At 42.0% G+C, this 136,194-nt stretch overlaps 24 protein-coding genes across 24 annotated transcripts; 12 read left to right on the top strand and 12 right to left on the bottom strand.

Annotated features, from left to right (window-relative positions):
• Positions 1 to 44: 44 nt before the first annotated feature.
• Positions 45 to 1,906, bottom strand: MELLADRAFT_84277 (uncharacterized protein; the record flags this gene model as incomplete). Its single annotated transcript, XM_007407667.1, has 7 exons — positions 45 to 260; positions 354 to 482; positions 536 to 583; positions 644 to 790; positions 867 to 935; positions 982 to 1,092; positions 1,157 to 1,906. 7 exons carry the CDS (start codon positions 1,904 to 1,906, stop codon positions 45 to 47), a joined length of 1,470 nt encoding a protein of 489 aa, XP_007407729.1.
• Positions 1,907 to 21,083: 19,177 nt separating this feature from the next.
• On the top strand, positions 21,084 to 24,520 carry MELLADRAFT_115873 (uncharacterized protein; the record flags this gene model as incomplete). The annotated part of the gene is made up of 12 exons (XM_007407908.1): positions 21,084 to 21,484; positions 21,606 to 21,802; positions 21,946 to 22,007; positions 22,204 to 22,530; positions 22,716 to 22,960; positions 23,087 to 23,135; positions 23,211 to 23,271; positions 23,374 to 23,424; positions 23,530 to 23,627; positions 23,707 to 23,813; positions 23,889 to 23,951; positions 24,086 to 24,520. The coding sequence occupies 12 exons, from the start codon at positions 21,148 to 21,150 to the stop codon at positions 24,223 to 24,225; spliced, it is 1,737 nt and encodes a 578-aa protein (XP_007407970.1).
• An 850-nt stretch (positions 24,521 to 25,370) lies between these two features.
• Positions 25,371 to 27,165, top strand: MELLADRAFT_115872 (uncharacterized protein; the record flags this gene model as incomplete). The annotated part of the gene is made up of 6 exons (XM_007407909.1): positions 25,371 to 25,460; positions 25,513 to 25,608; positions 25,709 to 25,797; positions 25,873 to 25,945; positions 26,035 to 26,696; positions 26,768 to 27,165. The coding sequence occupies 6 exons, from the start codon at positions 25,371 to 25,373 to the stop codon at positions 27,006 to 27,008; spliced, it is 1,251 nt and encodes a 416-aa protein (XP_007407971.1).
• Positions 27,166 to 28,339: 1,174 nt separating this feature from the next.
• MELLADRAFT_124393 (uncharacterized protein) lies at positions 28,340 to 28,786 on the top strand (the record flags this gene model as incomplete). The annotated part of the gene is made up of 4 exons (XM_007407910.1): positions 28,340 to 28,379; positions 28,453 to 28,489; positions 28,557 to 28,616; positions 28,702 to 28,786. The coding sequence occupies 4 exons, from the start codon at positions 28,340 to 28,342 to the stop codon at positions 28,784 to 28,786; spliced, it is 222 nt and encodes a 73-aa protein (XP_007407972.1).
• Positions 28,787 to 30,641: 1,855 nt separating this feature from the next.
• MELLADRAFT_124395 (uncharacterized protein) lies at positions 30,642 to 31,097 on the top strand (the record flags this gene model as incomplete). Its single annotated transcript, XM_007407911.1, has 4 exons — positions 30,642 to 30,681; positions 30,764 to 30,800; positions 30,868 to 30,927; positions 31,013 to 31,097. 4 exons carry the CDS (start codon positions 30,642 to 30,644, stop codon positions 31,095 to 31,097), a joined length of 222 nt encoding a protein of 73 aa, XP_007407973.1.
• A 576-nt stretch (positions 31,098 to 31,673) lies between these two features.
• MELLADRAFT_55473 (uncharacterized protein) lies at positions 31,674 to 33,901 on the top strand (the record flags this gene model as incomplete). The annotated part of the gene is made up of 5 exons (XM_007407912.1): positions 31,674 to 32,711; positions 32,789 to 33,122; positions 33,198 to 33,352; positions 33,445 to 33,585; positions 33,668 to 33,901. The coding sequence occupies 5 exons, from the start codon at positions 31,799 to 31,801 to the stop codon at positions 33,730 to 33,732; spliced, it is 1,608 nt and encodes a 535-aa protein (XP_007407974.1).
• Positions 33,902 to 34,798: 897 nt separating this feature from the next.
• MELLADRAFT_104565 (uncharacterized protein) lies at positions 34,799 to 35,433 on the top strand (the record flags this gene model as incomplete). Its single annotated transcript, XM_007407913.1, has 4 exons — positions 34,799 to 35,054; positions 35,128 to 35,164; positions 35,232 to 35,288; positions 35,367 to 35,433. The coding sequence occupies 4 exons, from the start codon at positions 34,799 to 34,801 to the stop codon at positions 35,431 to 35,433; spliced, it is 417 nt and encodes a 138-aa protein (XP_007407975.1).
• Positions 35,434 to 46,887: 11,454 nt separating this feature from the next.
• Positions 46,888 to 47,443, bottom strand: MELLADRAFT_104564 (uncharacterized protein; the record flags this gene model as incomplete). The annotated part of the gene is made up of 2 exons (XM_007407666.1): positions 46,888 to 46,917; positions 47,069 to 47,443. The coding sequence occupies 2 exons, from the start codon at positions 47,441 to 47,443 to the stop codon at positions 46,888 to 46,890; spliced, it is 405 nt and encodes a 134-aa protein (XP_007407728.1).
• A 6,404-nt stretch (positions 47,444 to 53,847) lies between these two features.
• Positions 53,848 to 54,538, top strand: MELLADRAFT_124394 (uncharacterized protein; the record flags this gene model as incomplete). Its single annotated transcript, XM_007407914.1, has 5 exons — positions 53,848 to 53,887; positions 53,961 to 53,997; positions 54,065 to 54,124; positions 54,225 to 54,356; positions 54,433 to 54,538. 5 exons carry the CDS (start codon positions 53,848 to 53,850, stop codon positions 54,536 to 54,538), a joined length of 375 nt encoding a protein of 124 aa, XP_007407976.1.
• Positions 54,539 to 56,684: 2,146 nt separating this feature from the next.
• MELLADRAFT_34734 (uncharacterized protein) lies at positions 56,685 to 57,992 on the bottom strand (the record flags this gene model as incomplete). The annotated part of the gene is made up of 4 exons (XM_007407665.1): positions 56,685 to 57,039; positions 57,130 to 57,278; positions 57,358 to 57,420; positions 57,492 to 57,992. 4 exons carry the CDS (start codon positions 57,990 to 57,992, stop codon positions 56,685 to 56,687), a joined length of 1,068 nt encoding a protein of 355 aa, XP_007407727.1.
• A 375-nt stretch (positions 57,993 to 58,367) lies between these two features.
• MELLADRAFT_84272 (uncharacterized protein) lies at positions 58,368 to 60,687 on the top strand (the record flags this gene model as incomplete). Its single annotated transcript, XM_007407915.1, has 4 exons — positions 58,368 to 58,393; positions 58,485 to 58,497; positions 58,564 to 59,280; positions 59,347 to 60,687. The coding sequence occupies 4 exons, from the start codon at positions 58,368 to 58,370 to the stop codon at positions 60,685 to 60,687; spliced, it is 2,097 nt and encodes a 698-aa protein (XP_007407977.1).
• A 1,389-nt stretch (positions 60,688 to 62,076) lies between these two features.
• Positions 62,077 to 62,544, bottom strand: MELLADRAFT_124392 (uncharacterized protein; the record flags this gene model as incomplete). The annotated part of the gene is made up of 4 exons (XM_007407664.1): positions 62,077 to 62,182; positions 62,270 to 62,329; positions 62,395 to 62,431; positions 62,505 to 62,544. The coding sequence occupies 4 exons, from the start codon at positions 62,542 to 62,544 to the stop codon at positions 62,077 to 62,079; spliced, it is 243 nt and encodes an 80-aa protein (XP_007407726.1).
• Positions 62,545 to 64,816: 2,272 nt separating this feature from the next.
• Positions 64,817 to 70,217, top strand: MELLADRAFT_47615 (uncharacterized protein; the record flags this gene model as incomplete). The annotated part of the gene is made up of 14 exons (XM_007407916.1): positions 64,817 to 65,044; positions 65,154 to 65,449; positions 65,519 to 65,631; positions 65,745 to 65,889; positions 65,971 to 66,060; positions 66,157 to 66,360; positions 66,436 to 66,630; positions 66,708 to 67,025; positions 67,119 to 68,117; positions 68,189 to 69,301; positions 69,420 to 69,511; positions 69,592 to 69,665; positions 69,774 to 69,846; positions 69,960 to 70,217. The coding sequence occupies 14 exons, from the start codon at positions 65,038 to 65,040 to the stop codon at positions 70,012 to 70,014; spliced, it is 3,774 nt and encodes a 1,257-aa protein (XP_007407978.1).
• A 1,109-nt stretch (positions 70,218 to 71,326) lies between these two features.
• Positions 71,327 to 71,998, top strand: MELLADRAFT_104560 (uncharacterized protein; the record flags this gene model as incomplete). The annotated part of the gene is made up of 4 exons (XM_007407917.1): positions 71,327 to 71,507; positions 71,606 to 71,713; positions 71,804 to 71,869; positions 71,952 to 71,998. 4 exons carry the CDS (start codon positions 71,327 to 71,329, stop codon positions 71,996 to 71,998), a joined length of 402 nt encoding a protein of 133 aa, XP_007407979.1.
• Positions 71,999 to 94,851: 22,853 nt separating this feature from the next.
• MELLADRAFT_104559 (uncharacterized protein) lies at positions 94,852 to 95,844 on the bottom strand (the record flags this gene model as incomplete). The annotated part of the gene is made up of 4 exons (XM_007407663.1): positions 94,852 to 95,191; positions 95,261 to 95,533; positions 95,597 to 95,662; positions 95,729 to 95,844. The coding sequence occupies 4 exons, from the start codon at positions 95,842 to 95,844 to the stop codon at positions 94,852 to 94,854; spliced, it is 795 nt and encodes a 264-aa protein (XP_007407725.1).
• Positions 95,845 to 97,117: 1,273 nt separating this feature from the next.
• Positions 97,118 to 101,275, bottom strand: MELLADRAFT_115868 (uncharacterized protein; the record flags this gene model as incomplete). Its single annotated transcript, XM_007407662.1, has 8 exons — positions 97,118 to 98,177; positions 98,262 to 98,353; positions 98,475 to 98,504; positions 99,170 to 99,578; positions 99,644 to 99,760; positions 99,831 to 99,988; positions 100,175 to 100,384; positions 100,535 to 101,275. The coding sequence occupies 8 exons, from the start codon at positions 101,209 to 101,211 to the stop codon at positions 97,660 to 97,662; spliced, it is 2,211 nt and encodes a 736-aa protein (XP_007407724.1).
• Positions 101,276 to 102,847: 1,572 nt separating this feature from the next.
• MELLADRAFT_71327 (uncharacterized protein) lies at positions 102,848 to 104,425 on the bottom strand (the record flags this gene model as incomplete). The annotated part of the gene is made up of 3 exons (XM_007407661.1): positions 102,848 to 103,368; positions 103,452 to 103,984; positions 104,082 to 104,425. 3 exons carry the CDS (start codon positions 104,254 to 104,256, stop codon positions 103,258 to 103,260), a joined length of 819 nt encoding a protein of 272 aa, XP_007407723.1.
• A 1,223-nt stretch (positions 104,426 to 105,648) lies between these two features.
• On the top strand, positions 105,649 to 109,153 carry MELLADRAFT_104556 (uncharacterized protein; the record flags this gene model as incomplete). Its single annotated transcript, XM_007407918.1, has 9 exons — positions 105,649 to 106,183; positions 106,402 to 106,620; positions 106,789 to 106,847; positions 106,919 to 107,064; positions 107,133 to 107,185; positions 107,621 to 107,819; positions 107,886 to 108,010; positions 108,078 to 108,206; positions 108,666 to 109,153. The coding sequence occupies 9 exons, from the start codon at positions 105,649 to 105,651 to the stop codon at positions 109,151 to 109,153; spliced, it is 1,953 nt and encodes a 650-aa protein (XP_007407980.1).
• A 2,064-nt stretch (positions 109,154 to 111,217) lies between these two features.
• Positions 111,218 to 112,043, bottom strand: MELLADRAFT_104555 (uncharacterized protein; the record flags this gene model as incomplete). Its single annotated transcript, XM_007407660.1, has 3 exons — positions 111,218 to 111,288; positions 111,357 to 111,580; positions 111,613 to 112,043. 3 exons carry the CDS (start codon positions 112,041 to 112,043, stop codon positions 111,218 to 111,220), a joined length of 726 nt encoding a protein of 241 aa, XP_007407722.1.
• Positions 112,044 to 112,680: 637 nt separating this feature from the next.
• Positions 112,681 to 114,494, bottom strand: MELLADRAFT_115866 (uncharacterized protein; the record flags this gene model as incomplete). Its single annotated transcript, XM_007407659.1, has 3 exons — positions 112,681 to 113,045; positions 113,190 to 113,243; positions 114,274 to 114,494. 3 exons carry the CDS (start codon positions 114,492 to 114,494, stop codon positions 112,817 to 112,819), a joined length of 504 nt encoding a protein of 167 aa, XP_007407721.1.
• Positions 114,495 to 121,872: 7,378 nt separating this feature from the next.
• On the bottom strand, positions 121,873 to 123,409 carry MELLADRAFT_104553 (uncharacterized protein; the record flags this gene model as incomplete). Its single annotated transcript, XM_007407658.1, has 3 exons — positions 121,873 to 122,469; positions 122,554 to 123,081; positions 123,146 to 123,409. The coding sequence occupies 3 exons, from the start codon at positions 123,407 to 123,409 to the stop codon at positions 121,873 to 121,875; spliced, it is 1,389 nt and encodes a 462-aa protein (XP_007407720.1).
• A 1,107-nt stretch (positions 123,410 to 124,516) lies between these two features.
• Positions 124,517 to 125,203, bottom strand: MELLADRAFT_74439 (uncharacterized protein; the record flags this gene model as incomplete). The annotated part of the gene is made up of 2 exons (XM_007407657.1): positions 124,517 to 124,653; positions 124,736 to 125,203. Coding segments are annotated over 2 exons (255 nt in total), but the record flags the coding sequence as incomplete, so codon positions are not given.
• Positions 125,204 to 131,260: 6,057 nt separating this feature from the next.
• On the bottom strand, positions 131,261 to 132,516 carry MELLADRAFT_104551 (uncharacterized protein; the record flags this gene model as incomplete). Its single annotated transcript, XM_007407656.1, has 2 exons — positions 131,261 to 131,326; positions 132,202 to 132,516. 2 exons carry the CDS (start codon positions 132,514 to 132,516, stop codon positions 131,261 to 131,263), a joined length of 381 nt encoding a protein of 126 aa, XP_007407718.1.
• Positions 132,517 to 134,564: 2,048 nt separating this feature from the next.
• On the top strand, positions 134,565 to 135,368 carry MELLADRAFT_84260 (uncharacterized protein; the record flags this gene model as incomplete). The annotated part of the gene is made up of 4 exons (XM_007407919.1): positions 134,565 to 134,659; positions 134,728 to 134,825; positions 135,005 to 135,310; positions 135,361 to 135,368. The coding sequence occupies 4 exons, from the start codon at positions 134,565 to 134,567 to the stop codon at positions 135,366 to 135,368; spliced, it is 507 nt and encodes a 168-aa protein (XP_007407981.1).
• Positions 135,369 to 136,194: the final 826 nt, after the last annotated feature.

The raw sequence follows: 136,194 nt of genomic DNA, 5'->3' as shown, positions 1-136,194 counted from the left end.
TGGGGTTTTCAAGAATCGAGAGCATCTTCTCTATGTCAAACGGCTCAGATGACAATGTCAAAAGGTGTTTCGTATACCAAAGGGAGACGTTTTTGGACTTCTGCAAGCATTTCACGCCTGACAATCGGTGCCTCATCAACACCTCGACCAAGTTGTACCGCAATTGCTCCAAAGGTGCAGAGACCTTTGCCGGGTGGGTTAACGGCGGATTTGATGAAAGGAAACAACTCTACGGGGAGGGTCTTGACACAATCCCATCTCTGCGAGTTGAATCATAATATCAAATCAGTAAAATTACACGTATACATTCTATCTGTTCATAAACTAAGAAATGAAGCCAGCAAGGGACGTACTTTGACTATTGCCTGGTTTTCTTTTGACATGTTCTTTACGCGTTCCATCACTTTTTGTTTGTATTTGGATAGCTTCGGCTTTGCCTTCGACTTCGATCTTCGTTTGGAGGCTTTGTGGTGCAAGGTAAGCTGATGAATCAATTAGTTAAGACGAGTGATGAAAATGGAAGTTGGAAACTAACTTCATGGTTGTTTGCTTGTGTCCGAGCTTTCTTCACCTTTGGTTGATCCTAGAGTAAACAAATGGAGTTAGTTGATGATAGTCATCTAATTATGATTTGATCTCCTACGTTTTCTTTATTTTGAATTGTCCTAGTTGATTTTCGGGCAACTTGAGCGTGGCTTGAGCTTGAAGCCCTTGTTGTTATTGGACTCGTAGGATGGTTATTGTGTGTCGGCTCTTCCACAGCTGAAGCTTTTCTCTTTGGTGTTTTCTTCTTTGTTCAAAATAATGATGTATCAGTTTAGTTGAATTTCGACATACACATTTATTAAATAATGTGAATAGCTTACCTTCGAAATCTTTGGACTCCTATGAACAACGGGATTGCTATCCTGTGGTAAGGTAACATGGTGTGTTAGCTAAATGAATAAGCGATAAGTTTAAGGTTGTCAAAGATTGACATACTGGTGCGTGATTTTCTTCAGGTGCTTCTTCCTCTTCTGAGATTGGCGGCTCCTCACGTTCATTCCCTTTCGATTCTCCACTTTTTGCCGTTTCTCGATTCTTGATATTAAGCTAAGAAGTCAGATCAATACATAGTAAGCATCAAATATGATGAATCATATCTGAACAAGCTTACCAAGCTTTGATCTGGATTAGATTTGATGGGTGAGTTGCTTAAAAATTGTGATTCTTGTGTGTCTTCATCATTAGTAGACTGATTCGAAGCCTTTGGAGTTGTTGAATCTTGGGGTGTTGTATTCGAGATTTCGGGGAGAGGATTAGGAGGTAGAGGTGTGGGAATAGGAGTTGAGACTGTGTTTGCAAGTCCGGCAGCAAGCTGGCATTCGGAAAGGAATCGAGTCAATAGATACGCTTGAGACTGCATTGGCAGAGCTTGCATTTGCTGCTTCAGAGCTTGGTATTGAAGTATAAAAAACGGGGGAGTGATTGCAGAAGTCGAAGGTTGGACTGATTGAATATGAGGTATAAGGATTTGTCCTGAAGGAATTTGAGGTGTTACAATGTTTCGATGTTGTTTTTCTTCTTCTTTGCTGATGGTGTCACGTAAAATCGCAAGATCGTGCTTGTGTATATTGAAGTCCGGTTCATGATTGTGATTCGCGTTTTGAATAGTAAAATTCCAAGTTCCATCGGAAGAATCGAGTTTAGAGGTGGACAGAAATCCACACGTCTTGGTATTCGCATTGGAATTGGTGTCCTTGTGTCGAGTTGGTCCTAGATGACATTTGAATTGAACCCATTTCGGCCTGGAATCCTTGATGGTTACACGAAAGCCATTATTGTTGGAATGTTCCTGAATGTACAGGATGGCGTGAAGTCGAGTTTTGAAGCCAGTTCTAGCCTCAGGTGGTGGAATCTCAGTCATCGTGAGGCTGAATGGATCGATCGAGTTGGTTATTCAATGGGTTGGTAATGATAAAGGAAAAGAATTGAAAATGAAAATTGTGTTGGAGTTCAAAAGTTGTGTGATGTGTTGTGAGAAAGGTGTGAGATGTTGTGAGAAGAAGTGTGAAAAGTTGTGTTTGATGTGAGTACGATTGATCTGAAGGTTGTGAGAATAAGAAGATTGATTGGACTTACCGAGGTATTTCAGCCGGCGAGGGTTGACAAATCGGTTGGGTTCTTGAGAAAGTTGTGTGATGTGCTGTGAGAAAGGTGTGAAATGTTGTGAGAGGACGTGTGAAAAGTTGTGTTTGATATGAGTACGATTGATCTGAAGGTTGTGAGAATAAGAAGATTGATTGGACTTACCGGACAAATTGGTTGGGTTCTTTAAAGCGTTATTAACGTGTTTGAAAGGTTGAATGGAAAGAAGTTAAGAAAACAATCGAAAACTGTGTGAGGTGATGTAAGGATGAGTGAGAGACGTTTTTTTGATGTGAGGATGAGTGACGCCAATCATTGATATAATACAGAGTTGTTCGAAAAATCAAGTTTGTAAGTGTAAGTACAATCGATCAGAAGGTGAGTTTGTAGATAGACTGGACTCACCAAGGTAGATTCCAGACCGATCTGGCAATGGTTAGAGGGAAGTGATGAGAGAAGTGATGAGAGAGGAATGTGTTCGTTTCGATTGTGTGGTGTAGTGATGGGTGAGGTGTTTGATTGTGTGGGTGGTTGTGTTTGATGCGGTTGTTGAGTGACAAACCCACATCACACGTGGTGATTTGGTTAGGTTTAGAGAAATGGGTGTGGGTGTGACCACGAACAGTCTGTGTGTGTCACATATCAAAAACAGTGTAACACATGACACACACATGTGTGCATGGGTGTGTACAAGATGCACTTAGGTACGTACTTAGTGTGAGTAGCCATAGTGTGTCACAAAACTACACAGGTTTGTGTGCACATGTTTTCTTATGTGCCACACATGTGTACATACGTGTGTACAAGATCTACATGTTTGTGTGTAGATAAGTCAAGCTACCGTGTTGTGTCACACACCTACACATGTGGGTGTGGCATTGTTTATAAATGTGTAGACAGTTGTGTTGGCGTGTGCGAGTGGACTTGGCATGCTGGGGGATGCCTTCAGATGCATCTGAGTCATCCCGAATGCATCTGCCGCTTGTATACGGAGCCGCTCCGAGGATACGGTACACGTTTTCCTCGGTACGGGTCCGAAGTACCAAGGTTTACGAGGTGCAGAGGTAGGCAAGTTAGATACGAAAGATATGGGCTGAACCTGATTGATTCCACTTACTTTGTTGTTTTTAGCCTGGTCTGTCAGTTGAGACGCATTGGAAGGCTTATTTGACTGGGAAGGCTGTGATGCAATGACCTGAGAATGTATAAGATTTTCAAAGTTGAATGTCAAGTTGGTCATATTGGTTGCAACATGAAACTCTTCCAGAATGCTATTGATCTGTGTTGGACAACATTGTAGAGATCAGATATTAGATAAGGAAGTTATTGAAGGAAGTTTGGTGCAAAGACTTACTGATTTATTGAAGAATGGGTCTTGGTCTTTGTCTTTGTCATGTTGTGGACATTGATTGGTGGTGGAACCGTGTAGTGTGCGAAGGTAGTCCATCTGAAAACTGATTGTTGGTGAGCGTGGACCCAAGTTAATGTAGTATCGTCGCTACTTACGGCCTCTGGGATATCACATTGGGTTGTGAAAGATAGTGGTAGAGTTTGTGGGCGTTCACTGAGTAGCTTACCGGTCAATCAATGACTGGTATCGTCCAGGACGGTATTGTTGGGTGATTCTTCATTCTTGGTTTGGCATAATATTGCATTGATCTTCTGGAGGGCTTTGTGTTGACGCCGTGGTGTCATGCAATGAAGAGACACACTTATCTTTGATATATAAGCTTCGAGGGTCCTGGTGCAGTCGTTGAGATGTGTTGGAACCTGAGTATGTTGATTGTGTCCATGGTGAGGTGAGTCATTGATGTCAGAGGCATCTCTTGAAGGAGCGCAGCTGTCAATTGCAATGGGTGGGAGAGCAGATGGGGGGGCATCAGGAGGGACTGGCTTCTTCTTGCGAGGTTTGATGTTTGGGTAGGGGGGATGATTGTGCCCGAGATGAGTATGTATAAGGATCCATTTTGCCTGGGAGTGAAGGTATTGAGTAGATAGATGAAATGGGCAGCCATTTTGAAGGGATTTGGTTTGACTGAGAACAGACGGTCGTCCTGGTGGAAACCCTGAGCGGTAGCATGCATAATGAATGAAGGAACTACCTTTCTTTGACTTATCAATTTATATGCAATACCCGTGCTTGGTGGCTTGGAAATCTTTGACATAGGTGTCCATCTTGCGTCAATCCGGATGGTGTATTTCGATAGCGTTGGGTACGGGGAAGAAGTACTCCTCTTGCCTGGCTTCCATTGGGTGGGTGTTGAGTTTGGTTGTATAGGTTGTTGTGCTGAGCTTGGATGATGGGGATGTGATGTGAGTGGTTTTTTTGTGAGGTAGTGATATATTGGTGATGGGTCGTGACAAATCCAGGAAAGGGTCGTGATTGGCTGAATTGTGGTAGTAACATTGAGTGATTTGTAGAGGCATAGTGATATGTCGGGGGAGGGGAGGGCTGTGAGGTTGGCACTTTGCGTGCTAAGGGGGTGAAACTGTTTTATTTGCAGTACGGGAGTTATTTGTTTCATAGGGTAGGGAGATGGCTGTATTGGTTTTAAAGGGTAGTGATGTTGGTAGTGTATGAGCGTAAGTTATTTGTATAGGTGGTAGATTCCTGCTTGGGTAGGAATTTTAGTGTAAGGGGAGTGAGATTGTTTGTTACGGTTTTAGCTATTCTGTACATGTGGTATATTTTTACTTGAGTAGTAACTTTAAAGTAAGAGTAGTAACTCTGGGGAGTATGGTAGTGAGACTTGTCACGCGTGGCAAGGCCCCCCCCCCTTGGGGGATTGATGACTTAGCGATATTTTGAGGTCACCCTAGCACTACCTAAGGTGCTAAGAAGTTCTATAGGGGGAGGTTCCAATAGCATAGGTTCATACAGGGGGCTGTTTCAACCTATACAGTAGGTGCAATCCAGTAATCACAGGTGATACAAACTTGCTTGATTTATGTGATTTTATGTGATCTAATTAGCTTTCCTAAGATAAGACCAGAGATATAATTTTGTTATGTTCAGTGAAACTAATGCAATTCACATACCCAGAATACAATGATAAACAGATAAGATCTTTTGATCAGACTCACTCTAGATTATTTTGGTAATGGTAATGATACCCTTTACTTTAATCTTCCTTGAACAGCTAACCACCATCAGGTCCTTTTTGACGTATGTGGTTGAATTATGTGGTATGGTAGGTGTACGGCTACAAAAGCCCATATCTGGTTGTTGGTTGGTGCCTTGCCTTGTTGGCCCATATACTTGCAGAATATGGTCAGAAACAACATATCTGTGTCATCATTGTAATTATAAGGAAAGTACAGAACACCTATGCTTGATGCCCACTAATGCGATGAAAATAGATATTTAGCTCCTATATGTATACTCTACAGGCATATACATATTACTCGGTATATAACTGAACACAGTCCAGTATTGCATCAAACTTGTTATGTTCAACAAACAAGTTTATGTTTGTACAAATAATGTGTCTGGTGTGTGTGTTATTTTTCTAACATGACTGATTGCTGCACACATCCACCCATGATATTGTATAGATTTGCTGTCTTCCATGCAAATCCTTACAATATCATGCGTGGATGTGTGCACGTGTGATAATCAATCAATCAATCAGCAACAAGGTAGTATATCTGATTCCACTGGCTGCACGCTAGAACATGATCCCGTTGTGCAGACATAATATCCGTGTATCTATCCCCACGCACAATTGAAAACTTTTCTCCACTTCCCACTTCTAGGTTCACTTGGGTAGTCTGCATCTGAACCAGGGTTTGCTGCATGTTGTTGTCACAGTTTGTGATATGTTCTCTGATTATACTCAACATGAATTGAGTATGGGGCAGTAGGAGGCAACTTTTTTGGGCTTTTCAGCTGTGCAATTCAAGGATCTCTTAAGCTTTGTTGACCCCCCCATGCAAATAGTGCAAAAGGTATTAGGTTATTGATTATGGGGTCTATTAGTCGAGCTCCTAATTGTCATTACATCATCAATCATATATCATACGACATATTTGATGGGGATTTGCAGGCGGAGTCTGTATGTAATTGACACAAGCCTGCAAGAACACAACAATATGATTATTGCATGATCACGTGAAACAAAGTAAATCATAATCCTTGGTACCTAATAGTTAGCGCAAAGGACACATCAATCGGACGTGAATTCCATATTTACAAAGTTCCAACACCACAATATTTACACACCATTTAGAAAGTCCCAGCTAGCCGATCAGTCATGAATATGACCAGGTATTATTCATCACCCGGTTGATTGCTACACCAATCACAAAAAATGAAATCAAAATCAGTGACCACTCCCACCTTCACAATTGTAATCATCATTGACTCACACCTTCACAATTGTATTCATTGTCATTGAGACTATTGCAACTTGATATAATTGCAGAGACTATTCCAACAATTTCTTTTGGTACATTTCTAGAAATATTTAGGGGGTTTGAGGTTCAACCCAACCCATAACTATAACTATCATGGATAGCCATCATAGTTGTAGTTATTCAAAGCAAGGTCTTATTTATTTGTATTTGTGACTTTCTTGAGAGAACTTGGTTTGTATAATATCACTAACCAAGTTTTGAATATCACTAACTAAAAATGAACAAGCTTAAAAATATGACTGAAATTTATTGGATTGGGTGCAACATGCTTTCTTGATTGAAAGAATGTTGCGCCAAGTTTATCACTAACCAAGTTTTGAATATCACTAACTAAAAATGAACAAGCTGAAAAATATGACTAAAATTTATTTGGTGCCACATGCTTTCTTGATTGAAAGAATGTTGCACCAAGCTTTGGATAAACTGGAAAAAAAAATGTGACTTTCTTGAAAGCAGATTGCACCAAGTTTTAAATATGACTAGAAAATTAACAAACTTAAAAATATCACTAAATTAACAAACCTAACATTGCATATTGGTCCAGATACATGGTTGCATTGATGGCATTTCTTATATGTGTACCAAAGGAGCAAAGAATATGAAATGATGGTACCTTTTAATTGGTAGTACATTGGTTAGGATATTGTGAGGTCTAACTATTGATTAGAATTATTGCAAGAGCCCAACACCGATAAACTCCATACCTGTACAACAAGACAAAGCAGCAGTGAGCCAAAAGTTCTGGAACTGGACCATCTCCTCAAGAAAGAACTCATACCTTGTTGCTTCCATGTTGCGGCACATGGAAGCAAACCCACCATACCAAATGTTACTTAATTCACCAGCAGACAAGTTAAAAATCCAGTTACCGTCTTCTTGTAAGTCCGGAAACAACTTGGGGTCATTGTACATGCAACAGAATTGGTCACTCTCTGCGTGAGCACGGTGATGGAAAGGGTTGATAGGTATAATTGTGTGTTCAAACGGTTTGGGGTCCTTGGTGCCATTATGAATCACATGCAGTAAGTTACACGTGTTGTCGTAATAGATAACATTGGGCAGTCCATCAGGGAAGGCTTCGACCAGGTAGTCCTGGCAGATATGAAAGAAACAAAAATTAATTAAATTTTGCAGAAACCAATTGAGAAAATCAAATGTGACTCACCCTCAAAGCACTTGGTGCTTCAGAATTTTAGAAAGTACGTCTGCACAGTATAATGCCACAAGCTCCAACAATGAGTTGGTTGTTGTGCGTGCGTGATTGACTCGGCGTTGAGCGCCTTTGGGTTTTTCAATTCCGCCATCACAAGCAGATTCATGGGCTCGGTTGGCCTTGTCGGCCTGGTGAAAGTGGTCTAGATCAATTAGTTCGGCAGTTTCCGGATTGAGGTGGACAGAGCACTGCCAACATTTTTACCTCGGATCTTACAATCCGAGGTATTCTCGGCTCTAAACCCTCGGACAGCTCTTGTCTCACAGTGTCATTTTACTAGTCACTGGCAGGCCAGTGAGTTCCATTCACCTCAATCCAATCTCAATTCAATGTCAGTTCAATATCAGTTTGACCTCCAATGATGTTTGAGTGGGGGATATGCATGGGCTGCATAATCACACAAACCTTCCAGACATTCTGACACCTTCATGTGTGGACATGCACGATGATGCCTCGGATTTCTCAACCCAAGGCAAATATGTTGGCAGTGGAGGGACCCGATGGAAGGTTGGACCCTGGGCAGTTCAGCATTGCCTTAAGCAAAAAGTTTTTCTTTTTGTTCTTTTGAAAGGCGGCCATGGCTTTGATGTGGGCGGGGCTTGAGCAAGTTTTGGTATGATCCACTGCGAGTGCTGTGCAAGGTTTAGCCTCACACCAGCCTTTCAAACTCTCTTTGTGCACTTTACAGAAACGTTAGGTGACCTTTGGTAGAGCATTGAGGCAAGGTCCATTGGGAGGTGGAGCACCTTTGCAATGGGCCAGCTCTTCAAGCTGGACCAACGACTCCGTGCAGCGCCAGTGGCCAATGGTTAATCCATCCATCACCACCGCTTGGATCACTAGTACCATATACAAATGCCCAAGCTTCAATTCTGAGTGCACAAAGTAGACAAGTTAATGTGTATGTACCTTTGATAGCTTCGTTGCCTTCATGGTCAATTTTGGAAACTTTGACACAAGAGGAAGAAAAGTGGTCTCAATGGTAGGCCCTGTTATTGGTGAGGTAGTGCAGCTCCCGGACCATTGCAGGTAGGAATTGGTCCTCTTGATTTCCGTTTGCGCTAACGGAAAGAACGGCTGCGCAACAAGAGAATTGTCGGAGCAGGCTGAAAAGATCCACCGCATTGCAAGCCAGTGGTTGTCATAATTTGGGTGAGATTTTGTCAAGTTCGGAGTGAATGGGCACTTTCTGGCCATTGAAATGGGTAAGGTTGTATAAGTTAACTAGATTGAAATGAGATGTACTGAACGGAGAGATACCTTTAGTGTTTTTCAAGCAGAGAAAGTTCTGGGAGTTTTGGGGACATACTTACTGCCTGAGCATCTGAGAGTGCCGAAAATGCTTTGCCAGGCGATGTGACATGCCAAAATGGCAGTGCACCTGGTAGTAAAGCGGATGTGCACCCTGACTGTCGGTATAATAATGCTGTGTCACTTTATCCGCATAATAAGAGGGACGGTAGTAGGTTTTACAGTCTGCAATTGAATTGACACATCAAGTCAGTGGGAGGGAAACCAAAATACTAAACTGAATGATTGTGACGTTTGTACCTTGACATGCCCATGTATGAAATTCAGCGGAATGGGTACCATGAATGTCATACACGTAACCATTGATCCAAGGTCGCTTTGCAAACTTACGCCTCAAGAGTTGGTTGCAATTGAGGCAGGTAGACGTTGGAGGGGTCAGATAGACCTCGTGGACTTTGGTTGTGAGTTTAGGTTCAAGCCCGTGCAAGCAAATTAGTGCGGCCAAATCAATTTGTGCAAAGGAAAGCCATGGAAAGGTCATATTCCATAGATCTTTGTAGTAAGTAAGATCAAGTGGAAGTGTCAGTAAGGTTCCTATGTGACAACCTTCACTGGGAATATTGGCGCAGCTCAAAAGCTCAGAATCACCAATAAAACGTCTCTATATTTCCTAACAGCTGGCTCCGAGTAGGAGGATCTCCTTCTGTTGGAATACTTGATATCTCATGATGAACTCCTCTTGTATTCCTTATGTCATCTGTCATGTGTGCTTTCCATCTACTGCTTCTTGTCTATTGTTTTCTTTTATCTCTCATGACGGATCATGTGAATCCTCTAGTTCTTACATAACTAACAAATGTTTGTTATGTAGTAGTGTTGTGTATATATACAACCTGGAGCTGCACTAGGAAAGGGTCTCTTTTCCTCACCCTTTCCATTTCATTCTCGTGCGCTCCAGGTATGTATTTTCTTTTTCCTTCATGTTGTGTGTGTTACTTATGAAATTGAAATTACCCTTTCCATTTCATTCTCGTGCGCTCCAGTTGATCGCAACAGGTTATGAGACCCATCTCTACCAACTGCTAGATCTCGATTCAAGTTTTTTTTATAAAAACCTTTAAATCTGTAAATTGTGCCACTCTATAAGGGTCCCTGGGTACACAGTACACCAGTGTATTTTTTTCTATTCTCCACAACCTAAATCATCTTCTCTCGAATACCTCAATACAAATCTCTTACACACCACAACTTCCTCATATCCCAACGCTGGATTTTCCTATTTTATACACAAACACACGTTATCCACCGTCTTTGTTTGATCTCTATCCCCCTTTATCTCGTTATACCACTTCAATCATGGCCTCATTAGGCTCTTTGGATGATCGTTCTAACAAACTGTCCGGTATCACTGCTCTGAAACCACCTGGCGAGAACTCGAATTAGCTCGACTGGGAGTTCGCTCTTGAGCTCTACTTTGTGGATGCTAAGTTGACTTATGTTCTCAAAGAGACGGATGCGAAAGCTAGGCCATCGACATGGGAGGATGACAATGCTCTTGTCTGTACCCTCATCAGTTGTGCGGTAGAAGATGTGAATTATCAATATCTTAAGCCACATTGAAACAACGCCGCTGCCATGTGGAAGGCCTTGCGCCTTGCACATGAAGACTCAACTTCGGGCGGTAGAATGATTGTACTCAACTCTCTTGTCACCTCCAAAATGGGAGAAATGGACTTAGATACACATCTGCAATCGATGAATCAGTTGTTTGAGAAACTCACATCTCTTATCACGGAAGATCAGCCTCTTACTGCCGATGATATTTACACGACCTCTCTTATCAACTCGTTGCCCAATGATTGGGCGCACGTGGTAACTCCGCTAATGCAGCAGAAGACTACCAATTCCGTTTCCGTCATTCGTGCACTCAAAAACGAACAAAATCAAAGAAATGCATCAGGTCATGTATCTGTTTCAAAGGCATTCAAATCTCATTCATCCTCGACTCAATCCTACAAACCCGCATCCTTAGATCAGCGTCAGAACAACCGCAAACTTAAGAACGCTAAATTCTGCTCCTTTTGTAAACGAACGAATCACGATGTGAATCACTGCTGGGCATTGGACAAGATTCTGGAGGAGCAAAAATCAATGACGACTCTGTCAGGCTCTAAAACCTCTTCTCACTCTTGACCTCAGCCTCAATCGTCAAAAGCTGGTAAAACCTCTGTTGTCTCGCTAGGTTTTAGTGAATCTGAATCAGAAAACAAAAGCCCTGCACAAGCTAAGTTTGCATTGGTTGATGTTGCGAGGATATCCCGTCTCAAAGAGTGGAATATTGATTCTGGGTGTTCATCAACCATGACACCAAACTCTTCATCTCTCTCGGGACTTACTCCTGCTACGAGGTCTATCCACTTGGCCAACAACTTGGTAATTCATGCTACCCACTCTGGCACAGCTTAACTCGGCATATCAGGATCAATCGGTCACAAATCACTCTTTGTCCCCAATCTGCAAGAACCATTACTTTCTGTTTCGTCTCTCTGCGACGATGGTTTTTCGGTGGTGTTTACCAAAGACGGATGCTGCATTCATCTATCGACCGATAATCTCTCAGACTCCTTACCAGTAGGAAACGGTGTTAGAAGAGGAAACCTATACTATCTTCCTGAAAAAGTTAACACCTCTCCCTCTATCTCATGCTTCTCAAGTAAAGCTGACATTAGCTTATTTGGTTGGCACTGTCGACTAGGCCATATAGGTCTTTGTCCATTGAAAGCCCTCCTGAAGACTCATGATGTCAAACCGTCAATTTTGAATGAAATCGAGGTTCAACAGTGTGATATTTGCGTTAAAAGTAAAATGTTGCAAATGAGCTTTCACTCTAGATCTCCTTATCGCTCAATTCATCCCGGGGATCTAATTCACTCTGATGTAGCTAGTTTTGAAACACCATCTTGTGAGGGGTTTAGGTACTTTGTGACTTTTATCGATGACTACTCCAAGTACACTGTCATCTATCCTCTTAAACTCAAGTCGGAAGTCTTTATGTGTTTCAAGAATTTCTGTGCTGTTTTCTGTAATCTCACTTCATTCAATGTTAAGTCCTTACGTACCGATAACGGTGGCGAGTATCTTGGTAAAGAAATGCAAGCCTACATCATTGACAAAGGCATTACACACAACCCTGGCCCTCCACATTCTCCGGAGCTCAACGGTGTCTCTGAGCGTTCAAACAGAACTATAGGGAATCATCTGCGATGTTCACTTGTTACGTCAGGAATTCCAAAGACTTTCTGGGCTGATGCTCTTTGTTACCTCACACACACTCTCAACTCCATACCGTGTTATACGCCGGCAGGATTTCACTCTCCACATTCAATCCTATCTCTACCTGACCCATCTGTCTCCGCCCTGTTTCTTTTTGGGTGTCAAGCGTATTACAAAGTTCCTGAAGCAAACAGGAAGAAACTAGACCAGAAAGCTCAAGCTGCTGTACTTGTCAGCCCTGGGTACATATACATGTACCCAAAACTAACTTATAATACCGGACTCTTACTTATAAACCTAATTACATGTACATACAGCTTATAGAACACATGTAACATATAATAAAACATATACAAACATCAATTACATATGTATATACACTTAAAAACATATGTAACATGTAATAAAATACCAATTACACCTCATAACTCAGTGTCAAGAGTTAAAATGCTTATACTACATAAATTACATAACAAGTATATGTAATTATGTAATATTAATAATAAACATAATTAATAGTAACTATTAAACCCTAAACCACAGTGATGATACAATCAAATATCACTACAACTAGGTTTGGAGAGGAGGATATATAAACCCCTCCTCTCTCAACCTTCAAGGATTTTCCCTCAAGCATTTTATTACACATATCTTTTAAAGAACCCTTTAAAGTTCCTTTGAAGTACATAATCAAAAGTCTTATAAATATAAGACTAGTGATTCACTTCATCACTTTAAAGCAGATTCCTGCCTAAAAGATAAAGTAATTTCCTTCTTCATCCTTTGGATCCTCTACTTTCCCCAAGTAGAACTTTTCAGGTTAGTAACCTCTCAAAGAACTCCAGGTTAGTCACCTTTTGAACAACTGCAGGTTAGTAACCTTTATCAACTCTCAGGTTAGTGACCTTTTGAACAACTGCAGGTTAGTGACCTACAACAACTCACAGGTTAGTGACCTTCTGAATAACTACCAGTTGGTGACTATAAATAACCAGGCTAGTGACCTACATATCACTCTTTAATCTGTTACCTTGAAGATTAAGGGAGGGCCTTGGATCCAGCCTTCTATTATTGTATTTCAAACCTCCTTCTAAGGAGTCATTTAACTGTAGTCTGTCTGGATTTATCCAAACAGACTGTCAGTCTCATTTCCTTTCTTCCTTTCATTTTTATTTCTAATTGTATTTACAAAATTACATTTGAAATACAACTATTTTAAATAAAAAGAACCCACCTTACCTTCCCATAGTGAGCCTAGAGTACTCTAAAGAATACCCTACCCTCACAGTACTATTGTCATATCTGTCAGATGGGAACGGGTACAGATTGTGGGATCTCAGACATCGAAAAGTTGTCAAATCGAGAGATGTCCTGTTTTGTCATGATATCTTTCCTTACTCCCACTGTAAACATCATTCAACTTCCCCAATTTGGCAGAGGAAAATGATTAATAGTACAGTTTTTCATAAAAGAATCTAATACTGCACACCTGGGCCATTTCACCCACACTACATATGTGCAGCAAGCTAAGTCAATAGTTGTCTATCATGTACATACAGGTCTGCTCAGTTTTTTGCCCATCAGAATAAATAAATCACATGTTATACCACATGTAACTTTTTCGACTTTGAAATTTTTTTCCCAAAAATTCACTACATATAATTCTGTAGCTGCTCAGGCAATATTGTTGAAGCTATGTCTTAGTAACAGAAAGTGTGTTACATGCAGTTGAGTTGATGAGATCACACCAAAACATTGAGTCAGTGTATGTAGTCAATCTTTTGGAAGCTTTTTTCAATCTGAAAGAAGTTACAGCATGTATTACATATGAATAACTTGTCCTGATGAGCAGATAACTGAGCAGAACTGTATGTACATGATAACCACATATTCACTGAGCCTGCTACACATATGTAGTGTGGGTGTTATGGCTCAGGTGTGGAGTGATAGACCATTTTATGACAAATCATACTCCCAATCATTTTTCCCTGCCCACTTGGGGAACCCGAATAATGTCTGCAGTGTCCTCAACTATTTCTTGCTCTCCCCCGGCCATTGAAGCTGATATCCCCTGGCCGAGTGATTACGTGCCTTCTCCCTCTCCATCTCTAACGGAAGGACAGCGTCGCGCACTCCGCGAAAGATGTCTTTCCAACTCTATACACGCTCCTCGTTGCAGGCCTATTCAACCACCTGCTCCCACGCCTGTTGTAACACCTGCTGTTTCACCAATATCATCTCCTAAAGCAATAACCATCTCGTCAGATTCATCTAGTAGCTCACCCCGGATAAACAGTCCATCATCTTCCTCAGACGATGCGCCACAAGAACGCATGCCACTTCCTGCTGAGCCCTCAATACCAACTGTGCCCGAAATAATTCCGGAAACACCTTCATCTCAAGCAGAACCTCCTACTTCGTTGCCCTCGCCTCTGAAGGACCCTCCAGTCAGTCATCTGTCCCAGACAACTCAACCAAGCCTGTTAAGGCATCTATAAAGAAATCGGTCAAACAACCTGTTCCCCCTACTCGTCGTTCTGGTTGTTTGACGAAACCTCCCAATCGATTTGGCAACTGGGTAGGTTTAGTAACAGAGGAAACTGCCTCTATTGATACTCCTTGAATGTGGAAACAATTACTTCGCTCTCCTAACAAGTCGAAGTGGTTAAAAGCTGCTGACAGTGAAGTTTCCACTCTCATCGGAATGGGTACGTGGAAACTTGTACCACGTCCCGCCAAGCAGAAAATCATTAAGTCTAAGTGGGTGTTTAAAGTCAAGAAAAACATTGATGGATCTCTTGACAAGCTCAAAGCTCGATTAGTCGCTATGGGCTACTCTCAGGTTCACGGTATAGATTACTCTGAAGTGTTCTCCCAGACTACTCGTATGGAGACTCTTTGACTTGTTTTCTCTCTTCTCGCATGTAAGAAATGGGTAGGCAGGCAGATTGATATAAAATCGGCATTTCTCAATTCTCTTCTCACAGAGTCAATATACATGACCCAACCGCAGGGGTACGAAGATCCTGAGCATCCTGATTGGGTTTGTGAACTCCAACGCTCTCTTTACGGCCTGAAACAGTCACCTAGGCTGTGGAATGCAGAACTGAACAGGATTCTCATCACTCTTGATCTCACGCAATCCAAGTACGATCCTACTCTCTACTTTCGTTTGGTCGATGGCAAGCTTGTGGGAGCTCTTACTGCTCATGTCGATGATCTGGTGATTGTCGGTGAAGACTCATTTGTGCAAGAAATCATCAATGCCATATCCAAAAAGTTTGAAATATCGTCAAACAAAGAACTAACTCATTTCCTCTCTCTCGATATCATTCGTGATGTTCCTGCACAAAAGGTTTTTCTCTCTCAGTCACACTACATACAAGAACTAATGAACAGATTCTTACCGTCTGACTCTATCTCGGTCAAAACACCTACTGATTCCGCGTTCAAAGATCTCACTCCTCGAGCTGTAGGGGAAGAACCCTCACCTGGTCACTATTCGAGTCTGGTTGGTGCTCTACTGTGGGTTGCACAATGCACCAGACCAGATGTCTCATTCGCCGTCAACCGCTTATCTCAATATCTCCGTGACCCATCAGCCTCTGATCATTGGGCCGCAGGTCCGCGTGTTCTTCAATACCTCTCCTGTACGGTCGATTTACGACTCTGTCTGGGTGGATCTGCTACTTTCTCAGGCTACTCGGATTTGGATTGGGCTGAGGATCGACACGATTGTCGGTCTACTACCGGCTACACTTTTCGTTTTGGGCATGGTCCAATCTCGTGGAAATCACGTAAACAGACCACCGTATCTCTCTCTAGCACCAAAGCCGAGTACAAAGCAATGTCTGACTCGTGTAGGGAAGCTATGTGGTTTAAACACCTTCTGTTCGAACTAAACATAAGAACCCCATCAGCAATACCTCTTCATGTTGACAACGAAGGCGTGGAGGCTCTTGCAAGAAACCCTCAGCATCACTCTAGGACTAAACATATTCACGCTCGATTCCACTTTGTCCGAGAGTGTGTAAAGAATGAGGATGTGACTATATTACATGTATCCTCTAAGGACATGTTGGCAGACATGCTTACCAAGCCTCTACCACGCGTCTTGCTCGAGCGTCACAGAGCCATGTTTGGTCTGATCTAATTTCTTTTCTTTCTTTTCTTTAATTTCTCTTTCTCTTTCTTTATGTTATCTTATGATATTTGTTTGGTGAAGCTAGCTGGACGCAAGGGGGGGTGTTGGAATACTTGATATCTCATGATGAACTCCTCTCGTATTCCTTATGTCATCTGTCATGTGTGCTTTCCATCTACTGCTTTTTGTCTATTGTTTTCTTTTATCTCTCATGACGGATCATGTGAATCCTCTAGTTCTTACATAACTAACAAATGTTTGTTACGTAGTAGTGTTGTGTATATATACAACCTGGAGCTGCACTAGGAAAGGGTCTCTTTTCCTCACCCTTTCCATTTCATTCTCGTGCGCTCCAGGTATGTATTTCCTTTTTCCTTCATGTTGTGTGTGTTACTTATGAAATTGAAATTACCCTTTCCATTTCATTCTCGTGCGCTCCAGTTGATCGCAACACCTTCTGATCAGCTACTATCCTAACAAACAATCCACAGAGACAAAAGTATAAGAAAAGAACTAAAAGCTGATGTGCTTACCTGGCTCCGAGTAGCAGAATCTCCTTAAGGAGAAAGTGACTCGGGAGCCAGGGCAACTAGATGACTACACTACTGATCTCTAACCCCATAACCCATAACTACTGAGAACTACCTGTAAGGTATACCCTTACAGTGTCAAGGCCAGCTTTAGGAATGGAACACTTTGAGTATTGGTCAAGATGAAGTTGAGGGCTGAGTTGGCACGGTGGTACATCTCGCTGGCAAGATTGACAAAGTGGATGAAGTTAATTAGTGTCAATTGGGAAGCCAGTTGTGGGTGATCTTCTGTCAGTCGGGTCACAAAGTCCACAAGGAGCATTGTTGATATTGAATGGGGAATGGTGTTGATAAATCGATTGTCGTATTGGTTACAGTGAGGATGTTGATATCTTGGCATATGATTGGTGCCGGTGATATGGTGATTACATGTGGTAGGCTGATGGAGTCATGGACCGGTGACACTCATGCAAAGATTGAAAGGACACGTTGAGGTGCGTGGAGTAGAGTCTACTCGGGTTGTCTAACCCCATGGTGTTGATGGAATGGGACCCACCAGGAATCACATGATCCGCAGTTGTGGGATGACATGGTGACTTGTGGGTGGAAAACACTAGGGGTTCTCAAAGTAGACCCGTTTTGTAAAAACCCGGTTGACCCAGTTAACTTTTTGGCTGTGATCTGTCGAAAAATGCCAACTCAATACACAAGGTTACTGCCAAAAAGCAACCGGATCAACTTTGAGAACCCCTACTGCATACAAGCATGAGGCCAAGCCTTACCTAAGTCTTAGGTGTCCCATAGTTATGGTACTCAAAACCACTAGGTTCAAGCCACCTTTTTCAAAAAATGTGAGAAACATAGATTCAAAGTTGATCTTTTTGCAGGGGAATTCTTGGGAATTCTCTGGAACTTTTTTTTGGAGTTCTGTACGGTTCATTTTCTCCGCAAAAACAACATTTTGAAAGCAGGTTTTCAAGAAAGGTAGCACGGACCTAGTCATTTTGAGTACCGTAAATCTGAGAGCTTTGAGAATTCTCACCAAAAATACGACTCCCGGAACTACCCCTTACAGGGAGCACTTGAGGATCGGGGTTTTTTTCCTGATAATCCGTGATAATCTGATAGTGAGAAAATCCTGAGAAATACAGCATACAGCCACCCCGGTAAAAGCCTACACACAAGCATATTACAGGGAGGTAAAAGTCAGAAATGTCCAAAACCTTAGTGGCAGGCAAGCACGGGTGCATGTCACAGATCTGATATATTGTACTAGGGCTGTGACCCGGCCTTGAGAGTTCGTGGCCGGCCCCGGGGCCAAGCCCGACCCTGGGTAGACCCGAGGTCCCCTGGAAACTTCTCAGGGCCGACCAGGGCCTGCCCGAATCTCAGGCCTTGGGTGTCCAGGCAGGGCCGGGCCCAGATTTATGAGTAAAAAACCCTTGGAAAGGGGAAATGTTTATATTATTTTTGGCGAAAACAGGATCGGGCAGTCGGCCGGGCCGGGCGCCCGGGGCGCCCGCAGGGCTTTGCACCCTCTTCTGATTAGGTTTCAGAGCCCCGAGGCCGGGACCGCCAGCGTTTAAAATATCGCCGGGCACCTTCGGCCGGGCAGGGCCGGGACCGGGTCACAGCCCTATATTGTACCGTCCCAGAAAAACTCCTCCCTTTTCCCTTGTTTGATCACCACCCAACGCGAAAGAATTTTCACGCAAGACCACCAACCACACTGCATTTGGACTATGGATAAAAAGTGCCATCCCTAATCTATCCAACGCGCCTGATTCGATTTCAATCCAACACCCTAGTCGCCATCGGGTATTCATTTGCCTCTGACCCGCCACATTCACAAACCATCGATTCACATTCTGGATTCAAGTACCACTCAGTCACATTAATCTTTTGATTTGATCACTATTCTTTTTGTTTTTGGTCGCTCTTGATCTGGATTCATCAATCATGCTGTTATCATGGTCTGATCAATTACCATCAGCAAGCACTGTCAGTTGGTTTTCCGTTTAGGTTTATTAACAACCAATGGACATGTGGATCTAAGGAGCATGCTGACACAGAATCTTCATTTCAAAACGCAGGAAGGTTTTGGCTCGATCATATATGGAGATCTTGAGCACCTCTTTGGAACAGTAGACGTAGGTATGATAGACATTCAACAACATCACGAATAAGCAGAAGATCTTGCCCCTTCTGGACCTGAAGGTTTTGATGATGTTGAACATGAGATGAGAGAGATTGGGAGACCTGTACTTACTCTCTATGAAGTGTAATCATTATTTACCCCTCATATGGTTCTATGTAATGCCATTTCAATTCAATTTGAAGTTTGAAAAGTGTTCGCTTCTGAGAAAAAAGATATGATGGTATTATTTTAAATCTTTATAAACCAAACATTTTTCTGTCAAGACTTTGACATCCCAACCGCGCCAGTGATGAACAAGAAAAGATTCTGTCCTTAGTCTCTATCTTATAATACTTTGAAAGTTTTTCAATCACTTTCAAGTATAAAGCTGAAAGCTCACATAATTGAGATCAGAAAAGGAGATCAAAGGCGTAATCAAATGATATTCTTTTAAAAAGGAGAACACTCTAGTATAGATCATTGCAAAGGCCATTGCCCACCATCTATTTTTGTTCCGCTCAGATAGGTCTCTTGAGCGTTATTCTCTGACCAATACACTATTAACTTTTTTAGAAAAAGAGAACCAAAAAGGAAAACATGCTGATCAGTTTCTTCCATCAAGATAATAAATCTCTTCAGCGGTTTCTATTTTGATGAAATCAAAAAAGAAGTAAGATGAAATTAAGAGACTCACAAGCAAATCGGAGCTATATTTGATGTGCTCCATCTATCTTTACAGCATTATAATTACATCAATCTGGTGCCATATTGACCGACATTCATATTGCGATTGACTTAGCGTCACATACTGGATCACTTTGACCAATCAATAAACAAAGATCATAGGGTGGTCCTCAGTTGAGGATGCGCGGTTGTGAGATCGGTAACAAGATCTGTTGGGAGCGTTGGATGGTGCTATCCAGGAGAGAATGGTTGATCCAGGTTTGATCATTTGGCGAGGCTGAGGGTGGTGAACCGTGTGTGCAAGAAGTGGTGATTCACCCAATGACTGCTGAGGGTGAGGGGGGTCATGTCGCGAGGCATGACAGGTGAAAGATTGTGACCACAAGTATGTAGGCCAGATGATCCGCCTGACCTTAAGAGAGGGCAGATATTGACCTTGGAGCCTAGAGTCCTGTGGAAATTTATGGGTTTGTGAGGGTCTCTCTAAATTATCAGGTTTCTCAGAACGATCCTGAGCCAAACCCTGATCCTATAGTCTACCCCAAACTTAACAAAAATCAGAAATCTCAATTGAATGGGGGCAAAGGGTTTTTTTAGGTTTTTGAGCGTATCTCGATTCTCACCAGGTTGGGGCTAGCGGACCGGGTTGGGTCAGCCAGTAGGGAGGAGTCGGCCCCGGTCCAGCTCAGATTTCCCGGGTTGGGACCAGGTCGGCATTACCCAAGACAACCAAGGAGCGACGATCGAGGAGGAGGATTCTCAACTCACACCACGGGAATTAACTTGTTTGAAACCCCATTGAGTGAAATTTTGGTGTCCGGGTTCAAAATTTCCTCAAATCAAGAGACTTGTTCACAACTCGTTAGCATTAGGTTTGCCAATTTCCCTCGGGCTATACTCTGTACTCTGCTGGCCCCGTGTATGTGCAGTCACATGATAAAACAACAACCCCTTTCACCATTGTACTCACCTTCACCTTCCTTTGTCAAGCCTTGATCAACCAAATACAAGAAAAGAGTTCAGTGGGGACAAGATAAGGAGTGAGATCATTGAACGGTTGGAATTAAAGATTTTGAGAGTGCAGTGTATGTGTATGTATTGTAGTGTACTCGAGGGAAATCAGTGAACCTGATGCTAACGAGTTGTGAACGAGTTTCACGATTCGAGGAAATTGCAAACCCGGACACCGAAATTTTGCTCAATCGGGTTTTGAACGAGTTAATTCCCGCGGTGTCATTCCATCTCCCTCACGACATCTCCCTTCCTACTTTCCCGGTCATTATTTGGATCAATGACTTCAGAAACCGGTTCTTCACGTCTCTCGAGGGAGTCCGCTAGCAGCTCCAGTTCGTCTGACTTGGTCGGACACCCAATGACTCAGCGACACATCGACAATGTCTCGACTTCCCAAGGTCACCTACTCATCCGGCAGCAAGATGATGATGATGAGGTCTCTTCGCTTCCGTCTGGCCTGAACACACCCGCGGCCGAGGCAACCATCCCTCTGGCCCCAGCAGCTCAAGGCAGGCTACGTTCAGCGAGTCTAGGAGCATTCAAATTCAGCTCTCATATTCTTCCACTCTCACAAAGCTCGGAGCCCTCTCGCCACTCTCATCGAGTTGAAGCCAAGATCCCTACCATATCTGCAATTGGTTTAGTAGTGGGTCTGCAGGTAGGGTCCGGTATCTTCTCCTCCCCGGGCATGCTCAGTGCGTTGTTTTTTGTCAGCAGAGGAACACTGTGAGGAATATATATCGCCATGCTTTAGCGGACTTGAAGAGTGTGTCGCTGATCCTCCAACGCCCCCCATGGTGGATGCTTTGGTTTCAGGTCAACATGCAGGCAGCACCGGTGCTTCTTTAATCATTTGGGTCGTGGCGGGTACATTGGCTTGGACAGGAGCATCATCCTTTGCAGAGCTAGGTTCTGCTATCCCACTGAACGGTGGAGCACAGGCATATTTGAACTACGTGTTTGGCTCATGGGCCTCGTATCTATTTGTATGGACTAGCTTAGTCGCTCTCAAGGTGAAGCATTCCACATGGGTCGATTTCTGTTACAAGTAGACCATCGCTGAAAGCTCTCAACACGTCAATACTTGTTGTATAAATGAATTGCTAATCTGTATTTTGGTCGTTTCACCGATTCGTACACGCGCATCTTAATTTAGCCTGGTTCCGCCGCTATTATATCCATCGTTGGAGGAGAGTACCTATGTCGCATATTTTATCAGTGAGTCCAAGCTTCATTGATGTTGCATTATTTCTGCATTTCATAAAACTCTTGGTTCAACCCCTTTTGGGAAATATGACAATGAGTCGTACAAGATTGTGACGAACTCGACGCTGATGCCGATCCAACGTTGCTGACATTTTTGCGCTCTTTGGCCCATCTTTTGATCCGGGCCTTTGTTCCAACAATCAAACAGTACAGCTTTTACAGCCGCACCTAGCGAATCGGCACACGCCATCCCATTAGCGGTCATCAAACTCGTCGCCATAGTTCTCTTGCTTGTGGTTTCAGTGGTCAATGGTCTTTCGGATCGGCTAGGAAATCACGCTCCGATCATCCTTACCGTGCTTAAGCTCGTCAGCTTGTTGGCAATCGTGATCATGGCACTGGTACGGGTGGGACAAGGCCGCATGTCCGAAAGCTTTTCAGCAGCTAAACTATTCGCAGGCACCTCCCACTCACCTGGTGACTTTGTACTAGCGCTGTACTCGGGACTGTGGGCGTTTGATGGCTGGGACACGAGGTCAGGCTCCTTCCACATCTGCTCGCCACAGGGCCTTCCCAAGACAAACCTTATTTTCAGCGAAGGTCGCCGCACTTCCCTATGATAGCCATCAAAGAGCATTTAAATTCCCACATCGTGCAATCGAAGACTGAAATCTTCGCTTTTTTGATGTCATTGCATTTCTTCACTGTTGAAACCTTCAGTAACTACATTGCCGGAGAACTCAAGAACGCGCGAAAAACATTACCAGTAGTCATTCATGTGTCCATGGCAACGGTCCTGGTATTATTCCTAGCCACCAACGTTTCTTATCTAGCTGTCTTACCACTGAAAGTCGTTGCCCAATCGAACACCATTGCACTTGACTTTGGGCAAGAATTGTTGGGCGCAGCTGGGGGATTAGTCTTTTCTTTGATTGTGGCTTTGTCGTGCTTTGGGGCTCTGAACAGTACGTACGACTCTCTATTGATTATTTTATCTTCGCCGTGAGTTGGGAGTACTTGAGTTGCTGCTTCACAGGAGCCAATTATCCGTAAGTGATCAGACGGCTGATCTTGTTCCTTACCATCTACAGGTTCGGTGTTCACCACTGCTAGATTAGTGTCGGTTGCAGCCCAAGAACGGTGCGTATGCCATGGGGTTTGAGGATCGTTCTTACCCCAAATGATTTGCTAAACTCAGATACATTATTCTAACAGGTACATTCCAAGGATGTTTTCGCATATTCATACTACAAGAAACACGCCAATAAATGCACTGGTGCGCTCTGTTTGATATTTTTACCGTACATACCGATATAAGTATGACAATTGATCAGATGTTGAATTACATCGTGATCGCTTCTTCTATAATTCTCTACAGGCGTTACAAGCAGCTTTCACCACATTTATGATAATCGTTGGTGACTTCAAGGTAAAATGCTCTTGCAGGCTCAGTTTTTCGTGAATATCTTCATTATCCATGAATACAATTTAATGGCTTACTCCTCCTAACTTGTTATGATGTATCGGAATGAAGTCCTTGGTTGGATTCTACGGAACATGCTCTTGGTCCTTTTATCTCTTGACAATCATCTCCTTGTTGTTACTCAGAATTCGAGAACCTCATCTAGAAAGGTAAGTTTTACCCAAACTTTCGTAATATTACGACGTGATTGCGTGGAAATTGAGTCACTCCACATTGTTTTTTACGTAGGCCATATCGAACTTGGTTAATCAATCCATTAATATTTGCTTGTGTAGCTCTTTTCCTACTTTTGATCCCGATCTTCTCAGCCCCGATACAGTCTTTGGCAGCATTCGGTAAGTCGCACCAAGTAGCTAAGATGCTTCAAATGGAGAGACTCATTCTACGATTATCAACTCGTTGCACATCAGGTTTCATTGCGATTGGACTACCTGCTTACTATCTAACCACGCGGCTGCAAGGTGAAAATGCTGGTGAGTGGGGCTTGTTGCTCAAACTATGTTTTTCTTTCGAGTCATACTTGGCCCTCTAAATGACATATTTTCCTTCTCGCGGGATCATTCCGATTGACGCGAACTGCTTTGTTATCTGTATGGCATCGCAACAGGCTTTCGTACATTGTTTACCCGGCAATCAACCAGCGAAAATGCTATCCCAAATAATGTTGGTTATGAGGAAGTTCACAACACCCAGCCAGCGGACGACTCCGAAGATGAAGATTCAACTCCCTCAGTAAAACCCAGATGACTATTCTGAGCTGTCTGGAATTCACTGGCTACAAGATTTAGTAATGGTGAAATGAACACCCTTGCTAGCTTTTCTTTTTAATAATGATGATCAATCTTGGGTTCTACGATTTTTAGACACTATGACATCCATTTTTTGAGTTGCTTGGTTTTTTTCTCTGCATCGTGTATTTAGAATTAGTTCATGATAGATTCTGAGCACATTAGCTCTTTCAGGAAACACCAACTTGTACCAAATTTTCTTTCTCTAGCCTACACACTAACATATGCATTGCATCGCTAACTTTGATATGATCGTAGACTTGATCTGATTTGTAGAAGGGTGGAAGATACAATCAAACTTCATAGCTGTCTTCAAGACTACGAGCTTTGGCCTGCTTTGGCACGTGAGTAATTGTTGTCTCATTTACGTCAACTATCTATGCATCAGGAAACTGTAATCATCATAAGATTGACAATGTTATAGGGGCCTCTCATCCATGATGACTCAGCCCAATTCTGGAATTTCTCACCTTTAGACACTGAATGATTAAAGGAAAATCAGTTTGGTCTGAAGCCAATTTTTTAAGTATCACTGATCAGAAATGCAAAATATGCTACTTCAACTGACTTGATGCAAGTTTTTGATTCACATCTATCTTGATTTGTTGTTTGAACATGTTCTTTAAAAAATTCAAAGAAAGCTTCAAACTGGACCATCCTTTGCCTCAATTCTCTAGTTTTATGAGAATACCATTTTCCCAGTTCATTGAGTGCGCTTGACCCAAAGCTGCAGTATCATCTCACGCTTTCAAGATGGTCTGGATTGCATTAATTGAAAGTGAAGACTGGAGATTCGAATGAGATAACTTGTGAAACACACCTGAGGCATCATGAAGTAGATAGTAATTGAGTTTAAGACACATTATTATTTCCATCTATACATACACAAAATAACTAATTCCCATTTCTCTTGTTTAAGTTGATGATTGGATTGGTGTCATGTACTTGTCTCACAATAGGCTTTGTAAAAGAGCTACATGATTCAAGGCATAACTATATGGCTGTCTGAGAGCCCTCATGTCCGTAGGTGAATGTTTGTTCTGCAGCCATTGAATCACTTGTTGCTTTGAGCCATTTATGCATTTGGACTCTGGAGTCAGTGAAATGTCCGAGTGGCTGGGATGCCGGATAACTGTCTGGAGTCGGGCGATCACATTCTCGGCCTTCGGTAAAGAAAGTGAGCCGGCGGGGCCAGTAAGATGTTTTTTGAAAATCTTGAATTGACCATTTGACAAACTGATTCCAGCATTCAATCAGCTCAGCCTCATTGAAGATGAAAGAAACTTCGAAAAATAAACAATCCAAACTTGAAACCAACTCAGAATCACCTTCTCATCAAATCGTAAGTAACAACATATCGTTTCTGTCTTCGAAAAAACAACCACGCTTGAGTCTCAGACATATCCTGACGATAAAACTTCATTCTACTTTGGTAAACACAGAACAAAGCTATCAAAAATGTATCTCGAGCAGTTAAGAAAGCGAAAACCTTTGAAGTTCAACATTTTTTACGAAAGATCAAATCAATCAAGTCAGTGAATTATTTTACATCTTATTTGTGACTTGGATAATCAGACTAATCAATCTTTGGGTATATCTTCATCAGAGATCCAAATCCCAAGTCAAGAGTAGATCCTAGTCAATTACCTGAATTAGAATCCGATCTTCATGATCTCAGAGTAAGTAGTTTGACTATCATGATCGATTTGAATCATACGTTCAAAAACACTGACCACTACCACTCATCAACATGGAACGTCCTTATCAGGCTATAGACCCAACAAGTTTTGCTACTTTGATCATCTCATTACGATTACTCAAACTACGCCAAACCCTACCTTCATCTCTTCCTCCGGTTGAACCTCTTCATGGTCGTATAGCAAACAAACTTTCAAGTAACAAGCTTATATCAAAAACTTTAGCAGAAGAGACATCGACTCTTCGTACCGCACTTTCTGATTCCTCAAATCCTTCTACTACCCCCAACCGAAGCTCTTCAAGGCCTCAAAGTAGCAAAGATACTCATCCAATACGTTCTCAAGCTTTGAATGATAGGCCTACAAAGCGACGACGTGAAAGCCATAGTGAAGAGTCTGACAGTGGTAGTGATGATGGAGACGAAGCTCGCTACTCACCACCAGAACGATCCGTGAAGGGTAAAATGCGAGAACATACAACCAATCAAGCCACGAGAGCCGAAGAAACCTCGAGTGAAATTGATTCCAATTCTGAAAGTGAAGAATCAGATGAAGAAAGAATCGAATATTCAAATACAATGGATCGTAGACCCACTTCATCAACTTTCTTACCCACCCTGAATGTAGGTTATATTGATGGTTCAGATGGAAGTGATCTTGATGATCCAGTTTACGATCGACTAGAGCGAGAAATGGGACGTAAGAACAGACGTGGTCAACAAGCTCGTCGAGCGTAAGTGAAACCTTTAAATCTCAAACCAAATTGAAATCTTGATCAATTTCTCTTTCTTGTGAATGTTTTAGAATCTGGGAAAAGAAATACGGAAAGGGAGCCAAACATTTACAAAAGATTGCAGCCAAAAAACAAGCACCAGTACCACCGCCACCGAAGTCAATAGACACAACCAAATCAAATCTACCTAATCCTAATCTAGCACCAATTGGACAAAGGAAAGCAGTACATCCAAGTTGGGAAGCTAAAGTGAAACAACAAGCAGCTTTAGCAAGTGCCGTTCCGAAAGGGAAAAAGATTGTTTTTGATTAAAAGGTTTTCTGGAATAAGATATCAATTTTATTATTATTGAAGTTCAAGTCCAAGTTGGAGTTTTCTTATTCGAGTCTATTGAGTTGATCTGTCTTCGCAGTTTTCTTACAAATATGTATTATATTTGATATACAAACTCTTAATGACATTTCACAACAAGTCCTGACAACTTGAAAAGTGCTTTAGAAGCACATATATCTCCAAGAAAACACTACAAAGACGATCGAAGTTCTTCCTTATCACAACCTATTGCCTAGGATCAGAATATCTTCATATCCAATTGAAATGCTCAAGAGACCCTCAGTAAATCACGAAGCAGAGATTTCATCTTTGAGACTATTCAATGTGTGTAGATACAAAGTGCTATAGATGATATATACACTACGGCTCCTCAAGCAGTCGTTTCAGTTGGCCAATGTGTAATTTGAGGCATGGCAAGGGCATGGAAAGATGCAAGTCTTCAATCACCTTGGTAAGGCGTTCGTCCAGCTCAACAGTTAATTTGAAGCTGAAATCTCGGCTTGAGAATTTGCTTGAACTTTGAAGGGTGAGAAGGGTGGCTACCTGTGGCTATGTCTGTGCAGGACATTTCGTATGCCCCACAAGACATCCATCAACTTGCGAGTAGAAATCCTGGGGTAAAACTAAGAAATCTTCCCTCCCGCGTGTCTTACTGAGTTATCACTCGCCTTTTTTAATATCCATTCAATCAAACAATTCAATATAGCAAGTTTCAGACACCGAATCGTCCTGCCCTGCCACACTTCGCTTTCCTGTACCCTGGGGCACGGTTTCGTGGCGTCAAGAAAGCGTCTAACCCATTTTTGAAGAGGTTCTTTTGGGACCATCGGGGTCAATTCAGGTCCAATCAAGGTCATTTGTACAAACAGAGAGTATGAAAAGCGGGTCAAATAATAAACCTCGCTCGTGCGATAAGAAGTCAAACTACAACAAAAGGCTTTTGAACGTGTAAAGGAGAATGCCCGTGTTGGTATAATTTTTAGCATCCACAAACAATCGAAAAATTTCAAGTAGCAGGTTTCACAACCCCAAATCGTCTTGACCTGCCACACGGCGCTTGTCTGTGGGTCTGTGCTCTGGTTCACGGTTCCGTGGCGTCGAGAACGCGTTGGACCGGTTTTGAATGGTTTTTTGTGGAAACATATGGCATAGACGATGTTTTTATATGGAATCATGATTCGGCCATATTGTAAGTTAGGCTCCTGTCGAGACAAGAAATTTATAAGAACCACAGTCGACTGTCACTTTATCCCCTCCATTCCCTGTCTTAAAAATTAAATTTCCACACTCAAAATTTACAATTCTTCATCATGCTTTTCTTCAAATTAGCAATTGCTGCTGTCCTAGCTCGTCAGTCCCCCCATTCTCCCTGATACATAAATTACTTCTGCCATCATACTAACCTTCCTGACCACTTATATAGTCACAGTCTCTACCACATCCACCCAAAAGGACGGAGTGTGAGCAGAGTCTTTGTGTTTCTATGTACTCAGATTGAGTGCTAATAGGTTATATCATCAATAACAGTGCCACTGATGCAGTCCTGCAAAGACGAGCTACGGCGGCCAAAATCTTTGCAAGGAGCAAGTAAGTTCGGTTTGTATCAGGATACACTAGTCTAACGCTGCGCCTAAATTTGCTGACTGGCTTTAATGTGGTTGTCCTTTCCAAGGTCTGGGGATAGTCGCTGCGCGACCTGTGACGGTTTTGAATGCCAAGACCCTACATCAGGATGTCATAAACGCAAGTGTTGTTAAAACTGGATGAATGCAGATTACAGCGTATACCATTGCAAAGAGATAATGTAAGGTTACGCCCATCTTCTGTTGACTTGTTTTCTGCACCAGAATATCTGTTCTTAACTTCAGTCTCGCGCATCTGTTAATTCTTGGTTTCTTGACCCTGGTTTCCGTGTTCTTACAGCGTGGTGTTCCTCTCAAGCTAGATATGATCACTTCCGATCGCTCTCTTTTTTTGATCCCTTCATTCTTGCTTCCTTGAAACTGCTTTTTGTTCCTAAGATTTTACTTTCCTTTGCTCATGTTTTGAAACTTCAAGGATGTCACACCGCGCCTGATGAGCTTGTTGAATGAGCTTGAGCTTATACGACGCGCACGCCAGTAATCTGAGATTGATTGTCAACAGTTGAGAATCCATCTGAGTGCACCAAGAAACCAAATTATATTTCATATATAAGTTTTCAATGACATTTCACAAGAAGTCCTCATGCAACTTGAGAAGTAGGTTAGAAGTAAACATGCCTCAAAGAAAACACCGCACAGACGATCCGCCTTCAGAATTTGCTTGAACTTTGAAGGGTGGTCAGCGGGGTAGAGAAGAGTGGACCTGTGTCTACAGGCTTCTACCGTGTCTTGTGCCGGACCTTTTGTATACCCCACAAAAACATCCATCAACCTAATTGAAATCATGGCGTCAAACTAAAAAAAATCCGTCCTGCGGGGTTTAACTGAGTTATCATGCGCCTTCTTGATATTTATATGTTTTTGTGGCGTCAAGAACGTGTTGACAGTTGGACCGGTTTTGGATCGTTTTGTGAGGATACATGGCAATGTTTCTATATGGATCCATGACTGGAACTTACATATATCAAGCTACATAGGTTCCTGTAGAGACAGAAAATCTGAGAAACCCAGTTGGCTCTTGTCTCCCTCATCGCCCGTCTGTTAAATCGAATTTCTACACTCAAAATTCACGATCCTTCATCATGCTTTTCTTAGACATAAATTGGATGCAAGATCTGGTAATGATGACACGAACAACCTTGCCCGCTTTTCTCCTCCATGATCATGATCAATCTTGGGTTCTACCTGCTGACAGAGGTCGCTGCACAACCTATTGCTGAGGATCTGAACATCTTCATATCCGATTAGACGGCTCAAGGAATCCTCAACCAATCTCAACCTTACCGTGAGGTTTCCTTCTGATGATTAATGAGAGAATTGCCCTACACAACGCTTCAGTATGTGTGATGCAAAGTTCAATCGATAGAATATATACCATGGCTGCTCAAGCAGTCGTTTCAGTTTGCCAGTGACCAAACCAGACGGCTGTAAATTGAAGCATGGGATGGAAAGATGCAAGTCCTCAACCACCTCGGTAAAGGCATTCATTGAGTTCAACTTCCACATCCACTTCGAAGCTCAAATTTCGGATGAAGAATTTGCTCGAATTTCGAAGGGTCAGACTCGAAGGGTGCAGAGTGGTGGGTGTCTGAATGTGCCGCACCATTTTTTTAGCCCACAAAAACATTCAACAACCTCCGAACTGAAATCACGGCGTCCAACTAAAAAGGTTTTCGCCCCGCGTGATTTATTGACTTAGCTGGCGCATTTCAGATATCCATGCGTTCTCGTGGCTTCAAGCACGCGTTGGACCGGGTTTGAATGGGCTTTCTGGAACCGTAGGCGATTATTCTAGATGGAATCATGACTGGAAGTTATATTAAGCCAGGTTCCTGTCAAGACAAGAAATCTGTAAAAACCCAAGTCGCCTCTTTGTCCCCTTCATCGCCCGTCTTATAGATCAAATCTCCACACTCAAAATCAAAATATCCAATTGTCTTGCTCCAATCAAAATCTACAATACTTTGTCATGCTTTTCTTAAAATTGGCAATTGCTGCTGTCCTAGCTCGTCAGTTGACCCATTCTCCCTGGTATATAATTTTAGTTTTCCTTCAGAATCATACAATTAACCCTCCTGTCCGCTTATACAGTTACGGTCTCTGCCACCCCCACTCAAAAGGACATAGTGTGACTGGAGTCTTTGTGTTTCTATATACTCATAGCATATACTAACAGGTGATATAATCAATGACAGTAACACGGATGCAGCCCTACAAAGACGAGCTACGGCGGCCAAAATATTTGCAAGAAGCCAGTAAGTTCAGCCTAAAGTAGGATACAGTAGTCTAACACTGCATCTGGATTTGTTGACTGATCTGAATGTGGTTCTACTCTCCTAGTTATGAGCATTCTCAATGTGCACAATGTGAACGCAGCGATTGCGTCGATCCTAGATCAATTTGCAATCAGAATGGGTGCTGTTAAAACTGAACAAATGCAGATCACAGCGTATACCATTGCAAAGAGATAATGTAAGGTTACATTCATATTCTGTTGACTTGTTTTCTGCATCAGAATCTGTGTTCCAAAATTTTAGTCTCGCGCATCTGTTAATTCTTGGTTTCTTGACCCTGGTTTCCGTATTCTTAGAGTCTGATGTTCCACACAAGCTGGATATGATCCCTTTCAGTTTCTGTCTTGTTCTGACCTCTCTGTCCTTGCTTTCTTGACTGTTGTTTTTGTTCCTATCATCTCATGTTCCTGAGGTTATCTTCTGAAACCGCAACAATGTGACCCGCCATTCAATGAGCTTGAGTTTATACAGGTAACGCGCACGCCAGTAGCCTATAATCAATGATCAACAAAGTCAGAGTGCACCAACAAACCAAGTGTTTATGCATACCGAACTTGAATTCTTGGTTTTATTTGAAGTTTGGGCACCCTCTACATAAGTTGGTTGAAATGTCAAAGTGAGAAATGCAGTTTGAGAATAGTGTTGAAGCTGAAAATGTTGATTTGCACTTGGACTTGGATCGAGTTCCAACCTCAAGCTAGTAAACTCAGCAAGACTTCAACGATACCTCATCAGTCTAACCAATCCAATGATTCTCAAATCAAGAAATCAACTAAACTGCTTCGCAAATCGATTTAATCAAACTCGTCGACTCCATTCATCGACTTCGAAAATGACATCAACAAGCCCAAAAGAATTAACCCAATCAATCGAAGAATGGTTCAAAGCACCACGTTTCAAAGAAACCAAACGAACCTATCCAGCTTCCTTGATAGCATCAAAACGTGGTGCACTACCCGTTCATTCCAACAGTTATGCAAACCTGATGTCACGGAAACTGTTTGATCAATTAACAGAAGCAGAAAGAACCGGTCAACCATTGCTTACAATGGGAGCATTAGATCCAGTACAACAATCACAAATGTCAGAACATCTACCATTAGTTTATGTTTCTGGATGGGCGACTTCAAGTACATTTGTATCAGGTTCCAATGAAGTAGGACCAGACCTAGCAGATTATCCTTATACGACTGTACCGACTCAAGTGGCCAGATTAGCAAAAGCTCAAATGTTACATGATCGAAAGAAATGGGACGAAGCATACCAATTAGGAAACGAAAAAATCGAAACAAATCAACTTAAACCGATCATAGCAGATGGAGATACAGGTCATGGAGGATTATCATCCGTCATGAAATTAGTCAAATCATTTGGAGAATCAGGTGTAGCAGGAATTCATTTAGAAGATCAGTTACATGGAGGAAAGAAATGCGGACACCAAGCCGGAAAGGTTTTAGTCCCTATATCAGAACATTTAAGTAGACTTAGAGCCGCTAGACTTCAATGGGATATTATGGGACTAGAAAGCTTATTGATAGCTAGAACTGATTCTGAAAGTTCTAAATTGATTAGTTCGGATTATGATCCACGTGATTTTAGGTTCATACTTGGAATTGAAAATGGGGATAAAAAATCTTTGGTTGAGGAAATTCTTGAAGCTGAAGAACGAGGTGCGGCTGGAGAGGAAATTGATGAGATTGAAAAGAAATGGTTAGAAGATGTGGAATTAGTGACTTTTGATGAAGGTATATATGCGTTATAGATTGAATCTTCACTTTCAGTACTGATTAATGTTTCACGATTTGCTATTTCTATAAAACAGCTGTCGAACGAGTTTTCGAAAAGAACGGATTACCCCCTTCAACATACAAGTCCTACCTCAACAAAATCCAATCGCAAACAAACTCGCACACGAATTCACTAAACATAGCCCAAAGTTATTTGCCTTCAAATCCGAAATTTCCACTACAGTGGAATCCACATTTACCAAGGACTCGAGAAGGTTATTATCGATTTAAAGGAGGATTGGAAGCAGCATTATATCGAGCCATTCAATTTTCTCCATTCTCTGATTTGATATGGGTTGAAACGAAAAAACCAGACTTGAACCAAGCTAAATTAATTGCTAAACATATCAAAGAGCAATTCCCCAACAAGTTAAGTTCATTTCCCTACCCCAAAAAAGAACTTGAGATTGAGATTGAATGGAATTGGTTTTTTGGATTTGATAGATGGTTAGTTTATAACCTTTCACCTTCGTTTAATTGGTCTGAACATGGATTTTCAGATCATGATTTAAAATCATTTGTATGGGAACTTGGAAAAGTTGGCTTCAATTTACAATTAATCTCCTTGGCAGGATTGCATTCCACTGCAACAATGACCAGTTAAGTTTTCACCGCAAAAAAATCAATTCCAATTTCAAAAAACTATCATTCAAGTTTTGATGTACTAATTGAGGATTTTGGGGGCAAATAGATCAATTAGCTAAAAGTTTTCAAAAAGATGGGATGTTAGGTTACGTTAATTTGATACAAAGAAAAGAAAAAGAAATCGGTTGTGAAGTTTTAAAACATCAAAAATGGAGTGGATCTGAATATATTGATCGAATTCTCAATGGTAAATTATCATCATTTTTATCAATTTTGATTCTTTGGAGAAAATCAAGACTGATTTTGATTTTGGGATTTGGTTTCTGTAGCGGTTTCTGCTGGATCTAGTTCTACTGCTGCTACTGGTTCTGATTCAACTGAGAAGACTTTTTAAATACGTGATTGTAGAAATAATATGAATTTTCTTACCTTTATTCACTTGCAAGTTGATTTGTAAATTAGATTTCTAATCAAGTTATCAAGTTTTCAATTCTTTTTGATCGCCCTTTTTTCCATGTAATAGTTACACTCTTTTTGCAAGTCTATCAAATAAATTACAACCTAGCTATTGACAAAAGTTTCGACAATGAGTTCGACCTCACTATCACAATGACCGCACTCAAATAACAATCAAAAGTAAAACTCAGAAAATTACTTGGCCACAAGTTTAAGGAAACACTTCTTGGATCAATGATGATGCACACCACGCAGCATACGATCAACTTATAACCAACCCTTCAAAACTAACAGCACAATCACACACGATATGATAGGAAGTCCCAAAAATTATACAAGATATGATAGAGAATAGAATAGGATTTGATTCCTCTTTAAAAATTACACACCCCCATCTATTATGTACGTATCTTCCCCCTCGTCTTCCACCTCTGCATCCACATCCTTTCGCTCCGACCGGCATTCATGTCTATCTCTCCGATCGCGCTTGTCATCAAATTTACCTGATCCTATTCTCTTTCCGGTTGCGCCAGGGCGAGCTTCGTTTCTCTAATCTGCTTCAGTTCTTCTCCACTTTCTCACTCCCTTGATCTCAATGGTTCAATATCAATTGTTTCCTCTGATGCATTTCATGCTTGATTCCCACCTTGTCACTTTGATTGTAGATTTTCGACTTTGACCCTTATTCTTTCCTTCTTTCATCTTTCTCTTGACATCTTTCATACTGAGATCATCATCTCTCTATTTGAAACTTTGCTAATTTTATTGTTATCTTGATATCTGCTACTTCATCAGCATCAACCTTCAAGTTCTGATCATCAGTTCAATTCCAATTCCGATGATGCCCTTTAACATTGACCTCGAGCACAACGTAAGTCTTTCAATTTATATTCTCCACTTTCTTATCTTGAAATGAATGAAGCACACTGAATGGATGTTTTTTTACCTTAACTTGATCTCTACCCTTTCTTTGAAATTATCCTCGGACCTCAGGTGATGTCGATATGAAATCTAGTCACGTTATCGTTACGGCTAGAAAGCACTTCCGAGATCGGAGCCATGAATGCGTTAAGTTAGGTTCCTCTCGCTACAAGAAATCTATAAGAGCTCCAGTCAACGACCTCTTTGTCCTCCTCCTCATCGTCCATCTTAACCATCTCATAAACCAAACCTCAACAATCACATTGCCTCGTTCAGACGATCCAAAAAAGTTCCTTATCATGCTTTTATTAAAATTTATAATTGCTGCTGTCCTAGCTGGTCAGTTCGCCCAAGATCTCTGATATATAATTTATCTCCTCCTTCATACTAACTTCCCTGTCCACTTATACAGTTACTATCTCCAGCACTCCCAACGAAAAGGACCTCACGTGAGTGGAGTGTTTGTGTTTCCATATACTCAGATCGCGTGCTGATAGGTCATATAATCAACAACAGTGCAACTGATACAATCTTAGAAAGACGAGCTATGGTGCTCAGGGCCTTGCAAAAGAGGTAAGTTGAGGCTCCACCCATAGTCTAATCCTGCACCTCAATTTGATGAATGATGTGAATGTGCTTTTCCGTTCAAAGAGAATGCGAAGGCTGTGCCACTGGGGGATGCGACCACGGGCTGTGTAAATTAGCTTGTTGTCAATGAATGAAAATCGTATCGTATACGATTGCAAAGAAATGATGCAAGGTGACTGTAAGGTTCGTGAGAACCTTCACTGGGGGTCCGGATAAGTTTCCGGCTCGACTTCTCGAGAGAGCACTAACTAAGAACTTCGTTATGTTTTGATTACGAAACTAGCTCCAGAAAGTCCAAGGTTAGCTCTCTGAGGAGTCCTCGAACAGATATTACTTTTGCTAAAAAGCTTGGTCAGACGAAGAAAAAATAAAATAGAATTAGACCCAGATTTCACCGCAGCAGTCACAACGCAGCAGAGAGAAAAAAAATTTAGGGTGCTGTCAGCTGTGGTGCGACTTCCCTTCCATTCCAGCCTTTTGATCACCCCGCTACCGCCAATATTTTTCATATTCTCCAAATACGAATCAACCACTTCGCTTTCCTCACTGAACCCAACCCCTCCAATGGGTGGTTTCCGGAAGTATTCACCCGACGTGAAAGTGCTTGCTGTTACCTGGTCTCTCAAGGGTCTTCCAAGGACTCTGATCCGACAGCGACTTCGCAAATCAATATCTCGCCAGTCACTCACCCGTTGGACCGAGCTCTACCGCCTCACCCGCGCTGTCATACGTGATCCACACACCCACCAACCACGTGGCCGACACCAGCACTTGAATAACACCGACCGCGAATTCATGGAAGTTTTGGTTAATGAGCAGCCAGCACTTTTTTTGGATGAGATTCAGGAGAAGCTTTACAATGCCCATGGAAAGATGCCATCAATCAGCACGGTTCATCTCGAGCTCCAGTCCCGTCTTATGATCAGCTTGAAGAAGGCTTGTGTTAGTAATGTTCGCAAATCTGTGCGACCCAAGTTGTTATGGGAACGTGATATGATGGGATACCCCTCAAACTTCTTAGTATTTACTGGTAAGTCAGATTTCTCTCATGACCATTCATGGGTACTGATTCTCCCTTACCCAATACTTGTAGATGAGAGCGCTATCTGTGGTCGAGATCTCTTGAGAACTCATCAGCGAAGCAGAATTGGAATACGCACCACGCGCAAGATTCCCAAGATGCATCAAGGCCGCTATTCTTTGCTCCCGGCCATCAGTTTCAATGGTTTAATCGCTCTTTCCGTGCTTGAGGGACCTGTGAATCGAAAGCGATTTGAAAGATTCCTCAAATATACCTTGGTAAGTCTGTTCCCTTTTTATTCAATTATTCAACCAATTCCTGACCTTAATTTACTGCACAGCTTCCCCGCATGAATCGCTTCCCAGCCCCAAATAGTGTACTAGTCCTTGACAACGCGTCGATTCATTGTGGTGGATCGATTGCTGATCTCTGTAAGGAAAAAGGTACACTTTGACGTTTCAATTCCTGCCATTTTTCTCTTCATCGTGATTCATTCAACTTACTGACAATGCCCAATATCAAATCTAGGTATTCTTCTTCGATATCTACCACCATACTGTCCCGAGTTGAACCCCATCGAGTTTGGATTCAATGTCTTAAAATTTGATGTCCGGAGATCACAAGTTTTAGTAACTAGGTCAAATCCAGTCAAACGAATCCGAAAGGCAGCTCACAAAACCTTTACAGCTGAATTGACACACAAATTGTACTATCATTGTGGTTATTGGATGTTTGAAGAGGACCTTGATCATGTAGAATAGATGAGTTGTAGATAGAGAAGATCATGATTGTATAGGAATAAGAAAGAAGAAATCATAGATCAGATTTGTGTGAAGATCGAAATCGTTCCAATTCTCTTCATAGGATCCCGAGCGATTCACATGATTTCAATCTCGTTCCAAAAAACAAGTCTCTAGATTACATAAGAGAGCTGAGATTGTTCACAATCTCTTCTATAGGAACATCGGAAGGTTGATTGGTTTTAACCAAGAAAAACCAGTTGATCATTGGATTATCAAATTCTTCAATAAAAAAGTGATTGTTTTTCGTCTTGTTCATAGGACCAAAGACAAACTGAAAGGGTTTGATTGACTTGTTTTTAATAACATAAGAGACAGCTTGAAGACTACCAATCCATCATATCACACCACAACCATCTCAACATCAAAAGAAAATCCATCAGAACAACATCCTGGCAGATTCTAAACAAGAAATAAAGGGTTCTACTTCAAACAAGTGATCGTTTTAAAACAAAGATCTCAGTCCTTCATCGAAAGGTTTCTTCTCTAACAGATTTCAATCCATGAATCCTACTGAAATCATAGTGATCGATCTAGATCCAACTCGAGAAGCTTTACAAACTATCGATCAACCACCAAATCAACTTAAACCTACATTTGGATTGTTTCTTGATCTTTCTCAACAAAAGTCAGTTTTGATCGATGATTCTGACAATCTTGATTACCTTGAAAACTCACTCAGATTTTGGATATATTTCATAAGAAATTCAATCTCTTTTGTTATTCAGCAGAGCTTGGGACTGGACCGGTTGAAGAATGTAAGATACATCTCATTCAACTGGCCCTTTTTCTCACATTAGGATGGTAGTTGCGAGCTCGTTAAAAGCTTCAACATCATTTATTTATTGCATTTGTTAACAGATGTTCATCAGCAACATGTGAGGAATCCAAACAGTGCAGAGAGGAGAGTTTCATGCCACCAATGACTGCTTTCCTTGTCGAGCTGCATTTCGTTTCTTAGTCTTTGAGAGCCTATATTTCCGAGCATCGTTATAAAGTGTAGTAATCATGACCTTGGAAAGTCCTTGCTGGATCAAATCTTCTCGAGGTAAATCATCTTTATTGATTGATCTATAGTCGGTAACATCAGTATCTTCAAAAACTTTGCGGATTTTTGCCTTTTTTTCTTCTGGGAAAGTGCAGAAGTTGAGGAATCCGTTGATTCCGTTTGGTTCGTCTGGATCATGTGCAGTGGGTGGTGAAGATGAAAGAGGGGGAGGGTGCTCAGGCGAAACGGTTTGTTTGTGAGAAGCACGAGGTGTGGTGGGATCTGGCGAGGCGTGGTTGTGCGCTGGATTTCTTTGAGGTGGCCGAACTGCTTCCCCAACAGCTGCTGCAACACCAACAAGAAGATCTTTGATAGCAGCAGGCGTGAAAGAATTGGTGCTGTTGCTTTCTGGGGGCACAACAGTTGGTTTACGAGGGTCTTTCGCTGGCTTTTTGACCAAGTCGTACTTGAAATGAGCCGGAGGATTATCAATATCAACATCATCGTTGTGCTGGGAACAAAAGTTAGCGCATGTGGGTGACCAGTTATGTAAAAATGATGCTAACTCACTCGGAGTTTGGCCCATTCTTCTGCTTTTTCGAGTGTCAAAGCAAAGTATCGGGTGGAGTCTTTTGGATCTATGACAATAGGATACTTGGTGTTGTGGACACCATCCATCACGTGGTGGTCAAGCAGCTCATGGCAAAAAGCAGCCTCAAGTGCAGCACCTGAGTCTTGAGAATTCTCAGATGCACAATCAGACTACCGAGTTAAATCAAACAAAAGCAATGTGAGTGAATGAAATAGAGGGTTAGTTACAAATGTTCTGACCTCTTCAGAGTCAAACATATCCTTGTCAATTCCTTTGCCGATCTGTCGTTTTAGCTTGCGCTCAGCTGAGGCAGCAATCACCTCGGTACGTGCAGCCTGAAAGAAATAACTGTAAGAAGATGGTTTGAATTTCAAAAGGCTCAAGAAGTAGAACTCACCGCATTAGCTTGAGCTTTGACTTTGTTCGGATGGGGCACAAGATAAGAAATACCAGACTCTCGACCAGGAAAGAGGGCCTGACTTTCTTCAACCCATGTTTGGACTGTGTCTAAGTTCAACTCAACACGGCGGTCTAATGTCTTTGGAAAGTTGGAAGACTTTTTGATGTAGAGGGTCCACACTCCGGGGTTCTTCCTGCTGTTTGATGAATGAAGAAGTACTTTTTCAATGGATTTTTTGGTTGCATCGCTTTTGGCAAGCTCCATGCACTTTGCCTTCAGACTGTCTATATCAAAACAAGTGGCATGCCAAGGTACTACACTTGAAGTACATGCAATTCGTGTGAAGCCTCCTTTCCCCTTTTTGTCAGGAACCCACATCTCACAGTCAAAAAAGAAGGTGTATGCGTTATCGTCTTCATCAATTTGTTCAGCGTCAACACTGGGATGTGGGCTCTGTGAATGAGATTGAAGGAAGAAAAAGCTGTGAGCTTCATGAATAGTGATAGTGTGAAAAGTTCAAAAACAGCATACCATAGCAATCTGATCATCTCTCAATCGGGTAGTCACACTTTCATGAGGCAATGAATCTGGTTCAGAAGAACGGTCCAGAAAGATTGGGTTGATGTGATTGTTCTCCATGTTGCAAACTAGAGCACGTAAAAGATTAAATAGAAGTCGTTGTTTGACATTTCATCAGGCACAATAAATTTTTTAAAGAACATGTAAAATTGAGAGGCCTACCTAGAGCACACAAAGACGAGATGGAAAGGGTGAGGACACAAGACCCTTTCCACGTGAAGCTCTAGGCAAGTTTATATACAAAAGTAGCTGACAATTGTGTAAGAGCATATGAGAAAAGTGGTAAAGATAGATCATCAATCATTGATCACCAAACACCAATGACTGATCTTTGTGTGGTGAGAACAATCATCTGGATCGTTGTTAGAAAAAACAACAGAAAATCAATAAGAGATATGTTCACAGCATAGCTTGACTAACTTAACAAGATTTTGAGACCATTGAAACAATTCAACATCTCAAACCCATCTTGAAAGAGTGTGGGAAGGAAGAGCTGGCGAGGTGATGGTGAGACCAAGCTAGGTGAATTAATCACTGATCTCAGACTGTAATGTGAGGATGGTCATCTGAATCACACGATATGAAAAGGTTTTTAGAAAGCACACCAATAGATAATGAATAGAAGACATAGAGTGACTTACCAAGAGTTTGACCAGCTCATCTTGCAAGAGTGTGGGAAGAAATAGGTGGCGAGGTGATGGTGAACTAAAGGTGGGTGATCAAAAGGCTGGAATGGAAGGGAAGTCGCACCACAGCTGACAGCACCCTAAAATTTTTTTCTCTCTGCTGCGTTGTGACTGCTGCGGTGAAATCTGGGTCTAATTCTATTTTATTTTTTCTTTTTCTGACCAAGCTTTTTAGCAAAAGTAATACCAAGAAAACAACTATATGAAATAATGAAAAAGGGTCATAACGTACCTAGCTCCAGAAAGTCCAAGGTTAGCTCTCTGAGGAGTGAAGACTTTCCGAAGCCGGGCAATGACAAGAAGATATAGTGAGACCCGCATAACCCCATGCTTCCATAGCCATACTGGCTGTACATATGTGTACTCCTTACACCCTCCCCTCCTAAAAATAATCCCTCCTATTTGATGTGGGCCTTTTGGACACAAAATAACCAAGAGAAGAAAAAAAAAGAAATTGAAGAAAAATTGGCATGACTCGCCCCTAAAATTTTGACCATAACACGTCCTGAGAAAAAGAAGAAAAAAAATTAAAAGAATATGATTCTAAAAAAAATTGAGAGAAGAGAAAAAAAAAGAAAAGGTCATAGCTTTCGTGATGAGATAAGTTTCAAGTGAACATAAAATAGTGCATTGTTTTATTGTTGATGTGACTTAAAATTGAATTAATGTATCAGATAACTCTTGAAGTCTTGATGTGAATTATATAATCATGTGAATTCTTGATGTTTTGCTGTGTATTGCTATATCTCGATTTGATCCTGTTAGGTAGCTCGTGAACCTGTTATTTAGAAAAGAATCCTGCTTGCCAGCTATTTCTTGAACAGGAAGGGTATATATATCTGTAGCACACTCACATTGCGGGGGTGCTAATGTATCATTCGATACACACCCCCTCGTCAGTTGTCCTAGCGTGCCCCAAGGGCTCCAATTTAGGACCGGTTGGGGTTGTTTTCGGCAAAGACGAAGCCATCCCAGTGGCTGCAATCGACACTTCTTGTCCCACACATGTATTTAAGGCCGTGGACTCGAGTTCGATGCTGTTATCAAGGAGAGGAGATTGCTTGCCAATTTTTTCATTGACTAAGGGAGAAAAATTCGTATCGCACTCACATTGCGGGGGTGTTAATGCATTACCTATAATGCGCACCCCCTCATCAAGTTTTGTAGCGTGCCCCACGGGCTCCATTTTTGGACCTTCGGGGATTGGTTCCGGAACCGACAAGACCATGCTAATGGCCGCAATGTCCTGTTCATCACCCTCGACAATGTCATGATGATAGCGCTTCAGTTTTGAGATATGAAAGATTGGATGAGATGAGTTGTTGGGTCGTAGTTGAAGACAATAGTCACGGCCGCCATTTAGGACTTCTTGCACCTGATACGGTCCATCGTAGCGAGCGCGAAGTTTACCAACTCCACGTGATGGTCCTCCCACTATTTGTTGTCTATCAGTACTGTCTATCAAGACTTGATCCCCCACTTTCAGCTCTTCACCCATCCGGCGGCGTTTGTTGTATTGCACGGCTTGGTTCACTCGACTGCTCCAGAGTTGATCTCGCCAGGCAGCCCAATCCGATTGACGTCGTTGGATCCAAGACTTCACATCGTGATCTTCGTTGTCGAGTGGTTTGTCTATTGGGAATAGTCGTGGCATACGGCCGTAAACGAAAAGGAAGGGTGACACGCCTGTGGCGACGTTGATCGCCGAATTAATGGCGAACTCGGCACTGGGCAACGATTCCAACCACTTGCCATGTTTATTAGCCGCTAAGTGTCGTAGGATTTGTCCTATAGTCTTGTTTGACCTTTCGCTACGCCCATCCGCCTGTGGATGGTAAGAGGTCGAAAGATTGACTTGTACACCTAGCAGCTCATGTAGTCGTCGCCAAAACCGAGATGTCCATGCCTTGTCTCTATCACCAATGATAGATTCAGGTAGGCCAAAGATAGATGACCATGCGTTGAACAGACGCGTCGCTGATCTCTCCGCTGTGTCTCGTTGGGAGGTCGGGATGAGTCGTACGAAGCCGGTAAGTCGACACGTACATGAAAGGATCATGTCGTACCCAGAGACTTTAGGGAACGGCCCAATGAAGTCAATCGCTATTGATTCCATTGGCCTTTGTGGAATAGGATTGGCTTGAAGTTTCCCTGAGATCGTCGTAGTCCGCGCTTTATTACGTTGGCATGAGTCGCACGACTTAAGCTGACTTTCGACGTCCTTCGTCATACTGGGCCAGAAAAAAGTTTACCGTAATTGAGCCAACGTCTTCAGGGGTCCTAAATGACCCAGTGCATTGTGAGTTTGTTTGATGAACTTCTCCTGTAGACCTTTGAATCGGGGGACAACTAGTCGTCCATCTAAGTAAAGCAGCTGGTCTTTGATGACACAATCCTCGCGCAAGGGTAGCACCTTTTCGAGCTTTGTACAGAATAGATCTTGATCGTACCCGTCTCGAATTGTTTGCAGTTCATCTCTGCTCAATTGTGATTTGATTTCGCAAGGCGCTAGGTCCTCTTTCCTCGACAGTGCGTCGGCGACTGAGTTGTCCTGGCCTTTCAGGTAACGAAAGTCCAGGTCGAATTGCGACAAAGTCTCTAGCCATCTGGCCTGGCGTCGACTTAAGTTGCGCTGAGTTAGGAGTGTCGTGAGAGAGTGATGGTCCGACATCACGTTGACCTTCATGCCGAGTAACAGGAGGCGCCATTTATTCAATGCGTTGATCACGGCTAATAATTCCTGCTCGTGAACAGGGTAATTCTTTTCAGCTGCGTTCATTGTTCGACTCTCGTAAGCTACCGGAGACGAAGTGTCCCACTTGTCACCTTGGAATAGCGCTGCACCTAGTCCACTCCCGCTGGCGTCTGTGAACAGCCAGATTGGTTCCCCGGACTCGTAATCCAGGTTTCGTAAAACCGGCAGTGTAGTGATAAGACGCTTGATATTGTTAAAAGCATCTTCTTCAGCTTTTCCCCAACAGAAGGGTTTACCTTTGAGATTCGTGCTTGTCAATGGCGTTAGGGTGTGTGAGCCTACTAGCGTCTGTTGGGCTAGTAGATTCAATAAAAAGAGGATAGAAGTTTAAACAAACTTCTACTAGACTCGTGGGGATTAGTATCCACGAGTTTGAGCGGGTAAAGACGTGGGCGTAGGAGCTTTACTTGGAATAAACAAGTAAAGACTCCAGTTAGTTGACCTTTAAACAAAGGATTTTGCCCAGGGATTTTGAGTTAATTATTGTCCTTGCAATAATTAAAAATAAGAGCAACTGACGCGCAGTTCTCAATCCTAATTTGATCCTCTTCTTATTCAAAGAAAGGTCAAAGAAGGTGGTGTTAAAATCTTTTATAACACCGGGAACTTTACACTCTGACTAATAGAGATTTCCCCGTAGATTAAGAGTTTCTTATATCAGATGAATCCCAAATCTGATATAAGCAGCACTCAAGGACTACTTCCTTATACGTAATTCCACCGTATGGATATTACGAAAACTACTGATTAAGGAATCTAATCAGACAGAAACAAGGGTTGATGCGCACACAATATAGTCAACAAGACACAAGGTTGAGGTTTCAAGGTTCGTAGAATCAAGCTTTTAAAGTTTGTAGATGTTAAACAAAGTTTTAAAAGTTCTAGGAAGATGAAGTGAGCAATTTGTAATGGTTGTTGAATGATAATGTGATGCTTCAAAACTGGTGGGATCTCCAGGGTTTATATAGTCTGAACCTTGAGTATCCTTGGACTACAAGTGCGCACAAATTGTGGTTCTAAGGTTAGGTTAATTACAGTAACACGGTTATTATTGGGTTATAAGTATATTTCACTTGTTACATATGTGTTACGTCTGTGAAATATATGTAGCTTTGGTTCACATGAAAGTTGTGTACGTACACACTCTTTGATGTGAGTTTTGCACATGTTACATATGCCAATTCATATGTAACTTAACTCTTGAAACTGAGCCTTGAGTTGTAGTTGCTGTTTTTAAGGTTTTTTAATATATTTGTTGCCCATTGGTACGCTGGTTTAGTACTCAGGGCTGACAGGGTGCCTACGTAGTGAGATAATCCATCGATGAATTTCTTCATCCATTGGACAGTCCCCAAGAACTTGAGGAGTTGTTTTGAGCTCGAAGGTGATGCCCATTTGGATACTTTTTCCACCTTCTCATTGTCCGGGCAGACTCCTGCTTGACTGATTTTGTGTCCCAAGAATTTGATTTTTCGTCGAAATAGTTTACTCTTCTTGATTGAACAGTATAACTTGGCTTGTCGCAAACGCTCTAGGACTAGTCGCAGATGAGCTTCGTGCTCCTCAAGTGTTTGTAAAAAAATGACAATGTAGTCAATATAAACTACACAGATTTTCCCTACTAGATCTCCCAAAATTTCTTCATTACGTGCCTGATGAGTAGCTGGTCCGTTTGTCAACCCCATCGGCATCACCGTCCACTCGTATAGTCCCCACAGTGTCTTCACCGCCGTTAAAGGTATGTCTTCTTCTCGCATACGGTCTTGAAAAAAAGAATTTGTTTGATCAATAATTGACCAGACTTTCCCCGTTGCCACGAGCCGTACCGCTTCGTCGACATTAGGTAGAGGTGCTCAATCCTTCACTGTGAATTTTTTTAACGTCCGGTAGTCGCACACCCATCGTGGTAATTCAGCCGGATCCTTCTTTGGTATTATCATGGAAGGGGACCCGTATTGACTGTGAGATCTTCGCAGTCGTCCTGCCTTCACATGTTGATCAATTAACTTACGCCACGCGTCTCAATGTCGTTGAGGGTATCCATACTGTTTCTCGTTAATCACTACATTGGGATCAGTAAGAATAATTTTATGTCTTACCTGTCGGAAAGGATCAGGCATTCCGTCAGGAAAAACCTCTGGCGGTGCCTCTTCCCCTTCTTCAACAGGGGGCAACTCAGGTGGGAATAGGTCTTCAAACTCTTTCAGTACCTTGTCTTCTCTCTCACTCAATTGCTGCACGTCACTCAATTTGTCTATGTTTTCAATTGCGCATAATAGCCTTCAAAATTCAGATTGCATCCCTTTCTCATACAAAACTTTTCCACTTGAGGTGTGAACAACACAACGTCGATGTACCGATATATCCAATTTGAATTTAGACAAGAAGGGTGAGCCCAGTATCATATCATACGTTGATCCTAACGGTGCCAACTTGAAGAATACCGCGCCGAATTGTATACTTGGTTCGTCGCTTTTCAGGTTAGCGAATACAAACTCGGTTAGCACCACAGGCTTGCCCTCGGTAGCGACGGCAAGGCGTACCTCAACCGGTGAGACCAATGGGCGACGAGGAATGCGTAAACTACTTGCCACCTTCTCTGACAGTAGATTCGTCCCGGCTCCTGAGTCGATCAAGGCGCGAAGAGGTTTGCCATTACATATTAGTTCTAATATGATTGGGGATTCAGGAGGTTTTGCTACGCACCCTGCTGCCATCCCGACTTCTGCTTCAATGCTTCTTTGCAAGACATTGTCTGCTTCTTCATATGCGGCGATGTCTTCTGCCAGGAGGTCCGGAAATTCTTCCACCGCGGCAACTCGATACGGTGTAGTGGCTGGAGGCGGACGACCCGCTGGTCGTTGAGTGGGCGCTCCTGGTGCTGCGGTTGCATTAGTGACAGGTGGCGTACGTCGAGGTCGTGGACCGGGGTTGAAGTCGGCAGGAACAGATAAAAATCTCGTGTTCTTCTTGTTACAAGACGGGTTGTTACACTTTTCCTTGCACGTGGCGCAGATGCCCGTCCTTCGTTGGTATTCATAATAACGCCATGAGATATCAGCACGCTCCTCATCCGAACGTTGTCTTGGCTGAGGCGCTACTCGACCGGTGCTTGTTGCTGTGAAACTCGCATTCGTCATAGATTGATTCGATCTTGACTTGACAGAAGGGTCCGGTATCAAGCGACTGTTGACTAGGAAACGCCAGATGGCGTCGGCAGCATTTTTAAAGACCGGGAAGGAGAATGGCCGTTGAAGTAAGTGTCCCTCTTTGGCGATAAGGTCTCTGAAGAGCTGAGGCGCTCCCCAGGTAATGTACTGAGCCAGATTCACATCGTCAACTTGACCAAATCGTTTGACTAGGCGGTGTAAAGCTTGAGCACGAATCACGTAGTTGTCAAAGGTCTCGCTAGGTTTCATTTCCAGACGGCGAAGTGAGTCTTTGGTATTGGTCAGCCAGGCGTATGGTAAGGTTCCCATCGCCATTGCCTGCATCGCACCTTCCCACGACTGCTTCTTGATTTCTTCTTTGTTCGACTGATACCACGCTGATAATTCTTCGTTGTTCAACAAGGAGCCTAAGAGTTTCAATTTCTCTCGATCTTCCACGACGTTCTTGATTTCGAACGTCTCCTCGATAAGACTTTGCCAGTGAAATAGGTTGGCGGGCTTCCCGAATTTTCCAGTGAATTTCGGCAAGTCACTTAGCTTTACTCGATCCGCTGTGGTTGACGCAATGAGTTTGTTGCTTGCAGTGTGTTGAGTCACCGGCTGATATGGTTGTCTAGTGGTGACTGGAGGTCGAAGGTACGGTTGACTCGGAGAATACAGGGTTTCCACAGGCGATGGTTGAGCCGGTGTGGTAACAGAAACGGCAGGAGTCGATTGTCGTGGTGGTAATCCTGAGGTTGTCGTCTGAGGAGCGATTTCCTCAGCCCAGCTTACGTGTCGGTGAGTCGCAAGATTGTTATCGCGCTGATTGTCATGGTTGTTTGCAATTTTCGGTTCTTGCTTCCCCTTGTTATGGTGGACAGGTCGTGAGTCCCGCGGTAGTGGCGATGGTGATGTAGGAGTGGTGTTCACATATTGGTTAAAGGTATTCGAGCCTTCAGCTTGACTGATCTCGCGGGTGCGATCGGCCTCTCCCGCATCGTTCTCAATAGACCCAGGACGACTCCGTTTGGCTAACAATTCTCGTACCATTCTTTGCAAGTCAGCTGTCTCTTGCCTGGACTGGTCGAGTTCAGCCGTTTGTGGTTCCAAAGCTTCAACTTGCGTTCGTAAGTACCTGATAGTTTCGCCGTCCTCTTCCCTTGACATCGTGTTGGTGGGCTCAGTCGTACTCGTCAAGGCTGACGTTACACCAGTGAGATGTTTCCCGAGCGGGGTATTATCCGGTAGGTAGCCTGGTGGGTGTGGCGTGTCCGTATTACCGTACAACTTCTTGAAATGAAGGTCAATGACAGTTCTTTCGGGTGCCGATGGTGATATTTCTATTGGTGAGAACTGTAATTTCTGAGAAGAGGATGACTTGTCTTGCTGGAAAGATGAAGCGTAAACTACACGATCGGCCAACGCCGCTGGCGATGCCTCTGGTCTCCAAGAAAAATTGGGAGGTCTACCGGCTGGTGGGCTTTCGAGTTTTGTCGTAGTGACCTCTTTGGTTTTCTCTTTTCGTGCTTTTCGCAGTAGGATGTCCGGGTCGTCGAGATAGTTCTCAGGTTTCTGTGACATTCGATTGGCAGGTGTGATCAGGGATGCTCGCGATAGAACCGGTATCGACGATGAGCTACGTATGACAGAATTCGTTTGAACAGAACGTTGAGATTCCAGAGACGATTAAGGTTGACAGACGAAGAGAAAAAAAAGGACAGATTGACAGGTTATCCTGGAGGATAGGATTGACCGAAGGTTGTGAGATAGTATGAAAAAAAATTGTGGTTTTAACTTTTTCGAAGTGATTAGTTAAAAAAAGTGTAAGGTTCGTGAGAACCTTCACTGGGGGTCCGGATAAGTTTCCGGCTTGACTTCTCGAGAGAGCACTAACTAAGAACTTCGTTATGTTTTGATTACGAAACTAGCTCCAGAAAGTCCAAGGTTAGCTCTCTGAGGAGTCCTCGAACAGATACCAAGAAAACAACTATATGAAATAATGAAAAAGGGTCATAACGTACCTAGCTCCAGAAAGTCCAAGGTTAGCTCTCTGAGAGCATCTCCAATCGTCGGGTTAAGTCACAGGATTAGTTAAATATTTAACTAATCTTTTTCAAAAATTCACAGCGGTGAATCTTTAGGCAAGGGTTAGTAAACTTTTCTTTAAAAAATCTTCTAGCCGGGTTAAATTTAACACCAGCTAACCCCAGTGTTACTTAACTCAACTCACACCTCACCTCGCCCCTCAATCCAGCTAGGCCCACATCTCCCATTCAGCTCAATCCTCATCCACCCCGCTCACCGTATACACATCCTCAACTGTGACACCTCCACTCCAACATAAAATTCTACTCGACTCCTCTCAACCCTCACTCTCCACAACACTTTAGTTTTTAACTTGCTTTGGATGGCTGAGATACCACTCGATGATGCACCTCAGAAGAAATCTCGAGCGCCCAACTGGACAACACTTGAAGACAAACAGTTGGCCTTTTCGTGGCTCGCAATCAGCGAGAACGCCGAAACTTCAAACAATCAATCTGGTGCCGAGTTTTATCGCAAGGTGACTGAGCATTATAACAATGCATCCACGGTCCATCGCACGGGTCAACAGATTCCGAACCGGTGAGTGAATCTGTATTTGTTTTGACTTCCTGACCATCTGCTGATTCAGTATTCTCTCGGCTTAGTTGGAAAACTCTGAACACCTCTACAATCAAATTCTCGGGTATATACGGGTCGATTGAACGAAACCCTCCTAGTGGAACCGCCCCCAGTGATTACATGCGCATAGCAAAGAAGACCTATCAAAATCAAACCAGCGAGGTATTCAAGGATGAGGCGGTGTGGGAGATCTTGCGTTATGTTCCTAAATGGGCCCAAGTTGCCAATCCAGTCAAGAAAGCTTCAGTTGGAACTTCAGCCTCAGGTGTCCACCATCCGATCATCCATACCGGTTCAACACCACCACCCCCTTCTTCCAACCCTCTTGAACGTCCTGTCGGCCAAAAAAAAGCGAAAAGACGACGCAAGGAGGCTGAGTTAGATGTCGAACGGACTGAAGAACCCAAGCGGGCTTCCGACATCCAGGAACAAAAGCTTAAGATGTTAGAACATGGTCAAAAGATTGCGGATCGTGCTCTTGAGATCGATGCTGAAGCTAAGAAGAGCCACGCTTATTATGAAGATATGAAGGTATTAACGACTTCCCCTGATTCATGTCCAGATGAAGAGTCAAGAGCTGTGTTAAAGATGCTGAAAGCGAGATTGATGAAGAAGTATTCAAATGACGAAGAGGTTCAGGCTGAGGATTAGAACATGGAACTATCTTTTCTCTTAGACTTGGGAATTTATTTCATTCTATTCATGTTGATCTAATTCACCTTATCTATGTTCTACACTAGATTTGACTGATCTTTGTTTGTTTATTGTGGTCACTGAAATAAAAGAAATTCTCAAGTGTCTTGCCATAACAAATTTGCATACCAGAGACATTGGGTCAATTGATGAGATTATATTTTATGAAATGAAATAGAAAAAGAAACATAACAGAATCGATTGAGATCGAAACATAACGTGAATTTCTTGTCTAATTCCCTCCAGTCCCCCTCTTAATCCACATTGAAATTTTGAGATCTTCCATCAGACGTAGGTGTTGATCGCGACTTCGTAGCTCTGATGTTGTGTTGTAATATTCAGCAAGAGTGTATGAGATTTGAGGATCAAGACAATTGGGATGTATCTCAAGCCCATGTTTTGTGCGATAGTCAATGGTGACTTGATCCAACTCGCCACGGTCTTCCACCACCATGTTATGAAGGATGATGCAACATAAAATCACTTTGGTCATTTCCTTCAGACTCCAAAGACGACATGGTTGACTCAGGATATGCCAGCGCGCTTGAAGCACCCCAAAAGCACGCTCAATGTCTTTTCTTAGTGCTTCCTGGCACTCTGAAAAATACTTACTTGCTTTGTCTAAAGGTCGTTGTATCGACTTGATGAGGACTGGCCAAGCAGGATAGATCCCATCTGCCAGATAATATCCACGAGTGTATTGATTGCCATTCACCTCAAAGTGGACTCTGTCTTCAGAACCTACTCCATACGAGTTCAAGAGAGTAGAAAAGGTCAGATACTTGCTACCTGATATAACAGCCAAAAATCTTACCATTAATAAAGGAATCAAACAGTGGGCTGTTATGTAAAACATTGATATCATTGAGGGCTCCTGGCGTTCCAAAGAAGGCATGCCAGATACATAGATTCTTTGAAGCAACTGCCTCCAGTATTACTGAGGTCCCCTTCTCTTTCCCCTCGTACTGACCAGCCCATGCTTGAGGGCAGTTCTTCCATAGCCAATGCATGCCATCTATACTCCCTTTACATCCGGGGAAGCCTCTCATCTTGTTTTCTTTTAGTATGTTCTCAAGCTCTTCAGAGTTTGGGGGTCTTAGGTATTCCGCTGAATAGAGGTCGATTATATCGCGTACAAAATGTTTCAAAGATTCTATTGCAGTACTTTCACCAATTTTCAAGTAATCATCTAACCCATCGGCAGCCATTCCATAAGCCAGTTGTCTCAGCGCAGCGGTCATCTTCTGGGTTGTTGAGTGTCCTAGTTTCAGACAGCAATCCTATATGGCATAGATGTTCAACTGTTGAATCCAACATTAATGATAGTTTTGGAAAAACTTACGCGACGTTGTATCCAGTATTTGTTGTGTCCCTGCAGGTCGGCAGCCAGTCGTCCAAAAAGTTCTGGACTCATTCGGAATCTCCTTTCAAATAGATGTTGAGGATACAATGGTGAGTCTTGAAAGTAGTCGCGTTGAAGTTGTTGGTCAGCAGCAATCCGGTCGTGTTGAATAGTTTCACGTGTGTTCTTTTGTTGGGTTGTTGATGACTCCTTTATCAGTGCCATGATCAGCTCATCGTACTCGTGATTCAGTTCTTCATTGATTAATTTCACGTGCTGTTCTAAAATGGCACTCGCGTCCATGTTGCAATAAGATATACAGACTTTGAAAAGGTGAAGTTCGCACCAAATTTAAAAGCAAACGGTTGTGCACCCAGTCTTTAAGTCTGGATTAGCTAGGGTTAATCCTAGCTTTACAGACAACGATTGCGGGAATTTGGGTTAGTTTAGCTGACCCCGGCTAAAGATCTGTAACTCTAGCCCCGCTAACCCAAGATTTAACCCAAACGATTGGAGATGCTCTGAGGAGTGAAGACTTTCCGAAGCCGGGCAATGACAAGAAGATATAGTGAGACCCGCATAACCCCATGCTTCCATAGCCATACTGGCTGTACATATGTGTACTCCTTACAGTGACCTTCGATTCATTGTTTCCCTGTCCTAGAAGCTTTTTGTCTAGTCTCGACCTCGTTGCATCTATTTCTTCCTATTTCTTGACCCTTGTTTCCGCATTCTTACAGTCTGATGTTCCTGACAAGCTAGATATGATCGCTTTCAGTTGCCTTTCTGTTCTGATCTTCATTCTTGCTTTCCTTGACTCTTGTTTTTGTTCCTATGATCTCGTGTCCGGTTCCTGTGGTCATGTTCTGAAACTTTAAGAATGTCGCGCGCCAGTCAATGAGCTCGAAAGACTACTCGCAACCCAGTAACCTGCAATCAATCATCCAAAGTGAGAATGTATTGGAGTGCAGCAATGCTTTTCCAAAGGCTGTATTTCGAAGACTTCCTTGAGCCATGCTGGAAATGCGAGTTGAGAGTGAGATGATGAACGCAGTTTGAGAGTAGTGTTGAAGGTGAAACGGTTGATCGAGTTGAAAAAAGATAGAGCTTTGATCAATTTTAATTCTGAAGTTGAACTCAGCAAGACTTCATCAACAAACTGAACACATTCACTTCACAATTCATCCTCAATCCAAGAAACCAACTATGTAAACCTCTTCTCCAAAAGACCAAATCATACTCATCAATGCAATTGATCATCAACTTCAAGTCTGACATCAACAAATATAAGAGGATTGACCCAAAACATGATCTGAGAGTGATTCAAAACACCACATCTCAAACTTAAAGTAACAAAACAAACTTATCCAGCATCCTTAATAACATCAAAAGGTGGTACATTATACCCCAAGGCTTGTGCTAATCTAATGTCACAGAAGATCACGTACATTATTTGATACATTGACCGAAGCAAGAAGGATATGTAATCCATTCGTATTTCGGGAAGGGAGTAAGTTAGGTAAAAGGGACGGAATTTGCTTCCGCTGTTTATCCCTCAAATCCTACCCTGTAAGAATTCCTGGTCTCTTCAAGTTATCCATGAGACCAGGAAACCCTTTTGTGGTGTGGGGATAGCTCTCAAGGTGGTGGAACTCGAGTGGGTAACATTTTCTTCATTTGTTTTCTGCACTATGAGTTCTACGTCTCGCGCTGCGCGCATCTGTTTCTTTACTCTTGTTTCCGTACTCAGATTGTTACAGTCTGGTGTTCCTCCCGGCCTAGATATGATCACTTTCAGTTGCACGGTTGTTTCGATCTCTCCTTTCGTGCTTCCTTGCCTCCAGTTTATGTTCCTATGATCACATGTCCCTGTGGTCATCTTCTGTGATTTCAAGAATGTCGCTCGTGATGCGATGTGCTTGAGCTTATATAGACAACGCGCCCCTCAGTGACCTGCAATTGATTGTCAATGAGCGAGAATGCAGCTGTTGATGTGCCATTTGGTGCCGTTTAGTACGTGTTGATGCTTTCGGGGTAGAGTACCAAATTTCACTTGTTGGTGATCCATGGTTTTTTTCTCAAGGGATGTTCTCTTGTTGTGAAGCAATTTTTCTAGAGATTGGAAAATGTCTAGAATACAACGTAATTTTCAAAATTACCTCTTACAGGCTTGCTTGCTTCTCCTAAACAGGCACTTTAATTTTGTTGGTTGACGCAATGAGTGCATAGAGTGAGAGTCCCTGTGGAAGTTGGTTGCGCGACCCGGGGTCGAGTAAACATGGTTGTTTATGATACTTTCTCCCAAATAGGTGCATTGGTTTTGTCTATCGGAATGAATGGGATACCACCGAACACTTTGAGTCACATACTTGTTTCGAGTAGGGGTGTCTCCCATTTAATAAAAATCATTTATTAAAAATCAGAAAAGTGGTAGTGAATGGAAAGAGCAGGGTCAATGATCATTGCTACAGTATTCAGCCTGATTTACTGCTCGTTCATATCCTTACAGTCAACTTACCCTTGATATGATGCTCGATTCTGGGATGTTGCAAGAGATCAAACCCTTGTTCTACAACCAGATAGTCACGTCGACATCATCATGATCAGTAGGGTCTCGGCTGAACCAGTCGTGGAGGTCTCGTGAATGTTCTGGAGCGGTGTCTAATGGCGCAAGAATGCTTCGGACCCGTCTTTGTTAATCTTCTTTCGTGAAGAGACAATGTTTTCATATGCATCTCGAGTCAAGAGATTCATAAGAACCCCAGTCAGCTATCCCTTATTGCTCACTGTCATCCAACTTTAACATCAGCTTTCAACAATCCAACGTCAAAAACCCAATTGTCTCCTTTCTAAAACCCAGAACAATATTAACATGCGTTTCTCACAATTAGTAATTGCCGCTGTCCTAGCTGGTCAGTTAACCCATAACATCTGTTATATACTTTATTTTTTTCTTGATACTAACCTCCTGGTCCAATTCTACAGTCGCAATCTCTGCCACCCCCGCTCAAAAGGACTTGAGGTGAGTAAAGTCTTCGTGTTCTTACATACTTAGATGATGTCCTAATGCGCTATACAATCAATAACAGTGCCAGTGATGCAGCATTGCAAAGACGATCTACTGCGGGCAACTTATTCGAAAGGAGCCGGTAAGTTCAGGCTCTATTAGCATCCACCATCCTAGAACTCGTTGTACCTCCACCTACCTTGACTTGCTGACTGTTATGAATGTGATTTTTCTTTTCGAAGCTCTCACAATAGCAAATGCGGGGCCTGTGACCCTTCTGAATGCATTGACAATCCACAATGCAAAGCTGACGGATGCTGTCGACCCCGAAGTGAAAGACGAGCTACGGCAGACCCGATATTTGAAAAGAAACCGTCAGTGAAGCTCAACGGAACATATGCTATTCTCAGTTTGCGATTACTGATGTGAATGCGGTCTTCCTTTTGACAGGTCTGGCGGAGATAAATGCGCGACCTGTGACAGTTCTGAATGCAAGTCCGTTTCATCAGGATGTGTAAATTTGGGCTGTTGTCATCCCAGACATGGTGTGCCATGAACTGAATGAACGGAAACCGCATTTCAGAATACCATCGCAAAGAGATGAAGTAAATTTACACCTACCTGCTGTTCATTTGCTCTCAGCATTAAGAGCCTTGTGTCTAGTTGTTTTCGTATTCTTACAGTCTGATATTCTTCACAAGCTAGATATGATCCATCTCAGTTGCACTCTTGTTCTGGTTTCTTCATTCTTACTTCCTCGACTCTTGTTTTTGTTCCTACGATATCATGTTCCTGTGGTCATCTTCTGCAATTCCAACATTGTCACCCACGATCCAATGAGGTTGAGCTTATACAACGCGCACGCGACTACCCTGCAATCGATCGTTAACAAATGAGATTATACCGAAGTGCAGTGAGACGCTTCTCACTCCGAGTTCTACTGATTACAAAAGGAAACGACTCGGGCCACACTCATCTTTGCTACGGCCACACTTCACGTGACTTGGCTACACATACATACAAGTATTCCGTATTAGAATTTTAGTATTAACCACACTACATGTAACTGTGCATATTTTTTTCTTTGATAATCAAAGGATTGGGAAACGAGCGGGAAGAGTGAGGTGGAAAAGGGATGATTTAAATGTAATCGTTGAACAGTCATGTTTGATCAGGTTTGATCATGATCGCTCAATGCATTGTATATCGAGTTGGTTACAATGAATTGTTTCCGTGATGCGAGACAGTAGGTAACAAGAGACCTTGAGGAAGGTTATTGGAAAGTCAATTTGAGTTGGATGGTATGGGAGTGAGGCAGGGAATCAAACGCTTAGTCAAGACCACCAATTAGTTTGCTGAGTTTTTCACATCACCCAAGGATTTCTCAGGAATAGAAGACTTTAAAGATTTAGACTGGATCAAAGTGATCATATGATTGTTTTTAATTGCACATGTTCACGGAGGCCTCTTTGAGGGCGCGGCGAACGCGCTTGTGAGGGGCTTTGTTAAGCTTACATAGTGAAACACAAGTTCATATCTTGAGTAAGTAGTTGGTAAACAGTAAAAATCAAGCTTGGGGTCGATTTGCAGACTCCTGCAATTTAAGTCGATGGCGATTGTGAGCATAATCCAGCATTATTACGCTGATGAACTTCCGGATTAGATTCTTCAAGAGTTTGTAATTGTTATTCAAGCATTTCAGCTTCCATGAAATAATCATGTCAAGCGTTCACCGTATGTCCAATTAATGTTTTAGAGATGGTGGTGGTGGTAATGGCTGTGTTGGTTCTCCCTGAATCATTGATCTGGAATGTGAATTTGAAGGCTAGTAAATACATGTATGTAGTATGTGTAGCCAAGTCATGTGAAGTGTGGCCGTAGCAAAGATGAGTGTGGCCCGAGTCGTTTCCTTTACAAAATATCATCACGAGTATTGGTTTTCGGTTTCTTGGGAAGCTGTCTCTACTATTTTTAGACCTACTGCTACTATGTACTGGTTCTCTATATTGAACTCAAAAGACGCTCAAAAGAGATAATATTTAGAAATTGATTGTAGATCTCGTCACCTTTCTTTGGCATTTGCTCACTTGCAAAGTTGAGAGGTAAGTTAAATCGTTCATCAAACCATGAAGACTTCAATAATTTTTATTTTCTCATTTCCTTCCATGTACAGCCGTATTCATGATTGATGAACATTCGAAAGAAAAACTTTTTGATAATCACAGCAAAGATCATTAATCACCACAGTTTTTTGCTGTGATTATTCAAATAATTTTTTCAAAACATTTGAAAAGTTTTTTTAAGTGTTCATCAACCATGAATACGGCGGTAATAGTCACAATCTTTACAAACAAATTCAATGAGAAGCCAAACCTATCTGACTTGATGATAGTTATGCTAAACTAAAATTACAAAAACGTACTAAATACTTGGAATTTTTGCTATAAATTAAGAATGGTATATATATACATATATATGTTGTGACTCGGTCTGCAAAAAAGAAGAAATTTCCGCATTTGATTTCCAAAAACTTTTAAATCAATCGCAATTAAGAACGAAAGAGATGAGAATCAAAAATCGACTTATAATCTAAAAAAGAAGCTTGATTATGATTCATCTTCTTCATCCGGTTTAATTGCATACCTCTTGACACTTTCTTTCATAAGTTTTTCCAACTACAAAAAATCAAAAAAAAGGAAAAATCAATCGGTCAAAAAATTCAATCCAAGAGAACCCTCTTCAATGAAAAATGAAGAAAAGAAACTCACCGCATTCGCCAATTTAACATAATTACTACCTTCTGCATTATAAGTTCTACAATTCTCAAAAATCAAATTCAAATCACTCAAAAAATCATCCAGGTTTAAATAAGTATTAGATTCTAATTTGATTTCAATAGATTCTAAATCCATTGGTTTCAAAATAACCGTATAATAATCTGTGACTTCTTCTGCATTCACTGGTTTTGAAAATGGCCATGCATGATGTGAGTTTTGTAAATCGGTTAAGATGTGTCGCATCGCATTATAAGATGGTGGTCGGGTTGGTCTTCTTGTTCTGAAAAGAAAAGAAAAAAACGAAATCCGATTTTTTTGGTCTAGGGTTGGTCAATTTATAAACTTCAGAGCGATTGAGATTCAAACGTACAATCTGTCCATTTCAGGTGTCCAACCTGATTCTTTCAATCCTGGTACTTCACTTGGGTCTATAGGTTTAAACCCTGGTGTTTTGAAAACTTCTAAACCTTTATGTACTACATGAGATTGTGAAACTAATTTGATTTTACTTTGAATTGCCTTGAATAAAATAAAATAAAATCGATCAGTTAATTGAAAATTGATCGAAAGTTTCAAAGAAATTGATCTATCGACTTACTTGTTTTTGTTTTGCTAAAATCGTGGGTAATTCAAGATATATAATTCTAGGTAAAATTGCACACTATAATTACAACAAAATCAAAAAACATCAAAACTCTATAATTCAAATATGTGAAATATGAAAAACCTTACATGCATAATTGTACCACCTTCATAATCTTTAATATATCCAGCCCAAACAGATCTTTCGATTCCCACATGTTTCGAAAACCCTTGTTTTTTAAAATATCCAATCGCATAATTATCAGCATAAGTTAAGAAATGTTTACAAAGTGTAGTATTCTTAATATGATCTTTTAAATGATTCATCAAATGAGATCCATAACCTTTAACTTGTTCAGTAGAAGTGATCGCACAAAACACAATCTCAGCAAACCCTCTACTTTCAAATGCTCTATAGGTGATCCCTCCAACGACTTCTAAACCTCTCTTGACGATCGCTAATGAATAATGATCTCTTGAAAACACTAATCTTGAAATATATTCTCTTGGCATCTTAGGTAATTGTCTTTGAAATAAATCTTTTAAACCGGTTAAGATGATAGATGAATCTGGTAATTTATCATTCGTCACCACTACAAATCTGATGATGTTTTGTTCTTCTTCTAAGACGGCTGGTCTTGGTAATGGCATCGGTTCAAGTTGATCTATTTCATCTGTTGTGTTGGTGTTGGTGTTGATGTTTAAAGTAGAATGAGTGGTTGAATTTGAATTTGTTTCTGATTTGATGTTGGTTTGTGGAGTGTTATCCAATTTGATTCGTTTGTTTGAGTTCATCCTGAATGTTAAATGCTGAATGCTGAATGCTGAGTAGAATGCTGATGATAGAATTCTTGAAGTGGTGGTGTGTTTTGAATTTCAACCTGTCAATCGGACAAAGCCCCGTCTGCGGTATTGATTCATACGATCACGGGGCCAGATAGTATCCGCGGATAGTTCGATCAACTCACGTATTGAGAAGACCAGGCGAGATTCACCAAGTCTTCCAAGAAACAATTCAAAGCAAATATGGATGAACTCAAAAAATTAAAAGTGTAAGTCTTCAATCTCAACTATCTCAAATTATAAACCAGCGGGAACCTATCTCTAATGAATTCATATCTTTTACAAAACTCACATCAAAAGTCCACAATTAAAGGTAAATCTATCTCAGCCCATCAAGTTCAATCCAATTGTACTTATCAATCCATGTTTCACTTTTTAGGAATTACTTAAAAATGAAGGATTGGCGATTACTGGAAAGAAAGATGAGCTCATTAAACGTTTATTCGATCGTCAATCTCAATCAAATCAATCAAAATCAAAATCACCATCTCCAGTACCAAACAATGATACTCAAAATTTGACAAATGAGGATACCCAAGATTCAACAAATAAGGATACTCAAGATGATTCAACACCAGCCAAGGACTCTCAAGATCTCACAACGAATAATATTCAAGATCCTCCAAATAACAATGTTCAAGACACGTCAACTAACAATATTGGAGATCATTCAACTAACAATATTGGAGATCATTCAACTAAAAATGGCCAACATCCATCAACTAACGATGAACAAGATGACTTGCCACCCACAAAGCGTCCAAGACTCTCAAACGAAAACCCACCACCACGACCTCAAACCCACGAAGACGAAATGAACCTAGATCTAGACCTAGAAGCAGAACCAGAAGATCCTAACCAACCAATTCAAACCAATTCAAATCGAACCAAATCAGATTTATACTTAGATACGATCAATAGAGATATGTTAGACTTTGATTTCGAACGACTTTGTTCAGTAACCTTGTCAAACATCAATATCTATGCTTGTTTAGTTTGTGGTAAATATTTTCAAGGTCGTAGTAAGATCAGTCCTGCTTATGCACATAGTATTGGATCGGATCATCATGTGTTTATTAACTTGTTATCTGAAAAGGTAAGCTTGATCTGATGTTTTTTAGAAAAGCTTGATCTTATACTTATTCAGTTTTAATTGGTTTAGGTTTATGTTTTACCTGATGGATATGAAGTTTCAGATCCATCTTTAGATGATATCAAGTACTTATTGAATCCTACTTTTACACCCGAGTTTTTAAATCGATTAGATACAGGATTATATCCTGTAGCATATGATTTACAAGGAATTAGTTATTTACCAGGATTTGTAGGATTAAACAATATCAAAGCCAATGATTATCTAAATGTGATTGTTCAAATCTTATCACATGTGACTCCATTACGAGATTATTTGATCTGTAGAAAACCAACCTCAAACGATACTGAATTAGTTAAAAGGTTTGGAACTTTAATGAGAAAATTATGGAATCCAAAAGCATTTAAATCACAAGTTAGTCCACATGAATTTGGACAAGAAGTTAGTAAACGATCTAATCGAAAATTCAAACTTACAGAACAAGCTGATCCATTAGAATTCTTAGGTTGGTTATTAAATACGTTACATTTAGACTTAGGTGGACATCAAAAGAAACCGATGAAAAAGAAACACATGAAATTAAAAAATGAAGGAAATCCTCAAGAATCAGATCAGATGATCAAAAAAGTAGAAGAAGAAAAAGATGAACCAAGTAGTATTATAGATGCAGCTTTTAGAGGAGAAGTTAGGATTGAAGAACATGATATTTTAGCTAGACCAGATACAGGAGAGAAAGGATTAAAACCGATTTTCGATCTAGGAGCTGAAGTTCGAACGATTCAAACCCCATTTTTATTTTTAACAATCGATTTACCACCACCACCTGTATTTCAAGACACGATCGAAAAAAATATAATACCTCAAATCGGATTAAATGAAGTTTTGATGAAGTATGATGGAAAGAAAACGATTGAGATCAATGGGAAATTAAAACGGTTTAAGATCTTAGGTTTACCTCCATTTTTGATTTTACATTTCAAACGATTTACTTCGAATAATTTTATTGAAGAAAAGAATCCGACGATTGTCAATTTCCATACAAAAGGTATCGATCTAAGTCCATACTATGAACCTAAACCCAAAGAAAAAGAAAAAGAAGTAGATGAACCAATTGAACGACTTTATGATTTATTAGCCAATGTGACTTATTCATCAACAGCCGGAACAGCTAAAGAAGATTCGCAATGGAAAGTACAAGTTCATACTAGAAGTGTGAATGAAAAACAAGAAGAAGAATTAAAGGCAAATTCATTAAAACCAAATGAAGAGAAATGGTTTCAAATTCAAGATTTGATTGTAGAAGAGATCAATAGACAGATGGTCTTCCTAGGTGAAAGTTATATTCAAGTTTGGGAAAGAAGAAGTGATAAGATTGAATCTAGTTTAAAGTTTAAAGATTCTTTAAAATGATGGTTTCTTTTCTTTTTTAAAAAAAGTATAATTGTTGTGAAAATTTCGTGTGTTTTTTAGTTTATTGACTTCTTTGAAATCATACATTAAAATTGGAATTGATCATGCGTTGAAAATAATTGAAGGAAAGATAAAGATTCATTTACTAGAGTTTCATATGATGATTTTCAATAGTCTTAGTTAAATTGGATTTATTTCCTTAAAGTAATGAGAAATCCAAAATTAGGAGACACATTCTATCTAAACCATCTTTTCAATCTAGGTACTTCAAAATGAATTCATCTTGAAATCATATTTCCTTTGGTACAATTTTTTTTCAACAAACACAGATAATGACCCGGATTCAGAAAGATCTGGGACCTCTGTGTATCAGAGCCAGAGGAGTGCTCTTCATCTCACTAAAGTTTTGTTGTGAATCAAGAAAGTGAGATTCAAGAAAGTATGATGTTCACCACTTTTTGTTTTATGTAATCCTTCTTCTGCTTGCTATGATTGAATTTTCTCTATCTCTTAAAAAGATTAGAGTCAAATGAAAAATTTGGCACTTTTTGTGATACTCTAATCATATTATGACCAGAGAAAATATGCATAATTGACAGCTGGCTGCACATTGTGCTCAACTTTTCATACTTCCTATTCAGTGGGTGATTAAAAAGCTACAGTTTTTTCAAAAAAAAACGATTTTTTTAAAAACAATTATAAATAGAAAAACATATTTACTTTGACATACATTTTGACAAGATCAGAAAGGGAAAAGAATGTTTGACAAGAAAAAGCTTGGGGCTTGATACAAGTATAATCCTTTGCAGAAGCTCCTGTTTCTCCATGGACATGACAAAAAGGAAAGATCATAACAACAAGAAACAACATCAAAACCTGGTATAGCCAAACCACATTTGTATCTACTCATCAATAGAGGAATCTCGAGTCAGTCTTGGGCACAATATTTTCATAGATATCAGGAACAAGTTTACAATGATCTCATTTTTGGAATGATATAGATTCTCAAGAGGAAAATCTTGATGGGAATTTTATTTTAAACTTGTATTTTGAGCGAATCAATCAAGAGCCATAAATCGTCAAAGTTTTACTGGGATGCAGATGCTATTGAGTTTCAGAGGATGACCACAGGGACATGAGATCATAGGAACAAAAACCAAGGTCCAGGAAGCAAGAATGAAGATACCAGAACAGGAAAGCAACTGAAAGGGATCATATCTATGTATCTGGAGGTACATTGAAAGTAAGAATAAATCGACGCGCGAGATCTCAACCAGACACAGAGCTCTTAGTGCAAAAAAACAAATCAACAGAAGGTAGGCGTAACCTTAGACCATCTGTTTACACAAGTATACGATTCTATGCAATTGTGGTTTCCGTTCATTCAGTTCATGGCACACCATTTCGGGGATGACAACAGCCCAAGTCTATACATCCTGATGAAATGGACAAGCATTCAGAGCTGTCACAGGTCGTGCATTTATCTCCGCCAGACCTTTTGAAAGGAAGACCACATTCACAACGGTGAGCAAATCGAGGTTCAGGGTTAGATTAGGGGTATGATCATTCAGCCTCAACTTACGGTTTCTTTTCAAATACTGGGTTTGTCGTAGATCGTCTTTGCATGAGCGAATCAGTGGCACTGTGATCGATTGTATAACCAATTAGGACACGAGCTGATTATATGAAAACACAAATACCACTCACGCTACATCCTTTTGGTTGGGGATGGCAGAGATTGTGACTGTAGAAGAGGACAGAGCGGTTAGTGAAAAGGAAGGTGTAAATTATATATCAGGGATCATGCGCGGACTGACCAGCTAGGATAGCAGCAATGGCTAATTTGAAGAAAAGCATGATGTAGGTCAATGTGGAGAGGAACGACACAAGTTGGTTTGTAGGGTGGAAGGAAATGATGGGTCAGTTGACTGAGGTTTTTATAGATTGTCTCCAGAAGAACCTATCAAAAAGATTTTTACGAAAGAAAAAATGCCACACCAACGCCACAAGTACCCACTTGGAGTCCGAGCCATGTCCTATCGTTGCTTTACCCCTCGATACACTTCAAAATACTAACTAGCTAGGCCCTCATAGTATATATGAGAGTGCCAAGGCTGAGGGTTTTGGTGGAGGCGGAAGGAGGAGGGCTGACGCACAAGAGTAAGTATGTAACGTGACTATGAACCACAAAAGAAGGATGGTACAAGTGACGCGACCTTTTCGTGGAAAACATTTGCGCAATGGTCGCATTCCGACCATTTTCGTCCAACCTGTTTTTTTGTGGGGAACAAGCACAATTAGATCAGGCGAATGGAAGAAGAAGAAAATTGTATGAATGTGGTTTGAGAAATTGAGGTGCTCGTTTTTGATCTAAAGCAAAACAGATCATACATAATTCCAGTTTAAGATCTGATCAAATCATGCACACAAGCCCCAAGAACTTGAAGTACATGATCAACTGCAAGAATTGGCAACTTTCATGTCTCCAAGTCATTTTTGCTTAGTTTCAACAATCACATATCCTACCCAGCATGAGAGAGCGCGTTCGACTGATATCGGATATAAATAATGGTTCTATATAATCTCCAAGCCCAATTTCATCATCTACAAGTCCATTTTGTGTCTCTTTGAAAAACCTTTTGAAAAAACCAAGCTTTTTTCGTTCACTTTCACATTCTACAAGTTATGGAAAATTGGGTTTTGAAAGCTCAAGAAAGAGAATTAAATTGGGTAGGTGGATATATTGTTTTTATTTGATTGAGCAAAAACATCAAGATTAGATGACGTTCAACAAGACCACACAAATAAAGAAAAAAACAATATAAAACAATTGTGTAAGAAGTGGGATTGCGAGGTCAAAAGAATTGATATATTTGATGAAATCTTGATAATTTTTAATATGAGTAAAGGGGATCAGGAATGCGGGATGATGATGCTAATAATCTAGACAATTAGATCAAGATAAATCCAATAGAATTATCATACCACAACAAAAGAAAGTCCCAGATTCAACTTCCTTCAGCTCGAATGAAAGCCGTTCAAAGCTTTGAGCTGAACTTGAAAACCCCTGTTGGATTACTCAAATAATCGGTTCACAACACTGAAGGCATAAGAGTACGTAGACCCTTTGCGTAAAAATCCAATCTGAATATAAATTCGATTCAATCAAATGTCCAGATAAGCCAGAGATAATCCATTCCATTGACTTTCTTGGATTTCTTCATTCTTACTTCCTTGAGTTCGTTAGTAAGCTGCGATAGGTACTCAATAAAGTGAGAATGGGTCTTGTACATTCGTCTTAAATTTAGTAAGATGTCCAAGAGTGATTCGTGGTACATACTCGTTATTCCGTTTAATCTATGGAATGTAGATGTAGTGTATATGATTTGAAGAAGAGGTGGTACAATCTGTTTAATATTAAAGAGATCTAGAATAAAATCAAACCCATATCTGAATTTGTATAACGAAAAAAAGACAAGTTTCAACAAGTTTTACAACCATCAAGTTTGATAGGTTCATTTGATGTATCATTTTTAGGAGAAGGTAAAGGACCGGTAGGATTACTGATAGGTTGAATGGATTGAAGATAAGCTTGTTTACGTTGTTGATCTTCGAATTCAGCATCTCTTAAGATTTGTTCATTTCGTTTTCTTACTCTTTCATCATCTCTTAATACTCCTTGATACATTGCCTAGATTGATGGGTTTAACTTGATCAAATCAGTTACTTTATTGATGTTTCTGTTGAGATTGAATGATTTCGATTTACCTCTCGTTCTGATAGTTGTAGGAAATGAACTCCCCATACTGTCATACCAGTGATAGCAGCTGTACCAACGAGAGTGAATTTAGCAAGTCTCGACATGTATTGAATCTTGAGATGGACAGAGAGGTGGTTTGATGAGATTTGATGGAAAGTAGTTCAAAGAGATGAGGAAAGGCTCATCGGTGAATTCTGGAAACAGAACAGATCCAGAATGAAAGGTGTGAAAGATGAAGAGTTAAAGATGTCACAGAATGAATGCTGAAGCTAGATAGCATGTCACAAGGATGTACTTCTTCGCGTCCCTCAGTCAGTCAGTCAGTCAGTCAGTCAGATGCTGTTGACCAATACCCAATTCTAAAAAACTGATTAACCAAAACCCACCAGAAAGTAAACAAAAAAAAAACAAGACACAATAGTTCATCAAAGAAACCAATCAAACGAATGAACACTTGAAAAAGAAACCTTTATCAATCTGCTCAAAACACTCAGCTTTAGCTTCACAATCACAAGACAAGAAATTATCAATTCGATCAACTTATCATCCAAACTTGAGCAATAGTCTCATTCATTCGAATTCAGGAGACGATGACAGGTGAAATGCTTTTTCTCCTTTCGATGCCCAAATTCCCCAACCTCAACAACCTAATCAGAATCAAGATTGACTAACTTTTTTCGATCCTAAAATCAATAATTCAAAACAGACGTCTATTCAGGATATAATTACGATACCTTTCCATCTCAAAGTCAAACAGATCAACAAAGAGATCAAACAGATCAACCCACCCAAGATTATGATTTAGATAATTCCAATTCAATCACACAAGAAGATTGTTGGCAAGTGATTTCAGCGTTTTTTAATGAACGAAATTTAGTTAGTCAACAGATTTCTTCATTTGATGGATTTGTTAATACGACCATGCAAGAATTAGTAGATGAAACAGGTTCATTGATTTTAGAACAATCAATGCAATATACTGATAAAGCTGGTGATTTAACTGTAAGTTTACCAAATCCACTTTTTGAACCACTTTTTCGTACTGATTGGTTTGATGATTCATTTTTTTAGAAACGATATGAAATTAGTTTTGGTCAAATTTATTTATCACGTCCTACCATGACCGAATCAGATGGAACAGTTTCACCCATGTTTCCAAACGAAGCTCGTCTACGAAATCTGACGTGGGTTAAACTACCTTAAAAACCAAAACCTCTTTGGGCTCTCTTCTATGCCCCCTTTTGTTCCCAGCTACCGTTGAAGATATATATCCTTTCATATATACTTATATACACAGATATTCTGCTCCATTGTATGTGGATATGAGTAAATCGAATAAAGTGGCAACGGGCGAATTTGATGAAGTCACGGGGGAACCGATTTATATTTCGGATGATGATGATAATCCAGATAAAAATTCATCTCAAATTTACATTGGAAAGGTCAATTTGAATTTTGAAGAACAATGATGATTGATCTATAAGATGTTTATTCAACTCTTCTTTTTTATTTGATTTTTTTAGGTTCCTATCATGCTTCGTTCTGAGTTTTGTATCTTGGATAAACTTGATGACCGAGGATTGTATGATTTGAATGAATGTCCATTTGATCAGGTAAGTTGGATCCTAAAAACCCAACTATCTTCAATTAGGAGTATGAGTACCATTTTCTAAGCTTACCCTATTCTTTTTGTTCTCATTGGGTTTTAGGGAGGATACTTTGTGATCAACGGATCTGAAAAAGTCCTAATCGCACAAGAACGTATGGCAGCTAATCATGTCTATGTATTTGCTAAAGCAGCACCATCACCGATTTCGTTCCTTAGTGAAATTAGAAGTGCAGTAGAAAAAGGTAGTAAGACAGTCAGTACGATGCAAGTGAAGATGTTTGGTGGTCATAAAGCTGAAAAAGCTGTGAGTATCCATTCAGATTCATATTTCTTCAATTCAGCTTACTAAGACGTGGATTTTTTTTGGATCGTGTGATAGGGTGGAGGTGCAACGATCAAAACTACTTTACCTTATATTCGTAACGATATTCCGATCGTGGTGGTCTTCCGAGCCTTGGGTATCATTCCTGATAAGGATATCCTTGATCATATATGTTATGATCGTAATGATATCGATATGTTTGAGATGTTGAAACCGTGTTTGGAAGATTCCTTCCCTATTCAAGAACAAGAGGTGAGTGATCAATATTCAAAAAGGTTATCCCAAACTTTTACACCAGAAGCTCAATCTGACCGAAAACAAATCATTAGGTAGCACTTGATTTTATTGGTAGAAGAGGAACAGCCACCGGTCTATCACGTGAAAAAAGATTGAAATATGCAGAAGAGATTCTACAAAAGGAAATGTTACCACATATTTCAATGTCTGAAGGACAACAAGGTAAAAAAGCGTATTTCTTTGGTTATATGGTACATAGATTATTATTAGCTGCATTAGAAAGACGAGATTTAGATGATCGAGATCATTTTGGCAAGAAACGTTTGGATCTTGCTGGACCATTGTTGGCTGGATTGTTTAGGATGTTATTTAGGAAATTAACAAAGGATGTTTATAGACATCTTCAAAAGGTATGTCGAGTTTCATTTCTTAGTGCATTTCTTTTGCATCTATTACTCCGTACCATAAAAAATTGACATACTCTCGTTCGATTTGATGCGTAGTGTGTCGAGATGCAAAAACCATTCAATTTGAACACTGCTGTTAAATCCAACACGATCACCAATGGTTTGAAGTATTCATTAGCGACAGGTAATTGGGGAGATCAGAAAAAAGCTATGCAAGCACGTGCAGGAGTTTCACAAGTATTAAATCGATATACCTTTGCATCCACTTTATCACATCTTAGAAGATGTAATACACCTATCGGACGAGATGGAAAGATTGCAAAACCTAGACAACTTCATAATTCACATTGGGGTATGGTATGTCCAGCAGAAACACCTGAAGGTCAAGCATGTGGTTTAGTTAAGAATTTAGCATTGATGTCGTATATTTCAGTGGGTTCACCTTCAGCTCCGATTGTAGAATTTTTGGAAGAATGGGGGATGGAAAGTTTAGATGAATTTTCAGCTGATATGGCAACCGGGACCAAAGTCTTTGTGAATGGAGTATGGCAAGGTGTACATCGTTCACCAGCCGAGCTTTTGGATACGATTAAACGATTAAGAAGATGTGGTGATATCGAACCTGAAGTTTCAGTTGTAAGAGATGTACGAGAAAGAGAATTAAGAGTGTTTACAGATGGAGGACGAGTTTGTAGACCATTATTTATTGTTGAAAATCAACAATTGTTATTAACAAAAGATCACGTGGAATGGTTAAGTAATGGGTATGTAACAGGGACTGAAGATCCGAATGGGATCGTACCAGAAGATGAAGGACAACCTTTCGGATGGAGTCAATTAGTAGCCAAAGGAATCGTAGAATATTTAGATGCAGAAGAAGAAGAAACTGTGATGATTTGTATGACACCTGAAGATTTAGAACAATCTAGAGAATATCAAGAAACCGGTCAAGTACCAAAAGAAGTCTTTGATCCTGCTGCTAGATTGAAAGGAAACACTAGTATGTATTCACATACTTGGACTCATTGTGAAATTCATCCTGCTATGATTTTAGGAATCTGTGCTTCGATTATCCCTTTCCCTGATCATAACCAGGTAAGGGTTTTTTTCTATCTTTTCTCAGGCTTGATTATGTTTACTAATGAGGATCTGATTGATTTTGCTAGTCGCCTCGTAATACATATCAGTCAGCCATGGGTAAACAAGCTATGGGTGTTTATTTAACCAATTTCAGAATGAGAATGGATACGATGGCGAATATATTATATTATCCACAAAAACCATTAGCAACCACTAGATCGATGGAATATTTAAGATTCCGAGAATTACCAGCTGGACAAAATGCGATTGTAGCGATTCTTTGTTATTCAGGTTATAATCAAGAAGATTCAGTGATCATGAATCAATCTTCAATCGACAGAGGACTTTTTAGATCATTTTATTATAGATCGTATATGGATCAAGAAAAGAAAGCAGGTGCATTACAAATGGAAGAATTTGAAAAACCATCTAGAGAGAATACTTTAAGATTGAAACATGGTACATATGAAAAACTTGATGACGATGGGATCATCACACCTGGCACTCGAGTTTCTGGTGATGATATCATAATTGGTAAAACTGCGCCTATTCCACCTGATAGTGAAGAATTAGGACAAAGAATGAAAACTCATACTAAACGAGATGTTTCGATGCCATTGAAATCAACTGAAAATGGAATCATAGATCAAGTCTTAATTACGACTAATCAAGATGGATTAAAGTTTGTCAAAGTTAGAATCAGATCTACAAGAATTCCAGAAACAGGAGATAAGTTTGCATCTAGACATGGACAGAAAGGTACAGTAGGAATCTTATATAGACAAGAAGATATGCCATTCACATCCGAAGGAATTTGTCCCGATATTATTATTAATCCTCATGCGATTCCATCTAGAATGACCATTGGGCATTTAGTTGAATGTTTATTAAGTAAAGTTTCAACTATAACTGGAAATGAAGGTGATGCCACTCCATTTAGTGAAGTGACAGTAGAAGCGATCTCATCTTTACTTAAAGACAATGGATATCAATCTAGAGGTTTAGAAATCATGTATAATGGTCATACAGGTCGAAAACTTAGAGCTCAATGTTATCTGGGTCCTACTTATTATCAAAGATTGAAACATATGGTGAATGATAAAATTCATTCTAGAGCTAGAGGTCCTGTACAAATCTTAACAAGACAACCCGTTGAAGGTAGAAGTAGAGATGGTGGACTTCGATTTGGTGAAATGGAGGTTTGTTTGTGTTTCATTTTTTTCATATTCGATTTCTTTCTTTATTTCTTCATTTGAGAAAAAAAAAAACATAGATTGATGGGTTTTTTTATTTGGATGGATTTTTCTTTTCTTTTAGAGAGATTGTATGATCTCTCATGGAATTGCCGGGTTTTTGAAAGAAAGAATGTTTGATGTGAGCGATGCTTATAGAGTGCACGTTTGTGATATGTAAGTGTTTTTTCTTTTTTGGTAATTGGTTTGAATTAAATCTGATCAAGTTTTTTTGGGGTGGATATGGTATCTTATAGATGTGGGATGGTAGCTATTGCGAATTTGAAAAAACAATCATTTGAATGTAGAGCTTGTAGAAATAAAACAGCGAGTTGAGTGATTTGTTTTCTTAAGACAATTCGAGTCTTTTTTTCAAGATAACATTAATTACATAAGAGATGATCATCTTTACTGAACTTTTCTTTTTTTTTTTCTTTAGTTTCTCAAGTTTATATTCCTTATGCTGCTAAATTATTATTTCAAGAATTACAATCTATGAATATAGCTAGTAGGTAAGTCATCCGAAAGAAAAACAACTCTTCTTATTTTTTCTTTTTCTTTATAGTGTTTTTGATCTTTTCACGTCTTCTTTTGATCATTGATTTCTTTTTTATTCTTTTCTTAGGTTTGTATTTGAAAGTGCAGGTGAAAATATAGTACGTGGAGATATGGTAATTTAATTTGAATTTCTTTTTTTGATAAATGTAAGACAAAAGACCAAAAAAATACCAAAAAATAAAAAGAGATGCGTGTTTGTGTGTGTTAGTTAATTAGTTCTTTGGTAGTGTGTGTAAGATGATGTTTCAATTTGTTAGTAATCTTTTTTTTTCATCAAATAAAGAAGTTTTTAGTCAATAGGTTGTATAAAAACAAAAAATAAATGGAAATGAATGAATGAGTGTAGTGAAGATTAATTAATTTCAATAGACTGACTGAGAGCTTTAATTGATCTTGATGGTGATCATTTTGTATTTGAGATTTGAGTGAAGAATTAAATTTAAATTAATTTTGATGACATCACATTTGCTGCTGGAAGTTTGGATTGAAGTGAGACTGAGTAATCAATATTGAGTGCTCAATTCGGTTTGTTATGCTTATCGCATTTTGTATAGTAAAAAATGATAAAACTTTTTTATCATTTTGTCTGAACATGCGGGCAGGAGATTTACCTACCTTTGCTATATCAGAAATTCTCTAATGTTCCGTTTATCAGGGAGTAGTCTTTCTCTTTCATCTTTTTCAAATAAAATATTTAATGTAAAGATCGCAACAAACTCATGAAACAACAATTAGTGAGTTTGCTTGATGATAGAAAATAACTATAACATCTGAAATTTTTAGGTTCTCTATAGATCGTTAGATTCACAAATGGTACCTTTGAGACTCAGAAAAATTGTATATCAAAAGTGGTTGATTTATAAAAATTTACTTCGAAAATATGTAAATGTCATCAATACGGATGTTGTGTGAGGGATTGAGTTCTTATGGGAATTCTTCAAGTTTGAGACTTGCCTTGTTGTTCAAATTGAAAGTTTATTCATTTCCCTCTTACCTCGTCGCTTGGGGTATCCAGAAAGATCAAATAAATTGAATCTCATATCTTCTTTCCAACCCTTGATTTCAGATCATTCACAACCCCTGTCGTTGCAGCATGGTTTAGTCGCAAATCGTCGTAGCAACGGCCACCCTCATGGCCCATGGGTAACGGGCGAGTTTCCTAAAGTCCAAGTCGACCCGTTCCGCGTCCTTGCTTTTTCCGCTCGTGGCGCATGGTTTTCGTGCTGGTTGAGGTCAACTGTTGGTTAACCTGCCTGTCAACCTACTTCATAGCACGTACAAGACTAAAAGGCTTCTGTTCAGTGAAGTCTTCTCTACGACTTGATCTACAGCTCTCCTGGTCACGCTCTAAGTTTCTCATCCAACGTTCAACAAAGCCAAAGCTCTCTTCCGATAAAAAATCCTTTCATTCTCTTTCAAGCCGCACCATTCACCATGCTCTTCCAATCTCATCATATGATATTCATTTTTACGTATATCACACAAATTGCTTTAGCACAAAACAACCCAACAATTCAATGTAAAGGTGGATTTACTACAAATATGACTGAAGCAAGGTGCGATGATAAGGACCTTTCAGAATATATTTGCCCAACATCCCAGTGTGGAAACAATGGTAAGTTGTGATCTTTTTGTTTTGATTATAATCTTTTTCCTAACTCGAGTTTGTTAACCTTTCTTTGAAATTGTATCATGTCAACATCATATCTATAGGTCATCTTTGGGTACAAATGGTTGGTTGTCTCCACAATGGAGTGATTGGATCTGGAATAAGCAATCAACAGTGTTCAAGTTATCATTTTGAAAAAGTGAATGATTACGGTCAGTCTTCAATCTAACTTGGTGATCTTTCTCAGAAATCACTTTGATTGAAGTTCAATCCTTCTCAAATGTAAAAAAACCATCTTACAGGATGCACAAACCCAGGGGGTGAATGGTATTCTTGCCCTTATAAAATTGATAATGTTCCCTTCATCAGTCAGTCATGTCTCTTGTTTTTCTCATTGCCTTATCATGTATTAACCATCTACCTTGTTTGAATTTGGATTTCCCTAAGCAGCATGTTCAAACTGCACCATGCCAAAGGCCACAGGTGTGGGACCTTGAGTAAAAAAGCAGTATCCACATCTGAAATTCCAAAAATTGTACATTCATAGATTTCTACACCTCTTTTTTCCATCTCATGTTGTATCACATATGGTTTGAAAATCACCCAAACACTTTCCAAGCACAGATCATGAGATAATTAAATATCTTGTTGGTAACTGGGGAATGGGCGTCTTCAATCTTGGCTCTAGATGCAAGGTATCATGCAAGGTATCTGGGTTCACGCTTAGTGGCCACACAGGCAAGATTCATTAGCATCATATCAAGCTTGAGAAAAAAATAGACATAAGAATGGAAAGCAGATGAACTTAAAAAAACAGAAGTTCTGAGGGTGGTTTCCATGTCCAAAACCCCCCCTACATTGATTGAAATTCCATTCCAGCAACTATTAAAATTTTTTATCTTTGACTCAACGCCATTGCACTCGAAGACACTTCCTGATAAAGGGGTCTAATGTTGTTGGCCTTGTGTGGCAGGAGAGTCAAATCCCTGACAAAGCTGTGGCAAGGCCTCAGTATACAAGCCTGATTCAACAAGGCACACAATTGGAATTGTGTCTATGAGGTAGAGAGAGAGGGAGCATAGGAGTAGACAGGTCAGCCATAAGGGCATAAGCCTCATGTACTCAGGCAAAGAGAAGCTCAGATTCTACAATACAGGGGAATCTGAAAGCTTCTCATTGCTACTCCACTGCTCTCTGATTGATCTCTCACCCTTTGACATTGATAGCTTTTTGCACCCACCCACCTTCCTGGGGTATGAAATCTCATAGCCTCATCATTTTCTGAGCATCCCCCTCTTAGGTCCTCTTATCTTTCAGCTAGAATACAGAAATGATATGGAGATCCTTGAGTCTAGCTGATCCCTGAGAGAGGCCTGAGCCCTCCCAAAACCACGCACCACCCTCTTGGACTAAACAAGGAGAGTTGATAGTCTGCAAGGAAGGCAGGTGGAGGGATCTGAGTGTCCAACCAAAAACCCACACCCTGGTGAAAAGTTCACCTTTGCTAGTAGTTCTGACCCCACAAAAGCAGGGGGTCAGTCGTGAGTCAGTGCAGCTCCACACCTGTGGTGTCACCTCTTTGCATTCACATCTAGTGGCTAGCCTAAAAACACTACAGGAAAGTTCCCAGTTTTGTGATTGTGGAGCTGTTTTGAAACTGACCCACACCAGTCTGTTTTCCATCCTCTGCAACTTGCATGAATAGATGTAATTAAATTGTTATTTACTGATTGGGATATTGGGAATTAGTACTTTGAGTATAAATAATTTGATTATTGAGGTTGGGTTATTATTTTTATACTATCACTTGGTAAGAAGACATCATCCTGTCTACACTTATAAATTAACATTGATCCTCTTGTTACCAATTCCGTCTAGATTTCCATTTCATCATCATCATTGTCATTGTCAAGTTCAGCAAGTCATTTATAGCCCTCCCTTCCCACCCTGGATTTCTTGCTGGTAGCACTCTTGTAAGTTCTTTTTCCTTTGGTTCAGAACCCTTTGCAAACCTTCCTCCGCTTTCCAGAAAATTTACCCAGAATCATCTTAAGGCATCACTTGTTTCCATTCTCTTGCTGTTCATGACATTATGTATCAGATTTTTGTAACTCAATATAACAACTATCACAGTAAACATTATACATTATCCCAAGTGGGAATGGGAAAATGATCATTATTGTAGTTTGTCACAAAAACATCTATCACTGCACAGCTGAGCCATAACACCCACACTACATATGTGCAACAAGCTGATTAAATTGTTAGCTATCATGTACATACAGGTCTGCTCAGTCCCCTACTCATCTGCATAAGTAAATCACATGTGATGCATCATGTAACATTTTCCAGTTTGACAAAATTGTCTCAAAAGTTGACTACATATACCTCCATAGCTACTCAGGCAATACTTGGAAAGCCATTCAACAGTAACAGAAAGGGTGTTACATGAAGTTTAGTTAATGGAATTACACCAAAACTATGAGTCAGTGTATGTAGTCAGTTTTTGGAATGCTTTGGTCAAGCTGAAAAAAATGACAAAAGGTATTACATGTGTTATACTCATTCAGATGAGCCAATAGCTGAGTGGCTCTGTATGTACATGATAGCTCCCAATTTTCTCATCCTGCTGCACATATGTAATGTGGGTGCTATGGCTCAGGTGTGATGTGATATGTCTTCTCATGAAAAATTACAATTTTGATCATATTCACAATCTCACTTGGAGATAATGTATAATATATGTAATTTTACTGAACAAAAAAATTGAGAGTTTAAAAGAGTATGATAATGAAAAGAACTCTTTTGTTCTTTTGATTTTAACTTCACACAATAGCCTGGGTGGGCGGGAGGCTGATGATGTTTTGGAGTAAAAACCAATGTTTAAGAAGAATTTTAGGATAATAGAATTGGATGAATCAAACTCAGTTTTGAGTTGTACAGTTTATTGATTAGAGAAATTTGAATTGGGAATTAGGGAATCATCTGGACAAGGAATGTCTGCTGGTTTGAGGTACTCTTTCAGGTCTCAGTCTCTGAGAGCATTGTCAGTCGAATGTTGGTGCAGTTGAACGCACAGCCTGCACCCCTAAACACGTACTCCATGGGCAAAACAGACAAATACTTAGCTAGTAGTATACCAATAGAACTTGTTCAATGTGATGTCTGGGTGAACATTGAACAATTTATGGCCAGTGTGACTTATACCTCAAGTGCTCTCTCTCACAGGTCCAGCTGCACTGGTATTCGAACGCGATTCCTCTAGTTTTTATTTTGGTCTCAGTCAAAGACAAACAAACTGAGCAGTGGATTGGGTTCTAAGGTGTTTCTTGTAACATAAATCAACTCAATTCCATGAATTTTTTGGATCAATATAAATCTTTCATGAATTTTTTGAACCAATGAGAATCTGATTGGTCAGGAAGGATTCGAGGACGAAATGCACTATGATTGCCAAAATGTGATTTGATAGATTTCTCAATCTTACAAGTAAATTTTGAACGCAAAGTCTTCTGGTCTATATTTACAATATGATCTTTGTACTTCCATAGCAACAATAGAGGAATTACAACCTAAGAAAAAATGATAATAATGCACTAGTCTTCAGGTTGCAGACAGTTTTGAAATGAGGTCGAGTTCGCTTCTTTCAGCGATTCCACCACCGACACCGTTTCCGGCCCCTTGGACGTCTTACAAACCAGGAAGTCCATGGCCACCAGCTTGCATTCTATCATGTCAATTCAGTTTTTATCAGAGATCTGTTTGAGAACATCATTGACGCGTGTATCACAATGAAGGAAATCAAAGTAGAAACTTTTGACTCACGCTGCGGCTGCGTTCTTGAGAGCTAGAGCAGCTCTGTCATCTTTGGGAGCTTTTTTACTAAGTGGGTGTCAAAGATAAATTCATGTAAGTAAGAATGAAAGGGATCTGAGAACATGATTTGATAGCTTACAGGTCAACAGTAGTTTCAGTCTGGGTCTGGGCATTGATAGCGCAGACACAAAAAGCCAAAGCCAAGACGATGATTGATCGTACGGAGTAATTCATGGTTCCTTTTATTGGAATTGTTAAAACGATTATAGATCTTGGGGTCAACTATGTGCAACAATTGATAACTAAGGATGAGATAGGATGAATGCAAATGTGGGTTATGAAAAACTGGTTTGGAAAAAGGTTTGTGAAGAGTCGAGTCGCAACGAAACGCGAGATGATTGCCCGAGCTATATAGTATCTTGCCATGTGATATTGAAGGGTTTATGAGATTGGCTGGGATTGTGCCCTAGTCCCTTACGGGGATGGTTTCCAGGAAATATGTAATATCATACCCGAATGTGCTTTGTCATTGGAAAGGGCCACATCATTCACCGCGCCTCGAGACCCTTATCCTTCCCGTTGAGGCCCTTTGAAGATGAAAGCGTTGATGGAAAACAGCATTTAACCAGCGTGGTATTAGATGAGAGCGAGGGTGGCTTTTTTGCATCGCGGATCTCTCGACATCCATGCCAAGGCAGACTGTTACCAAAGTGTAGGGTCGAATTTATCAGAGCAGTAAACTACAAGCCTATGTCATAAACACTGACACAACCTAAGGTACGGGACGATTCTGTTTTCTTGGCAGCAGTCAGAAAGCGGGACGGTCGCGGGTTCGTGACTTCTTTCATTTGCAGTTTGCTATCATTCGACAATGAGGCTTGTTTTCTTAAGCAAGTAATTAATTTTACATAATGTACAGCCACGTTTGATTTGGTCAAGGAATCTAGTGATATAAAAAGTGTGATAAAACTCAATCGATCTTTGATATGATCTGAAAATGCCTATCGAACGTTATAATTTCTTTTCAATTTGATCAGAATCATCTTTAGATATCGAGTTTGACTTCTCTTGATTTTGCTTCATTGCTTGGGCTTCATTGTTCTCATTGATAGATTTGTTGTATTGTAAAAGTGGAGGCTGAAAGATATACTGCGAGCGTTCGAATTTTCAAATCTCAATTAAAGACATAATTTCCAGAAAACAGTATGTAGAAAGAGTTTCTTTTTAACGTACTATTCCTGAAATGACGCCTATCTCGAAAAACATCAAGGGTGAATGGACGAAAGGTGTATCGCTTGGTTCAGACAAAAGATAACATTCGAAGTTTTGAAAATGAAAAACTTACCAGTAAAAGTAGATAAGAAGATGGGTACCAATTTAGAATTCATCATTTTGGCGGGGTTGTTTTACAAATTTCTTTCGATCAAACTGAATTATTTGATGGAAGCCCCGACCTACCCCGATCCGGTGTGCTCTTTATGCCGGCCCTGACCCGACAGGATGGGGGCGCGGCCTTGAAAAAAGAGGCGCGCCCTGGCGCGCTTTCGGTAGAATAGGAGGGTCACATCCCAACACTTGATTCTTCTAGCTGGCCCATTTGGATTTGGAATAAGACATGCTTGATCCATTTGTGATGGTCAGAATTTCTAGCTTCTACTCTCACCAAGTGGCGCATTATTGTCACAAGGGTTGTGTGCTGTTCTGAAAACATTCTTCTTTGTTCATTACAAACCATGTGTTTAGTAATCCACTCCTTACTCACAATGTCTCCTTGAGATGTAGGGCACTGAGGGCTCATGGTTTCTTTTCTTTTCTTTTCTTTTCTTTTCTTTTGTTTTTTTGTTTTTCTTTGCATATTCACTCTAAGCTAAATGTGATTACTACATAGTACGCTTTGCCAGTTTGTCCTAGGCAAACCTCTAGAGTTCACTTTTGTAAACCCTTTTGATACCACTTGGGGCCATTTCAGCTCTTCAGCTCTGTCAAAACAACCACCTCCATGTATAGAGACTGTACATGTGTGTACTCTGCACCTGTGGCCATTCCAGCTCTTCCAAAACAACCACGTCTCTGTATTTATACATACAGTTGAAGTGGTTGTTTGGACAGCGCTCAAACCACATCTCTGGATACAGACTGTTGACATGGTCATTGTGAAAGAACAGAAATGGCCTCGAGGGACAATACAGGGCCACTTGAGCTCTATCAAAACAACCACATTCCTGAATAGAGACTGTATGGCTCCCCAAGTCTTGTACTATCTCCATACAAGGATGTGACTGTTTTGGAAGAGCTGGAATGGTCCCGTATTGTTGGCAGGTTCAAGGTCCAACAATATAACTATTCTTTCAAAGTGTCAAAAATGCAATAAGACTGAGTTTGGTGGCTTCCCATTTGGGCTGGCTGTCTGGCGCTTTTGTAAAAGGTTTTCTTCAATAATTGAATCATTTTTAAAAGTGGTGCAATTGTTATTGAGCATGGCTTGGAAGAAGCTGTGCTGGGAATAGTTCTGAAGTGATGACTTGCCCTGCCGTTCTAGTGATAGAAAAAGAAGGCCAGCTGTTGGTTTATAGGTTGGATATTGAGATAGAGGCAGGAAGAATCTTTTTTATGACTGGACAAGATTGGTACAAAAACAAGTTAGCACCTTGACAATTCCTGGTTGAGATAATTTCAATGACTGAACCAGATCTGTACCATAGCTTGTCAACTCATGGTCAATACTTTGTTAAAATCTGCCTCATGGTAGTTTGGGGACTTTCAAAAAAAAATATGAAAAGTCCAAAATCTGCCTCACAGTGGTTTGGAAACTTTCCAAAGAAACACTAAAAAAAGGTTTCAAGTCATGGGATGCACTAGCCTGCCAGCTTGTGATTGGGGGCTGTGCTTGTAACAAAGGTTGACCATTACATCAGGACAACTTTACATGGGATCATTGTGAATCCCATCATGTGAGTAATATGTACCACTCCCCTTTAGGCTTTTCATTGAGTGAGGCAGCCTACCATATGAATGTAAAATTGCTCACCCAAAGCCACTGTGATCAAGATCACCTTGGCTTTGAGTGAGCAGGGGATTAGAATCAAATGGCCAATGGGTAAGGGCCTGTTTGGTTCCTTTTCGCATATTATATGCCCTGAAAACGAAATCTCATTTTGCCCCTATATGAAGGGGCAGATAGAGATATTCGTATTTCGGGAATTGAGATTACCAAACAGAAATCCAAACGGAGGTCAACAGACGTCTGTTGACCTCCGTTGATCATATCGCTGTTCGGTAATGATTGTAACGAGATACAATCTGTTCGATTGCTCCCCCCAAAAAAATCAAAACGGTCATTAAAGACCCTCTTTGTTCTTCTCGTTCACCTACAAACGAGCTTCATAAAAAATCAAACAGTCATTAAAGACCATTCTCATCATTCTTCTCGTTCACCTACAAACAAGCTTCATAAAAAAAATCGAGGAATTGGAAACTAATATTGAATTTGATTCAATGGCCAAAAAGTGAATAAAAGGATCGATTGAATCAAGAACTAATAGGGATTTAATGATAGATCGATTGAATTGAGGACTACTAGCGAGTTCAATAGCCAGTTGGAGTAGATAAAAGAATCATGAAATTGGAAACTAATATCGAATTTGATAGCGAGTTTGATGAACTAGCTGGAGGAAGAATCTTTGAGGATAGCTGAGCAAAGGAGAGAGGAAAGGTGAGGAATAAAAAGAGACGTTGGAAAGAGGGTGTGCGGGTATCGAGATAAGGAGAAGGGTATGGACGAAGTAGATAGATTGGGGAGGGGCAGATTGAGAAAGAGGCTGTAGATACAGCCCAAAGGCTGTATCTCTATTTGGACGAATATCTGAAGATGTGCGATGAGATATTGACGTCACATATTCGAACCGAACGGCTATGTAAAAGCGACTATATGGGTAATATATGGTCCATATATTATATCACTGTATGTAACAATTTTGGTGTAAAAGTCGGTCACATAATATGTGACCGACCAAACCAAACGGGCCCTAAGCTTTGACACATCTCATTTTTTTCTTGCCATGCGACACAGATTGACAGCTAGCCCACTTCAATGAGAGTCAAAAGGAGTCAAATCATTGATTGTGCTCAATTTTTAAATCTCACTATATTACTAATATGTTTTAATTAAATTTCCCAGCAGCCCACAATCAACTATATGGAAAGAATACAAGAAGATCAAAAAATCAAGAAAAGTCAAAGTTAGAATGGAAACAACTCCTTGAAAAGGAAAGGAAATAGCCATGGTATGTTAGAAACAATATATCAGTGATAACTTCAAGAGGAACTTGACACAAACAATTCAAGAGATGTTCCTGAACATTTCAAACAACCTCAAAGTAAGCCTGCTGGGTTTGATACTTGAGCTCCAGGCAATTTTTGGCAGAGAATTATGAAAAGTTACAATTGAAGCCAAAATTGAATCACGTTGTCAATATATGACTGGTGTGAAGATGTGTTTTTGAGTGTTTGGATTGATTCAATCAATTGATACTGTACAGAATGAGCCTAGATCAGTCACAGTCAAAAAGAAAGAAAATTCAAAGTTGATGGATTCAATCTCAGCGGAAGGTGTCATAGCCCACTCCTCAGTTAGCTACGGAACTGTGGTGTGGTGATAATCCGCGAATGGATTCATACTAGTTTATGATTTATGAATCCCGCCCATACGGATCTCTCCTACATGTGTGTCAGAGAGATCGCGGAGGGGGAGTGGCGGAGCCCTGCCTCTGGGTTGGTTTCCTTGAACCAACCTCTTGGCCGGCCTCGCGCCCTGGGTCGGTGGGTGGGATTCATTTGTTTTGTTTTCATCTTAATTGCATCGTAGATGCTATCCTCGTTCGCTTCGTTGTGTAAGATTTCTATACTGTGTCTCTTTTTGAACGAGGCTCCGATTCGCTACCTCTATAGAACGGGTGGGAGGGAGGTATTTTAAAAACTAAGATTCGAAAGATTCCAGAAAGAGAATATGGAAAGGTATTGAATTGAGGTCTATGAGTGAGCCTATGGGTTGCCTTGCGAGGTGAAAGAGCTTCAAGTTGTGAATTCTGGTTTCCGGTTCCAGAATTCTCACTTGGTAGACGCCCTTGCCCGTGCGCGTGACGGGCACGCCTTCACCTGCGCTAAGTCACCGTGGGCTTAAGAACCACTGCGTGCCTTGCGGTTCTCTCAACCCACTCCTCAGTTAGCTACGGAACTGTGGTGTGGTGATAATCCGCGAATGGATTCATACTAGTTTATGATTTATGAATCCCGCCCATACGGATCTCTCTTACATGTGTGTCAGAGAGATCGCGGAGGGGGAGTGGCGGAGCCCTGCCTCTGGGTTGGTTTCCTTGAACCAACCTCTTGGCCGGCCTCGCACCTTCAGACCCGCCCGCCCTCCGAGGAACAATCTGGGTTTCGTCTCTCGTGAGCTCCGGGACCCCATCCTAGGTACGCCGGTCCTTGACTCGTCGCCTAGCCACCCGGGCTCACCCGCCACGACAAATGATTGGACCGAGGTCCTGTTTTAAAGTTCTATCTACTTTAAGCGTATTTAATTGAGTACTTTTAAGGTTTAACCTACTCAATTGGGCCGCTCCTCAAGAGGCGTCGTGTATGCATGATCTGCTTATTGCATTCTCTTCTCAATGTACGTTTCTTCTCTCGTCTAGCGCTTTCATAAACCTAATAGTATCCTCTTTGTCCTCTTCCGAGTACGCTTTCAGGTAGCGCAGGTAGGTTAAAGACTTCCATCTACCTTGCTTTGCTATCAACTTCATTGGGGTCCCTAGGTTATATCGTATCGAAGAACCTCCCACTCTAAAAGAGTGTCCTGACCAAGTATCTAATCCTGCTTTCCCCCAACATTCACCTGCTAACTTCATGAATCTGGGTTTCGTTAAAGCTTTTACCCCTTTCGAGCTTGGTGTGCCGAAGATCAGATCATCTCTATCTGCGTCTTTGTTTGCTAACAGGACCCTTTCTAATGCGTCTACAGGATCTAGCACGTTGAACTGCTGCTGTAAGTGTATTACTTGGACTTCTTCTGCTTTGGCTGTCTTTGCCTTCCTTAGGTGGAGTTTCACGAACCGTTTTCCATCTATTTCACCGAATTCTATGTGCCTTCTCAGTAATGCACCTTGCTCTGGTTTACTTCGCAATAACTCGCCTAGTCTGGCCATCCCCCAGAAAGCAATTATCGCTACCGATCCGACCAAGTTTAGCTCTTCTGACTTTCCCTACGTCTCCTTGAATAACTTGAATAGTTGCTGAATCATAATTGGCTGTTTGTTTGTTATCAGTTTTTGTTCTTCCTCTAGTTTTTTAGTTGCTCTCAACAAAACCGCGACGAATTCGGTGTCCGCTGATGGTCGTTTGGTATGTCTGACCATGCTCCAGGCTCTAATACCGTCCAAATACTTCTTTATTGTCACTGACAAGATTTTCTTCTTTGGGCCATCTTCTCTCTCCAACTTTGATTCTCCAGCCCAAGTGATAAATTCGTAGATGTCTTCGTCCGATATCTCTTCATTTTCATCGAAACCGCCCGAAGTCTTCTCCTTAAACTCAATAAATTTACTCATTCCACTCGAGTACCCTTTCAAAGTGCTACTTTCCCAGCCGCTGGTCGCCGCGTGTTTGCCAGCTAGTGTCGTCGCTCTCCTCGCTACTTCGAAATGTATCGGGAGTGTTCTTTGTCTGTTATTCTGCATTCTAACCTTGCCTTTTAAGACTTGACAGGAACGATAAGATGGGAACGGACTATGCGGGTCGATATTATGACCAATTTGAAGGGCAGAATGGGACGATGTAATGGGACGATGAGAGTCAGGGGTATAGTGGCACCAACAAAATTTTCCTTTCAGGTATGCATTTCAACAAAGGCTACTCCTGTCTCACGAATCGTCTCAAGTCTTCAGGGACACTGATCTGTACTACATCTCTCACGTGTTTTGATGAATCCAGGCCTCTAGACAGCTTGTCCGCTGCATTATCCTCGGATCTTACTCTTTCTTGTCTCAGCCGACAATCGAAATTCATCATCAACTCTTGGATCTTGATCCATTCCCGGTTTACTAACCTGTTTCTTGATTTCCCGTTACGGACTGCACCTTCCGTCACCACGTTATCCGTTAGCACCAAGAATTCCTGCCCTGCCACTGGCATCAACTTGACCAACATCAACAGGCCCAAACGCAGTGCTACGGTCTCCGCCCATGCAATTTCCCTTTTTAATCCATCTTCTCTGACGTCATTCCACCCTTGGCGTAATCTAAATCTAGCCCACTTTTTACCGATTATAATTCCGATTCCGTATGAAGTCGAGGCATCCCCAACCCATGCGACGTTCTTAACACCTGGACTTGGTATTAGTCTTCTCGGGTTAGCAGTTGTTAATACTCTAGTCCACGTGTCCAGGTCCTCAATCACCTCTTCAGGTATGTCCCGCAGTGCTTGTCTGTGAACCCACTCGGCCATCCAATGGTATAGCACTACACAATGGCACTTTAGCTGTGGGTATATCAGCGATGCATGCGCTAACCTCCCTGCCAACTTCTCCACCTGCTTATGGTTAGCTCTTTTTAGGTTCTTGAACTCTTGGATTTGCGAAATTCGGAGTATCCTCTTCTCGTCTTTTAGTCCCACCGTCTTCTCTTTGCCATCCCATACCATGCCCAGGTATTTCTGTTGGTACGCGAATTCCTTCCATTTTGTTGGGTTAGTGACTACACCTAATTCGTCGCTTAGATTGACTACATCTGACATCTTAAATTTGTTTGATCCATCATCCGGTTTTACGAACAGCGTATCATCCACCCACCTGAAGGCCTGGGTGAAATCAAACTTGTTTTGTACAATTATCTTCCACGTGTCGGCTGCCTGGCCGAACGATCCGCACCCAGCTACCCCTCCGAACGTGATGCGTGTATTGAGTAACACCATGCCATCGAAGGTTAGGATCATCAGGTAAGGCCATTGGCCTGGTTTTGTAGGGATCTGACGGTAAGCTTTTGCCCAGTCGTATATCCCTAGTAAAACCGGATAATCGATTGATAATAGGAATTTTACCACTTTGTCGAAATCGTCCCATGAAGTTATGAAGTCGTCTTTGTCGACCATCGCGTTTACTGAATTTATTGTTAGATCTCGTCTCGGGAATGACAAGTCATTTATCGGTCTTAGGGAACCGTCTCCATTTGTTACGGCGCCTAGCGGATTGGTGCGAAAAAACCCGAGTTTGTTATACGCTTCTTCTTTCGTGAATGGGCCAAACATTCTTCCGGCTTCTATCTCTTTTGTAAGGTTCGCCTCTATTTCTTCTTTTGCTTGAAGAGCTGATGAGTGGTTTGGCGGGCAATAGTATAGCATGTCCGGTAAGTGTATTTCTGGTATTCCTTGATCAAAGCTTTCTAGGAATCCTCTTAATATATGGCGCTTTTCTTCCAGCAGATTGTTCTCTCGTAGTTCTCGTTCCCAAGCCTCGAGATTCATTTCACATCTTACCCGTGATGGCCACTTGTCCTTTCTACCCTCACTTACCGCTCTGTCTGCTGTAGCATTTGTGCTTAAGCTTGATAAGTAGTCTCTCTTCGTGCTCATCTTTGAATGTGAGCTTTGGGTAAATTGGGGAAGGAGTGGGCTAGGAGTGGGAGGTCAAAAATGAACGGACGGGGGGCAAAGACCAAAGTAGGTTCACAAGTTAGAATCTTTCTTGTCTCAACTGGCATTACCGCCGTCAATGTTTGAATCAATTAATTTCATTTCAATTTTGTATGTATACTCACTAACTACGCTTTTGGTACCTTCCGTACTTTGCGCCTCTCGCGCCATCTCTACTCCGGCTACGACTCTTCCCGCGCTGATAGCCTCCGTACCCTTTGCCTCTATCCTGGCTCTTTTCTCGGTCACGTCGATCATCATATCTCCGGTCGTCGTAGCAACCTTTGGAATAGTCTTTCTTATACTTCCATGCTGCTTCACGCTTCGCTTTCTCCGCGGCTTTCTTTGCCTTATACTCCAAAGGAGGTAACCACCCTTCTTTCTTCTGGTACGTAGGTTCTGACTTCGATGTGCCTGCTGAAGTTGTTAACGACTTCGTCGACGATCCTATCTTTGGTAGACCGGTTTCCGGGTTAATGTGTTCCCTAGGACCTCCGGGGGCGTAGGGGTTTGTCAAGTAAGCCCGTTCGTTATAATTCTCGCATGTCTGCTTAACTTCGTTTAGAATGACTGTTTGAATCTTCGATATATTACAGATGTTCTTGTCAACCGTTGCGCGCATCACCCCTTGTCGAACCCTCCCAACCCTGGGCCAGCAACGCAGGTGTTGCGTGTTGCGCTGCGCCTGCGTTGCGGTTTTTCTGACCGCAGCGCAACATAGAATCAAATTCTAGGTTGCGGCCCGACCCGCAGCGCAACATCATTTGTCAAATCGATGGATTTTTTGGGCCGCAACAACATTTGTTGCGTTGCTGCCCAAAAAAAATCACAGTTTGGCGTTTTTTTGGCGCTGTTGCGCCTGTTGCGTTGCGCGACGGTCAAGGCGCCGCGCAACCTGACCTCACCATTTGTTGTTGCGGTACTTACCGCAGCGCAGCATGTAATGCAGGTTTGTGCTGCGTGTTGCGGAGCAACGCACCAAAAAACACTCGTGTTGCGGTGCGTTGCGTTGCTGGCACAGGGTTGACCCTCCTACAGTACCGTAAGGCAACCATCCAACCGGTTTCGTCTCTGAGACCAATGACCAGTTGTCGGTGTTTCTTGAAACGTTCAGCTTGGGTTTCCCACCCTTCTTGTCTCACGTATTTAATGAATAGTGAGATTCCATCCAACCATTGTTCAAACTGCATCGTGAGTTCATCCATCGGTGGTTCGCCGCTGTAGATCTTCACTCCTGCGCCACCTTCTAAGATCTTTGACTCTGACAAGGCTTTCCTTGTACTCCACGCCTGATGGTCTTGGATTAGAAAGAGTTTATCGAAAACGGCAAGCAAAATGTACGCTTTGAAAGTCCTTAAGTACGTTTGGAGCGTTGGTGATAGCTGGGTGAGTCCTTTGGTCATCTGCACCGAGTCATCTTGCAAAATCCTTCGTCCGTCTTCAATCACATCTCCATTCAACAGCACCATTCTTCCCTTCCCTGACTCTAAAAGCGTCTTTTCTAACTCTTCTTCCTCTAGCGAGTTGATCCTAACGTTTGTGTTGGCTTGGTTTTGTGTTCCAGGTTGATTTCGAGTCAGGTTGGTGTTGGGCCGTGGTATAGACGTTCCTCTCCTCCGTTCACCCTCTGCTGATGACAACTCTGTTAACTCTTCTTCGATCAACCGATATGGGGCTGGTGACCTTCTCTCAGGTCTCGGTGGTAACACCTGTCTATGGACCTCTTCTCTTCTCCTTCGGCTTGGTGAACGTCGTCTCCGTTCTAGGGATCTTCCTCTTCTATGAGGCGATTGGCGACGATGCGAGTCTGGCGATCCGCTGCCTCTTGATGGCGAGGAGTCTGGTGAAGGGTCGCCTCTAGGATTCCGTCCTTTATGACGCCTGCCGTCCGCGTTCCTAGAGCGTCCTCTTGGGCTCGGATCGTCCCGTCGACCTCTCGAGTTGTCTCTTCCATTTCTACCTCTGTTAGAAGTGTCTTCTCGAGTATGTGCTGCCTCTTGATTCACTTCGGCTACTCTGCGACTTGGCTGTCGTACCGGTTGTGGTGGTGTTGGCGGAGCCAGCAGGCGTTTGTTCAGTTGTTGTTGTTGCAAAGGTTGCGTCGGGGTCGGAGGTGCTAGCAGTCTTCCCTCGCTTTGCGCGACTTGCTGGCGCTGTGATGGACGCTTCGGTAAAGGTATGATGCGTCTACTTTCCAGGTTTCGATCCGGGAGGCGGCTTGGACCTGGAGACATTGTGCGGCGGTTCACGCTGGCTGAGCCGACCTCTGACGCTTGCGTAAACGATCTCAGGAACTCTGCTAACAAGCTCGCGCCCGCTGCCCTGTCTTCCGCGTTGTTGCTCGAGTACAGTTCTTCGATTTGCGCTTGCATAATGATGGCTCTGTCGCCTTCAGCTGTACAAAATTTATTTTGGAGGATAAGTAAGATCGGGATGTAAGTTCTTCTGTTTAACTTCTTGTCTTTCACGGTTGCTGATTCGTACTCCGCAAAGGCTTCATCTCCACATTGAGCATGAACACGCCTCTCCTTGTTCTAAGCTAGGGTGGCTCTTCCCTCCATTCTCGCTCCCAACTGGGTAGCCTAGGATCAGGGTTCGGGACAAGCCATTTCATAATGCGCTTACGTCCAAGGCAACACAAGGGTTTACCTCGGCCTTCTTCCGCTAACATTGTTTGTTGCGTGCATGGTGGATTACTCCGCGGTTTATATCAAGGAATGGTACGTGGAGTGGGAGATTGATAACTAGAGAGATAGAGAAACATCTGATGAGCTTAAAGATGAATCTTAAGAAAAACTAACCTAATGACGAAATGTCTTCTCCATCTAGGTCATCTGTCGACGGGGTGTGGGGTCGTTTGCCCTTGCCCTTATTCTTTGGGGTTGGTGGTACCCAATCGCCGTCTCTCTCGGTATCCGATGAACCTCTTCTTCGTGGGCCATTTAGTACTTCCGGTGGTATCTCTTCACCATCAATGTTACCGCCGGTAATTAGCAACTCTTCTTCTTCGTCATCTTCCTCTTCTAGTATGTCCACGTCTCGTTCTTTCCTCTTGTACACTCTCTTCGGTTGTTCTAGACTTGGTCCTGGTTCGACACCTGTCGCCAATGACGTAGACCTCGTTAGTCGAGCTTCTGCTTGAGCGATTCTGGCGTCCATTGTAATGATCACTATTTTGAAAACTAAGATTCGAAAGATTCCAGAAAGAGAATGTGGAAAGGTATCGAATTGAGGTCTATGAGTGAGCCTATGGGTTGCCTTGCGAGGTGAAAGAGCTTCAAGTTGTGAATTCTGGTTTCCGGTTCCAGAATTCTCACTTGGTAGACGCCCTTGCCCGTGCCCGTGCGCGTGACGGGCACGCCTTCACCTCCGCTAAGTCACCGTGGGCTTAAGAACCACTGCGTGCCTTGCGGTTCTCTCAAGAGAGGTCACAATGATAAAATAAAATACTTACTATAAGATATTAATCCATATGAACTGACATGCAAGAAATATGGTAAGTATATCAAGATATCCAATCAAAGGTGAGCTCAGAGCAATGATGATGGCAAAAGCAGTAACGGAAAGAGACTTAGTTTATGTGAGAAGCAGCCAGATAGTGAAAGCAGTGTTGGAATTGGGTATGCCTGAAGTTGGAGGGAGTTTGGTGATTGCGGGGGTTGTCGTGAGTTTCATTTGTAAAGGGCAAGTGGAAATTGGAGCTGTTGAAAATTGTAACAATGACATAGAACACTTTCCACTGGTGAAAATCCTTCAAATCTACAAAAGGAACCACCCGTTCACCGCTTACTGTTCCTTGGATGGTGCTCATCCAAAACAGAGAACGTGTGGTGGTGTGGTGAGCATAGTGGCTTGTTTATGTGGCCACCATATTTACACAGCTGGCACATCACTTATGTTGGGATCTCTCGCTACGTTAGGGCTACATTACAAAGTACATGAGACTCACGTTGTGGTGATCAATTTATGGGATCAATTAAAAAATTCACAATTACCAGTTTACCAGTTTATTAGCAGGTTTCATCAGGAAAGAAAATTCGAAATGGAGGTTTTTGATCAATTGAAGCTCTTGTAGGCTTATGTATTGGTCATTAGGTCAACATGACATCATTTTTATTTCACATTATACATAAGATCATTATAGTTTACTTACAAACTTATTACAAAAAGAAAGAAAGAAAAACATAAGAAAAATTCGAAAATATAGGTACAAAGGTTGGAAAATGGTTTTTAGGTTAGTAAACATAAAGTTATGGGTATTATGAGGTTAGGATATGAAAGAACAACATTATATTATACTATGAGAATTTTAATCTTCAAGGTTGATAAGTAGAAACAAAAGTTATTAGGGAAAAGGTACTTTTTCGAAGTTGGTAAACAAGAGGTACACGTGTAGTTTGGTTGTGTAATAGTGGTAGTGATGGAATTTAAGGTTGCCAAGAGGATTTTCCGGGATTTTTAAGGTTATAGATGATGATGTCATATTACATGAGCAAGAAAAAGAGGGTGGCAGCTGTGAAAAGTGAAGAAAATGGGTGAAATTCGTGGAAAATGGAGGTTTTCAGCTAATTACATATGTCAAATGACGTCAGAATAAGTTGGTAGATAGCTCATTCAACGCAGAAGAGTGGATTACATAATGTACAAACTTTAAATCATTAGTAACGGAGGTGTGTGTAAAAAGTTATAAGGCAAATAAAGAATTGGTGTGAATCTCGAATTTACAGTCACAAGTCAACATGTAATGCTCAAAACCTTAACTTCACAACTCAATATCTTACTCATCACTCATCAGAAGTAGGTCATGTAGGTGTCAGAAATGATCAGTAACACGTGGGCTACAAGATGCACTTTAGTAATCAAAAATTGGAGCACATTTGAAAAAATTCGTAATCTCAAAAATTGGTTTTCAGCTAGTTTACAAGAAAGTAATCACCTGTATTCATCATAAGAAGTGCTGTACATCATATTATTGCGTCATTGATCACTTTTATCTGTGAAAATTACATCATTTATTAGTAACAAAATCATTACATTGCGTCATCATAGGGTTTTTAGGGAATTTTGGGCGGATTTGATTGGTTTTGAGGTTGTTGACCATTGTAAAAGTTCTAGTACATTGTTATATATACTTTGAGAGGGTTTTGGGACTGTTGTTCCTCTTTTTTTCTTTATCATTTACGCCATTATTATTTTGTTTATCATCATAAACTTATTTTAATAGTACCTGGTCACTTAAATACGCCCTTTATTACAGCTATAAAGAGAAATTTACTTTAGTATTATAGTCATAAAGACTTATTGGGAATAATATCAATCATATATTGCTTATTTTCTTTAGTTATCAATTGGGAATAACACTATAGCAGTGTTGATAGTAATACAAAGTGTGCTTTTGAAGTTAAAATACGTGTGAAAATACATTTCTCTGGTGCCTTATCAGTACTCAATACAACAGAGCTCTTTCTGATTGTGTTGTTTTAGAAGAGCAGTCCTTAGACAACTTCTACTAGTCATTATATTAGTAGATTATCCTCTTCCAGCTCTGTATAACCCTTGTTGGGTTATAAGTTCTACAACGTGGAACCACATTCGTGTATCACTCACCTGTTCCTATACACAAACCCGAAGTGTTCCCAGAAAAGGTCATTCTGACGTGACAAACGGTGAAAGCCGCCCCGCGGTGTATCCCAATGAATGATCCAGAAAGTAGAGGGTTGGAAGCAGTGCTCAAAATCAACGGATATTAGATAAGTTATTGAGTAACCAAGCATTTCATGGTGATAGAAACGACTTCAACTGGGAGTCATCCAGTTCGAGCAACACCTGAAGCGTCCTGCCGCAAAAAGGCGGAAGGGGAGCGCAAGAGGAGCGGGTCGCCCCGCCCGCGCTTCGGGAAAACCCGTGTAGCGGGTATCCCCGCCCCGCCTGCGCTCTCCCCATTTTTTTTTCAATGTAGGGGAGCGCGGACATAGTGGGGCGGTAGGAAATACCGCAGCGCTGCATGCTGTCACATCTTGCATGTAGCGGGTTAAATCGGCATATGTCACTTCCTTTGACATAGGCCGATTCCTTTCAGGATATCGTCCGATATCAGATATCAGACCTGAAAGGAACCACCACCTCCACCATCCTTTCTGCGCACCACTCTCTCGATCTCGCCTTCACTTCAAAACCAAACGCCCATCACCAGCCTTATAAGTGAGTTCGATCTCTTCAAGTCTTCCATCATCTTCTCTCCTGCCTTGGCTGAAGCTGAAGATATCCCACCTCATTGTCATATTAATCTTAGATTCAAATTCGATAACTCAACTAGTTCACCTTCTTGACCTATCCTCATCACGTAGGGGTTGGCCTTCTCAAATTTGGGGTCATGGCTTACCCCATGATGATGATTGAAATTTGTGTCCATGATAGTATATATAAAGTGAGTGTTTTACTTTTTTGTACCCTCTCACTTGCACATTTTCTGACCATTGAAAATCCTGCTGATTCGAATCCTCTGTTAAAACTTAGCCAATCAATTCCTTTTATTTTCCCACTCTCCAATCACCAAACATCATGTTACCCCCAACTTCTGCTATCGCTCCATCTACTACTGGTCCCACTCTTCGTCCGAGAACTCCCACACACCCTAGACCTGGATTTGTCGCTCAGTCTCCTGATCTGCGTGTATCTGCTCTTCGGCCGTCTCCTATTCGTGAACTGGTTGCGTCTGAAGACAAACCAAGTGTTTACAAGATCAGTGACAATGAATCCGACACCACAGATGGCATCGGAAGTATCGGAAGTGTTGAAGTGGTTAGCAATGAAGGTCCTTCAAACCCCAAAACCAAGAAGACGGCTCAGAAGTCCAAGGCCAGGGTTCACGTTGTCAAAAGACGGGGCGAGCCTCGTGGCTCTGGAGCTTCAGCTGGCTTGTCTCGACGCCCGTCCAAGAAAACTAAAAAAGGCCAACTTGAGGTAAGTTTTTCACTTCGACATTATTGAAAGGTCAAATGCTCCTACTAATGCTTCATTTTGATGGATTTAGGCTGTTGTTCCCGAAGTGATTGATGTTGATCAAGAGTCTGAGATTGAAATTGTTGAAACACCTGGTGTCCGACGTGCTCAACTGGAACGAGTTGGCAAGTTGCTGGAGTTCTACTTTCCCCCGACTCACGTCAAAGGCGAGGTAAGATAGTTGTTTCTATTTTGATTCACATGATTTCTTTGGTTTTATTTCCCTGGTTAATCTCTTTTTTTTGTTTCTGCTCTGACCATGATACCACAACATGTGTTTGAAGTCTGGGAATGACCCCCAAAGCTTCAAGTGCCGCTGGTGTAAGGGGACTTTTATTCGAGGAGCTCGTAGCCACTACAACTTGTATGCTCATCGAGACGGAGCTAAAGGTAGAGCTGCGTGTCCCCAACGAGCTCGTGCGATTCAATCCGGACTAACTATGCAACATAGTTCTAGTCATCTGGATTCTATGGCATGCTCTCCCATTTAATCGCTTCTATGACTGTCCTCTTCGCGCGGCTTTCAAGCTAGCCAATAGGCGAGCTGACTTGAGGATCCCAACATGGGCTGCTGGGATTTCAAAGGAGCTCTATGTTCACTTAAGCTCGGCGGCGATTGACTTAGTAGCCGTAAGTCTTTATTACTTTTCACTTTCTTAAATCGGTTGAATCTTTATCTGAATTTCCTTTTGTTTTCAGAATAACTCAGGAAAGTTTTCCCTTGTCCACGATGTTTGGACTACGAGGGGTAATCGTTACGCCTTCATTGGAGTCTCGGCGAACTTCATCGACGATGATTGGAAGTACCGCTCAATTCACCTCACTCTCAAGTTGGTAGCGTGAAACAAGATGGGTTTTCTACTTGCTAGACCGGTGGCCCGATACTTGATTGCACACAAGCTCCATACCAAGATATGTATTTTCTTTTATTCAGCTTATCATCCTTACATATAACTAATTTGATTTTGAATTGTTTACATGATAGCTCAAACGACAGACTCTGGGTCCAACAACAACACCATGGCTCAAGAGATGGAAGAATTGTTCTTACAGTCTGAAGAGAAGGTCCAATGGGATTTGGCCAAGAATCACGTCCGATGCTTTGCCCATAAGCTCGGACTGGTTGTAAAGCATGGCTTGAATTCTTTAGGTTTGGCTGCTGGCCATATAAAACCAACAACTCCTCCTAACACCTCCATCCCAATCCCCTCAATTGTACTCAACGACGACATGACCGAGGTTCTATGTGACTCAGACGACTCAGATGACGATATCTTCGCCCCACGTTCATCAGAGGCTCATGATGAGACCACCTCCAATGTCGAAGACGGTCCTGGTTACAATTATGTCCCTTCTCAAAGTTGCTTGGTGGTTCAGGGAGCTATCAAGGTGCGTCTCTCTCCATTTTTTACTTTGGTCAACCGTTTTCCAATTTGGTGTATGCTGACTTAAAACAACCTATACATCAGCTCAAGAACATCAATGCCCTCCTAACCCGAAGTAATGCTGGACGGGGCGAATTTGCTGCTCGAGCCGCTCAAATGGGTTATGAAGGTCCAGCTCCTATTGCTGGATGGGGAGTACGCTGGAACATTGACTTAGCAATGTATTCCAACTTGGTTTCTGCTCGAGATGTAAGTCACTTTTTTTTTGTATCTATCAGCTCAACTTACAATTTCATTTTATAGGTGATTGATTCCATCCTCATCGCTGATCGAAAGACAAGGTATTATCAAGGGGCAATGATGACAATGGAGGAGCTATGCAAGGTTTTGAAAGTAAGTTTCCTTTTTTTGATATCTGCTATCTCCATCAAACATAATTAAACTAACTCTACTTAATTTACAATTTCAGGTATTCCACTTCTCCACCAAGAGAATGGAGGGAGACTTTGCTTCGGGTTCCGTCCTCCTGGCCGAGTACCTGCGTGTGACCGAGGTGCTTAGCCAGTTGCGTGATGCTTCCAACTTCCCCACCTTGATCACCATGATTGATACGATGCTGGGCAAACTGGCTGTCTATCGAGAAGAAGCTGCTATGTCCGACGTGATTGTACTGGCTACCATCATGAACCCCAAGTATCGGCTTCGTTTCTTTGACCTTCACTATCGCGAACATTCCGAGAGGGCTCAAGATCTTATGGAAAATTTGTTTCAAAGATCCTTGGCTGCTTGGCCAGTAACTCCTCCTTTGACTCCTCCTCCCATTCCAACAACATCTAGTAACCCTTTTGATCACTTCGACATATTCACCTCGTCGGCTACTTTTCGATCCTCCAATTCCATCCAATCATCCGAGCTCGAAATCTATCTCCAAGGCACTGTGCCGATTACGCCTGGCCAATGTGAACTCACGTGGTGGAAGGTGAGATTTTTTTCAAGTTTCAAGCTCAGCAAATGAAACTGATCAAAAGTTGCATTTTGTTAGGAAAATTCCGCTCAATTCCCTGTTCTGGCCACAATTGCCCGAGATTACCTTTCAATCTCGGCTACCTCGTGCTGTGTTGAACGCACGTTCTCCTCTGCAGCGGACATTGCAATTCCCGCACGTGGCTCTTTGAAAGCCAGGACTATCCAACGCGCTGTTGGATATAGACAATGGCTACATTCACACATTCCTGTATTGGGCCGATTTGCTGATGCAATTGCTTATGTGTCCTCCTTTGCAGCCAATATGACCAAGAAAAAGAAGGTGGATTAGACTGTTACATCATTTATGTCTCTTATAGGTTTTTCTCAATCAATTCTCTATTTTTTGTCACTGTTTTATTCTGGCTTCTTCTGCTTGGCTAGATGTTGGGCGTGCTCAGTTTACCTCAAGTCTCCTATTTCTTTTCTTTACTGGTTCTCTTTTTTCTCTTTTTCTTTCCTTTGATTGTGTGTCATCTTCTACACTCGTTTGAAAAGTTTCGTGCTTTTGTAACCTTTGTTTCTTTTGCTTAATATGTTTCTGTTCTGTGTTCCTGTTTCTGGCAAGAAAAATGGTGCCTGTTTGTGTTTTCTACTTCTACCTCGCTCTTCGTGTATGTATAACTTTCTTTGTGCATATTTAATAAAAAAAAAATTGTGAATAGTACCACCCTGGCCGCTCTGATGACACTAAAAAAACGTGAGCGGAGCGCGAGCGCCTCTTGAACCCGCGGCGCTACCTTAGTTCTGTAGTGGGTCTTAAAACTAAGCGGAGCGAGAGCGGATGGTGTCTGTGGCGGGTTGATGTACCGTTACACAAATTGGCCGGAAAAGCGGATCGCAGCGGTGCGGTTCAGGTGTTGGTTCGAGGTTCGACATTGAGTTGAGATAAATTTGACATTGCAAAAATCCTTTGTGGTGAGATGGTAAAGATTTATGTTCGGAGAAATCATGAGGAGTAAATTGCTCAGACACGAGCTGAAGTAGACAATGTGTGTTAGATTCATGGGGCACACAATTCCCTCAGCAAGACTTATGTACACCCCCTGCTTAGTTGAATTGGTGATGCTTGTATTGTTCTCAATGATTTCACTGGTCTATAATGAGTGGAATCTGACGAATTGGTTGGCTTCCTTTATAAAAACTTTTGGAAAACAATGAAAATGTATTTCTCGCGGTTGGTAAGAAAATGTCCTTTTGAGTAACAAGAATAGGTTCTAATTGAAAGTAAGAAAATTGGTCTCTTCGGAGTTGAAAGTTTTTACAAGCAAAGAGATGACATAAAATGATAAAGTTTGTTTCATTATCGGATACAAGTGAAAATTGAAATATAATGACAAAGAAGAAAGAAATATATCACTTCACATAGATGAGCGGTACCTGCCCTGATGGTAAATAATCAACTGTGAGATCAAACAATTGAATAAATAGAAACTTTTGGATCAAGCTTGAACTTCGGATTTCTGAGTTGAAATAGGAATAGCCATGGTAGGGATAGGAAGTCCTTGAACTTCGGAGTTTTTGTTAGTACCCATATGATCTAAACCAAACTTGACAGCCTCTGCACCTTTCTTAACATTGACTTTGTTGAAATTGACAAAGTCGATGTCTTGTAAAGCTGGAGTTAATGCTCGATTCACTTCAGATGCATTTGGTAATCGACCACCGGCAGCTCTTTGTTCACAGAACATGTGAATAGTTTCTAATAAGGCAGTTGCAATTTGTTGAGAAGATCTTGGAAAAGTTAGCTTGTTCAAGGCGGATTTAGGAGCCTTTGACGCGCTAAGTAAGATCAGAAGAATTATTAGACGAATGATACACGAGATTTTGGGGGACGAAATGATGACTTACCGACTCTCACCGGTTTCACCTTCAGCAAGTTTACGATCAGCAAGAGCGTCAATAGAGTTCTTGATAGCTTGGGCCATTTTTAAAAAATATCTGTCATCTGCAGTTTCAAGTGCTTCATCGACTGCTTTTGTCATTTCTTCTTGAGTTGGAAATTCGACTCCTGCCTCCATGTCAGCTGAAAATTTGGCAATTGAGCTGACAAGACCAGCTGAGACTCGTTGCATCATAGCAGGAGAGAGTCCTAATTGAGGAACGCCCGATTGACGAGAAGGACTACAAGGTATCGATTAGTTTTTTGTCCAAGTCAGAGCATGAGGAGAGTTGGAGAAGCCTTACCCTGATTGACCCTGAGTAGAATCGTCATTGGCACCGCCAGCGTTTAAAGATCGACGAACAAGTGTTCTATGAATGTAAAAGCACCCATTTAAAAAGACCACTTCGGAGCTTGAAAAGAAGATGAAAACTTACCTGACAAACCTTGAAACTTCGGCACCGGAAGATGCAGAGACAGAGTTTGTGACACTGGAATCGAGGACAAACAAAAGGGCGACGGAGGTGGCAACAAAACCGTAATTGATACGCATATTGATATGTATGAGTTAAAGGAGGTATTATTTGGCGAAGGTGACGAAGGCTCAACTAAAGATAAGAGTAAATGATAATTGATTGATATAAAAACAAACTAAAAACAAAGATAATGAGATTTGTACAATTTATTTGCAGGGATAAGAAGATCGGAGGGTGACTGGTATGAACTGGTGATATGAACGGATGAGGAATCAGAGAATGGTGAAGAAAGCCTTTGGTTTTATAGCTCGAGACTTCAGCCGCGACCAAAACATGACAATCCTAGCTGAAAGGTTTGACCACGCCCATCGGGGTGATCATGACTTTGCCTCTCCAGTTACGCATACTGATTACACTATTTCTTCAATGTCTTCAATTTCGTTGTCTTTTGTCAGCCCAGCTGAACAACTCCAAAGCCTTTCTGTAGACGCAACCACGGCACAAGCGCAGCTTCAGGCGAACATGACGAGCGTGTCAGATTGGCACGAGTTCATGAATTAGCTCGTTGTTTCCTCAAGCTTAACTTTTTCGAGAGCGGACGTGGCCCGGCCGCGTCGGAAGAGGGGCTTAGGTAAGCTTATTGATGCGGCCAGGCAAGAGGGACATTTTGATACTCCATTGCCAAGAACCATACGAGAAGAATCTTTGTAACATCAACTTCATCATACACACAACTTCTTCAAGGAAACCCTTTCAATGAAATTTCATTGATCAGGACCAAATCCCAATGTCTTCGTTTACCCTTTCCAAAGAAAGAAAGCAAGTTTATACACAAAAAAAGCCTTCTTTTATCCATTAATTCTTATTTCCTGCTTCAATTAGGGTTTCTTCAAAACAGTCCTCAAGTTATTCGATTTCATGTTCATATCTCACTTTGTCACTAATTTCATCCAGTTCCATTTCATCATTTTGATTTTCATTTGTCCATTTTGATGAAATCAATTCAATCCTCCTATCTCAACCTATTTACATACTTGGTATGCGCGGGCTTGCTACCTAGAGGTTAATGTTTTTCCATCATATTTCAACCTTGGCAAGAAGATTGAAACAAGAAGGGAAGATACGAAGTCTTGAAATGGATTTCAAAGATGCAAAACAAGGCAAAACTTCATAATTTGACCACAATTCTAGTGACTTGTTACCAATTGATATCATCAGTTTTCTAGAACTTGAATATGTCCAGTACCTTGTAGGCCTTTTACTAACCTGATATCATCTGTCTCAAAGACACATTCACATATCACCTTGATAGAACCTCCCATATGAATTTCCTACTTGCCATTCCAGTTTCTCCAAGTGTGATAATTGTATTCCAACTGAAGATAATGATGATTGTGGACATGAGCTTGAAGTCGATTGACATTTGGTAAACAACAGAGATGATGAAAGAAAGAAATGTGAGGATGAAAAAGATAACAATTAGAATGGAGTCAAAGTCAAGAAAATATAAATTGCTGAAAAAGACCAAAACAATCTTAATCCTCAGAGACGTAAAGTTTCATGTCAAAAGTTCAAGAATCAACAAAGAAGCCAAATCATTCATCTTTTTCTTCTCTGTATTCAGATCTTCAACTCGTCAAAAAAATCCAAGGTTCATAGATCCTAATCAAAGCAAGCATACATTCATTACAATTTCAATCAAAATTCAAAATATTCCAACCATCCACTTCAAAAGGTAAAATCGACAATTATTTGTCACCTTCCTCACACTCTCAAAAAACAAAACCTTCAATGAAAAAAGACAAACTCCCACATATAGAACATTCCAATTTTATTCATCCAAGTTACTGATGGTTGGATGATTGCTTGATCTTTGTTCATTTGATTCTTGATCATGTCAAATCGCCTAGATCATCCATCTCCCCTTCAACTTCAGCCGCAAGAGCAGACAGAAAATCATCTTCTTCCGGGCTTAATTCAATCGATCCACCTTCCCTGTCCTCTCTCCTCTCCTCTTGATCTTGATCTTGATCTTGATCTTCTTCTTCTTCAACTCCAACCACCACCTCCCTTAATTTCGAGGACCTTGATCTAGCTAACCTTTGTCGTTTCGAAAGTGGTGAATCTCCTTCTTCATCTCTTCTACCTCTTTTCACCACTTCATCTTCTTCTGATGATTCTTCCATTGCAGCCATCACTTCATCTGCTGCATCTTTCCAATCGAACTCTTTCATTTCTGCTCCCCATCCATCATTATCATCTTCAATTTCTAACTCTGGTCCACATTCTTCTCCTTCTGGTCTTTTCCATAAATATTCTTCTTCATTTGGATGTCGCCATAAAGTCACTGCATCATATAACCACTTAGGTTTCACAACTGAAACCTTTCGACGGGTTAGAGCTATATTGACTTTAGAAGTTCCAAGCTGTAAATTCAAAATCATATTTGCCTATTAGCTATTCTCGTTTATTAGTGATGAATCGATTGCAGAACTTGCCTTGGCAGCCACAAGATGAGTGACGCGTGGCGTGAGTCTAGTATAACACTGTGCACCAAACTGTTCAGCAAGCTTCCAAGCGTCTTGCCTAATTTTGGGACAGTTTCCAGTACGAAGACAGGGATTAAATCGTGAGAGGATAAATTAGTTTTCGACAAAACAATCTGGTTCGCAGGTTTGACTGATAAAAGTATGAAAAAGTACTCAACTGGTCTGGAATCGCATCCATTGGCCAAACACTAGAGAAAGCCAAATGAACACCTTGTAAAACATCTTGTTTCAAAGCAGATATCACGTCCTATACAGTTCCCAAAAGAGGCCGAGGCCAAGGTTTCGTGTAAGCTGGCATGTTCGGTGATCAAGAGTGTATGTAAGAAAAAGCAAGACACTCAACTCGAATATCAGCTTGTTCGATCACATCCTGAGAATAAAAACCTGTATGTACATCTTCAAGAATCTATAAAATCGCGAACAGTCAGTTCTAGGCTCAAGATTTTAGTTGGTTATGAACTTACTAATCCTAATCTATTCAATTCGGTATCCTGATCTACCAACACAGCTCTTCCCATTGCCGAGCAATCCTCTTGACCAATTGTTTCCGCGTTATTGACATCAGTCGTACCCTGACTCTCGGGTCTCGAATCTGTACATGCAAACAAGAGATCAATTCATGTGATACGCTCATGTAGTTAAAATTCCAATCTTCTGTTTACCAGTATGTTTTTCAGCTTGTGGTTGATCTTGTTCATCTTTTTGCTCCGATACTACTCCTGGATCATGTATGGTTTTTGGAGTAACAGACGAGTTTTGAGAAGGATCGCCTACTACACTCTCATTGCTACTGACACTACTTCGAACAGTCTGATCAGATTTTTGATTCTGGCCACGATGAGATTCTTCTAACTCGATTTGTTTCTGCTTGAGAGGACGTCCTAAAACTTGATCAGCTAGTAGCTTTGATTGAGCATCTGAAGCTTCTGTGCTGGCTCCTGATCCTGACGGAGTAGGAGCGGTGACCGCAGGCTTAGTTGTGGGTATAGAGGTCTCAGAGACTTGAATTGAATTGACATCAGCAGAAGAGGAAAACGTCGGAGTTGTAGATCGAGGTGTTTCAGTCTCGCTTGAGGTGAGAATTGTATCAGATGTCCCAGAAGGATCTGTAAGAGTCATCTGAGGTGTAGATACAATACTAGCATCAGGCTTAGAGGCTTGGGTCGAGTCAGTGCTAGTGGTGTCTAGGGATGATGACGGAAGTTGACGAGCTGGAGGCAAGAAAGCTCCATTGATGTCACCGATTCCTATAAAGAAGTTGTCTAAAGGAATGTAAACATAGTCAGTAATGCAGCCAAATCCAACGCAGACTAGTAGACTGATTTACATGGTACGACCGATACTAGATTAGGGCTGTATTCCCAGACATCACCCCGATCATCGATGATGACTACCATACTGGTATCGACAGGAAAAAGTCTCGTCAGAGATTTTTGCGTCATACCTTTCATTCAATGATGCAAAAGAGTCAGATGGAATGTTGAGTTGGATGCCAATTAAACACGACTACTCACTTCCACTTTCATCTCGACTTAGTACCCTACTGCCAAACAGTTCACTTGTGGGATCAATGATACGACAAACGGCATCCGCATATGCCCTCGTTCCCATAGTATATACGTGCATTTCATATTTCTCAGCCAGAGTGCGTAAGAACTCGGACAAACCAGGTCTGAAAGGTTAAAACAAGATAGACATGATGAGTAAAAGCAATAAATTTCAAGACTCAAGAACATGGACCGCGTACCGCATTTTGAGATAATAGTAGCACCCATCATTTCCTAGATTAGGTCCATCGTTAAGTTGAAATCTTCCAACACCTTGTAAGGCGCTCCAATTCGGGTTCTTTGGATCTGACATCCATTCACCTACTGTAGGATCAACAGTGGCATGAACGATGGTTTGATCGAGATCGACAATCAATGATAGTTTAGTATCCTTCAGTAAACGACTTCGTGTTTCAGATTCAAGCCTCCGAGCTTCGGAGATAGATACGGTTAAAGTAGAAGGTCCATGTGACATTGGAATACTAGCTCTTGAGGTTTCTGAAATCCCGGTGTAATCCGAACTGAAGGGCATTGAAGAACATATAACGAGGACTGGTTAGAAGCATTGTTACTAGCGAAGACACGTAACAAACAGAATACGTTCGGTTGAGAGCAGTTACGATTTGACAACTGATATTCATAGGGTGAAGTCAATCGAAAGTTGGACTCACATCGTCAGATCACGACCACAGATAGCACATTGCCCTTGCCATTGAACTGCATGTGTACACGGCTCCTTGATCAACAGTAGAGGTTTAGTGTGCCATCCGGCCTCTGGCTCCAGTACCATGCCTTCAGTGATACACCATTTCACCAGCTCTCCCTTTACCGGGCTCTCGTAGATTGATAGAGCAGGGCCTGAGTCCTGATCGAAAGAGTCAGAGACGCGTGGATTGCTCTCAAGAGCTCGATTTTTGCCCTTTGAGGGTGTACCCAGACTAGAATTTGAATCCGAACGCGCCAGAGAGTTTGACGGGTCTACAGTTCCTTCCAGATAGCTAAAGAGTGGAGTAGTCTTCAAGACTTCGGAATTAGATTGAGATTTATGCGAAAAAGTGATCGTAGATGTTGTAGCCTCGGTCGGAGATAAATGAGACAGTGAATGAGGAACGAAGAGATGAACGATAGTGATTGGTAATGAGATGTTTGAAGGAAGTGGGATAGATGTAGGTTGATCGTCAGGAGAATGAGGTGATGAGCTCGGATTGAAGCTTGAAGCACCTTGCTCATGAGACGCGTTATGATCGGCTCGATCCCTTGGATGAAGTTTCTTCCTTCTACGAACTTGTTTTCTTTCTGTAGTCGGTGAGATGGGAGGGTTCAAGTCCTCTTCTGGTTGAGGTGACATGTTTGATTTGACTGACTATTGTTGTTGTCTTTGATTGAGAACTTGATCGGTGAAGTTGATGATGGCAAACAGACTGATTTGGTGTTGTGTTGGGTGTGGTTGACCAGACCTGCTGTGTGTACGTGTAAAGAAAACTTAGGCTGTATGTATGCGGGGTGTTCAAGGGATCCCACCCTATCCCACCTGATCCCACTTCACTCCACTTTCCTCCATTCTCAATGCTCAATCGTCAAAATAGTCATATATTGTAGCTTCAGACATATCAGAGGACCATACCACTCTTTGTAGAAATAATTATCTGTGGAAGGCCCCCAGTTCCTAAGCTCAACTGAGCGGACTTTCGAAGGGACTTGGTCGATTCACGATCATTAGAGATTGTTCTCGCTTGGGTGACTGAAAGATTCCACAGAGAGAATCTGTAAGGATAGTGTTTGATTGATATAACTATGTAGCAACTGGATGACTGGATCAAGATTATCACTTGCTACACCCGTATCATCGGAGGCATTAACGGTCAAATGACAATGTACACTCCTATTGACTAACATTTTAAGCCCAACAGAAACGAGGAGATTTCAATGGAGGAGTGTGTAGAGCTTGATCAAGTATGTATAAAGACCCATGAGTTGGGTCAAAGGCCATTTCGACTGTGAGAGATTCATTGAAGTTGTGAACACCTCAATGCAGATCACATCTCTCTTATGAGATGGGTCAGGCCTGGTCAGACAGAGATATGAAGTGATGACTGACCTCGCATAATCAAAGCACGTTTCCTACGGCAGTTTGGAAGACTTACTTGAAAAGATCGAAGTCTCGCTTTTATGGAAGGGCTGTCACCACGGTCAAGGCAAGTGTGCAGGATCCAACATGTTTTTTGGCATAAGGTCTTTCTCAAAATGTGATCCAGTACTTGCCTCTTTTCAACACGAGTACTTCGATGACGATGGATGTATCGCAAAGCTGGATGAAGAAGTTGTTAAGCTGACGAGAAGCACATGTTCGCATTGAACAAAGGTTTGTCTATCAAACAGAAGGTTCCTATGTAGACAAAGATTACGATTTAAGTGGACAAAATATGCGTGAAAAAGTGAGATAATTGCTACATATTTGTTTCAAGCCCACTTGGGAAACGGGAGGGTTCACGCGAAAAACGCGGGAACAAGATGGAAGGATTGCAGGCATTGAGAGCTTCCTTAAATAAGATGATACAAAATCGCATAAATAAGTACCTGGCATTTAATTTACACTCAGTCTCTGAGCTGGTAGCCGAAGAAAGCTTAGAAAATATGCTTCTAGGCTTGTGTATCAACAGAGGAGGACTGAGATCGATAAAAGATCTGGACAGGAAAAATCAGAGTTGCTGAACAGGGCAACGTTCATGTTAGGGCTTTGCAAGCTTCTCGGTTGGACTTCCACGTCTCGAACGCTTGCGGTGGAGAGAGCTATGTGAGGGCGGAGAAGTAAACCTGCTGTGTGACGACATGGAAGGTACAGGTCTCATGCAGAGCACGCAAACACCACCTGGGATCTGAAGTACTGAGGGTAAGAGGCTGGATGCCGCTACAGCGAGGTAATGCGGCTCTGGGTTTGGAAAAGACGGGACTCTCAAATTCGTCACTGATCGCAAAGGTAGATAGTTGGTAGCAGGTATAATGCATTACTCATTAAGATAGAATAATGCCATATTAGAGCGTGAACGAATGAAAGAGGAAATGAATCAGGAAAACACGAAGCCGTTCAAAGATCACGCGACAAGATAACATTAAAAGGTCGCAAGGAAAAAAGAGAGTGCCTATTTCACGACTCTCTAGAATTGTTGATTAACATTGAGTAACACCCTGGGAGAAGCACTGATAAATCTGGGAATTTGGATATTAATGGACTGGAATAAACCGGCATTCAAGTTGATAGTATTGAACCAGGAGTTGAGGTTGATACCGAAGGTTCCAGCGAGGCCGAAGATCACTCGGATGATGTTGCGCAGAAGTTGGAATTCATCTACGAGAGAAATGATGAGTGGAGGCTAACGAGACATGCATTGAACAATCATCTAATCGGCTTACTCGAAAACTGGCCCCAAAGACTGCCATACTGGAATCGGATGATTTGTAAGGCGTATTGGATGTCGCGTAGCAGGTTGGTGGCCAGTGCTTGGAACTGCAAATGAAGGAACGTGGGTGAGCATCAAACATGCATTGACAGGAGTTGAATTACAATGGAGCCAATGATAAATTGCAAACCTGTCCAGCGTATCGTGGATCACAGATACCGCAGCCTCCTTGGAACAGTGAGACGGTTTGAAACAATTGGTTGATCCACAAACTGAATTGTGACCTGACCAAGTTAATTGAAAAACCTGGAGTCTGCCATTGCGAAACAACATTCAAGAAGCTCTGTTGGGAGTATCGAAAGGTATTATAAAAGGTTCCAAAATCTGAAAACCCCGTCGGAACAACGTTGTTGGGAAGGAATATAGGTCGATCCGGAAACCCGGTGGGGCTACCAATGATAGTTCCATCGGGACGTCGAGATATACCAGAACCAGTCGAAACAACTGGTGGATTGGGTTGATCCGGAAATCCGGTGGGGCTACCGATGATAGTTCCATCGGGACGTCGAGATATACCAGAGCCAGTCGAAACAACTGGTGGATTGGGTTGATCCGGAATCACCGGCCCGAGACCATCGTCAATGCTGGTGGGACTGTTGTTGAGCAAATCCTGTCCGGTGGTGGTATGCACGTTAGGGTTCTTTTGACCCCAACCGCTGGTATCTGAAGGAAGCAACAGTGGGATTAGAGACGTGAAGTTTGGGACTTGATAGCGGAGGGCTACTGTAATATATTGACAAAGGATGGAGTTGGCACTTACCTATATGTTGTCCTGGAGTAGCAATCATCGTACGAGCATCCAAACTTTGGAAAAAGTCAAGCTGACTATCAGCACATGCAAGGCGATGGAACGATGGGAAACGATTGCTTACTGTGCCAAGCTCGGGGCAGCACGTCCGGTAGCTGGAGTGAAAAAACGTGACGAAAGGAAACATGAGCACGGAAGACTTTAAGAGCTGTGATCACGAAAGTAAATATTCACCGGCAAACGTAGCCAAAAGAAAAGCGACAGAGATATGCATGATAAAGAGTGGTTCGATTGAGTTGAAGTAAAATAAAAAAGAATCAACGAGTCAAAGTATTATTGATTGATTTATCAAGTACGAGAAAACGTAAACGAGGAGCGGGATGAGTGTGACCCATTCCAACTGCTCAGTTGCTTTATACACGCGCTCCTCCAACTTTTGCTTTCGCAAGGACAGCTCAAGAAACTTGCCACGGGAACTCTATTTGTTTGTGGCGGTGAGCATTGGCAATTATGGAACGTCGGCCTTTACCTGCTTGTGACAGCTCCCGTGCTTTTGCTTTCACAAAGACAGCTTGAGAAACTTGCCATGATGCGAAAGCTATCTGTTTGTGGCGGTGAGGGATCCCGGATGAGTGTGACCCATCCGAATGGCTGGGACACTTGATGCTTTATGTCATGGCCGGAGACAGCCGGAGACTCCTCCAACTTTTGATTTTGCAAAGACAGCTCAAGAAACTTGGCATAGGAAATCTACATGTATTTGTTTGTGGCGGTGAAGATTGGCAATTAAGTACATAATAAGTAATTATGGAACGTCGAGAACACGAGATGACCTCGATGTCGGAGCTTGTCAGATGAGTTACACCAGGGGGTAAATTTCCTCGGCCTCCGATGGTTCTGGATAGGTGTCCAGAAATCACTGGGAGGAAGACCGAGTCACTCGGGTCTGAGTGTGCACCGTGTTTTTTTTTTTTTTTTTTTGCATTAGGGGTTCTCAAAGTAGACCCGGTTTGTAAAAACCCGGTTGACCCAGTTGACTTTTTGGCTGTGATCTGTCAAAAAATGTCAACTCGATACACAAGGTTACTGCCAAAAAGCAACCGGGTCAACTGGGTTTTCTTGAAACCGGGCCAACTTTCACCCCTGTCGACTCTATTCTACCTATGATAACAGTATCTATCGAAGACATGTAACCTGATCATAGATAGTTTTTCCTTCATCTCATTTCCCCTCGCTTCCACTTACACAACACACCACTTACATACACATGTTCTCACTATTATCTCGAGACTCTGTTTGAAGCTTCCAAATGGCCTCGACCCGGTACTGTTTACCAAGTCTCAGCGGGGTTGCTTACACGATACAACATTTACACACCACCACGGATATTTCACTTGCTCACTTTACACAAGTCATATCCCACCTCTCGATATCATCACCTAGTCATCATATCCTTCGAAACACCTCGATTCAGTTCATTCGAATGATCAATCTCGTCTCTCTCATTGAATCCAACATATTCATTCCTATCATCTTTTTCATCAAATCAACTACTCATCAAAATAATCATACAACACTCATGCCACGCCGTCGCAAAGCTTTATGTTCCGATACGTCTAACGTCACAGAAGAGCGCAAGCGGAAGGGAGTTCCAAAGGAGGATCCTGCGCACGAAACCAGGCTACGGAAAGATGTTGAAGAAGCAAGAAAGATACTCCAAGGAGCTTTCTCACCTGTTCAAGAACCTGAAAACGACGCCAACGCCAACCCAGACCTTGAGCCCGATGACGACGACCTCTACGATGAGGAAATCATGGTTTTTGGAGATGAAGATGCGCCGGTACCCGAAGGTGAAACCGTCAACTTGGATCCAAATGGTGTGATTCAACAATTTGTCGAGCATCATCGAGCACAGCGGTACGCTAAACGCCGCGAAAGAATCCGCCAAGAATGGTCAGACATCGAGAACGAAATCACTGCAGCGTACCTTGAATCACAAGTCCATACGCTTAACTGGACAACCAAAGATTCTTACTTGGACGACAGTAGCCTTGATTGCCAATGTGAGGATGCTTGTATCTATCATAGATCACTCGATATCATAGATATACTAGGTGAGAAGTCTTTCTCGCATTCAATACAGTCAAATTGATATTGATAGGAGTTGTCTCAACAGGGAGATCGAGTTCAAAGTCCATACGATTTTGTAGGTGCTTCCCTGAAGCAATCCAGCTAGTTTACCAAGGTTACCTCCCATCAACCCCACGGAAACCCCACACTGCCTTTTCTATCCGATTATTACAACTGTACTACTTTTTACACCAAACAACAGTATGTGTCGCATCAGGATTTATTGAAGGCATACTTAATTTTCTTGATCCCCGGTCAAACGTACCCCTTCTGGCCCGAGGACATCGAGGCAATCGGCGTAACCTAACTCAGCCTTTCTCAACTGCCACACATGTATATAACCGCATTACAGTTCTAACCAGACGACTGTTGCACCGATCTCTGGAATTCACCAAAACCGATCATTGGGCTGATCGGTGTGGTCGATGTTTTGGACCGGCCAAAAACGAAATCAAGAAGTCTCGTGACGAGCCTGACGTTATCTTCTGCATGGATGGCAACTTCCAGCATCGACATAACGCCCTTGCCAGTAAAGATGAACCCAAAGAGGACCAATATCCGGATCTTTTCGTCCGACCGTCTCAAATAGATCCGCATAATGCAGCCGTAGTCAACGCAGTCAACAGTGGGATCAGACCAGTTGATGATGTATGTAATTTCTCATTTCTTATGTGCTCTTCTGCCTTGATTGACCCACGAATTGACCCATACGCCTGTAGGATCCTTGTTCAGATTCTCACAAGACTGCCAACGACGCCCGTAACTCATCAACATGGGACCAATGCGACGATACAGGTCTTTTCTTAGCAGCCTGCCGCCACGACGTCCCTCTACTGATGGCAAATATACATAAATCTGGAGAAAAGTTAGTCGAATCACTAACTATTGATTGAAATTTGATTTCACTGTCCTGACATCAACGATTACATTTAGAATGTACTATCCATTGACCTTGATGAAGATTATCTTGGACGCCTTCCCAAATAGTAAGTTTGGAATCCTCTATGACATTGGATGCCATCTCAACAAGCACATAAAATTAGTAAGTCAGAAACATTTATATTTGTCTTTAGTAAAACAATTTGATTCTGACTATCCTGATCTGTAGCACAAGCATCTACCCGAGCATCAACACCAAATCAAGCTAGCCACTTCGGTATTTCATGCATTTGTGCATTCGTGGAGTTGTCAACTAGAGTATAACCCACGGTTTCTCGAAGATTGGGGCCTTACAGATGGTGAAGGATCCGAGCGAAACTGGTCGGATCTATCTCCCCTAATCGCACGCTTACGCACCTCAACCCGTTTACACCGACTCGAATTGATTGACTTACGATGCGAATACATGGCAAGTCGCCACCGAATGCACACCGGAGACTGGTTATTAAGACGATTACAACATACACTATCCACAATTACAGAAGCTCAAATGACTTTAAGAGGATTGTGTCGTGAGAAGAATCCTTATCAAGAAGGCTCATGTTACACACCTGAATTCTTCTCGGATCAATGGAAATCAGAAAGAGCTGCCAACAAAGAAAACGCCAAAGACATCAAAATTCGTCAAAAACTCGAGCTAGGCCGGCTGCTCGTCCTTGAGGAAGCCGCCTATCAAACTTGGTGAGTTTTGTGGGAGTGTCAAATATGACCAACTCTTATAACCTACTGATGTTGATTGTATCATAGGAATCGAGATTCTGGTAATGCAAACTTTGCAATCGACCGCCTGGCAGAGTTTCAGAATATTGCTCAGCAAATTACTGAACAGCGTAGAAAGGTTGGACTCCCTGAGTCCATTCCAAATCTCTCCAGTAAGTGGATTCTATTTTCTAAAGAATGTGATTAATTGGCATCCTGAAAACCCACCCTCCACAACAGCGCTTGGTCAAGATTTACTCTTGAAGGTGTGGTACGCCAAAACGGATGTCCGAAGTCGATTTTTGGCTTTGAGATGTGAACAACGACCTCTTGATCCAGAAAACAGGGTGGGTGGGGGTTCTAGGCTCGGTAAGTCCCGTTCTCTTTGTTATTTTGCACATAAAGTACTTTATAAAGTGCTTTTCTAAATGTAATTTTTTATAATATCCATAGGTACACACGAGAAAGAGCGGATCTTGACAGCAATTCAAAGAAGAACCCGGACCATGAAGAAAGCTTTGAATACTTACAATGAGCTCGCTACCGACTTCCAGAGACAGTATCCCCACCACCCTGCTTCGCCTCCTATTGAATACAACGAGTTGATTGCGTTAGAGGCCGATGATCCTTTCTGGAACAGCGGTATCTTCACCCACTCCAATGAACCCTGGGCAGTGGACCGTGCCACCCAGATGGGAATGCGTGCTGTCGCCAGAGTGGAGCGTGGTCAGGAAGAACTTCGGCGAGTTGGTTGGGAGGTAAGAAGAGCCATGCGCTGGGCTACACATCAACATTCACGTATTTGGACGATTCTGGCCGCTCTTAAAGACAGCGGCGACAACCTCCCACCCGATTTGATTACAACTTACTTACAGGACGAGGTTGTCAAATCTTTATCGCTCCGTGGCAAGTTGGTGGTAATCAAAGGATTACTACACAACGAGTTTATCAAGCTCAACACCTTGCACATCAAGTGGGATTTGAAGGTTACTGAGGTCTTGACAAGAACCCCGGCCCAGTTGGGTGATTTTTCCTTGCTGCAACTTTGGAAGTCCCAAGTGAACAGTATCAAGGAACTACGAGCGGATGGGCGTGGATCCACAAAGGGCGGGGACTTTCTGCATCTCTTTGAAAGGTTGAACATTGAGAATAGGGAAGTTCCTTGTGTTGAGCTCCCAGTCTTCCCTATACCACAACAACATGTAAATGATGATCTATCTGATTTTGATGAGGAAGAAGAATGGAATGATGTAATGGATGAAGGGATCATACGAAACATTCATGCCCTTGCTCTGACAGAGCCCAACGAAAACTGAATGTATATAATGTTGTTTCTGTAAAAGATGTTGTTTTGTAATCATCATACAAGTATTGTTAACTCTGCTCCTTTGAATATGAAATAATAAGATTCAAATAAATTTGACCCAAAAATCAAAACATCGATCTAAACAAGGTCACAAAGAATATATGTATCACATGTATGACAAGGTATATACATATTTGTGCACAAGATAGATGATGGTTGTGTGAAATATGAACAAAGAGGTTCATATAAGTGTATATACCGTACCATTGAAACATGATAACCCATGTATACAAAAGATAAGTACAATTCATGTGTAAAAGATATTAGAATCAAAGTAGGTAATGTCTACATGTAGGGGTAATATTTTGGGACACATGACGTATATAAAAGTTTTTCAAGTCTTCAATTGAAAGATAATTGGCACCAGTTCCATGATTAAGTGGCATAGATCTACTAATGAATGACTTGCTAAATATTATATGTACTCTCATCTCGATGTAATCAAGATTTGAGTTGGAAAAAACAACATGTAGGGGTCATGTTTTTCAGCACAGTGCTCAAATAAATCTTTTGCAATTCTCAACTTACAAGGGAAGTTGAAAAAGTTTTATGATGGGTCAGCATGAATCTATAAATTTCTGAATTTATTTCCATATTGTATATTATCAATGTGTTTTGAGGTGCAAATATCAACATAAGGGGTTTGTATTTTGAGACACAGTGCTCAAATAAAACTTCTTCAATTTTCAAGTTAGAGTAAAAATTCAACCGGATTCTTTATTGGATAGCATCACTCTATTGGAGGGTGAGTTACTCAAGAAATTAAATTTTTGAGGGGGACTTACCCTTTTTTTAGGTGCGTTTACAAGGAACTAGTCATTATTCAAAAGGACATGGGTATGCACTACACCCATAGTAAAACAAGTCTTTGAATAAAACCCAACCCATTTATAAAATGACTCTATCCAATCATGATACCAGTTCAACTTCTGCTCTAACATGAAAATATCAAAAGTTTCATTTGAGCACTTTGTCGCAAAAGATGATGCCCATATGATGAGAAACACACCTCAAATCACAGTCTTACATTCATGAGAAGACATATTATGTCAAACAGGTAAACCACTTATCAAGTGATGCTGCCCAATCATAAAACTTTCTCAACTTTGAAATTTGGTTGAGAGTTCAAATTTTTTTATTTGAGTACTGTGTTGCCAAAAATGACCCCTACACGTGGATATTTCCACGAGTAGATAAAAAGTCTCATTTCAATGAGACAGCAGTCATCTCAAAAACCTTATTTGTTTTTGGAATCTGATCAATGGTACCTCATACCATAGATCAGCGTGTTCCCTTTTGAATGTTCCCCATCAAAAAATAGTAACCAGTGTTATAACAATAGCACCGGTTACTCCTACTTGTATATAAAGGGCCTCATTTCACATTGAAGATGGCATCTCAAAGCATGCTTTCACGAGTGAAGCATGTAAAAGCACATACTGGAGAGGGTCTATTCTTGATATATCCACGTCTTCTGTTTCGAAAAAGCGAATCAATCCTGTAGAAATCGGGTATTCCCTCTGCTCCAGCACAAACTTCATCTTTTCACAATGAAGTTTGTGTCTGGCAGGGATGTCCAAACTACATAGTAGGTAACAATTGCTTTCAAAGGCACTTTCTTATTGGGTGTTTTTCATATAAACACATCATCTTCCCGTTCGAAAAGTAAAAAACAGCTGTGTTACCTTACGCCAAATGAAAAATCAGCTTTTTGCATTGAAGAACATGTCTGGCTGGATTGACTCACGAGCACATTATATAAAATTGGATTTAGATGGCAGTTTGTTGAAACAGTTTTCTCCAAAACCGACGTCTTGCCTCTTGAAAGTGAAAATCGGTTTGCACAATGGGACAGGACAAGATGTTGAGGTCACAATTCCTTGTATCTCAAACTTATAACATAACACTCATTCACTAAGGATACTACGTATACAATACCACCAGATAACAAAATCAACAACTCAAATGTGAAACGAAAACAACTTATAGTATTTTAGAACATCTTATATCTCGTTCACTCAAGTCCAAACAATATTGAAAGTATTCCAAAACCGAGAAAAGCGCTGGCTATCTCAGCTATTGTAACTACAATAATAAACATAGATGTCAATCAGAGTATAAGAGTCTAACTCCGCTTGTGATAATTGACTAACCTCCGAGTCCAAACATATTGAGGACATCAAACATCTTAAGGACAGATGTTGCGTCTCTTGATGGGGCGAGGACTTCCTTCGGAGGTGTCCGTAGAACGTTTCGGTCCCGATGATATGGGTACATTCGATTCGCTCTTGGAGTTCGAATCAGTCGGATGCTCTGAAGTCTCCCAAATTTCCAAACTCGGATTTCTACAAAACTACTTGGTACTTCAGCAACCAGTCTACAAGATAAGAATTACTCGATTGAACTTACAACTTGGAGTATCGCTTGGAATCAAAATATTTTGAAGTATCATTCAAGGCCGAAACAAAGGCTTTGGTAGAGGTCAAAGCGGTCTCAGGCGTGTTGTCGCGCCTCGGCCTCGGAGCACAGCTTGGCCATAGAGCAGTCACGCTATACCATTTGGGATTTGCTGAGACTCGCCGCCAGTCTTCAAAATCTTCAGCTGATCGTGGTTTCTTCAATTTTGCGTCATTGCATCGTTCTTGACGGTGGCCAAAATGCCCGCAGTAGAAGCACTGGTCCTCACCCGCCGCAATTCCGGGGTGTTGATTTGGTTGAGGAGGTATTGGATAAAAAATCGAACGGACTCGGGCAGGCATCTCTGGCGTGATGAAGATACACGTCGGGGGCGCATTGATGTTGGTACGAATTGGAAATTGTGGAGGTGGTACTGAAGACATGATGAAAAGTGATGATGATAGTAATAGAAGCGAGAAGGAGTTGTGATGATGATGATATTGATAGAAGCGAGAAGGAGTTGTAGATATGTAGATAAAAGTTTGATCGGCCCAAGAAAGATCCCAAAGTCAAAGTGGAATAGCAGGTGGAATAGCAGAATGAAAAAATTGTGAACGGCGCAAGTGATGATGTGATGTGAGTGATGGAATTCTCACTTGAAGAAAGCGGTCTTTATACCCACTCAGGCGACGCGACATGTCGAAATTAACTTCATGGTATGCCCGATGCCGGCACCACACGATATGATTGTATTATTGTATTTCTTATAACAACTGATCCCACATAAAAGTACGTGTATGTGGGGCAAGTTGATATAATAAGACGATAAATGTGGTTCTATCGACTGGGTTTTGGAGATAGAAGCATACATATTGAGACATATCGTGTTATATACGTGGGATTATGTTATGGTGATATTGTTATCTCCGCTGAATCATGCGGAAGCAACACCGGCAGAAGAAGCTATAAAAATATCAAAGTTGAGTTCATTGGGCCAATGAACTGGGTGCCGATTGATCGGAATTGTAACTCAATGATATGAATTTCATGGCGTAAGGATGAGTCAGCAGACATAACAAACGATGACAAAGACAATTATATAAAGTTATAAAACATGAAATAGAAATGAATAGAAATCGAGACAGCAAAACATGGATATCTTCTGACAACATAAATTTGAATGAAAGTCGAGTTGGTTGTGGGTATGGCAAGCAAATCATTGTGTTAACATAGGATCGAGTAGGTTACCATCGGTCTCGGTAGGATCGATGGTATTGGTGTGAGCTGAGGGACTAGCTGGCGCGGTAGCGCTCGAGCGGTCGATTGGTTCCAAGTATATCAAGCCTTCCTTGAGATCAGCCTCCATCGCGACTAATTTGGCCTGATTGAGGTTGCTGCTCGCCTCTTTAAACGTCTTTTCGACTGACCGTGCTCCGGGTAACAGTCTGAATCGAAAGCCGGCGTCGAATAGAGTGGAATCACACTTGGTCCAAGGCCAGTGTTTCAACTTAGTGCGATCATCTACATACAATCAAAGTAGCATGTCAGGTATTATTTGGGGATATCTTATGAGATGTGGCATCACTTACGTAAGTAGTCCGAGAGGGCGTGTACAACTCGGGATTGGAACGTGCGGCCAGAGTCTATATAAAAGAATAGATGAAAAGAAAATGTTAATATAGAAAGTGGTCTGAGGGGGCGAGAATTTGTGTACTTACTTGAGACCAGACTGAACAATTCAGCACTTGATTTGCCCATCAGATAAGCTTGTAATTGACATGGGAAATTCTCGGTGCCATCCTTTTTGTAGAGGACTTCAACTGCCTTATCAGCACCTACCGTGTTACGGGTAATTTGAAAGTTATGTTTGCTGAGGTGATTTGAAACCGCGATGATTACAAGCTCGAAGTTGTTCGTCTTGGCGACCGGTATGCACTGTTATGAACATTAACTATCAAACTTTAGTTATTGAACATTAATCAGTCTTTAAATACCGGGACAGACCTTGGCTAGAGTTTCGTCTAAAAGTTGGCAAGCGTTATCTTTACACTTTTTGAGACTTCGAGCATTGAGAAGTATCTTGGTCCGAGGTTGCAATATAGCCTGTCGCGAGTGAGTGCCGACTTCCACTTCATCGAGTTGTTCATCTAGGAGTTGTAGGTGGTCATAAGTATTTGCTGAATCGGTTTCTTTGTAAGTCTCTTTCTCAGCTTGATCCATGTTCTTCCATGCTGCACCCAGGACCTTCATGGCCTGGCCGCTGTGGATCCCGCCAGCTATTGAAGATGCACTAAGATATCAGCTCTGCTTGTATGTATATTTAAGTATGATCATCCTTACCTGCTTTGAATGTCGCTCTGGCCAAGTCACTTCGGAGAAAGTTGTTCCAAGCCGAACGTCGACGTACTCCAACAAACTTGCCACTAGACAGATCAATAAGAAAGCATTAAATTCTACCTACGTTGTTTTTGACACATTCGAGTAATGAAAACAAATAACTCAAAAACTTACAAAACTTCTTCCATAGCCGAGACGGTTACACCAAGCTCAAGAGCCTTGATGGCAATCATAGTATCTATCTCCTCGTGGAATTCTAAAATCGATTTGAGGACTGAGCCGCTCATGCCGGTCGTGGCGAACTTCTCGGCCAAACATCGCAGGGTAGCAGCCGACTTATCTTGAATATCAGCCATATTGAATCCGGATTCCTGCCCAGTTTTGACTGCCTCTGCACGTTTTTTCTTGTAAGTCTTGCGTTTCTTTGAGGGATTCGCTACTTGTGTGAAAGTCACAGAAGGGTTAGGGGGGTTGGGTTGTTGAGAGTCCATCTGGCGCGAGAGATCCTCTGCCATCGTTTCGAGATTCGATACAATTTGGGAGCTCAAGGTGGTCATTGTGGTGTGAGAACGTAGTGAGTGAGGTATTGACGGTCGAGGTATGAGGGTATTGACGGTCGAGGTATGAGGTGAAAGTGCGAACGAAAAACTTGTCACGAGAGGTCCTCTATAGCTCATGGACCGCGGGTTTGTGACCGCGCTGGGACTTGGTAAACAGTACCGGGTCGAGGCCATTTGGAAGCTTCAAACAGAGTCTCGAGATAATAGTGAGAACATGTGTATGTAAGTGGTGTGTTGTGTAAGTGGAAGCGAGGGGAAATGAGATGAAGGAAAAACTATCTATGATCAGGTTACATGTCTTCGATAGATACTGTTATCATAGGTAGAATAGAGTCGACAGGGGTGCCAACTTTGAGAACCCCTATTGCTTAAAGTGTTTTTGGAGCCGCTAGGCTATCAAACACTATGTAATATGTCCAGCACCGGTAAAACCCCTCTGGCTGTGTCAGGGGAAAGGTAGCTGTTGGCTGTTTCATCTAGGTTACATGTTTGATATGAGATGTGAGAAAAGGGCGGTGAAGTAGGGAGTGGGATGCAGTTTTTATTCAAGTGGTTGTGGTCTTTGTGGACGGGGTTCGTCTACTACTTTTGCCCAGATCCATCTATTTGCAAACCTCCATGTGGAGTTGCAGAATCTGGCAATGGTCTTGAAGTTCTTGGTGTTTGATAAAATTCGTTTGTTCATTTGGGTGTTGTGTTCGTGTAATTCATATTCGAGTTTCGTTCGTTGGCGTTCGTATGTCTGACAAATGAAAAGAAAGTGGTCAACTGTCTCGATGCCTGCCTGGCAGTCACAGACAGGATCGACTGGTTGTTTAAAGCGGTTTAGATAAGCATTAAGCGGAACATGACCTGATCTAAGTTGTGTGATGGTTGCGATTTCGTGTTTGAGGAGCGGAGTTAGTCCATCAAGATGTTTCTTTGGTTGTGGTTTGTGACCCAAACGTTTGATGTCTTCTGCTGTAAAAGACTCCGTTTGTTCTGTTTTCCACTCCTTGATGGCGGCAAGGAATGCGGCGGTATTAGGTGTGTCGGTGAAGGTGCTGGGAAGAGATTGTTTTGCCAGGCCGTTAGCTAGCTTATCAGCTTCTTCGTTCCCTGGGATGCCCTTATGGCCAGGACACCATCGTATCGTGACTTTCATAAGCGGGAAGCTTTGGTGAAGGCATTGTAGAATCTTGAAGGTTTTTTGACGGTTATCTAAAGAGGAAACCGAGGAGGAATTGGATTTCAGATCCTTTATCACTCCCTGGTTGTCGAGAACAATTGTTGTTCTTAGTGTGGTAGGTGTAGCGTTTTCAAGGGCCATTTTTAGCCCTAACTGAACTCCGCGGTACTCAGCTTGGTATATTCCATGCGAACGTGCCGGGCCTAGATGTGATGTCTTGGATTCTTTGGTGTTGGCGCACCACGCCGCTGCAGCGGTGGTCTTCTTCGGTATCCGCGATCCGTCCGTGAAGATGAGCAGGTGGTGGGGGTCAGGTTTTAGGCGAATGGCGTTCAAAGTCGCTATCGCCTTGTTCTCTTGGACAACGGTCGAGTAGTTGGAGGGACGTGTTAGCGTTGAAGCCGGATCCACCGGTAACTGGACTACAAATTCCTCAAAAAACTTGTGGAGGGAGTGCTGAAAGAAAAGGTGAAAAGGATTTTTGTGACTTTTGGGGGTTGTGTGTTGCGCTTGTTGTATGATGTGGAAGAAAGGGTGATTTTTTGACTTAGCTAAGGAGCGTGCCATAAAGCTCAGCGCTTTGCTCTGGAGTCGTGCTTTGGGTGGGGTGAGGTTGAGGTCGTGTCGCAGAAAGGCGTTTGGGGTCGTGCTCAAAGCTCCTAAAGCCGCTCGTGCACATGTGTTGTCAATTTTTGTCATATTCTGGATGAAGAAGACCGGTGGTTCTATCAGGAGCCATGCCATAGCACCGTAATCGGTGGCCGCATGTATGGTCGTGGTGATGAGCGTCCTGAGGAGTTTAGGAGGGATCCCCCAACCTGTCTTTGATAGACCGGCTAAGAATCCCGCCCTCTGTTGGCCTTTAGCTATGATATCTAGTCGTTGTTGCTTGAAGCTGAGCTTGTTGTCCACCTTGACGCCAAGCCACTTCGCAAAGCTGGCCGGTTCAATGCGTTTCCTGTCCGCAAAGTCGATTGTCGGGATGATCTCGTGGTCCTGAAGACTGAAAAGGACCCAAAACGTCTTCTTGGTGTCAAAGATGGCCCCATGGTTTTTGGCCCACTGTTGTTGGCGGAAAGAGAGGGTTTGCATCTGTGATCGAAGCTGGTTGGTGTCGTTCGCCGTGGATAAGAGAACCACGTCGTCGATGAATCCCAAAGCTGATGCAGATGGTATGTTGTCAGTGATCTCTAGTAAGGACGAGTTATAGAGTAAATAGAGAAGGGGGGAAAGAGGGGATCCTTGTGGTAGTCCGTGATCCAGTGGAAATGCCTCTGATTCGAAGCCATTAAACGTGAGTGTGGTGGTTCGGTCTGTGAGAAAGTCATGAATGATGTTGAGAGTCTGGGTGTGTACTCCTTTTCTCTCGAGCGTGTCTAGGAGCCTCGGGTGGTGGACTGAGGGAAAGGCAGATTTGACGTCCGCGAAGAGAGCGCCAACTACTTTCCCTCTGGACCACTCACGCCTGATCCACGCTACCAAGTGGACTAGCGCCTCCTGGCTTGATCTGTCTGGTCAACCACCGTAGTGACCGTCGTGTAACATCTTGAGGCTCTCTGCTTGACCTGAGAGGTGGACCGTGAGGAGCTTCTCGAATATCTTGCTGAGCGTTGATAGTAGAGCGATGGGTCTGTAAGCAGAGGCTTGAGTATGGTCTGGCTTCCCCGGTTTGGGAATCATCACCGTGACCGCTTTCTTCCAAGCGTGCGGGATGAATCCGGTGAGAGAAATGCATTTGAAAAGAAACGTTACGTGGGATTTGACTGTGTCCCAGATCATCTGCCATACCCAGTTCTGGATCCCATCGGCGCCAGGCGCCTTCTTGGGAGGACTGTCCGAGATGATTGCTCCAATAGAATCTTTAGTGATAGAGTCGTAGAAAGGATTCGTGACTTCAGCTGATGGTCTGTCGGTGTCCGTGAGAGGGAATGTTAGGTGGTTTGTGTCGTCGAGCCTGCATGGTGCAGTGGCTACACAGGTGGTGTCGAATAGGGCTTCAGCCTTCTCTTGATTTGATGAGCAGACCTTCCCGTCACCTGTGATGATGGTGCTGACTAGGGAGGAGGGTTTCCTTCCAGACGCGATACATTTCGCCTGGAAGAGGTTTGTGTGGTCGACCGTGGAAAGGAAATGTCGCCACGAGTTTTTTTTTGCCTTATCGACTGCTCGGTTGAATTTGTTGCGGGCATTCTTGTAGGCTTGATCGGATTCTTGGTCGCGGTTCTTCTTGGCCAGTCTGCGTAGTCTAGACGCCTCTTTGCAAAGAGGGTTGAGTACTTCAGGCCGCCACCAAGCTTTATGCTTGCCATGAGCTGCCTTTTTGGGCGAGTGATTGTCTAGAGCGTTGGTAATCGCCTTGCGAAGATCTTCGTCAAACTCCTCAATATCTGTGCGTGTCATAAGGGGTTTGAGAGCGGGAAGTGTGTTTGTTAGCTCTCGTTTGAGGGGGACCCGTTCGACCTTGTTCCAATTTCTCTTCGCAGAGGATTGGAGAGCGGCCAGCGTTTCATCACCCGTCTTCGTTGAGAAACAGGTGACTATCGCTTGGTGGTCAGAGTGATGGTTTAGGATGTCTTTTTTGTCAATGAAACATGTGATCAACGTGTCGTCAAAATCCTCGTTGACCCAGACCTGGTCGATAGAGGTACCTTCCGTGTTGGGTGATCTTACTCCAAAGGTGGGGATCCCTTTGGGAGAGCGCAGATTGAGGCCCCAATCTGTCAGCATCTCGATCAGCCTCTCCAATTCTTTGTCATCGGTGTTGTTGTGAGCTGGGTTCCATAGGGGTGAATGAAGATTTGCATCAGTAGTACATATTGTGGGAAGAAGTTGTGTGGAGAGCGGGGATTTTTGAAGCATTTCGGTGAATGCCTCAAACCCTAAGAGAGTCTTTTGGGGGTTGTAAACGCTTGCTAGTAATATGGTGAAGACGTTTATGGTGATGGTGCTTGCGGCTAGGTTGCGTGATGGGAAGTGAATTGGGTTGATGATGGGCTTTAGGTCCTGCCTGATATATAGGCATGCCCTGGGTCTGTCCTCCTCTTTGAGAGACTGAGGCGTCGGGCAGACCAGAGACCAATTTTGCATATTAAGAGGGAGGTTGTCGATTGGGTTAACATAAGGTTCCTGAATTGATAAGATAGAGAAAAGATTAGTGAGATCTGAATTAAATAGTGAGTGTGTGACGTGTTTGGAGTGCCAGCAGTTCAATTGAAGAATTGCCGCTGTTTGTTTTATATTAAGTTTTTCCCTTATCTCTTTCTCTAACATTGGGTAGAGGATGAGTTGGGCTGGTCGGTTACCATGATGTATGGCGAATCACTTGGGTTGTGAGGAGGCCGTTGGCTTGCTATCCTTACTGGGCACGTTGGGGCAAAGGGGTGATGTAAGAAATCGGCATGGTTCTCTTTAAAGAGACGGGGAAGATTGGTGCTAGGATCAAGCTTGAGTTTGCCTCGAGCGCACGCTATGCATTTCAAAGCTGTGGAGCCTTTGATAGGGCAGTTGTGCGCGTGGTGAGGACCTGAACATGATGGACACATAGGTTCTAGTTTACAGGCTGCTGCAGTGTGTCCCACGCCTTGGCAGTTGAAGCAACGTGTCGGTGGTGGGCCACTAATTTCTGTGCGGTGTCTACCTCTCCCGTGCCACACCTTAGTTCGCGCGGCTAGCGTGGCTTGGTTAAGCGTCTTGAAGCCAATAAGCAGGGAGGAATGGCGTTTAGCTGAGTCCTCAGCCGTATCTTTCTTTAACCACCTCACAAAGAGGGCGTCATCGAGGAGATCACCATTGCAAATCTTGAGAAGTTCAACATCCTCCTGTCTGGTAGGGTTGAACGTGGTCGGAATGCCATGTACGATAACGGCATGGACTTCTTGTTTTATGGAGAGGTTGGGGGAAATTTTGGGAAGCCAGCATTCCTCTTGACCTCTTAAAGCCTGAGCCTCTTTTTGCGATTCGAGGTATATCACAAGATCACCTGATGGGTGTCGGTGAATATTTTGAACCGTTATGAAGGACTGATCGTCCAACGTTAGCTTGATGTTGCCCTCTTTGAGCGCACTGTTGAACTTCTTGATGAGTTCAGGGATAGTTTGTCCCGCTCCAGCAATATTAGCCGGGTCCTTCTGGCTGAGCGTGATCGAGTGCTCTGCCTTGGGACGGGGAGTTTGTTTTTGATTGACCCGGGGTCCTTGATGCTGGGGTGGGGGCCTCGTGCCGGCCCCTGGGGCGTGTTTGGACGCGGCCAGAGCGTATGAGTTCGCAGCCTTCTGCTGTGGTTGTGGTTGGGCTGGTCTTTGCGGCGATTCGGCTGCTGCAACCAGCTTCGCCAGTTGTTCAGCCATAGCTTCAACCTTGTCGACCAGCGTGTTATTTCGGAACTCGAATTGTGCGGTTGCCGCAGCTGAGGATGAGGAAGGGGGGGGAGCCGTTTGACAACCTGGTTCGAAAACCACACGTCTCGACTCGATGATTGAGGCTTGTTCTTGGATCAAACCGGCCAGCACTAGGATATTGGCTGCCGATTCGATGTCCACCTTGACCAACTTGGCCGTCTTGGATTTGGGTACCAGGGTGGCTTTCAACACTTCAAGCAGTTTCTGAACCAGCACATTGAGAGGCTTGGTTGCAGCACCGGATGATCCTGGGAAGAGTTTTGAGATACGGGTGGATCGAGGTGTACCCGTGAGTTCATCAGCCTCATCAAGTGGGCTGGGAGAGGGTGCTCGTTGCCGAAGACGCTTCCTCGAGCTCTCCAGCGAAGCTGGAGTGCTCGAAGCAGGTCCTGCTAGAGCGAGATGGGGTATGGTGACCATATCGAGCGCGATCAAGTTCGCTTGACGCGATTTGGGCGTGGTTACAGTCATTGGACCCGTCAGGTCTGACTCGCCCATCGCCTCAGTCGCGTCGGCGTATGTCGACACGTCGTCCCGAAAAGCTGAGGTGTCCTGCATATCGGGATCGAGGGCTCCTTCGTCCATTGGACACGCGACAGAGGGAGAAAGTAGAGTGAAAGTGAAGAAAAGTTGAGAAAACGAAGACGATTCGAGATGAAAAAAGTTAGGAAGATGGGGTGGATCGTGTGCACCGTGTGACTCATGGTCTCGGAGTGCACCCATAGAAATCGAGTGACAATTTGTCACACGCTCGACGTGTGACTTTAAGTCACGCTCAGCGACCTCGAGCCCCTGGTTTTGTCATCTCGGACTAAACCAGTCTATATACATAATGTATGGTACACTTGAGTCTTGATACGTAAGATTTCCTTTGAATCTAAGCTGACTATGTGTAGGTCTCATACATGTGTATGTAAGTACCAAAATGATCTTAAGGCACAGGATATCTCTTCTGGGTCGCACCCGCATCGGATACAGAAGTCCAAAATCGGTTAAGCACGGTCCAAACTGACAGGCGACTGTTGAATCACGTCCAAAACCAGATTTAAGACAATTTAAGACACTTGAATGTGCTTAATTTGACTTTGGGTGTGACTTAACAGCATCTTTCCACCATTTAATCTTTGAAACAGCTGTATGTACATATCGCTATGAAACAGCTTGAGCAGAAACAGAGAAATAGGTTTCTCATCGAACTGCAGTTTAACCTAAACTATATTGTAAACTGCAGTCTCGCTTGAACAGCTGTTTGGCTCTCGACCTCTCTCGACTCAGCCCGAAGTACGTACTACGAACTATTCTTGGATATACCTCAGCCGCCATTTTGAGTACTCAACGGTCATAAGATTCGGACACAGCATAACTAGATCAATCAATTGACACAAACATAGGAGAAACAACAGTCAGAGATAGAAAATACATTTTTTTGTCGTTTTTTTCTTAATTTTATCAATCGGTCTTGTAACAAAAGTAGCTTTTTTTTGATGTTTAAGGTTTTTTGAAGAGATCGATAATGGAGAGAAAGAAAGGAGGATGTTTTGAAGAGAACAATTGCCAAGAAATACTTTCATTGATCCATGTGATTATCAACACAGTCGAGTTTTTTTGTATTAGAAACCAATCATAAAGGACTAGCAGCAGAAGCAAAAGGAAACATAGAATACAAAATGAAATATTACAAATCACTGTCTGAGCCATCAAACAAGGGGTCGTGGTCCATGAACTCCGATTCATCGGCAGGATCTTGATTGGAGGTTCCTGAAGGTCCGGCGACTGGTGAAGGTCCGGAGACTGGTGTTGGTTCCGTTGGTCAAAGGAACAAAGGGTGATTTATAAATTGAAACTCGGGGGAGCCAGGGAAAGTATTCATCGGTGGACCTCTTTGAGAAAGTGGAATATTTGAAATATGAGGAGGCATAGATGCTTCGCCCGATTTGTCATACAGGGTGACATCTAAAGTGGTTGGTATGATACTGAGAAAATTTCCGGAGTCTGGGAACATTCGTGGGGCCATCTTCAAATCGAGAATGTCTTCAAACGTTAATTGGGCTAAGAAGGCAGGGCTGTACCAATCCTCTGGCAAGCCCGGTGGTGCCAAGGCATCATGATCGATAACTGGCGGATCTCGGCGCTGACGTGGACGAAGTTTGTTACCGCGTGCAGATTTCCCCCTCAGTCCAGCAATACGAGGAAGAGAGGCCCTTCGACGCTTTTCTACGAAGTCGATGAATTGAGTCGCTATTTCAGATTGCCAGATTGGTACCTTGCTGTATCCGATTTCAGAGTCTGGGGTGGTTGGATTGGGTTTGACTTTGTCGTCTGAGTTGACGTATCGGTTTTTGAAAGCGTCAACGTAGCAGGGTACGACTCCCATGGCCATAAGATATTTTTGACGTTCTTCAGTTTTCTGGAAAACATTTGGGCACATGTTTAGACTGGCTATCAGAAAAGAAGTGATGCAAAAAAACAAAACCATATAAGGAATACACACGCGTCGCAGAGCCACACCGATCCAGTTTCTCGCTTGTTCCTCAAGTAGCGCATTGCCGTTAGTCATTAGCTTCTTGTATTGAGTTTTAAGGTACTTGTAATGTCTGACATAGATTGCTGCTAAAATTCGGTCGTCCATATTGATACGTATGGCTTCCTGTTTTGCAGCTGGTAAGAATCGATTCAAATTCAGTCCCCACTTCCAAACCTTGACAAAGAACATTATCATAAGTTGATTGAATTGGTCTTCAATGTGAGCACCCCAATCCATAGTGAAGAAGATGATGTTGTGAGTTTGCATAGCCCCTACTATGTACTCGACATAGTCATGGTCCAAATGACCAGCGTGGTTGTTGACTCCATGTACCTCATGTCGTGGAATGCTTGGTGCATCAGGGGCATCAGGGTCTTGTTCGGAAGAGATGAATTGCTGTATTGAGCGATTGTAGAACTGATCAGGAGGTGGAGGAAATGGCAACTTTGCGGTGGCTCGTCCCATTAGTACCATCGTCAAGGTCCAACAGGATTTCTAATTCAAGATAAAACACGGTCAGCCTGGAGTTTGATGGTGATAGTTTGAATGGAGACCTTACCAAAAGCACAAGTTGTATCTTTGACAAATCAATCGCCTCATACATATCGCGTGGTCCCTTCTTTGGTGTAGATCGAGGTTTTTGCACCTTTTGTTTTGGTGGGCTTGGGGTGCTAGCTGGGGTGTTATCAAGATTCAAGCTTGCATATCGAGCTTGAAGTTGTCGCATATCGCCATAGGGATCTGATTGGGCTGACTGAGGGGACTGAGTGTTGGGTGGAGGTCTTTGAGGGGTAGATGAGGTGTTCTGTGCTGGATAGGCCATTGAGATTAAAGTATCGATGAAAAGATTGTGTGAAAGATCTGATGATTTAGATAGGTAGTAGCTAGTATGTAAAGATTCAAAGTTTGTAGTGTTGTAGAAAAGCGATAAGTTTGATTGAATAGAGCGGCGAGTAAAAGTGAGGGATGAAAGGAGCTCGTTTTATATTGCAAGGTGATGTTGAACTGGGATAGAAGGTTACCAAATATGGTTGAGTTGGATGGGAAACAAGTGCCTAGAGAAGGAAAAAAATTCTCAATTGGGTGATAGAACATGACATGTTGACTTCAAAGAGTAGAAAAATAAGTTCTCGATTGGTTGACAAAAATGAAAAGTTGACTCAAAAGCGCAGTAGGATTGTAGGAAATTGTATGTAATTGAATTGTAGGAAAGCGTAGTCTAATCAAATTGTAGGGAAAAAAAACAAAAAAAAAACGGAATAAGACATGTCTAATACCAGGTATGACGACCTCGCGAAAGCGATTTGATTGCAATTGTAGAGGGTTGAATTCCAAAGGTCCCAAAGGGGTAAGTGTAAGAGGCGGTGGGGTAGACAACCTGATCAAGACTTATAACTTCAGGTATCATATTTTGATTCGAGCCGAGTTCTTTTTGGATTCGATCGTTTGATGGGTGTGTATAAAATAAATTGTACTTCAAGTTAGGCCATTCCTTGAATGGATTATGACGTTGATCACTTTCACCTAAGGGTTGAAATCGAAGGACTGAGATGAACGTGGTCTGAATATCTTGGCCGGTGACTGCACTTTTTTGAACATGATTGAATATCTTCAAAATCTTTCCCATCTGTGAGCTTGCTTCTCTGTTGGAAAACCCCACCGGAGTATATTCTATGATACAATTTCTAGAGTTAATGTTGTAAGGTGTGATTGTAAGTCCATTCCAGCTGAACCGTTTAAGAAACTTCACTCTTGATGATATGAGGTTGTTACTGGATGTGAATGAAGTAAGTTGATGTGTATTTGATCGGTCTGATTTCCCAAGTCTTTCAAGTAATGCCGCATAGGTGAACGAGCAGAGCACATCTGGCATATGCTGGAGGTTTGAAGATGATGTATCTTGATCGGTGTCAACTGGAATCTCACCAATCTTTGATGACAATTTTTTTCCACCCTTCAGGAGTTCGCTTACTTCCTTAGCGCATTCTGGGAAATCCGGAGAGTCCAAGGCAATAGCCAGATTGGAAGCTCGGCAGAGTTGTCGAAGCATTGTTAAATCAAGTTCCCCTTCAGCAAATTAACAGATGGAGATCAAATTTCAGATGCGATTTGTTGATGCATGATTGAATGTGAACAAGTGAAGACTTACATATTTTACAATTGTTTGGAATCTTTTGTAAGATCCCGTTGTATTGTTCGAACTGCCACGCGGCTAAGTATGCCGATGGACCATAGTTGTAAAATTGAAATGGGACATGAAATGCCATATGCTGATTGGGAGTGGGTTTCAAATCGGGGCAAAGCGACCGCAAACTAGATCAATAAGCTACTAAATGACCGAAGTAATTCTGAATGTTCTGGTCACTTGTATGATAGCTCATTACGATCTCAGTCAAGCTACAGAGATGAAGGACATTTGAGACAACACCAGGATTGATCTTTGAGGAATGCAGTAATTCAAACATCGCCACAGGTAAATGAATTGTGACCAAAATAATCCAATCAGCTGATTGTAGTTTCCCGTGTGAAGCACTTCCGAGGTTGGCAGGCGGTGGGTACATCCATGAGGGAATGGATGTAGTCAAGATTGTTGATCGTATCTTCTTGAGGCATTCTGTACCAAGCAGTTCAATTTTTTCAGCAACTGATGAAGAGTTGATCTCAAGAAAGACCTCGTTTCCATCATCGTCATAGAGACCATCATTTTCGTCCTCATCAAGCCCTTCTTCCAATGATGTCAAAGTACAATGTTTGAGTGTCAAGTCCCGGTTATGCTGATTGAAAGATGTGGGATTGAGATTCGAAGTTGAAGTGATATTGGAACCCATTGCATGGTCGAGATCAAGCTGAAGAGGTTCCCAATCATCGCTCATGTTGCTGTCTAAATCGGTTGCAATTGCTTCTTGTAGCAGGGTTGATGTTTTCGATTCTTTCTTCTTTTCGAGGTCTTTTCCTAAGTCATCAAGATTCCAAACTCGCCTGAAGTGATATTCAAGCATCCCACTGATGCAGTGCATGGTATCAACAACAACCATCTTTGTAGGATCCCAATACTCCAGTTCATTTAAACACAACCATCGAACTCCGCATGTGTCAAAGATCTGGTCTCGAGCCTTGAGGGTTTTTGCGTCTCTCCACGCCTTGGCTTGTCGAGTATGATCAGCATGAGATCGTAGTGTCCAACTTCGATAATCCAGGGAGTGATTCGAGTCTTGTGTGAGATAACAAAATGAACAGAAAAACCGAGCACTATGAGATGCATAGCCAATCAATTTTCGTACAGCTGGTAGATCACAAACTGCTACAATAAGTGCAACTCGTATTAATCGACCTTGTGGATGCGAAGAAGTCGGAATGCTGATACCATCTGACCACAGGTGCTTGAGTTCGGCTACAAGATCATCAATTAAATTGTTCATCTGGAGGACTGTTGGCTCGTTCGGTCCCGGGGTGATTCCAACAACGCATATATTTTCAAGTTTGTACCGGAGTTCCGGTGGAAGCGAGATACAAAAGAGAATGATTGCACCAACCGATGATTTCTTCCCAGCAATTTTGTTTCCAAAAGGGTTGAACCAATCTACATAGATCCCAAAAGAAAGATTACCGGGAGTTTGAGTAAATGGTATATCCGATTTTGGATCTCGAAAACTTCGCCACATTGCACCATCCCAGATATCCGTAGCTGGTGTGCGAGGAGGTTGTTGGTGTATAAGAACAGAGTTGTCCAGGTGATATTCAATCTCACGACGTTTAAGAAATTGTGTGAGCCAAGGAATGAATGGTTGGGTTGAGTAAAAGCGGAAAGGTACATTGGTGTGTTGGAAAAGAGGCTCATCACAAGGCCTACTACGGCCGGTTTCTTTTCGAGTACAACATTGAGGAATTGGTGGTTCATCTGCAGGAGGATATCGGTATCGCTTGAAGCACTTTGGACAGCAAATGCTGCGTTCGAGGGATGCTTCAATATCTAACCACCTCATTGCTGTACTTATGTCTAACGGAAAGTTCTTGATGAGTTTCTGATCTTCTTCGTGGATATTCAATCCTTTAGTTAATTGACTGAATGCAAGTCGTAGTGTTCGGAGCGTAGTATTGACAGCTCTGATGCTGACTCCAGCAACTACATGAAGGTAAGTGACGAGTGCTACACAAAGAAAAAGCCAGCTCCCATCACTTGGCCCTAAGAAAGGTGTGAAAAATTTAGTGAGTTATATTCTTATCAAGTTCGATTCTTGCCAAGTTGGATGGAAAATGATACTCTTGCTTACCAGGTGGCCGTACACCTTTATCCTTTGAGATGGTACTTCTATCTCCAAGTGAGTGCGGATCCGGCGTGATTTTGAGGTTTGATAAACTGATTTTCAAGATCTCGTCATGAGCTGAGGACACTATTTTATCTGAATGAACTGGTGGAGGCTGTGAGGCGGGTGCTGCAGGGGTAGGTAGCTTCGAAGGTTTGTTGAAAGCTTGCGGTGAATGAGGTGCTGGTTGAGTTTGTGAGGCAGATGGACGTGGACCGTTCTTTTGATGATGCCTTCTTATCGTTAAGGAAGATACTGTTGGTCCGGATGGTCCATGTTTTGTCCAGCATTTGTGACAGTCACATGGACGATCCATGGTTGAGAGGGTAAAGTATCGGAGGTCTCTCGGCGATCAGTGGTGTTAGATCTGAGGAATAGCCAAACAGCTGTTCAAGCGAGACTGCAGTTTACAATATAGTTTAGGTTAAACTGCAGTTCAATGAGAAACCTATTTCTCTGTTTCTGCTCAAGCTGTTTCATAGCGATATGTACATACAGCTGTTTCAAAGATTAAATGGTGGAAAGATGCTGTTAAGTCACACCCAAAGTCAAATTAAGCACATTCAAGTGTCTTAAATTGTCTTAAATCTGGTTTTGGACGTGATTCAACAGTCGCCTGTCAGTTTGGACCGTGCTTAACCGATTTTGGACTTCTGTATCCGATGCGGGTGCGACCCAGAAGAGATATCCTGTACCTTAAGATCATTTTGGTACTTACATACACATGTATGAGACCTACACATAGTCAGCTTAGATTCAAAGGAAATCTTACGTATCAAGACTCAAGTGTACCATACATTATGTATATAGACTGGTTTAGTCCGAGATGACAAAACCAGGGGCTCGAGGTCGCTGAGCGTGACTTAAAGTCACACGTCGAGCGTGTGACAAATTGTCACTCGATTTCTATGGGTGCACTCCGAGACCATGAGTCACACGGTGCACACTCAGACCCGAGTGACTCGGTCTTCCTCCCAGTGAATACCGATGCGATGACGCTTGTCAAGCGGTTCCAGTCACGAATTTTTTGAGAAGAGTGACTGGACCTTGCCTGACACCGGTTGAAGCACGTGTGACAAACACACGTACTTTGACCGGTCCCCACCTAGGACCCTGGAAAGCGCCTATGGAGGTTAGTGACGTAGATTCCGACCTTTTCGTGGTATAGTGGCTAGTGTCTAAAACCGTGAAATGTCGGGCCGGGCAAAAAAATAAAAAAAATAAATTACATGTGTTTGAATTTCATACTACATGTAGGATTGAGATCACCTCAATAGTGGTGGATCAATCCTTTCTTAGATCCTGTCTCTTAGCTTAAATAGAAGTTCTTTCTTCACTTTTTCAATGAAATTAAATAAAGCCCGTCAAGGTCAGCGTCGTCGTTGGCAAGCATCCAAATGTTCTACAAAAAATCTGAACCCCAAGCAAGTCAAGCCTAGATCTCATCGAATTAGCAACCTGGATCCAGCCCCCGATGATTCAAGCTTGTCGTGCCTCTCCGAGCCTGAATCAGACTTATCTTCTCTAACCGATAACATGTCCAGTCACAAATATTCAGCTTCAAAATCATCTTTGGATTCAGATTTGAGATCAGATGTGTATTCAGACATTGATTCAGATTGGAAATCAGATTTAGATGAAGATTTGAATGCTCAGTCGCATCCAGAAACCAATGCTCACTCGGATCATGATATGATTTTAGATTCAGAAACTCAATATAATGATTCAACTCGTGTCAAGACACCTTTTCAAATTGAATGCATTGAACAAGAATATAAGATACTTCATGATGCTCTTGCAGATGCTTCAAAATATTCTAAGGGCCACAGAACTTCGAGCCAACTTGCCATAAAAGATTTTGATCAACTGGGGCTCATACGCGAGTTCAACAATCGTTGCTACAAGCTCAACCTGACCAGTCCAAATAGTTGTGCCATGAAAGCGTCTTTTGAAACAGCCGAATTGTACCGGCTTCGACAAGAAGACCCACCAAAAGATGGGAGTGTGATACGCCTTGCCGCTAGGATTCGAGCCAATGCAACTCATGTCATTTCCCACCGTCATCTCCCAATCAATCATCAAGGATTTGCATCTCCACATCATTCAATTCTGGATGATATCAACGTGCTTAAATCAATCACTGATTGGATTAGTGATCAGCCAGTTGGACCTGTAAATTTTTTAATCGTAAAAAAAACTTTGATTGTGATTATTGACTAAATTGTTTTTTTCTTCAACCTTTCTTCTTGTTTAGGTTACACCAACAAAACTTGCTCACTATGTGAACACCGAGATTCTTCCAAACTACAAAAATTATCAAAAGACCATCTCGATCCCAACAGCCAATAAATGGATGCATCGAATCGGATTACATGTTTCAGAGTACAAGAGGTGTCTTTATTATGATGGACATGAGCGAGCAGATGTTGTAATCTATCGAGAAAAGTTTATCAACGAGCTTATTGAATTACATAAACGGGAGCATTCTTACACTGGCAAGATGATGGATCAGAAAGTTTATGCAGAACTTGATGACGGGACTCGTGACATTATTCGTATATATCATGATGAATCAACAATCCATACTAATGAACGACCTCGATCAGCGTGGATGTCTGATAAGGACTGTGCACTTCGCACAAAAAGTGTTGGGAAGTTGATTCATATATCCGACTTTGTCTGTCTTCCAACTGGCCGACTCACTCTACCCACCAATTCAAATTCAACTCTTCCTTTCAAGGATGCTGCAGTCACCATCTATCCCGGCGCAAAGGGTGATGCGTGGTGGGATTGTAATCAACTCATCAACCAGGTCATTACTAGAGCGATTCCAATTTTTAATACCAATCACCCCAATTCTCAAGCCTGCTTCATCTTTGATTGCTCAGCAGCACATGAGTCTTTTGCTCCCAACGCACTTCGATTCTCAAAGATGAATTTTAAATCTGGGGGTTCGAAGCCACAACTACGCAACACCATCATACCGTCTGATGATCCAAATATTCCGCTTGAACTTCGTGGAAAGGTTCAAACAATGAACTACCCATCCAATTATGTAGATACAACTCCGGTCAAGAAGTCCAAAGAAGGAAAAGTTATCGAAAAAGAAGATCTTGCGGGAAAGCCAAAAGGAGTCAGGCAGATTCTCATCGAGCGTGGCTTGTGGGATCATCACAATAAAGTACGTGCATCAAGGGGTGAAAAAGAGATGGTTTCAATGTGTAAGGACTGCAAGAAGACCGGACGTGCCAAGGACAAGATCGCTCGAGCAGAGCGCCTACTTAGAAACGCCAAAATACCTCTTGAGCAAGATCAAGCACGACCAAGTGAAGCTTTACCTGAAATTGATGTTCCAGACTGTTGTGCATACAAAGTATTAACAACACAGTCTGACTTCGAAAACGAAAAACCGTTGCTTCAGAAGGTAATCGAGGAAGCTGGCCATATCTGCAAATTCCTTCCCAAATTCCATTGTGAATTGAACCCAATCGAGCTTCTTTGGTGTTACATAAAACCACGTAAGTCTACTCTTTTTGCTATGTTATCATCTCTTTGAACACTGGCCAATATAAATCGATTTCGCTTCAGGCTACCGAGAACATAGCTTTGAATGTGCTGATCTTCAACAAGCAAAGGACAAGTTTGAAACAATCAGACAAACATGCCCTCTGGTAACGATCCGACGTTTTTTTCGCAAAATCGATGCAGCAATGATGGATCTCTTGTAAGCAAACTTGATTTTGTCCTCATCTGCAGTTTTTCATTTACTTACATCAATCTCATTTCTCATAGGCACACTATGAAAGCACACCCCGGTCCAAACCCAAACGTCAAGTTATATACTTCTCACAGAACCGTTGCTCGCAACTCTGCAACCGATGCCAACCTTCTTTGATATTTTTTCTTCTTTTTTTTTATGTCTTTTTCAATTATTAACTTATCACTTCGACTTTTAGTCTCACTGATGGAGAAGGTACAAAAGCACCAGAAATTGTCTGTTTTGAATTTTTTGCTCGTAAATTACATTCTATGAAATAATACTACTATGTTGTAAAAATCATGAAAATTTGTAAGCCCTCAAATTGACTCGGCGAAAACAATTTCTGATAGCTTCCAATGGGAGGATTCCGAATCTGTGCTCGGATTCCAATTTGGATCAAAATTGTGACATTGATAAGGTTTTTGGTCAAAATACCCGATTTCACGGTTTTAGACACTAGCCACTATAGATTTTTTCAAAAAAGTCAGATTCCGACCTTTTTCGTCACTAACCTCTTTTTTTTTATTTTTTTTTAAAAAAAACCAAAAAAACCAGTTTTACTGGTTGTTAACAGCACAGGGTCAGACGATGTTGTTTTAGGGCTCAACAATCAAAATGAATGAATTTCTGAACGAACAAGGACAGAGTAACATGATTTCAAAAAGGCTAGACCTGGCTAGACATGAAGAAAAAACAAGTAGCGCTAGAAAAGTATAACAAGTGTAATTTAGAGCTTGAAATGAGTGAAGTAATGGAAAGGATAAACTCAAATAGAACCGTAGAAAAAATTGCAAAATTTGGAGATACTCAAAGAGCATCAGTCTTGGTCCTGATCGACTTGATTGGTTGTTGATGCTTTGAGCTGCTTTTCAAAAGCTCTGATAAAGGATGGGGTGTTGAATGATTGGACCAAACGGCTGAAAACAGCTGGTATCGAGTAAGATCCTCCATCTGGCATGCGAGAGAATGCCAAACCTTGAGACGGAGGGAATACATATAAAATGTGAGTAGATTCGATGCGAGCGAAGGTGCACTCGTCTGGAGACAGGTGATCGGCAGGTGTGACAACTGGGTAAGATGGGTTGTAGTTAAAAAGTTGGACCGAGAGATATGAAAGTTCGTCTCGAGATTTAGCAGTCTTGATCCAAGCGTGCCTCTTGTTTTTATAGATATAGACACTTAGAGTCTTCCCAAGGTACAGTCTCTGATAAAGACATTTGCTAATGAATATCTTGAGTAAACTGTTTGAACAGATGAACGATATGTACTTACACTATTTTTGATGATGACGACAAACTTGCCATGCTCGAGTGGGTTATTTTGACTGATTCCCCCTCCCGTGATGATGGCATTAGTTGGTAAGTCCAGGCGAGTTGAAGTATTTTGTATGTGCTGAAATAAATCCAGCTTCACAGCAATATTCCATCGGTGGATTCGTGAAACACCAGTAGGTGTAACCTCTGTGCTTTTCATGACGACAGCTACTAACTTACTGCATTCGCTCGGATTCATTTTTCCACCTGGAGTCTTTCTTAACTGGTCAACATCAACTCTAGCGCGCTCATTACCTCGATGTTTTTTGACTTGACTATCGTTGGTAGCTCGGATGTCGATTAAACAGGTGTTAGAAAGGTGAGCGCCGTGTTGATCATTAAAGACCAAAGATTTTGTTGGTTGATCATTGGCCTGAGTTTCAAACAATCGGGCTGGATGTTGCTTGTTACTAGATCCATTGACTGGGTTGAGCAGATTAAAAAGTGACATTGCTGAATTAGACAGTATTGCTTCCTCGACATCCTCTGTAATGTTGGAAAGCAATTCATCAGTCTTCTGTTGCTCAGAAACAAGTTGAGCAGCAGCCTGCATTGCAGATTCTTCTGGACATTCCCCAGGGGCGTGTTGATAAATGACATTGTAGTCTCTTGCTATACTAGAAGTCCATTCTACAAATCTCTTCCAATGTGAGATTATTGTGTTTCTATACCTCACGTGACACTACTCCTACCTAGGCATATGTGTACATATGCTGAGGAAGGGGTTGTTTGGGGGAGCCCGGTCCCGGGTGCGCGCTCGTTTTCGTCACGGTTAAAACTTACCGATTTGACGAGACGCGTTCTGTTTGTGGCTCGCCGGGTAGTGTGGGGGGAGAATTAGAGTTTGGTGGTCCGGTGCTCAGCATCCCGCATAGTTGGGCTCGTATCGAGTCTCAACTCGTTGAGCATCCCATCAAACTCTATGCGAGCCTGACTAGTTGAGTCGTAATTTCCTATTGGGGCTCGTCTGTATTGCATGTTTCAAACCTTAAACCTTGTTCAAACTACCTCCTGCAATTTCTAAGATTCCATGCAGGGCAAAACTTTTTCTTCTACAGTGGATCTTCATTTGTTTCTCCGATCAATTAACCATAGAAACTCTTTTGTTTCTTCTTTTTCTTTTTCCTTGAACTCTTTTAGGTAGATATCGACCGCTTTCGACTTCCACCTTCCAATCTCCATGATCCGCTCTTTCTCCCAGCCCAAATTGAATCTCAAAGATGCTCCGCCAACTCGAAAGGAGTGTCCCGACCAATCGCCGCTTTGTACACCGTGCTTTCCCCACACGTTTTCCATCATCTTTGTGAATCTTAACCTTGATAGAGTTTGTCGTTCCCCGTCTACTAAGTATGAGAAGAGGATGGCTTTCCCGTCGCTTCCTTTATGCTCCGCGAACACTAATCTTGTCAGTGCTCCCACTGGATCTAACACTGAATTTTGCTCAGTCATCCTATTCCGAACGACAAAAGGAAAAGGAGATTGCTCGGTGGTTAGGTAAGGATCATCTGTGTTTCTCTGTTTGGTCGGAACTACACTTACTTTATGAACTGCGGTTCGCCCGGTTTTGCTGTTTTAGCTTTCCATAATCTTAAGATTGCCACCTTTCCGTTTCTCGAATCCTTAAAAGACAGGTCTTCCAATTTGATTGCGCCTTCTAAAACTGTTTCTCTCACAAGCTCGCCCAGTCGTGCCATTCCCCAAAAGGCGCAAAGGGCTATGGTTATGGCGAGGTCGTGTGCCTTGGACTTGTTGTTCAGGTCTGCGATCATTTCGAATAATTTTTGAACTCTTATTGGTTTCTTCTCCTTCTGCTCTTTCCGTTCTCCTAATGGTTTCTTACGTTCCTCGCTCCTTGCCGTCGATTTTAACAACCAATCGATTGTCTGCTTGTCAAGGACAAGTTGCTTCAAGTGCTTTGCGACCTGCCAGGCCTTTATTCCTGCTAGATACTTTTCTACTGTCTTTGCTTGGATTTCTTTTGCTGGTCCTGATGACTTCTCTACCTCTGACGGGCCGGCCCATACTACAAAACCATACACGTCTTTCTCGTTTATCGGCTCCTCGACGTTAAAAACCCTTCCCGTGCTTTCTATATAACTTTTAAATTTTTGTACGGCGCTGCCGTAACTTCTCTTTGTGCTGTCGGTCCATGCTCCCTTCACTAGATGTTCTGACACGGGTTTGCGCCATCTGTCCTCGTCCTCACGGCCTTCATTTCTTGTTACGCTCTCAAAGGTTGCGCGTTCTTTTTTCGTATTCTTCTTCTGACTCATATTCAATGTACCTTGTTAGCAACGCAGCCACAGATACTATACTAGTACCGTTATCGTACCGTACCGTATCCGTGGTCGGCGGTATTGTATCCGGTAGTACCGTATTTGGGGTCAAGTACGGTACTCAGGGGTCAAAAAACAGGTTTTTTTTTAAGGTACGGTACTGCGTATCGTACCGGACCCCACGGTATGATATCAGATATCACAGTTTCAGGGTATCGGGTCAGCGGGTACGGTTTAGTACCGTATCCAAATTGCCCCTATGATTCTGGATACGATATAGTACCGTACCCCGGTTTCGGGTACAGTATCCCTTTGTATCTCGATCATGTACTCCTCCACACATGTTCCACATATTGTGTCACTACCTTCACCGATTGGTCCAGTATCTCGACCCATGGGCTCGGTATCTTCCCCAATCTGGTAAGTATTTCCTAGTTTTCTAGTCACGTGCGTCTCATCAACATTGACCCCTTCATCAATCCATCTAGGGGGACGCTTGCGACGAGACCAATGGAACCAGTTCATGATTTAGCTGAGCCAGAGGAATGGCTACATCACCAGGCTTCACCCTCGCCTACATCGACCCGTTTGTCCCCAAGTTCACTCACTCATTTTCTTTATATCCACTCTTATCAATCCCTTACCCGTTTTAACATCTGACTCATAATTTACTAATTTCTTCATTCTGATCCCACCTTTTCGATTATCAAATCCTTCCTCTAATAATTCTATTCTATTAATTCCATCAACCGACGTTTCATTCAGATCATATCTTTCATCAGATTTTTAATTCTTTTAGTATCACCCGTCCTAAAGCTATATTGCTCTCAGTTACCAATATGTCTTCTTCGTCTATTGCAACCGACTCCCGCCGACGCAGTGACCGACCTTCACCTGCTAGGAAACAATCCCACATGATGGTACCGCCAACCGACTCACGCCGTTCCATTAAACGTCAGCACGAGGATTCAGAATCTGATGCATCTGCTCAGACTTCTACCAAGCGCAAGCAAAGCGTCATCATCCCATCAGACGACGAATCTTCTGATCAATCAACTCACACTACTACTAGTAAGCAACGCCGCAAAAGCTCTCAAAACCCCACCAAGAAACCACGAAAGCGATCTAAGGCAGCACAACAACCAGCACAAGATCTTCCTTCGCAAACCAACCCCAAACAATCTTCATCTGGCCAAGTAGGATTGGAACTGGAGGTTGATTTAATACAAGATTCAGAAGAAGAGAATGAAAAGGTTGCTAAGAAGAAATCCAAGAAAGTTGAAGTCATCTTTGATCCGATCAAAGATTATTTCGGGGCGCTCAACCTCGAAGGAACTCACCGCTGTTGTAAATATTGCCGAAAGGATGTCAGCAGTGCTGGAGGTTCCACTTCAAACCTTTGGACCCATCGAGACGGATCTATGCAACCCGGGAAGTCTGGAAGGCCTGGCTGCAAGAAGAGGGACGTCGCAATTGATCAAGGATGTATACTGCCACTCACAGCATATGAAAAGAAGAACCAACCAACTAATCCAACCGAGGACGGTCAAAACTCAATCTTGAATTTTGCACAAAAGGTTCCAAAATTCGATAACAAGACTCTTAATCAGTTGATGGGGATGTGGGTGATCCGGACAGCTCAACCGTGGCTTAGAATGCAAGATCAATATTTACGTGCAGCTTTCAGGTTCGCTAACCCACATGCTCAACTCTATGGAAGAACGTGGGTTGCTAAGTTTGCTCATGAGGCATACATGGATATGCGATCTTCTGTCTTTGATGAACTCAAGGTAAAGTCACATTTCCTATTTCTATTTTCCTTGTTACATCTTTTCTTATGACAACGTTACTTATTCTTTTTTCCGATACTTTGCAGAACCTTAATAGCTCCTTTGGCCTTATCCACGATGCGTGGACGACCAAGGGAAACCGGTACGGATTCCTTGGAGCGGCAC

Source organism: Melampsora larici-populina (assembly GCF_000204055.1).
Source record: "Melampsora larici-populina 98AG31 unplaced genomic scaffold MELLAscaffold_10, whole genome shotgun sequence".
Classification (NCBI taxonomy): domain Eukaryota; kingdom Fungi; phylum Basidiomycota; class Pucciniomycetes; order Pucciniales; family Melampsoraceae; genus Melampsora; species Melampsora laricis-populina.
This window is presented reverse-complemented; position numbering and strand designations above follow the sequence as displayed.